We start from the raw sequence: 144,179 nt of genomic DNA, 5'->3' as shown, positions 1-144,179 counted from the left end.
AACTGCACACTGAAACTCCTGTGGACTACTGGGGGACATCTTTATAGATGGTTTCCTGGTATGTTGTGAATTTTTCTGAATTCTGCTCACAGTTCTTAACATGCGACATATATTTTTTAAATGTTGAAGCTATCCAGATTGGAAGGTCAGCAGATGACAAATAGCAGTACTGGACTCTCATCCTGGTAATCTGAGTGAGTTTGTAATTGTGACATTTTTTTCTGCTGTGTCAGGTATCATGGCTTCATTCTTTCTTGAAAAATTATTTGGTACATGTAGGGTCTCTTTTCAGGTAAGATTTTTGAGGAGGTGGAATTAGTGTTGAGTGGACTGTTAATGTCCTTGAGGTGACCTGTAATGCATACAAATAAGCAGTAACCTATACAGTTCAATAAGCAACATATGAAACAAATTATCACTAAGAGTTGGAATGTTTTCTAAGATGGAGCCAAGATTAGATGAATGCTTTGGAAGTACATCATTTTATTTATACAGCAGGAGTTGGAACACAAAAAAACATTTTTGAGAATACTAGAAATATGCAGATTTGTACTTCCAAGACATTTGGTACATGGAAATGTGGAACATATCATTACTGTAACTACATCTGGGAAGAGGATACCCTTCCAATAATGTACAAGAGAAGACGCTTGAAGTCCTTTGTTTGGGCCAACTGCAGTTCAAAAAGTGTAGTTTACATTGCTATATGTTGTGAATGTTTAAACTTCTATGTCGGTAAAACCAAACGTGTTCTAAAAAAGAGGACTTATGAAGACGTAAACAATATTAGAAGACATAACATGAACAATGCACTTTACAAACATTCTTTAACATGTTCAACTAATGGTGTAGTCAAATTTAAATTTGAGGTGATAGAGGTAATGTTTACTAAGGGCTGGAGATTGGGAGACCCATTTGGAACGTAAGGAGCTGTCATGGCAATTACGTTCAAACGCAACATAGAAGGTGGTAATAAATGACCAGATTTCTCTTAGTAGTATTCTAAAAATAAAGCCACTGAACTTTAATAATAATGATTTTAGTTTAGCTAGGACAATATTTATGCTTCATTTTCTTGTACATTTATTATTATTTATTGGCAATTGTCATTTTAAATTAGCAATTTGATTTGGGTGTTTTGATTGATTGATTGTACTTTAAAAAGATTGTTGGATTCACTTCATGACCATGCTCTGATGAAGTCTGTAGTGAGTTGGATGAAAGTGCTTAGCAAGGATGTGTTATTTTCTTGGATGTATTACAAAGGCTAATAAACAAGAGTTTCATTTTTGAGAGATTTTACTGTATTTTTTGATCAACTTCCACTTATTTGGACTCTCATACTGCTGGGCAGCAGACCCTGGGTTATTGGTTTTTATTTGATTTAGCTTCTAAAGATTGATTGTTGCCATTTGTGTGTGTGTGCTATAATGCACACAATAAAAATCTTTAACAGGTGTTATTTGATCATGAAGGCCATAAATAGATTATTTCTGAATATATGAAGAATTGACGGCACACACACACACACACACACACACACACACACACACACACACACACACACACACACATATGCACACATTTAACAAACATCTCTCTCGCTATATATATATATGTGTGTGTGTGTGTGTGTGTATATATATATATATATATATATATATATATATATATATATATATATATATATATATATATATATATATATATATATATATATATATATATATATATATATGTGCATTCTGTATCAGTCTGCAAAGTTTGAAGGGCTAAAACCTGCTTGGGATATAGTTTACTTATCTTGGAGCAGCTGCATTGCTCAGGCTTAGTGTATGGCGTTTGTATTAAAGATTATGATCAGATAGATCCTCAACTGTCTCAGGGTCATGCACCATGCTGACTCTATACTTTTTCCTGTAGCGTAATTTGCTGAGTCCCTGAAGCTAGCCACTGCACTGCTGTTTTCTTGCCCACTGCTTGTGAATGGGTCTAAGTATGTCAGTTTGCAAAAATATTTATATTCACTACATTGACTTCTACACAGCAACACTTCCCTAAATTAAAAAGAACAGCAAAGTGTCCTTTTCCAATCTGGAAACTAAAACAAAAATAGAAATAAAGCAGACATATAAACAAGCAAAAGCCTATACCTTAACAGTAATACCACCATACTTTGTGTAATTAGTGGTACTGTTAGCTAAAGTTTTTTTTTCATAAGGTGAAGTGAAAGGTGGTCGGTTTTGCTGTAGTGACAGGTTTAAGGTTAGCACACATGAGTAAGGACAGGCAGGACACCTGCACCTGTCACTGACATTATACTCATCTTGCTGATATTTAACTCTATTGTGCCCTTACTAATTTCAAAGGCAGGGTGGTGCTGTACTTATAGGTATATAGGTGTTTGCAAGGCTAACAACCACAAGGGCCTTTTTAAGCCTAGCCATATATCCCAAATCTCTGACAAGTTCTGATACCCTTGATAAGTGTAAGCAGGGGCTTGGGAGATAAAACATTTATAGGCTGCCTGTGCCCATTAGAGACACAGATGCCAAACCAGGGATGAATTTTTGGTTTCCCATCCAATTGTCCAAGTTACATTTGAGTTGGGTTATGGAGGAACTCTGCTTCACATGGATGGGGAGCCTGTTCCAGAGAAGGGCTAGTCTCTGAGATACATACTTGTCTCTCCAGCAGGTCCTATTTATATCACAGGCAAGGTTTAAGTCTTTAGAATGGGTAATTCTACAGGCAATATCTTTATGGGTTGTTGCCATCTGGGGAGTTTCACAGTTCACTGGCATCATCTTAGGCTGGTTCATCTACAGCTTCTTGATTTCTTTGAACTTCCATCACAAAAGCGCACTAATGCAAACTCATATTGATTGAGCCCAAGCGCACAAAACTTGGAATTCATGTAAGATGAGAAAACGCAAAAAAAAAAAAACAAAACATTTTTAACCCTTGTACCAACTCATGTGGAAAGCTTTACAGCCATAACTTTTTTCACACTGGGGTCATTACACCTTGGAGAAGGAGTGGCCACTGACTGGCATTATAACGACAATTTTACCCTTTCTCCATTAGATTGCAAGATTGGAGCACATAGTATATAGGCACATGCAAGCAATATAATTCTGTTTATATGTCTCCAGCAAAAGTGATACAAGTATTTCACATCTCCTGCTCTTATGCACAGGCAATTGTGCTATGAAAAGTTAAGTAACTGAATATATGTCTTGGAAGATAGCTGACTTCTGAGAAATAAGAATTCCTTAATATTGTGCTGATATTTAAGATTGTCCACCTACCTAAAGCTGTTCTGAAATGGTTAATGGACTTAGTCACATCTCATACTTTGGCAGTTTGTTCCAGAATTGCAGGGTACACTCTTTTTTAAATATGCCCCCTTTAAGAGTACAACAACCCAATATGATAAGCTAATTCATTGGAAACTCCACCCCCATAAACATCACTGACTCACACTTTCTAAAGATAAATGGCGTCCAGTAAAACAGAAGGCAGTCCTTCTACTTGGTTTATCCCATGACCCCATGCCATTTTCACCAGTTGCAGCAAAAGTCATTACCAAAACCTCCTGATATAATCTCAAAAAGTTATTCACAATCAGATGCTAATCCAAATCTCTAAATTTGCAGATATTTAAAATGGTTACAAAGGCCTTTGAAAAGTAGGTACATCTAGACAATAATCTGGGTGCCTAGCATAAAATTTGAATACCAAATAACACACGACTCTTCCCACAGCTATTAGGAAAGTGGGATACTACTCAGAAACACAGAGAGTGACAAAAATGATATAAAAAAGCACTTTCTGAAAGAGATAGTGGAAAATCTATAGACTTTAAGAAGTGTATTACTAAAGTCTGAATGACATTTTTGTTTTGTTTTTGCTTGTGAAAAAGGGCGATATCTGTTGTTTGCCCTCTTTCTTTACATTAATGGTGTCACTAGTACATTGCTGATGTATTGTTGTTTTATGTGTATTAGACAACTTTAAAAATAATTGTGATGAGGGGAGTTCAGAAAATTGTGTGAAGGGGTAAATTAAGCCTGAAAATAGGTACATCCCTCCAGAAATAGGTACATCATGTGCATGGGTAAATCAGGCCTGAAAATAGGTATGTTCCTCCAAATTACAGACAGTTGAGAGGTACTGACGCTTTAAGCAAACTGTACCACTCTCACCATGCATTCTCCACTCTTGGATCTAAACTACGGAAAACTCTTCCATTCCTTCTAGAATATCTTCCCTTGTGCACTGAATTCATACCTCATCTCAAATAATTCCTGCACAACCAAGCAAGTGTAAGAGCCCTCAGACAGAATGCATTACTTAAGCCTCAAGAACATCTGTCTCCATCTTCTTCTATAGTTAGCATATTTGATTGTAGCCATGACTATAAAAACTATTACTTTTCCTTCCCCTTTTTCATCTGTCTCTCGTTTGTATTCATTACCACCCTCTCTTTTTCTCTCAGTCTTTCTATCTCCTTTATTTTTCACTTCCCTGTATGTTTACATTATTTCTCTTAACTGTTACACATGAATATCATTGTATGGACTCATTAATAATATATTCTATTGGGTATAATATTTTATGTAGTTTTCTGATTGTATCTCTGTGAACAATGCAATTGTAATCATTCAGGCTGTGCTTGAAACTGGTCCAATGAAATGAGCGCAGTAGTCTGGTAATTAAACTTAAATAAAAAAATCTAAGGAGAAGGATCCATATAAATTTTCGTGAGAAGTTATTTATGTAATTATGTGGAGTTTCTTTCCAGAGAGAGCCAGCAAAGTGAAAATCTGTGCCTAACTAGCACTCAGCTATCATGGTGTCCATAGATGAAAAGATCCCAGTGCTTTATGTTGCACACGTGGTTCTTGGGCAAGTATGTTATCTTCTTGTTGTTTTGTGTATATCTTGCTACTATGAAATGCAGAAGAAAGTACAGTTGTGTAAGTACACTTAACATAACAGTAAACATTCGAATGATCACTGCTGCAGTAGCCTGAACTATATGGGTTATATTTACCAAGGATATAACAGCCAGCTGGCTTACAAAGCTTCAGAGCACCTTCCATGCACCCAAACTGTGAGTTGTCTTGAGCTGAGCTGACTAAAAAGACAGGTTTGGGCACCAAGCTCTTCAGAGCTATCATGCCAGCAGAGAAAAGGAAGCTGAGCCCTGAAAGGGCAATGCAAAGAACAATAAAAAGTAATTATTCACACCCTGGCATAAACAACACACCTAGCAACAAGGGGGATTGAGGGAGGGAGTGACTACTGCAGCAGTGATCATTTAAACATCTAATGTTCTGTTAAGTCTACTTGCACAACTGTACTATCATCATCATACTGATCACTGCTGCAGCAGCCTTAGCTATTTGATTAGATTACCCTAGCTAACTACATTTGGGAGGGGGAAGAAAGAGAGTACAGGAGCTCCTGGAGAATGGCCATAGCAAACCCTCATCTAGACCTAGAGAAGAAAGCAAGCTTGTAATGCCTTGTAAATGTATGTACAGAGGACCACATTGCTGTTTCTATAATACTTCTAGCATCCAACCCTTTCCAAAAACCCATAGCTGAAGCCAAAGCCCAAGTAGAGTGGTCATTGACACTGCCTAGAATAGCTTTGCTGTAGTGAGTATTTCAAAGTAGTCTGTTTTGACTTGGGTTGTTCCTTCTTCCAGCCTTCACAAAAAGTGAATAATTGATCCAAAGATCTGAAAGATTTAGTTTTGTCAAAATAGTTTTTCATGGACATCCAAGGGATGAAGTATCCTTTCTCCCTCATTTTTAAGTTAAAGAAAAAATGAGGAGATGGATAGCTTGGGTTAAAGAAACTGGAATACAGCTTTAGGATTAGTTCTCAAAGAAAACCCATCCCTATGGAAGATGAGATAGGGCTGACTCATCATAAGAGCTTGCAATTCAAATACCCTTCTTGCAGAGGTCAGAGCAATCAGTAAAACTGTTTTCCATGTTAAGAACCTCAGGTCAGCCAGATTAGCTGGTTCAGATGGAACAAGTTTTAGCTCTTCTAACACAAGCCTAGAGGGTTTCTCTGTATTTATAATTGTTAGTCACATATCTTTGAATTTATTACTGCTCAATATCTGAGTTGTTTGGCTTCTGCTACATACCTACAATCAACTGCGTTACTAGCTGAGTTAAGTACAAACTTGCAGTGTTAATGATTGTACTGCATTTTATTTTTCTGTGTATTTAATTGTTTCATTGAATATTGTGGTCTATGTCTCTCTGTAGTTATTTATTTTTCTATTTAATTATTTCTTAGAATACTGTGGTCTCTCTCTGTCTCTGTAGTTAGTTTCCTGCCCGCCCTCCCTGTTCTTGTTCTGGTATTAATCTTGGTGGCTTTGGAATTGCCCACCCCTCCTGTAAATATGTGTTTGAACACTCCTCCTGGGTCTATCTCATTTGCTCACTCAACCGAGTATAGTGACATCATATTTTGACTGCAGACACTCCTACAAGTCCCATATGTTCAGCTCTATCCCAGCTCTATTCCAGTCTAGTGTCACTAGCTCATTCTACCTAATACAGAGAGAACATTTGTGAAGGGTAAGCCACTTAGGCCTTAATTTTGAATTATCTTCTGTTTCTCCTTTCTCCATTTCTACTTTCCAAAATAAAAATTGTTGTGTCTTTCGGCTTTTCCCAGTTAGGGGTCGCCACAGCGAAACTCCGGTCCGCTAATGATTGGCAGATAGATTTTTACCTGCCGAGTTGCCATCCCTGATGCACAACCTTCAATGAAGGTACGCCCATTCATGCATGTCTCCACGCAGAAGACACTCTAACTGAGAATCGAATCGGACAGCATCTTATTGTGAGGCGACAACGCTACCGCAGCACCACCACCGCAGCTTACTTTCCAAAATAAAAATAAAAAATAAAATTTCTAAGCTTGTTTCCTGCCTTTCCTGTAAGTAGTCTAGTCCAGATACAGATTTGCTGTAACCAGGACTGTTTGTAAGCTTCTGAGCCCCCAAAGCCTTTCTGTGTTGGAGGGAAGCCTTCTAGCTTATCAGTGGATGTGGCAAGCACTAGGTAGCCTGTCTTCCACAAGACTGGTTTCTGGCCCAGAAATTGTAGTTTATTGGCCGTTTGGGTAGTTTTCCCATCTCTTTCAACTTTCTGGTTTAAAAGCCTGCATTTGCGCTTGTTTCCCACCTTACCTGTAACTAGTCTAGTCCAGATGCAGATTTGCTGTATCCAGGACTGTTTGTAAGCTTCTGAGCTCCCAAAGCCTTTCTGTGTTAGAGGGAAGCCTTCTAGCTTATCAGTGGGAGTGGTAAGCACTAGGTAGCCTATCTACCACAAGAGTGGTTTCTGGCCCAGAAATTGTAGTTTATTGGCCGTTTGGGAAGTTTTTCCATATCTTTCAAAGTTCTGGTTTAAAAGCCTGTGTTTGTGCTCATTTCCCACTTTTCCTGTAACTAGTCTAGCCAGACACGGATTTGCTATATCCAGGACTGCTTGTAAGCTTCTGAGCCCCCCGAAGCCTTTCTGTGTTGGAGGGAAGCATTCTAGCTTATCAGTGGGAGTGGTAAGCACTAGGTAGCCTATCTACTACAAGAGTGGTTTCTGTCCCAGAAATTGTAGTTTATTGGCCGTTTGGGCAGTTTTTCCATCTCTTTCAATTGTCTGGTTTAAAAGCCCGCGTTTGCACTTGTTTGCTACCTTTCCTGTAACTAGTCTAGTCCAGATACAGATTTGCTGTATCCAGGTCTGTTTGTAAGCTTCTGAGCCCCCCCAAACCTTTCTGTGTTGTTGGGAAGCATTCTAGCTTATCAGTGGGAGTGGTATGCACGAGGTAGCCTATCTACCACAAGATCCAGGTATATATTCTTAGTTTTAGCACTTGAATTTGCTTATTTGTGCTCAGCACTTGTTCAGAACTTGTTGTTAGCACTAAATAAGCTACAAATTACTACAGCACTCAACCTTCCTCTTTACCTAGGGGAAAACAGTTTTTGTGCTTACTTTCCTCACTTGCTTAGAGAAAAAAAGCTCTTATACTCACTTTCCTCACTTGTCTAGAGGAAAGTAGTTTTTTATTCAGACATGTCCAAGGGTCAGCTCCCAGTGTTCTCTCCTGTCTATCTGATGAATCTGGGCATCTTGAGGAAATGTAGCAATTGCCTCATGTACACAGACAACCCTCTCCTCCTACCACTCAACACCACAACCTGTGAAAGATGCACTTATCTAGCCAAACTGGAAGTAAAGCTCTCTCCAACCAAGACTGAACTTGACAGTCAATAGGAGAAGGGAAACACTTGCACCACATAGTCCCACTAAACCTACACCACCAAAATCCACATATAGAAACACAAAAACATTTGCAGAGGCTCTCAATAATAATCTGCTCAAGCAACGCAGACCTCCAAAGCAGAAACGCAAGCAACCTCCACCCCCCCCAACACAACCCAAATGACACATAGCCTACAGACTCAGTGTGCCAATAAACCACAGCCCATAAGGCAAAACAACATACCCAACACACTAGTCATGGGTGATTCTATAATCAGGCACACTGATGTCCCACTCACCAGGCTAAACAAGGAGAAGGTTACTGTCAACTGCCTGTCGGGTGCCAGGATCCGCCACATAACCCACACACACAGGTCACTCCACAACAAATATGACTCTGTCATTGTCCATGTTGGTGTGAATGACCTGAGACATACCTCCCTGGACTTCATGAAAAGAGGCATGGAAGAGCTCTCCAATCTTGTAGCCCAGGCAGGTATGACCGTAGCCCTGAGTAGCATCCTGCCATCACCTAGAATGATACCGCAGTACAAGGACAAAATTAATTGACTTCAACAATTGGCTAAGCTTCTGGTGTCATTTTAAGGGGATCAAGTATCTGTCTGCCTGGGACAACATGGTTGACAGACCACGATGCTTTGCCAGAGATGGCCTGCACCTGTTGCCCCTGGGATTCTGGATAGTGGTTAAGGCTCTTGCCGCCCCTATAGTGCCTTTTTTAGGCAATGTACAAATGACAAATTCACCACCGTAACAGGAACAGGCAAGCAAAAACTGGGGGATAATGCTACTCAATCCTAGATGTCTAAATCGCAAAATGCACTCACTCGAGGCACTCCTTAAAATGGAGAACATCAGTATCTGTGCAGTGACTGAGAGCTGGTTCAGGGCTCTAGAGAGCACCCATGAATTACCAGGCTATAACTCATACCACACTTTTCAGCCCTCTAACCTGGACCAGAACACCAAAGGCAGAGGTGTGCCCATATTCATTAAGGATATCCACCCCTCCAGGCTAGTTGCGCAGCATAATGCATCCGAGGTTATCCGAGTGCAACTGACTCTGGGCAAAACTGCAATCCAAATTGTAGCTTGCTACAGATCTCCCACCTTGCCCCAGGATTCCCACTCCTCTGTTCTTGATATACTGGAAAATATTAGGGTTCAACAAAACACCCTAATAATGGGAGATTTCAACTACCCCACCATTAACTGGGAAAACTACTCATGTACCAACTCCTTCACTCAACGCTTTCTGGAATTCATAAATTCCAATGCCCTGGATCAACGTATCCACACCCCCACCAGGGGCAACAATATCCTAGACCTAGTCATTACCAACATGAGTGACTGGTGTTCCACACCTTAAGTCAACTCCTCATTGGTCAGGTCCAACCATAAGCTAATCACCCTAGATATCTGCATCCTGCCCCCACCCACCATTAAGGAAACCATGGTAAAAAATTTCTCCAAAGCCAACTTTATGCTTCTTAAGACAGAAGTGGCGAACTTCATGACACCCATGCAGATGGACAATACAGTTATGACTGCTGAATCCTACACAAATGTACTCTATAAGCACTTACACGAGTGCATGGATCATGCTATCCCAAACAGAACCAAGACGCTATCCGCCAAAAAAAGATAGCCAATCTGGTGGTCCCCTGCCATAAACAAACTCTACAACAGAAGGAAGAAACTGTTGCAAAAGAGAGTAAAATCCCATGAGTGGAGGAGCTCCCTGGTCAGCCTCAGTAAGAAGTTGAGATCCCTTATAAGATCCTCCAAAGCTAACTATGAAAACAAAATTGCCACTGATTCTAAGGGCTACCACAAAGCATTCTATAGCTGTATCAAGAATCTCAATGACAACACCCAGAATGCATGAAAATTACAGAACCAACTGATATTGCCAACATCCTGGCAGATAGGTTCAGTGATAACTTTACCCCCTCTCATCCCCTAAAGGGCCCATATCTATACAGGAAGAATGCAGAGTCCCTGTAATCACATCTATGCTGGTAAAAGCAGAACTTTCTAAAACCAAAAACACAGCATCCATGGAACCGGACAACATCCCAGGCTGCATTTTGCATGAACTTCAGAATGATCATAGTCTCACATCAAGCTCTGTGCCCACTGAAGGGCCCACAGCAACAGTTATCCCACTCCACAAAGGGTGAGCCACCACTTATCCTGGGAACTATTGCCCTATTAGGCTGACGAGCCTGGTCTGCAAGGCCATGGAATGTATCATCATGGAATTCATAAACAAAGACATTGGTAACCTCCAAACTCTGGACCCCACCCAGTTCAGGTTTGTGAAAAGCAGATCATGCCTTCTGAACCTGATCGACTTCTTTGAGGCAGTCACCAAAGCCGTGGATGAGGGTAAGGTGGCTCACACAGTCTATCTTGACCTCGCCAAGGCTTTTGACACCATCCCCCATTCTGGAATTATTGTTAAACTCACTAAACTAGGTATAAATCCCTATGACACAAGATGGGTTACCAACTGGCTCACTGACAGAACCCACACTGTAAAAGATGCAGACTCCAAATCTGATTTCAAACCAGTGACAAGTGGAGTACCACAGGGTTCAGTCCTGGGACCTCTCCTGTTTGGTATCTACTTCTCTGAAGTACAGGCTAACACAGAAGGCCTCTGGCTAAAAAAGTTCACAGATGACTGCAAACTAGGAGCCATAGTTGTGTTCCCAAATGATGTGGACATCCTACAGAAGGGCCTCACTGAGACAGATGCCTGGTGCCAAAGGCATGGCCTCAAGCTCAATGCCAAAAAGTGCATTGTCATCTCCTTTGGTAAAAACTCTGTCCCCATGAACTACCACATAAATGGCAATCTACTTAATGCTGAATGTGTGTTATGAGACCTTAGGACCCAGGTGGACAGTAGTCTCTCCTTTGAAAATCACATCGGCACAGTAGTCAGGAAATCCTTCTATGTGGCACACCTCATCACAAAAGGGTTCTCATCCAGGAAAGAAGAGGTCATTGTTCCCCTCTACTCAGCACTCATTAGATCCATTATAGAGTACACTGCCCCTTTTGGAATGTACCTCACAAGACATCTGCAGCAGCTGGAAAGGCCACAGAAGTACCTCACAAAGAGGATTACTGGCCTCAAACAGATGCCCTACACTGACCGTCTCAAAAAACTCCAGCTTTACTTTGTAGCATATTGCCTACTCTGAGGAGATCTCTGCCTAACATATAAAGCTATATTAAACCCAGTGCTGTTGGACATGCTACAGCTAAAGAAATCCCAATCCCTCCTAGCTACACGCTTTAGGGACCTAAACCTTGTCACCACAATAAACAGGACATGCTGGAGGGATAGATTTCTGTCCCAGAGACTTCCTATACTCTGGAACAAGCTACCCATCTATGTCAAGCAAGGTTCCTCATTAGCACTCTTCAAGAAAAATCTTGATGAGTGGATGGGAAACAGGAGATACACAGCGGGATCACTTCTGTGGCTGTGCTCGACAGGGGCACAGGAAATTAACTTTCTTGGGTAGCGTAAGCCAGGGAACTTTGTTGGCTAGACTTACTTAGGCTCTTTGGTCGATAGCCTAGTACCTACCTATGAAGCTATGAACATTAAGATCCCAAGGAGGGGCTACTGGTTTTATTGGAGGCATCTTATACAAAACTTCTACAAAAAACATTTTGGCATGAGACTGCAATAAATGAGGAGGTTCCATGGGCAGACATGCTAAAATGGCTGATAAATGAGCCTTGATGGAAAAGAAGAAAGGCCACAGGATAGTTACTCATATAAATATTGTAAAACTGTAAAACAACTAGCCCTAAATGGGTGCTGATTAAGTTGTTGGCACCTACTAGGAAACCTTTTCCATGTGCTTATATATGTTTTCTGTTTTTTTTAGTAGCAGTCTTTCTTGCCTCTATTAGTTCCTGCTGCATATCCTCAGTAAACAGATGCCTAAAAAGAATTAAGACCCTATCACCCAGGCAGTCAACTGAAGTTGCTTTGGATTGGGTTGTGAAAAATGAATAAAATGGCAAATGAACCACCATGCCAAGTTGCACTTTTATTAAAACAATAATTAAAATCCAGACATCACAGAATGAGTGCTTTCAGGCCTAAGCCCTTCATTAGATAGCATACAACACATGAACCTAGATTTTAAAATGCTTTTAACCAATCATCTATCAGTATTGCACTCTCCTCCTATTGAGGGCTGGTTTTAAAGGTATAACGCCATTTAAACCAGAAGCTCTATCAGTCCCTAGTTGAATAATCCATTTCATCTCACTAAATTCAGTATGGTTAACAATATCCCCACCTCTAATGTTATTACATATGATCTGTAAGACCATAAACATAAATGTGTGGCCCGTGTTCATCTTTATTTGCTGATATAAAGCATTATGTATGGTTTCTAGCCATATTTCTGAAATGTGTTTCAGAATCCTGTCTTTCAATCTACAGTTCATTTTCCCCACATAGAATGAGCTACATCTTTGGCAAACAGCCAGATAAATGACATTCTGTGTTCAACAATCCGCATATCCATTTAAAAAATATTCCTTGCCTGTTAAGGGATGTATAAATTGGTTCTCATTCAAAATATAACACTATAACAGCAAGCCTTACATTGTCTGCAGGCAAAATTGCCCCTACATTGAGACACAACCTTATTATTCCTGTCTAAACCATATTCTTGGCATAATATAGCCTTCAAATTTTTATTTCTTTTAAAACCAAAGGATGGTACCATCTAACAATGCCACCTATCTTCTCATCTGTTAGTAACACTTTACAATTCCTCTTTACAATTTCACAAATACCCTCTATGTTATTACTGTATGTTAACATCATATGCACTCCATTGTTATTCTTTCTAACCATTACAGGATCCCTTTCTATATCCTATGTTAGACAAGACCTTGCTGAAAACCAGGGCTTGGCTCCAGTCTGTCTATTCAGTTTACTATTACTAATTACTTTTTCAAGTTATTTTCTTTTATAACTTCTTTTCTTCAAATTAGAGTCTAAATTAATAATCTTTTGGTTAAACTGTCTATCATCCATATACAGAGGAGAAATCCTGTGTACCTGTCCCCTTACTATGTTGTTAAACATATGCCTGGGATGCATGCTATTATACGCCAAGAGGCTATTTTTCAACATTATTTCTTGTACAGGGAAGTTTGTATTGTACCATCCCATCCCTTGTTGAGGCGAACATCTAAAAAATAAATCTCAGTCTCAGAATACTTCATTGTAAATCTCAAAAAAATCTGTAGTGGATTCTAAATATCTCACAAAAGATACCAAATCGTTGTATGTACCTTTCCACAAAAATAATGTGTCATCTACAAATCTTACATAATAACACAAATGCACTTTCCAATCATGAGGAGTGTTAAAAATTACTATTCCCTCCCAGTGGGCTAAGACTAGGTTGGCATATGAGTTGGCACATGGTGTGCCCATCGCCATACCTTGTCTTTATTGATGTTTTCATTTTGTTTTGATATAACCCTAATAAAAAGGAATTGAAAAAAAAAAAAAAGAATTTCCCTGGCACAAAAAATATTATTTTCCAATACAAGTTTAAGTAATGCACATATATACATTGACTCACCTTAGCATCCATCCTTGCTATATTCATCAAAATGGTTTCAATAGCCATGGTGCCATACTCATTGCTTATCATTGTGAAAAGATTGTTCACATCTAGTGTGATAAGCATATACTCCTGATGTTCATTCATTTGTAAATATCCATACAATGGTGTTAAAAATTGAGCTGTCTCTTTTAAAATCCTGGGAAACATTTATAATATAGGTTTTAATGTACACTCTATCCATATACACATATTCTCTGTGACCCAACCCATCCCTGAGACAATAGGTCTCAGGAGTGGGTTATGAGAGTCCTTCAGAAGTGGTTTGAACACAGGTACAACCAAATGCTCAAGCCATAAAAATTGAAATACTTCCTCAGTTAACAAACCAATGTGCTTCATATTGACCATTTTATTCCTCACCTTAGTAATTAATGTTTTACCATTGCTGGGGATAATTGAAGAAACATATGTGATTGACTAAACACATAATTTTATCATAATAAAATTGGTGGTTCATTACCACTCCCACCCCTTCCTTATCAGTGGGTTTAATTACAATACGTTTATCATGGCTCAATGAATCTAATGCTTTTTTCTGTACTGGGGTCAAATTATGATATATATGTTTATGGTTATTGTCTAAATATCTCTTCACTTCCTCCCCACATTGTTTTCAGAACATAGCCATCATGGGATGCATAAATGGTACAAATGTACTAGGTTGTTTTAAATCTGTCCCTCTTAGATCACTGTTTGTACCAAACATATGTTTAAGAACCACATTTCTAGCAGAAAGCAGTTTATCTATATCTATTTTTTCCTGTGGAAGAAATGCTGTTTGAATTGAGGTGTTTCATTAACACCCCAGTAACACCATCTTATGTGAAAGAATCAAAAAGACTTTTGAATGTTCTCTTGAAAGATTGTGTCAGAAATCTTTCACCTGACAGAGAGAGTAATGACACTTTCAAAAAGACTGCAAAATAAGGTAGTCGTCTAAAAATGAAGACTGTGGATACCCTGCAGCCTGCAACGAGCTGTAATCAGAGCTAGACACTTTGTGAACACTCTTGGTGCAGTGGATAGTCCAAAGGATAAGGCATAGAACTAATAATGTGATCCAGACACCCAAAGGTTTAAGACGCTTATGAAGTTTGGATGGATAGGGATGTGATGATATACATCTTTTAAATCTAGTGTTACCAGGAAGTGTAAATGAGGAAGAAAAGGTAACAGGTTGTAAAGTGACAGCATTTTGAACTTGGGCACTATCACAAACAGGTTTAGGAAGGAAAGCTCCAGAACTGGTCTCCATTAAGCATCTTCTTTATTTGGCACTAAAAACATCCTTGAATAGAAACCTTTCCCAACCAGAGAAGGAGTAACTGGTTCTATCATTCCATGGGACAGCATGTTTTGAAGGACAGGAGAAATTAAGGAGTCTGGTCTGGTCTGGTGGATGAGGAAATATAGCCTGGAAAGGAGAGATTTCCTTCCACTTACATCTGTAATCTAGATGAATGAACTTCAGAACCCTTTTGTCTGTGACTGTTTGTTGCCAAAGAGAAACGGGGAGATTCAGACTTTCTGGAAGGAAAAAGGGACTGCCAGCATGAGTGCAGTGGAAGGACAAGGTCCCTTAAATGGTCATTTTGACTTGTTAGACTGTTCTTGCTTTTTTGGTGAGGGGGTCCTGAATTCTTTTTGGACCCCTCCCACCCAGCATTTCTCCTTAAACGCCTGTTTGACAGCCATTTATTAAAACCTATTTTGTTTTTTGCCAAAATTGGATGAGGGATTAGAGAATCCCTAGGAAAATTTGACAAAGGAGGGCTGATGAATCATAAGAAATTCCCTGAGTCAACTTACCCCCTCATCATACTTTTTGATAACCTCTGCAGCAGAGGAGCCAAAAAAAAAATCTCTTACCCAAGGATGAATTTAAACTCTCATTTTTCACATCATCTGGGAGATTCTAAGAATGCAGTCAGGCAAACTTCTTCAGAACAGAACCAGTGGCCATAGCCCTAGAAGAAGGATCATTGGAATCATATACATACTGCAATCAGTGAGTAGTGACTTGTACAATGGAAGAAACTAAATTATTTAAACCAGATTTTCCCTCACAAGAAGAAACTGCAGACAAAGCATTCCTCATATTTTCACAATTGGAATACATTTTAATACACAATACACAAATACATGCGAGAGATGGCCAAACAATGCCAGACACACTAGTCATTGGTGACTCCCATAGTCAGACACACTGAAACCTGGGAAGAACATGATTCAATAAGAACTAGTTCAAAATGATTGCCACAGATTACCAGACCTACAGGCATTGCCAACATACTCCCTGACAGGTTCAGTACAAACTCCTCCCCTCCCCAGCAATAGATTGCAGCCCTGCAGCCCCGCTGCAACTAAACTCTTCCAAGAGAACTGCTCTCTCAAAGCAGCACACAGCATCACTCCAGACCTCCCCCGGCCGTGTGCGGCTGTATCTCTGGAAGGAAGAGATTTAAACCCACAGCTGGGACAGCTGTTTAATCATGAATCTTACCTCTGGATCGTACCAGGGGTGGGCGCTGCAACTGTGGTCCCACTTCACAAAGCGCCTGCCTCCACCCGACCCTAAATTTGGCCAGACAAGCCTTATCTAAACTTATCAAAGAGAGGATGGACCGGATCAATAAAGAAAAGATAAAGAAAGACAATTTGAATTGATCCCATTTGGTTTGGCTTTGTCAAAGCAAGAAAAGGCAGATCTTACTTGTTTGACTTTTTTTGAAACAGTCACAAAGCCATTGATGAGGAAAAAAACATCAGCTTAACTTACATCACACATGCATAACAAGATGTTGCAAACTGCTGAGTGACAGGGTCCAGAGTTGCAGGGTTGCTGCCATGTCAGGACTCAAAGCCTGTCACAAGTGGTGTACCACAGGAGCTCAGTCTGGGGCCCCTGGGCCCACTCTTTCTTCGCATCTACTTTTCAGTACAAGCAAACACAGGAGGTTATGAGTTGTTGCAGATGACTGCAAACTGGGCGCTGGAAGTAGAAACATCATCTGACACAGATATCCTTCTTCAGGGGTCTCACTAAACTAACTAACTGTGCCAGAGTGGGCCTATAAAGTTAAATGCCAAATGCATATAGTCATACCGGGAAAAAAAAACAGTTACCCCTAGCTACCAAATAGGTGGCAATCCACTGACATTAGGAAGACCTCATTGCCCACCCACCTTATCATGAAGGATTCATCATCTAGATCAGGGGAGTCATAGTCTCCTATACTCATCACTCATCAGACCAATGATTATGAGCCCGACAATTCACAATTCTCCAAACTCAAAGTTGCAGAAGCATATGCTTTTTCCCCATACTTATCAATAAACTTTCCATCATTGTCAGAAATAGTATGATTAGAATTAACCAAATGTTTATCGTCAGTAAGCTTTACTAAATCTGTAGCAGGTGGGTCAGTTTTGGGAAGAGTGTGTAAAACCGTAAAAGACTAAGGAACTTTTTACATCCTATCTAACTTTCTATAGGCACCAGACTGACTATCAGGAAAACTGTAGGCAGTGACACACACATCCTCCAGAGCTGACAGAACTGGGGGAATGGGTGAAGGTTCTGGAAATTCCTTCTGTAACAGCTGATAGTGTTTTCTGAGGGACTGGGAAACTTCAGTGTTCTTCCAGTGAAAACACTGGCACATTTTGAAATAGTCCCAGAGAAAGCCAAATCACCATAGGGAAAACTCTGAGTCTGAAACAGAAAACTGAGGGGGAAAACCGTATATCTGTCATTTAATCTTCCTTTCCAAATTCAGAATCTTGAAGCTCTTCAGGCAAACAGGTATTCATCTTTCTTTTGTCAGAAACCACCTTGCAAGCAGGATCAATAGCCTGAATTAAACCTTCAACCAGACCCAGTAAACATTTGCCTAAGGAAATGTGAGGAGGAGTAGATACATGTTTAATTTTCAGTTTCTTTTTGACAGGAAAAAATGGGCCAACAGTGTTATTAATGGCAGCAGCAGACTCCCCATGGATGGGGACAAACTTCTGAAAAAATAGAGAAGCCTTCCCTGTTCCCTCTCCCAGGACCAACAAGAGGGGCTCTCCCTTCCCACTAAGGGAACACCAAAAGCCACAGAGGATGTGACTAACCCATGGTCCATAGTGATGCTAGGTGGTACAACAGAGGGATCTGGGTTAAAAAAATGAGTAAAATGAGGAACAAGCTATGGCCACAGCAGAGTCACCCACCTGTGGCTGAGGCAAATTGCTACCCTGCTGTGGTAGCAAAGGCTGATTGCTTAACTTTTTCTTTTTTGTGGCTGGAAGAAGGTTTGGCCATGGGACCTGTAGCTTTTTCCATGGTCAAGCCAAACCTTTGCCTTTTTCCCAGGGAGAACAAGCAGCAAGTGTAAGTAAAAATTATTAAGCTTTTAAAAGTCACCTGTTCACATAAAAACACAGTAAAAAGCACTTTAAAACACTTATTTAGCCCCAGGTTAAAATAAATGCAAATCACCCACAGAAAAAATGGGTTTTAATGACTTTTAATGACTTTTACAGGAGGCACTCCGGTTTTAAAAGTACAGTTATGTCTTATGACAACCCATTAAAACACTAACTCCTAGCTGGAAAAGAACTTTTCTAAACAGGAACGTACAATAAAACAACAATTTTAAAACGTGGAATGTTTTTTCTCCAAAAGGAACTTATCTGCCCAGCAATGGAACAGCACAAGCCAATCATCATACCTCTAAAATGTTCAGATTTTTGCAGAATGCCCAGATTTTTGCCTCATAATTTTGTCATGTTACTCATAAAATTGTAGTTTTCTGACAAATCGTTGCCAAATTATTAAGGGGTGAAGTTAGAAAATAATGGCAGACATTTGAAATTCAGACTTCATACCCTTCAGAAAATCCATGCTAATGCAAAACCTGTTATTCTATTAACTTTCTAAGTTTGTAAGAACAACATTTAAAAATTGTCGCTATTTTTGGGCCTTTGTTCCCCCCATTATTTATGGGTTTGTCTAGATTTTTGCTGGAAGAGGTTGAGAGCTATTCCAATCATTAATCCTCTAAAGCCCACACAGGAGCAGCCTCTTCAGCATCAGAAAACTCTGAAGGGCTTGGTACCCAGGCTTGTCTTTTTAGTCAGCTCAGCTCACAATTTGGGTGTGTAGAAGGTGCCCTGCAACTGTGGAAGTTGGCCAGCTGTTAAATCCTTGGCAATATATAACCCATATAGCTAAGGCTACTGCAGTAGTGATCAGTATGATGAACATGATGGTGGGTCTTAATGCAGAGAAAGCATTCAACAGACTAAGATGGGATTTTATGAGTAGGACAATGGAAGCATTTGCATTCCCTGATACAATAATAAGGTTACTTAGGAGGATATATGAGGGGTCAAAGGCAAAAAATCAATGTGGGAGAGTTCCTCTCTGGTAAGTTGTGTCTAAACAGAGGATCCAGGCAAGGGTGTCTTCTTTCCCCTTTGTTATTTGCATTATATTTAGAATCACTGGCAAAGAAAATAAAGGATGCGGCAATTCAAGGATATACTTGATACGGTAATCAAGAAAAGTTGGCTTTTTTTGCAGAAAATATTAATTTGTACCTGATAAAAACAAAAGAGGACATCTCAGTGATGTGGAACATTTTGAGACAGTTTCAAGATTTTGCTGGATATAAAATTAATGAAGATAAAACAAAGACTATGTACCCACACATGAATTGGTTCAACAATATTCATATTTATGGGGGCATGATACAATAAAGTATTTAGGAGAATGGGTTAAAAATGATTATGTTATGGCAGCTAAGGATATGGGGACAGACTAAACAAAAGGTAATACAAAAACTGTGCAAACTGGAAGCTCTTGTCTATGGATATGGTTCATACAAGCAGTAAAAATGTTATTAGTCCTTTTAGTTTTATACACAGGTCAGGCATATTTTTATTAGCCAGATGAGAAATTGTGGCTATTAATTAACAAAGAGTTGAAAGATTTTATCTGGGAAGGGAAAATGGCAGGAGTCAAGTGGGATAAGTTTATACTTCCAATAGAACAAGTTGGGTTAAGATTACCTGATTTCAAAGGATATTTCAGAACTATGCATTTAAGACTATTATACATAATACAAGCAGAAAGCTACAATTCAAAGTGGAAAGAGATGATGAGAGGAAGTGGGGGGTGGAAATTTAAGAATTAAGGAGAGGCTAAAATTTTTGATGCAGCTCAATAAGGAGGATAACAGTCATACAGAATATTATATGCATAAAGTAGCAGAAAATATACTAAGAAATAAGCCAACACGGAGAAAGGAGATTTTGCCGATAGAGGTGACTGCAGTTAGGGGTACAGAGAACAGGTAAGAGGGGGCTGAAATTTACTGGAGGAAACTAACAAAGGAACCAAGGTATTGGGAACAAATAATTAGCAAGGGAAAGGTAACAGAATGGGAATAGGCCAAGAATTTATTTGGATTGCAGGTTAGAGACTGCCGTCCCTATCAGAGGTTGATATCCAAGTACAGGGAAAGAGAAAGGGAAAGGGAATCCTAAGTGAAATACCTGCTCTAGTATAGTTTTTAGTTGATTGTAGAAAAGAAGTTGCTGTTAGAAAATGGATAATTAGTAGGACATATAAAATATTGCACAGTAACTATAGGAATCAATCAGGGGAGGTTAGAAAACATTGGGAAGAGAGTTTGGATTAACAAACATATATTCTGGGAGTGTAATGAGTTTGTAGACTTTAAAAAATCCATAAAAGGTTCTCTGTCAGAAATACTGGGCAAGCAAATAGGTGTAACTAAGGAAATAATTTTTTGAGCTGAGGTACAGGATCTGAATTGTCTAAACATAGTAAGGCCTTGTTAAGTTTAATTCTGGTGGTTACCAAAAAGCAAATTACTTAAAAATGGAAATAAAACTCTAATCCAACTGTATTTGAAGTAGTAATGATTGGAACAGAGGTAAAATAACTGGAAGTAGAATCTTTAGAAAAAGGTAGGAGCAAATTGTACAGAAAAAAATGGAAATTGTGGGAACAATACATGCAGAAAAATGTTTTAGAGGAGGAATGAGGTATAAGGGAAGGCAGGAATTGATCAGTTTATATAATGCTGGATTGATTATATTGTACAGAAAAATATATGTGATGTACAGTGTTTGTAAGTGTGAGCATGTTATTATGGTTTGTTTTCTTTTATATCATCTAAGTTTGCCTATGTCACAAGTGACAACTCAATAACTGCGTTTTAAAACAATATGATGAACATGATGTGTTTGTACAGACGTCTGTGTCATAAAGTGATGCCAGGCAGGTGATATTTAATATGGTAAATAGGGTAACACTTTTTTCATTTACTGTACATTGCCGTTTTCTTAACTCTGTGCAGAACATTTTTTAAATTGTTTTCAGCAAATATTTATCCATCAGGATAACTGTAGTAGGTTTATTTATATTGTGCACTTTTCCTAGAATGCATGATGTCACATGTTTAAATTTGACATGACAATTGTTAAGGAAGGATTACTCCAAAAACTGTATGGATCTGTGTATAAAAATAATGACATATGTATTAGGTTAAAGCAGATTCAGTACCAAGGACAGCTCCTTGTCAGCTATCCTCACTGCTGGATTTTCAAATGTGGGCCAAAGGCTACACACTAAATCAGCTACTGGTCAGAGCCATGTACAGTGACCAACATGTAGAGTCATCAGACTACAAGATTATGCATATTCACAGCAGTAAGCTGTTTGAAGTGGCTACAAGACCGATCTGATTTTCTGCTGCATTTGTTCATGAAGGTGTTTTGTATATTACTGCCTCTTGCTAGAGGCGTTTGCTGGATTCTGTAACTGGCAACTCTGTATTAATTTCTTCTGTGCATTTGTGATCCTTTGCTACTGTAGAAATGCAGAAGAAGTGTTTGCTTCCTGTATGAATGATGGATCCATGATCATTAATTAAAAAAATAAACTCACAAAAATAATCACAACTGATCAAGATCACATTTGCCCAACAACCCACCTTTAAACACCAAAATTAGAATGCAGGGAGGTATGCCCCCTACATCTCCCATGTGAGAGGCAAGCCCCAGATTTTACTAACTTATACTTGTGTGTGATTGTGAGTGTGCATGTGTACACACACACACACACACACACACACACACACACACACACACGCGTGCGCGCGTGTGTGTGTGTGTGTGTGTGTGTGTGTGTGTGTGTGTGTAAAGTTACTCCTTGATCACACAACACTGAGAGAGAAACATTCCACTAAAATACTCAGTGGTTTCACAAAATAGTGACCCTGCTGTGTTTAGCAAACTAGCTTTTCATCTCTGACAAAAGAAGATTTTGACCAACTGTCCATGGCAGTTAGAATCTGGTCAATTGGTCTTCAATCACTTCTAGTGGAAAAATGTATTTGAAAGTGAAATAACTTTACTGATTTTGAAATTAATGCAGGTATCAAGGCATTTGGTGAATTGTGTGAGGCTGCATACTCCAAAAATAAAAGCAGCATAGTGAGACATCCCATTATAAAAGACAATGCCTCCCAATGCAATTCTCAAGGGTTTCCTTTTAATTTCTAGTAGGTCACCAGGCCTTGTTTCTTCATTTCAGCTGCACTCAGCACCAGATTGGTGTTTTTTATCTTACTCCAGGGGACAGAATAAAATATTCAAGGACATCAAGAGTATCTACAGAGTATAGACAGAAGGAGGTGTCATCGTAAGAAAGAGACCTCATAGAAGAAAAAAGAGGAACAGTTTTAGTGTGTGTGTGTGTGTGTGTGTGTGTGTGTGTGTGTGTGTGTGTGTGTGTGTACGTGCGAGTGTTTGTGTGTTTTTTTGGGCAGATGGCCATTCTCAGGAATTATATTTTTCACAGTGAGTCCCAGATGAATGGAATAGTGTTTTTCCTGAAAGGCTCACAAGCAGTAATGAAATTCAAGAATGCATGAATAGACATAAGCCAGTTCTACAAAGGGGCATGGGAAATGCTTGTAGGCCTACTGTTACTTACTTTCCATCAGGGATTTTCCATCTTTCCATGTTTAAAATATTAAGAGAAACTTTTGGGTATTGCTAACAAAGGACACAAGGCCATGCTGTTTTGGCTAGTTTTACTTCTGCTACCTGAATAAGGACTACACTATTTGCAACCATTTGCTGTAGTGTGCTCTGAGCTGTACATGTTAAGAAAGGATTACAGTATGCATACTATTTCATGCTGGTAAAACAGGATATGGAAGAACAGTCTGTTTTAAGTAATTTATTTCATAAAGCTTTTGTTTCATGCTGCCTCTCTGAGCTTTCATACAAGCTATTTCTTATTTTGCTGAAATGATTTCTAGTGAACATAGGACAGTCACAAGTAGATCACTGTAATATTAGTTTGCTATGTCTTTAATAAAGAGATAAGAAAAAAATGAAGCAGGCCTGGTGTACTGTGTGTGACATCATTGTGGTCATGCTTATAACTAGATGCTTGCAGGACTGATGGAAAATGCTTCTGTGAAGTCCTAGTTTCTGATAGATGAAGCTCTGTAGGCACTAAAAAAACGGTTGTATCACAATGGACTTCTTTGTTCTATATTAATATACTGTTTTATTAGCTTTGTGTCATTTTACTATGTTAGTGAGACATGAAGAGGCCTGAATCTAGAAGAAGAAAAAAAACTACGAAAATGTAATTTTTTCATTTCCTCTCAGTTACCTGTGCAGGCTTTCCTGACCTGCTTTAATTTTGATAGCATTACCTTTCAGTTAATCACCAAGCCCTACTTATTTATCTGTGAACACTTTCATAAGCCCCTACACAGCAAACAAAAGAAAACACAAGAGAACCTTATTGAAGTGGATATAGATTTGTGTGTGATGGTTGCTAGAGTTCTTGAGGCAAGAATTCTTTTGCACGCATCCTTTTATTTTCACATGCACATGTTATGATTTGTCAAAGCCATCAAACCCTTGTGAGTGAGATTAGAATTCTATAAATCATAATGGGCTTTATCTGATAGCTATATCCTTACACAAAAGATACATGCATTTTACAAGTGCTTAAGGTTGTACATGTTACATAACTGTTTGGCATTTCCTGCTCTGAAAACAAAAGTATGGCACATTATTTGTTAGACAATACTAGCTAAATACAATTCACTAATATTATGTTGATTTTCATTTTTGAAGCCTTTGATGAATATATTGTTTTTTTTCACTAAATGGATAATGAGAAAATACACTTGATATGGATGATCTGAAAGAACAAATGGAACAAATCTTCCCCATTATTATAACAACAGGATGCATTACCTAAATCAAGATCGGATCATAGGTCTGGAGGAGGATGTGCCATAACACTTGAGACAATGTCTTCTTCAGAATATGTCACTTTAGTGGGCCTGTCAGTACCTATATGCTGTCAAACACCATGTTTTCAAGCTAAAATGCAGATAGACACTCATCTGTCATCTAAACAGTAATCTGAAGCATTTTGCTAAATGACAAAATGTGTTTACAAACAGTAGTACTGTAGTAAATTACATCTACTCCAGTGAAATCATTCAGCCTGTTTGCTGGGCAGGTTTACTCAGCTGTTCACCATATCTGTGATATTCAAGTGAGTTTTATTTAGGGTGCATATGCTCTCTTGTGGTCATTCTTTTTACTGCACATTTAAACTGGAGTATATTCCCTCTCTCTCTCTCTCTCTCTCTCTCTCTCTCTCTCACACTCCTCTCTCTCTGTCTCTATATATATATTTATACATATATATATATATATATATATATATATATATATATATATATATATATTTTATTTGCCATTCCAAGCTGCTACCTTCATTTTAGTGTTATTTCACTGGTGGATAAAGCTTGAATTCTCAAACATTGACTGCCTGAGCTTCAACTTCTTGACAGAGTTTCTTCCTAGGAAATCACTGTTAGCGGGTTGTGCCAGAAGTGATTCATTTTTGGGGGGAATTTCCCCCTTCTTCAAGTTGTTACAACTGTGGAGTTGATATATATAAGTTTGGGGGTGTGCAAGGGGGCTTGCCCCCCCCCCCCGCAAAACCACTTAAAAAGTATTTTTCGGCAAGATGTTTTTGGCGACTGCATTCTGAGGATTCCAATCCTTCACACATTCACTTTCGTCCACTCATAGTGAAACCTAATATTACATCTTAATGTGCTTGCAGTGGAAATTTCAAACGATAAACTAGTATATCCAAAAAAAGGTAGCTTATCCAGAATTAAGGCATTGTCAAGCTGAATCTATTCAAATAAGGCACAGGAAAATATGATGTCATATTGATAATATGACATGTCAGACATGATGCAGAAATATAAAGAAATGTCACGAGCTGCTACTGTTCTATTTAAGAGGTGCATGTCCCAGGGAAAAAAATATTATATCATACCCCTTCACAAAGGTGGAAATTCAACAGAATTTATTAATGACAGACCTCTCTCAATATTATTTCCCTTATCAAAAATCATAGAGAAATGTTGAAACGCACAGCTTCTCAAACACATCACTACCAACAGCCTCCTTTCTCAGACTCATCACCGCTTTATTCCATGTCATAGCACCACAGGTGCTCTTCTGTATTTTACCAACATAATCAATCATCTTAGAAATGCAGGTCACTTATTCTCATTCATCTTCCTTGACTTATCCAAAGCATTTTACATCATTTGTCATCCTAAACTACTAACTGAGCTCTCCTCTCATGGCATCTCCCATTCTATGTTATCCTACCTTAGCAACAGACAAAATGCTGTAAAATTTCAACACACATTCTTTCCTTTCCTTACGTTTCCTGTAGCTGTTTCCAAAGGCTCAATTCTGCACTCCCTTTTATTTAATATATTTATAAAAAGCTCTACTTGGCTACCAAACAGTTTACTATCTTGCAGTACATTGATGACTCCACTCTATGTACTGTAATAAGTCTTACAAAACTCCAAATAATCACCCAAGCATCCTTTTTCTCTGCTGAATCCTGACTAATCAATGCAAGCATGCTATTAAACCACAAGAAAAGCAAATTAATGTTATTTACAACCAAATAATTATCTGCCCGAAACACTCTTTTAATATTGCATCAGCCTATAACACTACCATGGAAAAGGTAATCCATACAAAACCACATGATATAACTATAGATAAAAGTTTGAAATTTGATCAGCATAAAAAAATAGGCCTTCACTACCAGTCAAACCCATACCTAATTCAGGCAACAAGGAAAACCACTCTCTAGTCCTAACTCCTTTCTTAAAAATATCTCCATACAGAAAGTAATGCTCCTGTGAAAAACCTCTGGCCACCATATCATCAAACACTGCTGCAGGAGATGTTCTGTTTTCCAGTTATGTCACCAAACTTTGGAACACATTACTACTTCCAGTAGAACAAACAGACAAGTTAAAGACTTCAAACCCAAATTAAAATGACACATAACTGACTCCTGGCTGTGCTCATGTACCTGACAAGGATACTGTGGAACCTTCAAGCCACTGCCGTGTCACCTGGCTTATAGACACCTTAAACACAAACCGCAGGACACTTGCATAGCTGTTCTGTCTTATTTCCATTTCTTCACACATCCCCCCAGTTTATTTTTCCTTCTCACCTCTCCCTATAACCTCTTCCCATTTTACCACAGTTTCTTCCTACTCCTTCCATTCTACTTGCTTTTATTCCAAACTTCAAGATAAAGTTACACTATTTTATTGTTGGATAACCCGAATACCACTGCCAAAGATCTTTATATTAATATCATATTTCCTTAGAATTCTATGTGTTACAATATCACTCTGTGTTGTTTCTATTCTTAATGTAATGTTTCACTATAACTCTGTGCATTAGACCATTATTACATGTTATGACTATTTTTGTATTGTATTGTTTTCCTTAGAACTATGTATATTACAACATTACCATATATTTTTATTATCATCTTTTAGCGATATCCTCCCTGGGCCTCCACTGAAAAGGGACTTTTCTTTCTGAGTTAACTTAAATGCCTTTTACTATTGATGCTGTTTTAGAATATTTATGTAATTCTGCCAGAATCTTGTCCATAGTTTAGATGCTCAAAACATTTCCTTTTCTACATTAGGTTGTCAAGTGGTGACATCTGAAAACTTGATGTGCAAGATGTTGTAGCTGGATGTGCCAGTTTATGAAACATTGAAATGTATTATTATTATTATTCCTATCATCATCTTCATCTTCATCATCATCATTATTTTTGCAAAGTCGTAACCAGTTATGTTGAAGTTTACCGTACAGCTTTGGACTGTTGAGGGTTTCTTATCTGAGTTCTCTACATGAGTAAGTTTGTGTTTTTGTGGCATAATTTTGACAGCTGACATAACTCTTTTCTTTACAGAGTAACCATTAGTGTCTGGCATGTTTTGGCTATTGGATGGTCTCATGTTATTTTTTCAGTAAGCAGCATGCCTTAGGGGTGGCAAGTGGGTGGTGTCAGTCACAAGTTAAAGAATCTCTATTATCATTTGTTAGGGCAATATCCTTGGGTGTCTGTGGAAGGACCATTGCAGAGTATAATTTACACTTGAAGGTTTGAGAAAGAATCATCTGTATGGAAAGAGTGGAGAATTGCCCCTTATTACCCCATTTACAGTGTATTCATCCTGGCCTAACCTGGATGAATGAAGGGCAATGGGAGGAAATTATATGCACCTGGGTGTGTAATATTGAGGGTGTGTAGGTTTTTTGTATTTGCATCATTCTTGTAGATTCATGTGAAGCAGTTCTTACTCCACTACCATCTTGCTTTGGATCATGTTTCATTTCATGCAGAATGCTGAAACATAAGGGCACTGTTATTTCCCAAAGTTTCAGAACTCGGATTTTTTTCACTGAATTTTAACATTTGTTTCCAGAGTGTCTTATATTCAGAAGTGTTTTGAGTTCTGATTACCATGTAGAGAATACAATTAAATGATTTTAGCTTATTAGAGCCACTCTAGTCGAATAGGTGGATAAAGCCCTAAATATGTCACAGATGACTCAAGTTTGAGAAGAGAAGGATGGGCATGTCCATCCTGGGGGCAGGGCACTCTTTGGTGATGCTCCCTAAGCATACATGTTGTCCAAAGAGGGGAGCTGCCCTTCAATATAATCAATGAGCATATGAGATGGGAAAATGTAAAAAGTGGGTAAGGCATATTGAAAAAGAAAAAAACAGAAGGATGCACAGACAGCCGAGCCCCCAGGATGCCCTTAAGATCCACGACTGGCCCCAGCAACACAGGAGTAAGTCCAGGGAGTTAGGAGGATGGCTTGTAGACCTGGCATGGATGTGAGGGTCTGGGAGACCAGGTCAGTAAAAATAAGGTCTTAGGACACCAAAAAAAAAAAAAAAAAAAGATTTTAACATATTTAGTTTATTTATTTTTTAACCAGGTAATTGAACAGATGTAAACTACCTTTGTGTTAAAAATTAACTGAACTCTTAAGGAAAGGTGTAAATATAGTTTTTATGGACAGTTTCAAGTAGCCAGTCAAACAGCATGTTTTACAGAGGTTGTAGTAGATCAGAGTACCTAGAGAAAACCCATGCTGCTACAGTGAGAATATGTAAAACTCCATACAGACACTGACTGGAGGGCAGGATTGAACACCAAAGCCAGAAGCTATGAGGCAGAGATCTTAACAACTGAACCACAGAGCTGTAAGATCAAATACTTATTTCAGATGAAATGACATGATTATCATTATTTATTAGCTGTATCTGATTTAAAATGTAAATGCACTATATGAATAGCAGCTCCTTTCAGTAGGAAACAAATGGCTTTTTTTAAAGTAAGCCACAAAATTATTACTCTTCATGATCATAGGTTTATAGGGGTATACTAGGATAAAGACCACTGTAGCCTTTATAATCCTAGCCAAATATCCCAAATGTATCCCACAGGTTTATGCATTGGCCTTTATAAGTCTAGCCAAGCTTCCCAAATGTGTCTCACATATTTATGTGTCTATCTAAGCTTCCCAACTGCATCTCACAAGTTTATGTGCTTAGATGTTATTTTAAGGAGTATATGTAACATGCTAGGTCAAAATTTACAGGTTGTCTCTTTCCACTAAGGCTATATTTGCTAGACATGAGGTGTATTTATGATTTCTTAACCATTGGTCCAGGTTTCTCTTTAATAGGATTAGTTAGGGAATAGCTCTGCTTCACATCAATATAAAGCCTGTTCCAGAGAAGGGGAATTCTCTGACAAACAGACACACCTGTCTCTCCAACATATCCCATTCAATGTCACAAGCAATGTTTAAATCCCTAGATTGAGTAGTTTTAATACTGCTCATTTTTCAGATATACAAAAGGTCCGTCAGAGTGGAATGTAACGATGCCTTGTATGCCAGGCATAGATTGCCTCTCAACAGTCTATGGGAAACAGAGTATAGAGACCTGTATCCTTTTTGTGAGGAATGTCTGTGGAAATTCCAGCTGTTGAATGTTCCTGGTCAGGTACACACCAAAGGGGGCATTGTACTGAATGATGAATCTTATGAGAGCTGAATAAAGTGAAACAATGACTTCCTTGGATCTAGATGCCATGTCCTTGCTTATAAGCTGAGTAACATAGAATAATTTCCTTACTATCTTAGACACATGTTGGTCATATCCAGGTTACTATATACATATGTATTCAAATCCCTGACTACTGGTTCAACTATTAGGGGCGTTTTATTCATGAAGTAATGTCCTAGGTGTGGCTAAATTCCACCAGATTGAGTAGACATGATCTGCCCTTGATGAAATCAGACTGGGTTGGATCCAGTGTGTGAAGGTTTTCTATGTTCTTATTAATCATTTCCATGATAATTTGTTCCATGGGTTTGCGTATGAGACTAGTCAGACCTATGGGTCTTTAGTTGCTGGGGTCTGTTGATTGCAGAACCTTATGTAGAGGGATGACCTTTGCAGTTTTCCAATTGCAGGGCACAAAGCCTATCTGGAGGCTATGGTTAAACTGCGACTTCAGGGGGTCTTGATAGGTCATGTTTCAGGCTATTTAGGAAACATCCTGAGATATTATTGAGGCCCATTGATGCAGTGTTTTTGGCCTTTGTGGATGCATCTATGACCTGCTCCCTAATGATAGTTGTGGTGGAGGTTATGTTTGATGATATTTCTTGCGGGCCAGACAAGGGAGATATGGGGATAAAACTGGATCAGAATTTATTAGCCAAAAGAGTTGCTATATCTTCTAGCTTCATGTAGCTGGGTCCATTTATAGTCAGTTCTACACACTTCTGTGTCCCACCTTTGAAGTTTTGAACAAAAGGTAAAGAAAGCCTTGTGGCTGTCCTCTGCTTGGGAGACTATCTTTACCTTCACACTTCTACTGTATGCCATAGCCAACCAAACACTTCTCCAAATGCCGTACAATCCACCTATGATACTCCATGCCTGATAATGCCTCATAAGGTATAACAAAGGTATAATGAAGGTATTATGAAGTGAAACGGCCAAAAGGACCACACAAAAGGCTTCTAAAGACTTATATTTAATAAATTAAAAAAAAAACACATAAAAAACATAATAGACTGAGTGCTTATGTTCCTTATCTGGAACTTCATCAGAATCTTTCATCTTGAATGCCACGTCTTTATATACAGATTAATTAAAGGGCCATCCATATAAAAACTAATAATACACTTTTAAAAAACATTGCTTAGTTTCTCAAACATATTAAATTTTCTCGGTTCTTAGTTTGAGAATAAAAATAATAAATCATTTAAAGTCATTGTTGCTAATTAGATTATTTGTAAAATGTTTATAAAATACTTAACAATTCATCACTTTCATACTATAACATAAACAATTTCTAGGTAATTATATATAAACCATAATAGCAAACACATTGTCCTATAATGTCATTGATCACAGTTTTAAGGCAGAATAAATAGAATTCATATAATTTACCCTGGTTAGTTCATAGTGTTTAATTGTAATTGCCACATAAGTTCCTTAAACTCCAGGTGTAATTCCCAATCACATCCCCTTGGGTCATGGGGAACTTTTTCAACTATGCCAAATGTAAACAAATTCCCTTAAAACTTTATACAAAGTATTCTTCTTCTTCTTTGTTTTCATATCATAAATATGTTTGTATTCGTAAATCCTTTTTGATAAGGCATGTTTCATTTTCCAAATGTAGAAGCGGTGTATCCTTCACAGATTGCTAATAATTTTGTAAAGATTACACCTATAGTTTTACAGTTGCCTCTGACTAATCTGATTTTAACATTCAAGCCATTTTTGACAATAAAGTCATCTTTAACTAAAATATTAGAACATTGTTTACATGCACCACAAATGGTCATTCCAAAACTAGTCGTGGTTTGATTCTCTGAATTATGAATCCATGCCAAGCATTGTTTCATATTGGGAGCAGTTTTGTAGACAAACCGTGGTTTATCCCCCAAGATATCAGTCAAATTGGGCATGCATCAATAATATACCACTTTTTGTGAACAATGTCTCTACTTTTGTGTACTGCTTCATTTTATTCAGTAATAAGAGCCCTACCATATTCTGCAATTCAAGTAAAGCATTTATGTTCTCCAATATATCACTAGGTGGGTTGCAAATTGGCTCACAGATAGAACCCACAGTGTGAAGGTAGCAGACTCCAAGTCAGAATGCTGACCAGTCACAAGTGAGTCCCACAGGGATCGGTCCTGGGTCCTCTCCTGTTTGGCACCTACTTCTTAGAAGTCCAGGCCAACATGGAGGGACTCTGGCTGAACAAGTTCGCAGATGACTGTAAGTTGGGAGCCATTATTAACTCCCCAAGTGATGTAGGCATCCTACAGAAAGGCATCACTGAGACAAATGACTGGTGTCAAAACCATGGCCTTAAGCTTAATGCCAAAAAATGCATTGTCATCCCCTTTGGGAAAAACTCAGTTCCCACTAATTACCACATTGATGGGAGCCTACTGAACACTGAAGGCGTTATAAGAGATCTGGGGACACAGGTTAACAGCAACTTCTCCTTTGACCACCACATTGCCACTGTGGTTAGAAAGTCCTTCTATGTGGCACACCTCATTACCAAGGGTTTTGCATCCAGGAAGAAAGAGGTCATCATCTCTCTCTACTCTTCCCTCATTAGGCCAATCATTGAGTATAATGCCCCATTTGGCATGTACCTTACTAGACACATGCAAAAGCTGTAAAGACCACAAAAGTATCTCACAAAGAGGATCCTAGGTCTTAAACACATGTCCTACATGGACAGACTCAAAAAACTCCAGCTATTCTCTGTCTCATATTGTCTACTAAGCAGCGATCTCAGCTTAACTTACAAAGCCATGTCTGACCCAGTTCTGTTAGAAATACTACATCTAAAGAAATCCCAATCCCTCAGCACTACATGGTCCAGAGACCTCAACCTCATTACCACAAACAGCAGAAAATGCTGGAGGGACAGGTTCATAACCCAGAGACTGCCCATGCTTTGGAATAGACTTCCCATACATGTCAAGCAGAGCATTTCACTGGCCCTCTTTAAAAGAAATCTTGATGAGTAGATGGGAAATAGAAAGTTCACCCCGGGATCACTCCAGTGGCTCTACTTGATAGAGGCAATGGGAAATAACATTGGTTGGCATGATGCCAGGGCACTTCTATGGGCTAGGCTTGTAAAGGCTCCAGGACCATTAGCCTAGTATGCACCTATGAACCTATGAACCATCGTCAACATATTCATCTTGCTATCATTTTCTAGTAGGAGGGTATATATCTTAGACCCCAGTTTTTAAGAATGGGGTTACTAATGTCACTAATAAATCTAGCTGGATATTCCCCATCTTAAAGAAATCTTTTCTAGTTGTCTACATTCCATTTCAACATCTCCAAGTTGTGATGTCATCCTGGTAGTCCGAAAAAATTGTCCTTTTACTAAACTTTTCTTTTGACTAATGGGATGACAACTGTCATAGTGAAGATATGAATTGCTGCATGTGGGCTTTCTATGGAGCTTGGATGTAAACCTCTCTGTCCTGTACTAATCAAAGTGTCCAAGTAGTTCATATCTCTATGATTGAAATTCCAAGTAAACTTAAAAAGGAAGTGGAGTTATTTAAAAAATCATGAACTCCTCAGCCATTTCCCTTGTATCTGTCCAAATGATGAAAATATCATCTAAGTAATGTAAATAAAGTTTGCAGTACTTATAATAAATATAATTAAATAGTTACCACTTTCCCCATGTCAGTAAAACCAAATTCACATATAGTGGGGCACAGATGGCCCCAGTTGCCACCCCTTGATCTGCTTAAAATATTAACCTTCAAAAAAAGATAAAATTATTATCTAAAAGAATCCCTATCAGGTCCAAAATCAAATTAACTTTCTGACCTGAAAGAAAACTACAATCCATTAGACTTTCAAAAAATAAATCTAAACCTTCAGACCTTGGTATGGAGGTGAATAAATTGATAACATGTATGCTAAGAAAACCTGGGGTATGAGTCTATTTAAAAAAAAAGAAACTTTAAGCAAATGGGATTTGGTGTCAAAAAGTGTTTCAGTTTCTTATCAATAAAATTGGCTATTGGGTAAGTTTTAGAAGCCTTTGCTGAAACAACTGGCCTATACCTTAAAGGATTTAGGCCCTGGTGTATGTTTGGTATTTCAAAAAAATGTTGGAATCAACAGCTTTTTAATCATTAAATAGTTGTCTTCTTCTTTTTCATTAATACTGCCTTCCAATAAAATATCCTCATGATGTAAATCTATCTTATAATAGGCAATGTTTATTTAATTTCATGAGGAATTGACATCAGTGTTGATATCATATAACAATTCCAACATAGCTGCTGAGTATTGCACTGAATCAACTATTACCATACCTCCCCCTTTATCAGGTTGCATAACCCGTATGCACCAATCTTGTTTAAAAAAATAAATAAAGAATATCCTTCCTTCTCATTTTTATTGAGGTTCTCATTTTTAAAATACCTGTGGTTGTTCATTAATGTATAATAATCATTGCTACAGGTTTTCCTCAAAAAATTGAATTGAGGGGTGTGCCATGGGGTTAAAGGTGCTTTTTTTCTTAAAAATAGACTTAAGCACTGACTTTTCAACATCTTCTCCTTTATTGCAGAAAATAGCAAGGTTTAATTTCCTTGTGAATAATTTCAGTTCCAGTAAGGAATATGCCACATTAAGGGGTGGTGTTCGAAAAATTTGTAGCCCTTAGATAATAAGTTAAAATGATCAACCATAATGGATATATTACTGAAACTGTAAATATTATAATCATTGTAAGAAAGTCCAATCCCATTATTATCTGGAACAATCACCAGTTTCTCCCATTCCTTTTTCCTACCCTTTTCCTGTTTGCTGTTGAAATCTGGGATTGAGACCTGGGTCTTGTGGATGGGAGGGGTGGCTGCTAACCTCTCTGATCTTCATAACTCAGGAAAATCATGTTCATTGTTCAAGTCTAAAGTGAATGTGTCAAGAGTATCCAAGTTATTATTACTTCCATCTACTGAATCATGTTGAAAATTAATTTCGTATGGGAAATTATTTACGGTTTTCTTACATTTTTTAAAAGAGTATACATTTTTTTTTCTTATATTGTTTTAATTCTCTTTATTTTTTTACATTTTTATCCATGCTAGCCAAACAATTACAATCTAATCTAGAAAACCACACTTTGACAAGATAATTTATATTGCTCAAATAACAAATCTTCTCTAATAATTTTGTTCAACATTTCAATCTCATATTTAAAATCTTCAGCTGCATTATTATTATTTTTAATAATAAGGTCAACAAGTTCCATATCAAAATGATCAAACAACATGATATAGTCTTTAAACATGATATCACTGTCACAAATGTTGTTGGGAAACTTATAAACCCTCAAACCTTTGGGAACTATCTGCAATCTCAAATACTCATTTAAGTATGCATTGTCCATCTGCAGATTTTTCATCTTCTGAAGCTTCTTTTCAAATAACAAAATACAGTCTTTTAATGAATTAATGTTAAATCCATTAACAAAAGTCATATGATTAGCTTGTTCTATATGGTTAAATTGCCTAAAATGAAAGGATTTATCTAGTCAGCCAGTAAAATTAAAATCAGGTTGCCCAGCATTTATTTTAGCAGTATCTTATGAGCCATTAATTGTGTTTTCCTTATTGTTTGCATGCTAACTTCTCTGACCTTCTCAACTCAGGAAAATCCTCTTCATTGTTCAAGTCTGAAGTTCCTTTGTACCGAATATCTGCTGAAGGCTGGTGTATCAAACAAACTTTGGCACCCCATGTTGCCAACGCTCTCGTTCAAAATAAAATTAGAATCCTTCATACCAAAACCTTCACCATTCTGAGTCAATGTATTCTGGGTTAATAACTCTACCAGTCTAGTGAGTTTGTTTTTCACTGTCTCCACTTCCTTCACTAGCCGTGTTACCTCTGGACCATTGTCATCATCCAACCTGCCTGCCTTCTCAGACTGAAGATCAAATATGGGAAAGAGTGAACCAGAAACAAAAGACTAGTACCTCTCACACTTCTAGTGTACACTGTAGCCAACTAAACACTTCTCTAAATGCTGTACAATCCACCGAAGATACTCCACACCTGAAAATCCTTCAGAAGGCATAATGAAGGTATAACAAAGTGAAATGGCCAAAACGACCACACAAAAGGCTTCCAAGGATTTATATTAATAAAAAAAATATACAAAAAACATAACAGACTGAGAACTTTTGTTCTTATCTGGAACTTCAACAGAATCTTTCATCTTGAGTGTTACATGTCTTTATATACAGATTAATTAAAGGGCCAACCATATAAAAACTAATAATACACTTTTAAAATATTGCTTAGTTTGTCAAACATAATAAAGCTTCTCAATTCTTAGTTTGAGAATAAAACTAATAAATTATTTAAAATCATTATTGCTAATTAGATTATTTGTAAAATGTTTATAAAATACTTAATTTTCATATCATAACATAAACAATTTCTAGGCAATTATATATAAACCATAATAGCAAATGAATTATCCTATAATTTCACTGATTGCAGTTTTAAGGCAGAATAAATGGAAGTCATGTCATTTAACCCTGAATAGTTCATGGTGTCTAGTTTTAATTGCCACATAAGTTCCTTAAACTCCAGGTGTAATTCCCAGTTGCCTCCCCTTGGGTCATGGGGAACTTTTTTAACTATGCCAAATCTAAAACAGTTAAATGCTACCTTTTATGTTTTATATGGAAACAGCACTTTTTAGTTATGTGACACTTATGTGTATTATCCTTCTGTTGTATTATAGGTCACCTAGGACTATGGCACATAGGTGTCTCAATCCCCCAAATCCTCCCTTCAGTGACCCTGAGAATCAGGTCATTGTGAAAGCTTTTAGGCAACATAGTGTCTTTCTGCTTGAGAGAGGATATGGAGATATGTTAAGCAAAATGCAAATTTGTCAGCATATAGTTGCTGATGTGAATGCAGTAGGTGTCTAACACAGGACATATGATCAGGTGCACCATAGGGCCACTGGCATGATCTCATCTGCATGGAGAAGAGCAGCTGCAGTCGCCCATGATTGGATGGGTACCAGGGGGCCTGCTGTAGAGGCACTACTAACAGCAAATGAAGAGTTCCTGTCCACTGTCAGGGATCCAGACAGCTCCCAGAAAAATGCAGAACAGCATGTCCTTGACATTGGTACTACTGTTTCAGGGACAACAATCCCAGGAGGAGGCAGGCTTATATATCTGAAATGCTAAATACTCTTGTGTAGTAAAATACTGACAGCAATGCAATAGTTCTGTTTAACAATAAATTTGGTTGTGGGAGGGGGGACTTGTAGAGTGCTACAGTTAGCAACACATTCTGATTGATTACACATGGGCTTAGGTTGGACTTGTCACCTAAGTTATTGTTATAAGTACAGTTAATGGAGGACTTCCAAGATGGCTGCACAATGAGTAACCGCTTAATTCTAGCTCTCTGAGTTTGAAAACAGAAACTCAGCAGAGAAGGCCAGTAGACTTGTGTTTATTGGTAAATTTCATTAACTGGCTAGTATGTACTGGATGCCAGGAAACAATACAGAGAACCTGGAAAAAAAATCAGCTACAAAAAGTGAGGAAGAAACACTGACTGGGGAAAGTTCTGCTTTCTATTAAACCTTTTTAGCAGATAGAGCAGTCAATAAATAATATGTGTTTATATTGAGGGTAGGTAGCAGTTTTTATAAGTATATATTTTTAAGGTATTATTTTTGTGTTTTTTATGTTTTTGATTTTATTTGATGTATATATTTTTATACATAGGTTTGCTCAAAGGTTCATTTAGGGTTAATATTACTTAATTTATAAATGTATAATAGATTCTTTTCTGTGACTGGCAGATTTGTAATGGTTGTAGAGTTTATAATGGCATTGGTCTGAACTTTTTAACTTGGACATGAAAGCGCTTATTTTGTTAATAAATTTATGTTTGTCTATACATGGGAGCCATGTTTGTGCACTTACTGTTTGCCTTATTTGAGGATGATTTTTTCATATGAGGCACTTCATCCTTGGGACTTGTGTTTGCTACTTTCCTGTTAATACAGTTTGATTACTTTTGTATAAATGTAAATCTGACTGTGTCACAAGTGATAATTCAATAAAGGTGTGTTTAGAAAACAAAAGTATAGTTAATGGGCATATAAACAGCAAAAACGTTACCCCCTGTGTTACTGTTAATTGTGATGATGTTGTCCTTAACTTTTGCTTAATTTCTTCCAGGAACATCGTCCATCGGAAGTATAGCATCAAATGCACATGGTAAGCTAAATATTTTCTTTGTCAGTGGTGACGAGCAGTTCAGAGAAATATATAATTGTATCCATATGTGTGATGTGGGTGTCAGGAGTGTTGTGTGTATTGCTGTACTGTCAGTAGTAATGGCACTACTGTTACTTTTTAGTATACATTTGACTTTAGTAGTGTAGCTATTATTTTTTTTCCTGTGTTTGTTGCTTATTATCACAGGTGATCCTGACAGTGGAAGTATAGGACTCTTACCACCTGATGTCAGAGTAGTGGCAGACTGATGATGATGGTGGCCAAACAGAGGCACAGTCAGGGGGTGCAGCAGTTGAATCTGACACTGAGGTTGACATTCAGATATCCCCTGTAATTCCATCAGACACAGCTGATAGGCCTATGCCAACTCATTCCAATCAGCCCTCAGATATTGGACAGGTCGAGGGTGAGACACTCAATAAGGGAAGTGTGGTTACTGTGGTTTCAGTGCCTGTGACTCTGGCTGTAGCCAAAGTGTGGGCGAAGTGCCACAATGCATGGTTGTTATGGGTTCTTGGAAGAGGCCTGCTGTCCATCCTCTGCCTGATCTAGGTGTGTCTTCCTGTGATACTAGATGTATGTTTAGGGCCATCGTGGAGGCACAGGCATGTTCCTATAGGTCATCCAGAGAATTGCTTAGGGTTGTAGATGTGGCACAGGCTGACATGTGTGACTACCTCCACTGTGTTGATGATTTAATGGATCAGATGAATGGCACTTTGGAATGGGTGGTGTCTGTGATGAGACACATCATCTGCTGTTAGCCAATGTGGCTGTGCTGAATCATGCTCCCATAGTGTCAGTATTTCCACTGTTCTGTCAGTGGTTGAGGTGTCCACACCCAGATGTGTTCTGCATGAGTGGCATTCTGAGGAAACTCATGCATCCAAACTCATCCAGCAGACATCAGTCATGTTCAGTGCATCTGACCATGGTCAGCTGTCCTGGAACATGGGCTTGTGAGACTTAGTTCTCGTGGTTAGGTAAGTGACAAAGATGACACCACCCACCTTACCATGCATGGCTCACTCACACTTCTGCTGACAAGCAAGACAGAGCTAGCACAACTTGTCTGTGTTCATGCAGACACACACACACCTGGATTTCACCTGGAGACCCATAGACACATATAAAACAGTGTTATGTATTTCATGAAGCTTAAAGCTCATTTTTTTGTCACTGGCCATTTGCTGCTATTTTATCCAAATCCTGCTCTTCTCTCTTACACACACTCAACAACCTGTGTTAGCCCTAGGCTTCTTGCCCCCACCACAAACACCTGTACAAGTGATGACTATAGTCACGAAGTCTCTGCTGTCGCATGTTAAACTCATCGCTGTACAAATCACCGTAAATCCAGCAGTTGTAACAGTTTTGAGAGACCTCTGTGCTACATTACATGTACAGGGTACAGTAAGGCTGTGAGTAGGTAAGGCTGTGAGCATTACTATGCATATGTGTGACTGGTTGTTGTATGTGTGGGCTTAGGTGGTAGCCTTAGGTGGTATATTGGTGTATTATGTGTAAGGATGCAAGGCAGCAGCAGCACGTCCTCTGCCTGCCTACAGCACTGGCTGGTCCCCCTCTCTTCTCTCGCAGCGCTTGTGGCTGTGTGAGACCTATCTTGGTGTGGTAAGATTTTGCCTCTTCCCTTGTTGATCCTTCTGAAAATATTTTCAGTATATGTATTGTGACTCTCTGCTCTAAAAAAAAAAAAAAAAAAAAAAAGAAATCTTGCTTTTTTTCCTTTTCTGAGATTTTAAAAGTTCAGATACAGACTTGGAACTGTTTAGAGTTTCTTTTTTTTGCTTTTTTTGGGCTAAGGGAGTCTCTCTGTTGATCAGTGGCAGTGAAAAACATTAGGCAGCCTGCCTGCCCCTGTGGGGGTGTGGTTACTGACTTGAAACTGTTTTTTTATGGCCCATTTGGGTCAATCAGCCCGGCCCTTAATGAATAATAACACCTGATATACTTGTAATAGGTGCTCTGTTATCCAGGACACACTGACTCTCCTACCTGAAGCTGAAGAAGGTCGTGAGCGGCGGCTGCCTGTTGCTGTGCTAGGATCTGCCATAACGCAAGCACTCAGGGTCACCCAAAGCAAATATGGTGTGAATGACCTGGACCTCCCTGTACTACCCAAAAAAAAGAATAGAGGAGCTCTCTGATCATGTAGCCCAGGGCTGGTATGACCACTGGGAGACACTCTCAAGCCAGCACCTTAGCCCAAAGGTTCGAGGGAATACTAGACCTGACTGACACAACACAACCCATGGGGACTCTCCACCCACATATCCCTCATTGGTCCATTCAGACCATAGACCAATTAATTTAATTTTGGATGCATCCCGACCCCCCCCCAGCCCAGAAAACCACAGTGAAAAACTCCAGCGAACTTCTCACGCCTCAAAACCGTGGGAATCCTTCAAGGCCCCAGGGGCCAGTGGAAACTACAGCCCCAAACTGCAAATATATATAAGCGCATTCTACGGACATCTCCAGGAATGCATGGATCATACTATCCCAAACAAACAGAGACAGATAACTGGTGCCAGCGCCATGGTTTAAAGCTAAATGCCAAAAAATGTATAGTCATACCCTTTGGCAAAAACAATGTGCCTACAAATTACCACATAGGCGGAAACCTATTAAGTACAGAGAAAGTTATTAGGGACCTAGGGACCCAAGTTGATAGCAAGCTCTCCTTTGAAAACCACATTGCCAAAGTGGTTAGAAAGACCTTCTACATAGCCCACCTCATCACGAAGGGTTTCACATCTAGATCAAGAGAGGTAATCGTGCTCCTTTATTCATCCCTCATCAGGCCCATCATAGAATACAATGCCCCTTTTGGGATGTACCTTACTCGACACCTGCAGCAATTAGAGAGACCCCAAAAGTATCTCACCAAGAAGATCAAGGGTCTCAAACAGATGCCATATGCTGCTCGGTTAAAAAAACTCCAGCTCTACTCAGTTGCATACCGCCTACTTCGAGGCGATCTATGCCTGACATACAAAGCTATGTCAAATCCAGAATTTATGGACATGCTCCACCTCAGTAAATCTAAATCCCTTAGAGCCACACGCTCAAGGGACTTGAACCTCAGCACAGAAATAAATAGAACTTGCTGGAGGGACAGGTTCATAACCCAGAGGCTCCATTCGCAATGGAATAGAATTCCAGTTCATGTGAGGCAGAGCACCTCACTGAATCTCTTCAAGAAAAATCTCGATAGGTGGATGGGGGATCATAGGTTTGTCCCAGGGATTACTCCTGTGTCACTATTAGACAGAGGCACAGTAAACTAAACCTTAAAAAGGGCACAGTATACTCAAATCAAGGGGTGGCGTAAGCCATACAGAATCGGGCTAGGCTTATAATTGCCCCAGGGCAGATAGCCTAGTATGAACCTATGAACCTATGAACCTATGATTGAGCTGCAGGGCTCGCCAGGTGTATCTAGGCACTGGAACTGCAACTTCAGCATCCAAACACATGTTCTATGATATTTCTGTTTTGAGTGTGTGCCTCATTATGGCATTCTTCAGCAGGTGTGGGTGTGCATTTCTGATGGGCATCATCAGCCAAGGTTCCAGTGCATAAGATGCATCACCCAGTAAATGACCCTGTGGGATATCCCCCCCCCCAGTGAACATCTGATAGAGTTGGGAGGTGTCCCAGATATGTGAGTCGCAGTAACTGCCTGAGTTGCCAGCACACATGTTCAAGATGATTCCCTTGGCATTACACACCACTTTGCAGTTAATAGAGGGAAGCTCTTTCTATTTATGTAGAGTCTTCCCTGTTCCCTGGGTGGTGACTTAAATTCTGTGTGTACAATCTATGGCACCCAGTACTTCAGGGTAGTGTGCTACAATGTAGAACTCCTGCATATCTGTGTCCCTGTCTTCAGGAGTATGGGGAAAATATATGTGGTCAATATCATGTTGGAGCATAACATTCAGGAATTTATGGAGGCTCCTGGATGTTGATGCCTGTGACACCCCCAGCAAGTCCCCTGTTGGTCTCTGAAAGGTTCCTGTAGCCATACCTCCCAACCGTACCAAATTACTCATTTTTGCAGAGTTTTGGGGTCCAAATAATGGGGTGCCACGATTCCTGAGTGGCACCCCTTCATTTCCGACTTTTTCCAACCTTTTTTAAGTTTTATTTTTAATTTTTTTCCTGTTTTCTTTGAGCTGACATAATCACAAGCACAATGACGTCAGCTCTATCAGGGCTACCAGCCTGTCAGAATTGATCTCAAGGGCTCCAGTGCACACATTTCCGGCTGGCTGGCTCATTTTTAATGCATTTCCGTTTCCGCAATCTGGTCTGTGAGTGCAAGCGAGAAACAGTTATTCAAACGAGCATTTTGGATCTTCTCTTTTGGCTGCATCTGCAAGCAGGGATTAATGAGCGAATGGGCAATTTCAAATGAATCTTACCAGATGAACGAGATTCAGCCGAAGTAGGAAACAAAAACATATTATGTATTCTGTGAAGAGAGGTGTGTGTCTGTGTGTGTGTGTGTGTGTGTGTGTGTGTGTGTGTGTGATAGAACAAACACATTGCAGCAATGTACTTTTCAGCATTAGTGCACTGCTGTGATATGCTCAGTTATGGTTAGGAGAGTTAAAGCAAACAGTGTGCCAACCATTACATAAGTTAACGGTAGTAATCCAGACTGTGCACAGGCACTTTGCTAATGCTGATCAGAATTTCGTACATTTTGAATGCATTTTGGATGTTACTTAAAACACTTCTTCCTATATCCCCAGCTGTGTAAAACATGTTATGTGGAGTACCTAAAAACTACTCCTATCTTTTATTAACAGGAAGCTTGCTAAACTAAAGCTTCCTTACACAGACTGTTTTTTCAGCTTTTTTCTTCCAGGAATAAAATATTCTTCACTGAAAGTTCACAGGAAGGTAATTGATATTTATATGCTATTTAGCTGAATAAAAATTCCTTGATCGTCTGATTGGTTTGCCTTGGTCAATAGTATTGCATGACTGCATTTATTGGAAAGCCCAAAATATGCAATAAACAGAAGTGGTAGATTGTGGCCTGTCACAAAATTGGTTGGATGAGAATAGGAAACTGCAGTGACTTTGCGTATACTTCAACTAAATGGGGATTTATTACTTAAATTTCTTTGTCTATCCATTTTAGACTTTCAAAAAGATGGGTCTAGATGAAGTGTGATTTGATTTTTGCCTTTGCATGATCCAAGAGCTGAAGAAATTGTGGCACCAGTATGAAGTTCTTCTGGTCATGCTTTGCTTTGGGTTGCACATTGTGCTGTTCACGTCATAGTCCTCTTTTGCTGATTATCCTAAATTTTTCTTTTTACTCTTTGATAACCAGGTGAGAAAGACAGAAGCTATATCCTATTGCTGTGTTTTGCAAACAATGCAAAGATTCTTTTAATACAGGCTAAGATTGTTACATTGATGTCATGTCATACAGCAGCACACATTTTCCCTTTTGTGCAGTAAAATGTTTGTGAGTTCGCCCTTATTTTATTAACACATAACTGAGATGCAGCACTTTAATTCTCACTTTTTTTGGAGGAGATCTTTAGACAGATTTCATTCACTGGTAAAAGTACTGTATAGCCATGTTTCATTGAAAAAGCCAATCAGGTGCCGAAACACAGAAAAGTTAAAAAAAAAAAGTAGCAAATTCAAAGGAGGAACTATAAATTAGTTTAAAAAATTGCCACACTCCTCGGATTTATATGCTTATTGCTTAGCTTCACATTCTGTGGCAAATGGTATAGCTAATTGATAGCATGGGTAAAAATCTTTAATAGGAATATTGCCTGAGTTTAAGACATTGTAATAAAGGGTCAGCATGAATTGAATAATACTTGAATGCCTGTGTGCTTTGGGACTGAACTAAAGCAGGAACATGAACAGTAAAATCAAAAACTTTTTAATAGTAAAACAAAAAAAGAGAACAAGCGCTTTTGTCTCCACATTAGGAGACTTTATCAAGTTCAAATGTAGAACAAACTGACAACATTTAAAAGTAAAGCATGCCCACACTGTAACCCAATCAGGAAGGGTCACCAATGAATGCATGAATAAATTAATACATAAATAACTTAACCAACGTCAGCCTACTTAACACACAAGGCAAACCTTTTTATTTAAATTAAAGCAATACATGCCTATGTGCATAAACCCTATAAGTAACATACTTGATGCAAAGAAATGTCACTAAAGTGCTGCTAATATGACAAATTCACATATATACATCAGCTAAAAACCATTTTAAAAATTAAAATGCCCTAAAAATAACACAAATGTATAATGCATAGAAATGCATCTATACAAAACTGAACAGCAACATGCAATCTCAGCTGTGCAACATAAATGCATCCGTCTGAGATTCACGTGTAAACTCAAATATATTAAACATATATTAAGCATCTAATGACAGCAGCATGCAATCTCACTCAGCTGTGCAACATAAAACCTTTAATTGTATGTAGAAAGGGTCGTTCTCTCAAGAATATGTTTGAAAATGGTGATTACAAATTGAGTAAGGGCACCATGAAGAAGTGTGGTTCATGTAATTTTGTAAGTATATTTTTGAAGCTTCTACCTATAAAATTAATTACGCTAAAGTTTGTTTAAAGAAAAATTGCAATTGTCAAACTGAAAGAGTTGTTTATTGTGCTTTTTCTCAAAATGTCCCTGTTTTTATATAGGGAAAACTGAGAGGAAGTTAAGGAGTCGTATTTATGAGCACCTGAGGGACATAAGATTGAAAAAAAAGAGTCCAATGCCTTGGCTAAGCATTGTGCAGAGTTTGTTGGTCATACTTTTAAATTTATTGTGATCGAACCTTTTGAGCATAACCCAAGAGGTGATCCCTGGCCATTGCTATTAGAGAGAAGTGAAGCTTTATGGCAGCTTAGGTCTAATGCCATGCAATGGCCTGGTCTTAATGAGTCATTCTCTATCACTTGTTTTTTAAAATTGAAATCTTTGGAAAGATAATTATTTATTGTCTGTATGGTTTAGATAGAATTCTGTTAATAATATATTATGTGTATATATATATATATATATATATATATATATATATATATATATATATATATATATATTTTTTTTTTTTTGGTAGACTAATAGCTTTTTATGTAATTTATATATTTGTGTGGGTTATATTTTATATATATATATATATATATATATATATATATATATATATATATATATATATATATATATATATATATTACATATATTCTTGTGTTTAATTATTAATTTTAATTGTGCACACTTTTACATATATAGGTGTTATTTATTGTTCCCAGTTCTGAATGTGTCCCCCCTTTTAGATGCTTAATATATGTTTAATATATTTGAGTTTACACGTGAATCTCACACGGATGCATTTATGTTGTAGAGCTGAGTGAGATTGCATGTTGCTGTTCAGTTTTGTATAGATGCATTTCTGTGCATTATACGTGTGTTATTTTAAGGTAATTTTAATTTTTAAATCTGTTTTTAGCTGATGTATATATTTGAATTTGTCATATTAGCAGCACTTTAGTGAAATTTCTTTGCATCAAGTACGTTACTTATAGGGTTTATGCACATAGGCATGTACTGCTTTAATTTAAAAAAAAAGGTTTGCCTTGTCTGTTAAGTGGGTTGACATTGGTTAAGTTATTTATGTATTAATTTATTCATGTATTCATTGGTGACTCTTCCTGATTGGGTTACAGTGTGGGCATGCTTTATTTTTAAATGGTGTCAGTTTGTTCTACATTTGAACTTGATAAAGTCTCCTAATGTGGAGATGAAAGTGCTTGTTCTCTTTTTTGTTTTACTATTAAAACGTTTTTGATTTTACTTGTAATAGTCTAAACTGGTTGCTGGCGTTTACATCTTGCTGTGCTCCCTTTTTGTTGATTTACATTTGTTTGTTTTTTATATATTTTATAGGAACACGAACATGTTAAGACAGAGGGCTATAAAATATATGTGTTTTGGAAGTGTCTCCTTTAGCCTGCTATGCAGTTTTGCCTGAACCACTTAAGTATAGTAAAGCCCAAGAAAGTATCTGCTGAAAAGATGTATTTCTGTGAAGTGGGCAGCTCCAGTTTAACAAGGACTGATTTGTTTTTGTCCTCTCTTCAATGTTGATTATTAAGCTCTGCCTTTCATGTTGCTGTATTGAAGCTGTTTGTTCCCACTGGGTGAGAGCCTTGCAAATCATCTATTTCCAGGGATTAAAGTCAGAATGGGCAGGAACATTTGCATGATGTGTGTATGCGTGTGTGTGTGTGTGTGTGTGTGTGTGTGTGTGTGTGTGTGTGTGTGTGTGTGTGTGTGTGTGTGTGTGTGTGTGTGTGTGTCTAGAGGTACTCAGGCTCTTTGACTGTGTGGTATGTTGCTCTGACTGTCAAGACTTGGCTGGGAAATGCATCGTGGTAACAAATGATTTTATCGTACACAACACACTATTATGTTCTAACAACTTAAAAAAAAACTTCTCTCCTCCCCAAAAACTGAGATTGAAAAAACAAGAAGAAGATATGATATCACTTACTCATGGGTTCATGGTTCATAGGCGGTTGGTACTAGGGTCTATACCTGGTGGGTCTATACAAGCCTAGCCATAACACAATTCCTGGGATTTTTCTCCCACAGTATTTACTTGACCCTGGCTGATTGAGTGGCATAATCCCGAGGTGAATCCCCCTATTTTCCTTCCCTTCTCCAATCGTCAAGGTCTGAGAGACCAAAAGAAACGCTCTGCTTGACATGTATATATGTATGGGCTCCAGAGTAGGGAGAGTCAGCTGGGTGGGTCAGAATCCTCCCTCAGTTTGTTTGTTTATTGTGATGACAAGTATTTATATATCCCTGGAGCATGGCTCTGAGAGTTGGGATTTCTTTAAGGAGGAGCATCCACCCAGCTCATGGTTTGACATGGCCTCCACTGTTAATGGTTTGCATTTTGATGTGTTGTGTGTGGTGTGTTCAATCATTTCAAAATTCAATGAATTCAATGGCAGAGAGTTTTTTAGCCAAAGTGCATTTTTATTTTTCATTGTATTACAGTATTGCTTTGTTTAGCAGCTTTGTTTAGCAGATGTCTTAGTGTTTGTGTATTTGCTATAAAATGTAAAAATAAAATCCAAATAATCATTGTAAAAATAAAGCAGTATGCATACATTAGTGCTTATGGTAAATGGGGCGAAATAGACAGGTAATGGGACATTGGAATGGCTGCAGGGGGACTCTGGTGTCATATTTTGGGTGTCTGTTTTTCAGTTTGCGTTTGAAAGTTGGTATCCCATAATTACATTTGAGTGGGTGGGGTTATGTAATTATGTATGCAAATTTGATGTTAATCAGCGTATAGATTTGTACCTATTTTTCATGGGCCTTGTCCAGATTTTTGATGTTTCCAGGTTGAGAGGTATGCCTGTAGCTAAAATTCTAAGTGCTACACATAGCTTTGTCTCAACTGGGATGGGCTCCCCTTGGTTTCCCTGGTCTGAGTGGAGGATGACAGAGGTTGCAGAGTTCCTGTAGTGTGTCTCTATCGACCCTATAGTGCTCTACTATTTCCATGTCATGTAGATTGTGATAAGTTAAATGGAGTCTGAAAACCCTTCTCCTTTTTGGCCATTGTCTGTTAACAGCAGTATAGATTTCAGCCTGTTGCCCATACACATGAATTAAAGCAACTGCAGCCCCTAACGTTTTTTCTGTGTAGACTCCTTTCTGTGGCCGTATTTCAATAGGTGTTGGAATTTACAGGGAAAACCAGCACTGAGTCTACATGGTTGCTTTATAGCTTGTTGAATAACTCCTCCATCTTGGATTGGTTGATTAGCATACAATTCAGCTGCTTATGCAGTAATTAGCATGCTATGGTGTTTACCTTGTTCGTGCAGCTCTATGTACCATGTAGAGCCACTTATTGAATCCAAATTAGTGCGCCATCATATGCGTGGTGTAAATGGATCATGTAGGCTTTATTGAATCTGACCTATAGTCTTCATACAGTTAAGACTTGCTAGCATAACAGAGTTTGCATTAGAATGCTTTTCTCAGTGCTGCTAAATTAAATCTGAAACTGAAATGTATGTCATCATTGTTTAGTGACTGCACTCTTCCATTTATTTCCCAGAAAATCCACAGACTCAAAATTTGAGGCAAAAAAATCAGGGACATATTATGCAGAATAAAGAACAGTTGATAGCATCTACACTATCACCCCCCCCCCAATATACACACATACAAATTTAACACTTAACTTCCTAGATGATACTTGGTTCTTTCAGTCTCGCTGTTTCAGTCACCTGAAGGAGCCTGAGCCAATCAGAAGTGCTCCTCTCTGTTTCAAACAGCAGCCCATTGAGATGCTCATTGTGCAACATTTCTAATATCCTCAAGGTCTCTGCCATTTGGTGGGGAAGCCTAATTCCCAGATAAGTTTTGAAAACAGCCCAGCAAGTGAATTAGGATTTGTTTTTTTATCTCCACAGAACTCCGCTCATGGATGGAGTTCTAAACACCCAGAATAAAACAGAAAGTTGACTATTATTTTTAATTGAAACAATTATAGTTGTATTTCTTAATTTAACAGAATTTTCTTTTGTTTTTTTTTATATGGGGGCTGCAGCCCAGTAGCCAGTAGTATGAGCCACCCCTGGTACCTCAGAACATGTTGTCTACTCTAAAATAGATTGATAAATAACAGGAGTGTTAAGGTGCAGAGGTGAGACCTCCTCAGCAAAAACACATGAAAGGAGTAACAGTGAGTTTCAGTTATTCTGTTGGGACAACAGTTTATTTTTTAATGCATTAGGACTCACATTATAAGGTCCTCATAGCCAGATGAACTTTATACATTATCAAACACCTAGCTTAAAGCCAGCTTAACAAACTGCTCCCCCAACATTGCATTCTTTTGCTGACAAAATAAGACAGTTTGCTTATCTATTTTGCCCTTTTATTAATTTCAGAATTGTACATCTGTTTTTCATTCATTCATTTATTATTCCTTTTCCTGGTGGCCATCTTAATCCACTTCAGGACCATATGGAAACATGAACCCATTGATGAATCACAGTAGGCACAAGGCAGAGGAAATAATCCTATATGAAGTGCCAGACCATTGCAGGATACAGACACTCGCTCATGTTCACATGACATATACAGGTATTGGTATTATGGAGGAATGCCAGTTCAACTATGGCATATCTCTGGGATAAGGGTAGAAACCACAGAAATCAGAAGAAACTTATGGGCCACATTATGGCATGCCGACCACACATAGGAGGCACCTCAGTTGAGAACAAAGCTGGAGAACCAAGTGCTTGAAGGCCTCAGCACTAAGCACTATGCAATACTCTCCTGTAATGGTATAAAATTCAGCAGTTTTGAGTCACTATTAAAGATTTGGTGTCATGATGTGTAAAAAGTCTAAGAAATGAAAAATAAAGGGATTTACTAGTACTTCACTAGACTCTGAACTCATAATCTTATATGATACAAATGGATAACTCTTTTTGTCACAAATCTTGCTTCCCTCTGTCTTCCCATACACCATTTAAAATGTATCTTACCCCTAATTTCTGTGCCCTGCATATTCAAATCCAATTGTACCACCTCTCATGAAATAAAAATAACTCATAGCCCATCACATCTTTCATTAATATCTCAGAACGCTCTTTTCCATCTATCCAGGCTTTTTTTTCAATTATTGTTAACCAGGTAAATCCACTGGACATAATTGTGTTTTTCAGGTGTGACTTGGAAGCTGGAAGCACTGTCTGGGTTAAATGATTTGCTTAGAATTATATAAGGCATACAGATGTGGGAAGAATCAAACTTCTGCCCTCTAGTGCAGAAAGCAGCTCATTAACAACACAAAGCCATAATCCTCTGTACTAACTACAACAGCATTCCAAGCTTCTTAGCTTCATCAACTTCATCAGTAATGGGTTCATAAGTGTGTTCTAGGCTAATGGCCCTGGAGCCTTTACAAGCCTAGCCCATAAGATTACCCTGGCATCATGCCACCCATCTTTAGTTCCCAGTACCTCTGTTGAGTAGAGCCACTGGAGTGATCCCTGGGGGTGAATTTTCTATTTCCCATCCACTCATACCATGGGCAGTCTCTGGGTTATGAACCTGTCCCTCCAGCATGTTCTGTTGATTGTGATAATGAGGTTGAGGTCTCTGGAGCGTGTAGTGTGGAGGGACTGGGATTTCTTTAGATGTAGCATTTCTAACAGAGCTGGGTTAGACATGGCTTTGTAAGTCAAGCAGAGATCGCCTCTAAGTAGGTGATATGAGACAGAGAATAGTTGGAGTTTTTTTATTCTGTCCATTTAGGGCAAGTATTTAAGGCCTAGGATCCTCTTTGTGAGGTACTTTTGTGGCCTCTCCAGTCATAGCAGGTGTCTAGTGAGTTACATGCCAAATGGTGCATTGTACTCCATGATTGGTCTAATGAGGAAAGAGCAGAGGGAGACAATGACCTCTTTCTTCCTGGATGCAAAACCCTTAGTAATGACATGTGCCACATAGAAGGACTTTCTGACCACAGTGGCAATGTGGTGGTTAAAAGAGAGGTTGCTGTCAACCTGTGTTCCCAGAACTCTAATAATGCCTTCTGTGTTCAGTGGACTACCATCAATGTGGTAATTCATGAGAACTGGGTTTTTCCCAAAGGGGATGACGACACATTTTTTGGCATTGAGCTTAAGGTCATGATTCTGACACCAGTCGTTCATCTCAGTGAGACCTTTCTGTAGGATGGAAACATCACTCGGGGAGTTCATAATAGCTCCCAGCTGGCAATCATCTGCGAACTTTGTCAGCCAGAGCCCCTTTGTGTTGGCCTGCACTTCAGAGAAGTAGATACCAAACAGGAGAGAACCCAGGACCAAACCCTTTGGGACTCCACTCGTGACTGGTCAGCAGTCTGACTTGGAGTCAGCTACTTTCACATTGTGGGTTCTATCTGTGAGCCAGTTTGCAACCCACCTGGTGATATAGGGGTTGATGCCTAGCTTAGTGAGTTTTTCTATGATTCCTGAGTGGGGAATGGTATCAAAGGCCTTGGCCAGATCAAGGTAGGCTGTGTGAACCACCTTACCTTCATCCACACCTCTGGTGACTGACTCAAAGAAGTTGACCAAGTTGAGCAGGCATGATCTACCCTTCACAAAACCAAACTGTGTGGGATGCAGAGTTTGGAGATTCCCTATATCCTTGTTTATTAGGTCCATGACGATGCATTCCATAGCTTTGGATATCAGGCTCATCAGGCTAATGAAGCAATAGTTCCCAGGGTCTGTCGTCACTCCTCCTTTGCAGAGAGGGATGACTGTAGCAGTGTGCCATTCAGTTGGGACAAAACCTGAGGTGAGGCGGTGATTGAACAGGGCACATAGGTGAGGTGCCAGTTCACTCTGTAGTTCATGTAGAACACAGCCAGGGATATTGTCAGGTCCCATAGAAGCTGTATTCTTGGCGTTGGACAGTGCTGTTTTAACCTGTGCAGCAGTAATACTGGGTGCCTGGCAATCTACTGGTATTGTGATTGGTCCTTTGGGGGAGTAAAGTTGGCACTGAATCTGTCTGCCAGTATATTGGAAATGTCTGTTGGCTCGGTATAGGAGGTACCATTGTGCAGTAGCTCAGAGCAAATCTGGGTATTGCCATGGAGATTCTTTACATAACTACATACGGCCTTGTGGTTGTCTTTACTATCTGCTGCAATTCTGTTTTCATAGCTAGCTTTAGAGGATTTGATGAGGGATCTCAACTTTTTGTTGAGGCTGATAAGGAAGTTTTTCCAGTCTTGGGACTTCATCTTATTCTGCATCAGTTTCCTCCTTCTTTTGTAGAGTTTGTTTATGGCAGGGGAACACCAGATTGGCTTCCTTTTTTTGGAGAAGAGCATCTTGGTTCTATCGGGTATGCGAGATCAATGCATTTGTGTACATGTACCTACAGTGCATTGGTGTATGATTCAACAGTCATGCAACTATTCTCCATTTGCATGGGTGCCATGAAGTTAGCCACATCTGTTTTTAGGTGCCCAATGTTAGCTTTGGAGAACTTTTTCATGGTAGTTACCTTTGCGGGGGTGGGGGGATGGGAGGGATGTGGATTTCCAAGGTGATTAGTTTGTAGTCGGATCTAACCAGGGAGGAGTTAACTATTGGTGTAGAGCAATGGTCACCCTTATTAGTAATGCCCAGGTCAAGGATGTTGCTACCTCTAGTGGGGGTAAAAACAAGCTGTTCCAGGGATTTGGAATTAATGAATTCCAGGAGACGCTGGGCAAGTGTATTGGTGCATGAGTAGTTTCACCAGTTAATGGAGGGGTAGTTGAAGTCACCTAGTATGAGAGTGTTAGGTTGGACCCTAATATTCTCCAGCGTGCTTAGGAACGTGGAGTGTGAGTCTGGCGACATGGTTGGGGATCTATAGCAGGCTATGACCTGAATTGCTGTCGTACCCAATGTTAGCTGCACCTGAAATATCTCTGATGCGTTATGTTGGGCCACTAGTCTAGAGGTGTGCACATCCTTTATGAATACAGAAACACCACCACCTTTGGAGCTTTGGTACAAGTTCTAGGGCTGAAAGGTGTGGAATGAGTTATAGCCTGGTAGTACAGAGGTGCTTTCTGCTGCCTTGAACCAGGTCTCTGTTACAGCACAAATGTCGATGTTCTCCATTTTAAGGAGTGCTTTGAGTGAGTGAATTTTGAGATTTAGATTTCTAGCATTGAGCAGCATGACCCTCAGATTGCATTTGTTTGTAGCTGTTAAGGTGGTAATTTGGTCTTTGGAACACCACCTAAAAAGGCACTATAGGGGTGGCAAGAGCCTTGGCCAGTATCCAGAAGCCCAGGGATGACAGATGCAGGCCATCTCTGGCAAAGCACTGAGGTGTGTCAATCATGTCATCCCAGACAGACAGATACTGGATCCCCTTAGAATGACACCAGAAACTTAGCAAATTGTTGAAATCAATAATGTTCTCCTTGTACTGTGGTATAATTCTGGGTGATGGTAGTATGCTGCTCAGGTCTGGGGTCATATCTGCCTGGGCTACATAATCTGAGAGCTCCTCCATGTCTCTTTTCATATTGTCCAGGGAGGTATGTCTCAGGTCATTCACACCCACATGTTTATACCTATTGTTGAGGAACCTGAGTGTGTGCATTATGTGGTGGATCCTGGCACCTGACAGGCAGCTTACTGTTACTTTCTCCTTATTCAACCCAGTGAGTGGGACATCAGTGTGCCTCACTATCGAGTCACCTATGACTAGTTTGTTGGGCATGCTGTTTTGCCTTAAGGGCATTGGTTGAGTGGCACACTGTCTAGGAGAGTTATGTGTCTCATGATTAGTGTTGTGTTGTGGTGGTTGAGTGCATTTCTGACTTGGAGGCCTCTGCTGTTTGGGTAGATTTTTACTGAGAGCCTCCCTGAAGGTGGAGGTGTTTTTATGTGAAGGCAGTGCTGGTGTGTGTTCTGGAGGGCTATGTGTTCCATGTGGTGTGGTGCAAGTGTTGACCGTCTCCTCTTGACCAGCTATTCCGGTCTTGGCTGGAGAGTGCGTGGCTTCCAATTTGGATATATAAGTGCATCTCACAAGTCTGAGTGTTGGGAGGTAAGAGGAGAGGGTTGTCGGTGTACATGAGGCAGTTGCTACATTGCCTCAGGATGCCAATGTTCACCAGGTTAATAGGGGAAAGCACAGGGAACTGACCTTTAGACATGCCTGGAGGGGTGGGCATTAATAATAAGTACTGGAGCTGTTTCCTTGTAGAATGTTTAGTGCTGGTAGCACTTTTGTGTGCTACAATAACTGCTACAAGATGTCTGGTAAAGTGCTAGACTAATAAGCTAGTAAAAATGCAGCAGAGGAGAGAACTAGCAGATCTAAGGGAAAAATTGAAGAGCAGACTTTGGCACCACTGAGAAGCTTATAAACAGTTCTGGATACAGCAAATCTGTATCTGGACTAGACTAGTTACAGGAAAGGCAGGAAACAAGTGCAAATGTGGGCTTTTAAACCAGAAAGTTCAAAGAGATGGAAAAACTGTCCAAATGGCCAATAAACTACAATTTCTGGACTGGAAACCACTCCTCTTGTGGTAGATAGGCTACCTAGTGCTTACTACTCCCACTGACAAGCTAGAAGGCTTTCCTCCAACACAGAAAGGCTTGGGGGGCTCAGAAGCTTACATACAGTCCTGGATACAGTAAGTCTGTATCCAGACTAGATTAGTTACAGGAAAGGCAGGAAAAGTACAAGCGTGGGCTTTTAGACCAGAAAGTTGAAAGATATGGAAAAACTGCCCAAACGGCCAATAAATTACAATTTCTGGGCTAGAAACCACTCCTCTTGTGGTAGATAGGCTACCTAGTGCTTACCACTCCCACTGACAAGATAGAAGGCTCCCCTCTGACACAAAAAGACTTTGGGGGGCTCAGAAGCTTACAAACAGTCCTAGATACAGCAGATCTGTATCTGTACTAGACTAGTTACAGGAAAGGCAGGAAAAGTGTAAATGTAGGCTTTTAGACCAGAAAGTTCAAAGAGATGGAAAAATTGCCCAAACGGCCAATAAACTACAATTTCTGGACCGGAAACCACTCCTCTTGTGGTAGATAGGCTACCTAGTGCTTACTACTCCCACTGACAAGCTAGAAGGCTTCCCTCCAACACAGAAAGGCTTGGGGGCTCAGAAGCTTGCATACAGTTCTGGATACAGTAAATCTGTATCTAGACTACACTAGTTACAGGAAAGGCAGGAAAAAGTAAAAATGTGGGCTTTTAAACCAGAAAGTTGAAAGAGATGGAAACTCTGCCCAAACAGCCAGTAAACTACGATTTCTGGGCCGGAAACCACTCCTGTGGTAGATAGGCTACCTAGTGCTTACCACTCCCACTGTTAAGCTAGAACGCTTCCCTCCAACACAGAAAGGCTTGGGGAGCTCAGACGTTTACAAACAGTCCTGGATACAGCAAATCTGTATCTGGACTAGACTAGTTACAGGAAAGGCAGGAAACAAGCTTAGATTTTTTTTTTTCAGAAAAACAACTAAAACAGCACTAAAACGATTTAAGTGCAATGCAAGCTAGCACACTTGAGTGTGTAGCAATATTAAAGCAAATACAGTTTAAATAAATGCAATTTATTCAAACTGTATTCTGAACTGAATTCACTTATTGTTTTATTCAACTCTGAACAGTTAAAGTGCCAGAAAATATACTCATCAACTGAGAAGCATACTCAGTCAGATCACAAGATGATTCTAGCAAAGTTTTTTTTTTAATGGTTACTTAACTTAATAATTATTTAAAGTTCCACCATGTCACAAATCAAACAGCAGAAAAATACTACCAACATGTATTATACAAAATGTATGAAATTCATACTAAAATTTACTGCTACTTGTAACGGTACTTCTTTGAAGTAGTATAAAGCCCAACCATGGTTCATAGATTACTACTAGGCTTACTGCCCTTGTGGGCCATTTTAAGCTTAGCCAATTGTCCCATGTGAGAATCAAGCCCTGCACCTTGTGGCTGTAAGGTAAACACCTTAGCCACTATGCCAGCCCCCTAACCCTAATGACCATCTCTTCAATGCATTAACATATTTCTTACCCCAACATCATTCAAACTATCTCATATACTGGTAGCTTGAACTACAGATTTAAACACCTTTTTATATCTAACTCACATGACTTTGTAGCTATTACTGAATCTTAGATCAAAGACATCACTCCTGATGTCCGTGAGCTCTTCTCTGGCCATTTGTATATCTTCAATGCTAGGCCTGGATATAGAGTAGGAATGGTACACTACTTCTTTACAAATCTCATTGTAACACCTAACTGATCTTCCAACCTATTTCACTTCATTACTACAATCCTAACTAGCGCATTATAAAAATTTCCCTCCAGAATGCTCCTTCTCTTCATCTGTGCATGACATACTTACGTCCTTCCACCTCCTCTGAAATATCCAAAGACTTAATAAACTGCATAACTCTCATACAAAAAACATACTGATCATAGGTAAATTCACTTTACCCCCTCTTGGCCCTATTAGGCATGACATTTACAACTTTCTTGCAGAGTAAAATATAGTACAAATAGTAAATAGCCCAACTAGGCCCAATGTTAGCTCCAAAAACTCAATTTAAGACAAAATAAAAAACAGGCACAATCTGTGCAAAATCAAAACTAGGAAACAAATTAAAAAATTACACAGCCTACAACACAGGACATACCAGAACGAAGGATATTTACTGAAAATAAAAATGGTTAAGTGCTTTCGTCCATCCACTTGGACTTCATCATAACAAAATTTGTTTCCAGTTTTAGCTCCAACAATCATGCTCTATAAGACCTCGTTATCACAAAATCCCCTATATATCCTCTCTGAACATCCTATCACACAATTTTTTTCCCCTATCACACAATTTTAATTATTACTGTCCAATTCTCTTCATCTAGCCCAACATACCTCTCAACTGTCCAGATTTTTGCCTCATAGTTTTGGCCGTTCTCCATTAATTTGTGGTTTTCTAATAAATTATTGAGGACTGAGGTTAATAAATAATGACATACATCTGAGTCTGAGACTTCAAACCCCCCAGAAAATGCATGCTAATGTGAAATCTAGCAACTTTCTAAGGGTATAAGAGCAGTTTTTAAAATCTTGCCCTGTTTTGCAGTCTTTGTCCCCTCATTATGTTTGGCTTTGTCCGGATTTCTTACACTTAAGAGGATAAGAGGTTAAGAATAGCACCCTCAGGCAAAATAAGAAAAAAAAATCCATCCAAAAAAATCCATCTAATATCTTCTGACCTAAATCGGATTAAAAGACACATTGTAATTGCTGAAATAAACACTGTTGACTGGTCTACAATATTAAATATTCTAACAGCTAATTAACAAATTTCTAGAACTACAGTTTAAATGCTTACTTCCAATATCCAAACTGTGAACTCCAACCACTGGCTCACTTAAGAATTAACATCACTCCTCCATCTAAGGGATTCTACTTAGAAACAATAGAAACAGAATTGTACCACAGAGTCAAAAGAAAGACTTTGAGTATTAAGAAACCTATTAAAAAGGCAGAATTGTATCAGGTGCTCATGGGGTAAAAATGAGGTATTGGCATTCATTTATGAAGTCAAGAGGATATCAAGACTTCATAAATGAAAGCTGATACTGAATTTGCATAGCTCAGTGTGTGCTATCAACTGTAGAAAAGTGTTCATTACAGTTGTAGCAAGCAGCTTGCTGCAGTTAAAGTTTCAGAAGTAATATTGTTTTTGATCCTCAACTTTGGGTTGGGGTAGGGGCAGCAACATGACTCTGATGACCTTTAATGATTTCATTTCCAGCTGGAAAATTAGCCTATCATTATTGCCATTCAGCTCCACTCTTGAAAGGAGTCCTGAGAGGTTCCATATTCTCTTTTATTCTCAGTTTTTATTAGCTAGTTGCTGTCTGTATTACCACAGATGCCAGTTATCTTTGTAAGTCCAATCAAAAAGCAACTGGTATCAGCCAGCCTGGTGGCATAGATAGATAAAGCCTTGACTATGACCCAGGTGACAAGAGTTTTATTAGCAGCTTAGGTGCTTGCTGGAGTTGACAGGAATGATGGGCATGCCTCTAATGGAGGTTGGAACTGGCTGCAGGCTGAAGCAGTCTTCCAGAGGAAGGAAACAGGTTTGTGACACAGAGTGTTTGTGTGGATCACCAAGCCACCAATTATTGATAGGCTTTATCAACAAAGTGCAGGAGAGTGTACGCTTACATAAGAAGCATAGTGCGTTTCATGGTGATGTCATCACATCCCTCTGCCTAGGGAATGGACTTATAACAGGGGTCTATCCTGGGTCCTCTCCTTTTCACCCTTTTTACTAACAGTAACTCTACTCTGCATGCATCCCTTGTCCAGTATGCAAATTACTCCACTGTAATATGTGCTGTTCCCACACTACACAAATAAATACCCAGCAGTCATTCTCTTCTATTGAATCTTGGCTAACTAATGCTCATCTCATTCTTAACCCCAATAAAGCTTTTTTTCCCCACAAGAATGCCTGACCCATCACCATCCTTCAAATCTCATCAACAAATAATACAAATATTACTCCAGTAGCCAACACTAAACTTCTCGGTGTTACAATTGATGATCATTGATTGTCACTTGAGGTTTGACCAGAAAATAAAGAAAGTCCACAAAAAAACTCAGACTTCTATATCGGAATAAACTATTTCTAACAAGCGACACAAAAGCCACCATTGCTAAAACTCATCTTGTCTCTAACCTCCTCCATGCATCCCCCATTGTCACCAATCTAAGGAAGTCATAAATAGCTAAACTTGACACCTGCTACAATAAACCAGTAAAATCACAAGCACATTTATAACAACCCTAATTAAACAATTAAGAATCAATTAAATCAAGCATATGCAAACTTGGTTTTAGCGTGGTGGGAGCATCAGCATTTGCCCATACCCCTTTTTTGTAGACTTGTAGATGTATTATTGTTTATCACTGAAGGAGACATTACTGTTATTAATAATTTTTTTTTGATTAACACACTTTTCCAGTTATTTTAAAAATTACTTTTAGAAGTGTAGGGTTAAAATCAATTTTAATTTGATTTCATATCATTTTTGTTCATCAAGGGGGGGATCATAAGTGAATTAATAATTAGTAGTAATGACATTATTATGAGTAAACGTCAACAGAATACAATGCATTATTAAATTATTGTGAATATATTGGAGTAATTAGGGACATTCTTTGACTTTTCGGGATTTTAAATATTTTTTTTTTTTTTCTAATGGTTTTAATGTCAAATTTACAATTATTATTAATTCATAAAACCACCAACGTTATTTACGATAGAAGAGGCATGCATTGCTGTATATGAATGCAACATGTGCAGTATATTCTTGAAGGACCTTACATTTTGTCTTGAGGTTTTGGGAAAACTTTTAGCGTTACCTTCTTTTCGTGGTGAATTGCGAAAGGTAGTGGTGTATATATTAGCATTTGTTCTGGGATGTCATGTTTTTATGTTGGTATGACCAGTAGACCACTGATTTAATCCTTTTTTTACTTGAATTTGTTTCTTTAAAAGTTAAATTGATTTAATTGATTCTTAATTGTTTAATTAGGGTTGTTATAAATGTGCTTGTGATTTTACTGTTTTCCCTCTTCTTGGTGCTTTGTTTTTGGTTTACTTGCGAGATTTTTTGGTGTGACCTGCTACAATAAACTTGCAAAGTTTGCCACTGAGTCTGCGTATAAGTCTCATCCTTGCCTGGCATTAAGACAACTCAGTTGGTTACAACTGCCTAACCTCCTAGTCTACAACCAGCCCATCAATTTATCTACCATCTGGAACAAAAAAACAGCCGTCACAATATTCTCCAACCCTACTCAGCTAGTCAAGTCCTTCATTCCACAAACAATCTCTGTTAAAGGTCTCTTTGGATAACAACACTGCAGGAGAATCCCTCTAGTCTAACTATATAGCTAAATTCAGGAACTCTCTGCCCCTCAATATAAAAACTACAATGAGCAGAATCAAATTCAAAAATTTCCATAAAAAACATCTATCTAATACATGGATATGCTCTTGTAATAACCCTGATTAAAAATTATTATCTTTAAATACTACCCTCTCTACAAACCTGCTGTACACTCTATAAACCTTGTTGTTTCGAACTGCTGTTCAACCTTAGTTTGAACGTTAGCAAAATCTACTGTAAAGTGAATGATGTATAAACCTCTGCAAACTATAAAAATGCTGTACTGCCTCAATGTAATATTCTGCTCTACAACATGCTTTAAATTATAGTATATCCACTTTTTGTAAGTATACTTGTACTGTCTCTATTTATTACTGCTGCTTCCCTAATCTCTAAACATACTCATGTAGAGCTCTAGCAATATTTACTGTTAAGAAAATGTTGTATAAACCTCTGCAAACTGTAAACAAGCTAAACTGTCTCAATGTAATAATCTGCTTTACTATATGCTCTACACTGTAGTGCATAACCATCCATTTTTGTATGTATGTATACATGTACTGTCTCTATGTATTAATATAGCTTGTATAATTTATATATGTATTCATGCGGAACTTTTCTCCTTGGGCCTCCACTGAAAAAGGACAGCCTGTTCAGTCAGACTTTTCTGGTTAACAAATATAAAATAGATAAATAAATAAATAAAATAAGTCATAAAATAAAAAAATGTCTTCATTGCCAGGATACTGATGAGAAGACAAGTAGCTTTCATGGCTACCTGAATAATGCCAATTCATGTGCTCTAAAAGAGGAACTTGAGTCTGACTGAAATAGCTTGATTTCTGGCAGACAAGGGGCAAAAAGCAGAAAAAAAGCAACTAGAATCAGACTTAAACCAATTGTTAGCTGTACTAGCTATCTTCCTTGCCCCCCCCCCCCCACTCTGATGGACCTCCTGCATATCCACAAAACAAATATCACCAGAATTACCCATTCTAAAAACTTCAACCTTGCATGTGATATAAATAGGACCTGCTGGAGAGACAAGTATGTATCCTAGAGACTACCCCCACCTCTGGAATGTACTCCCCATCCATGTGAAGCAGAGTTCCTCCCTAACCCAATTAAAGTGCAACTTGGACAATTGGATGAGAAAAAGGAAATTCATCCCTGGTTTGGCACCTCTGTCTCTAATGGACACAGACATCCTGTAAATGGTTCATCTCAGTAATAGAGTAATAGAAAAGGAAACAAACCGTAACATTTCAATCATTATTATTTCATGCAATATGCATACAGTTTTTCTTTTTAACAATTTTGATTCAGTACAGAATTACAAAAATCTCTCAATTCCTGCCTACCCTTAAGCATCATTCTTCCTCATCCTCCAGAACATTACTCTGCATGTATTATTCTGGCAAATTCAATTTATTTATATGTAATTTGCTCCTTTCCTTTTCTAATGATCCCTCATCCAGTTATTTTATCTCTTTTAGAATACTTAATACTTCAGTTATGGTTGGTTTAGATTTTGATTTCCGTTTTCTAGTAACTGTCAGCCAACAGCATTATGCTTAATAAAGCCTTACTCTGACTAGGCAGTTCAAATCCTTTATTCCAGCTCAGAAGAATCATTTTCTGTTACAATCATTTGCTCCCCAACATTTCTGACAAAGTAACCTGTAGAGAATGTTTAAAATCTGCCAAATCATTTACATTCCCCAAAAACATGTTCCAATTACCTCTGTTTTTTCTGATTACGCTTCCCGCATTTGCTGTTTACCTTAGGAAAATTCTCTGAAGTCTGCTTGTGGTATAAAAATACATTTGCAAGCCCTTCCATGCAAAACTTTTAAACCTTTTGGACTTTGTTTCATACTTGGGGCCAAACAGATGTCCTCATAGTGTTCCTATGTAAACTGCCTTTTCAATCAATATTCATATATATATATATATATATATATATATATATATATATATATATATATATATATATATAGGTATAGCTATCTAAGTTCCCTTTAGCTTTTCAATCAATATTCATATATATATATATATATATATATATATATATATATATATATATATATAGGTATAGCTATCTAAGTTCCCTTTAGCTATCTGACTTTCTCTTTAAGGCCAGAACAGACTCCTAGTGCCACCATGGTGGTGTATATAATCTAAGCAACACATGATAGGGAGATAATATAAGTGTTGCACACATTTTATTTGGGAGGGAAACGTATATTCCTATGTTAGTAGCAGTGTTAATGGATGATGCTGAACAAGCTGTCTTAGTGATGATACTTCATTTAAGGATGCCAAATCTAAGACCAGAATTTTTAGACCTTCCATGCAGCAGAATCCGTTAGGATCTGTTGACCCCATGATGACATTTTTGCTACCTGTCACATTCTGAACCCTCAGGTGTTTTCATTTAACAGGTAGTATCCTCTACATGAAGCAGTGGACAGTTTGCGGAAGCTAATCAGGCCTTCTGTCTCCAGCAGTACTTTCTGATCTCTGGGTCATATAAAAATAAAAGTTTAAAGCCCAAATAATGCTTCTACCAAAGACTAAAAAAAAACTCTAATCAAGGCAGATAGCAGAGCTATCATTCAATAGGTAATTAGGTAAAGTATTGTGTAATATAAATGATGTTACTATGCATTCACTTACACACCTTTGTGACTCCTTATGGAATAAAATGTGTTATAATAATGTAATCTATATAATGTCTTACAGATATGCATTGACTTTGTAACAAAAAGCGCTGTTTTCATTTTTTTGTATGCCCATGCTCTCATTTCAGAGTTTCTATACTTCAGGGTATTTTAACTGAAATAAAATGCTGTAGCCTTGATTCTTTTATTATTGCACCAAATGATATTGATTCATTCCATTTCTTTCTTCATCGACTTTGCTTTGTTAAAAAAAACTCTTTGTTGGAAACTCTAATACATGAAAATGGAGTTGACTTTCCTTTGAACCAAAACAACTGCTGACTGAAACAAATTATCCATTTTATGATTATACGTGATTTGGTTTTAAAAGTCAGTCCTTCTCAGGCTCATACATACTGCAGTCTTGGATTCGTTTTGTATGTACTGTTTCTGTCTTATAACTGTTTTGTGCTGGTTTAGATCAAAAGCAAAGATCAGAATTAACTATTTTAGAACCTTTAATTATTAATGAAATGAAAGATCCATATTTCTCTTCTCTTATTGCATTTGTTTTCCACTTGTATTTGTTAAAATACTTAATTGCTCTGATCTAATACATTATTTGTTATTCATTGAAAATGGGAAGAGAGGATGCATAGAACAGTTTAAGGATTTATAACTGAAAATACTAAATAAATGCTATGATGCCAGTAAAATGTTTAAGAAGAACATAGTTTTCAGAATAAAGAAACTGCCTTTTTGTTTTTAGTCAGTGCCTGGAATCAAATCTTCCTAAGGAAACAAAGCTAAAGACACACAGATGTATTATTCTATTGATGGACAATATACAATAGATTAAGAAAAAGAAGGGTAGGAGAACATGGAAATATGTTGCTGAAAATTGTTAGTCATGTTGCTGCTAAGTATGAATGAGACATTTTAAAACATGGCAGGAACTTACCTATGTACAAATAACTAGAAAATGCAACCTGTTTACATTAAAACATTAAATGCTGTAATAGTTATCATCAAAAAGTCAGTTTCAAAGACCCATGTTAGAAGCTTTGTGTAGACTGTTATTTTTCATGGTTATCCGATGCAAGTCTTAGTAAAAGCCTTAGTAATGGGGTGGTCACTGTAAGATAGCATGTCTGTTGTACTGTAGGACATTATTTATAATTCTGTAAGACCAGAGTACAGTCCTGAAACACAAATGCATTAACACTCTTCAATTTTTCTGGTTATGTTCTTCCTTTCACATAGTCAATGCCTCCCTTTGTAGCTTGTAGTTTGTACTGATGTATCGGATTATAAGGAGGTACTGGAGAATTAAACAAAATCAATTGGTAATATAAACAAAAAGTTCCTCTCCTATTTTATCTGAGAAGGTCTGTAGTCAGAAAAAAATCATAAGCATGTACTCTCAAGTGTTTTTTTTTTCATTAAAATGGTTTATTTTTAGCAAGAGCTGGAGAGTGTGTTATTATAGCAATTTATTGCTACTATAATGATGACATTATTTAAGAAAGAAAACTATTACTTTTCTTAAATAATGGCATAGTATAAACCCATTTGGCATAATTTCTTTGTTAACTGGTGAGGAACTAAAAACCCTATTTAGAAATCAGCGGTTATAACATTATGTAGAACTAATATTATAAATGTTTGCTGCACATATGTTCATGGTAAGGTAGACTGAGTTTTGAGGTAATACCAATTTTGTTTAGGTAAGATTAATGGACTTTCTAAAAAAGACTTATGTATGGACAGGAAGGTAGGGATTTGGTGAGACAGAGGGAGAAGCTCAGTGGTTGTGGAACTGATCCTGGGTCAGACACTAGTTTGGCAAGGCTAGATGGGGGCAAGACAGAGCCACAAATGCTATTCTTCGTCAGTGCTTTAGGACACTGGGGCATTCTCTACCACTGTGTCTTTACTACTCTTTTGTAAATTGTGGGCTTAAACTTTGCTGACCCCATCATTGTATAATTTTTTCTTGCCAATCATCTGCTTTAACTCTGCATAATTAAGCTGAGAGTGAAAGGACTGTGCTGAACTGCTTTGAAGACAAAGTAGTAGAAACAGCAACTTTCAAATAGCTGGTCTTGAATGATTACGCCCTATATCTGAAGAAGGTTTCCTCACCCCACACCACTTGAGGATCTTTTAACATTTTATCATTGCTGTGAAGAAATACTCTATAGTTAAAACATTACTGCAAAGAGTAGGGCATATGCACACCAATAATCTTATGAAATTCCATGGAGGATGTGATAATGAAAACTAGAAAGCTTTCCAGTAGCTCAAAGGATCAACTAGTACCTTTTTGGCAAGGAAGAACTAGGATGAAAAGGCAGAACAGTACAACTACTGCTTCAGGGGCTGGGGAAAGGAAGAGGGGCACAAGAAAATGGATTTTTGGAGAAGCAGTGGGAAGTGAAGTATGGGTATGAAAGTACAATGGCCTGATGAATGACTCCCCCCAGAGCTCTGAAGCATCTAGCTGACAAGTTAATAGATCTCTTGTGAACCTGGTCAGTTACTCTTAAAAGAGAGTTAGTCTCCCTCATTTGTTTTATCTCTGTTTGAGGTAGCATAGTTTCTGTGCAGACACTGACTTGACCAAAATCTTACATGCAAAATAGTTATGCGAGTCATGTGACATGACACTAAGGTTCCCTATTAGAAGACCGAAGACGCATTCTTTCAAATGCATCTTGGTCGAACTCAAAAGCTTGAAACGGCAAAATATCGAAGCGGCTTTTGAGCGAATTCTTTCCCTGGGAAAGAATTTGCTTGGCTGCTTCGTTACTTTGCCATTTTCGGCACTGTAGTGCGGTCTCAGAGTTGGTATATTTAAGTAGGGGGGCGGGGGGGCGAAGCCCCCCACTTAATGTAATGTTTAAAGTATTTTATTTTTGTTGGAACAGCGATTTTTTCCCTAGGAAAAAAAATTGCTGTTCTAACAGTTCAAAATTGGAAGCTTTCACTTACATAGGGTTGATCAATCACCATTCACTTTTTTAAGTGTTCGGTGATCTAATATAGACCCAACACTAACACATAAGGTAAAATCAAATGTCAGGAGTGCTACCATCAGTTCAGGAAAGTAATAATAAAAATACATATCAGTAATGGAAAAAAAGAAGTGTTACAGATACATTACACAATGCATTCTGGGATTATGGAATAAGCTTCACCCTACAATCAAAATATTATGCAACACCTTCCAAAATTATGTAATAAGCTTTCCCTTATAATCAAAATTCAGTAGCTTTATTCAAAGCTAATCTTGATGAATGCATGAGAAATAGCTAATATCAAAATGGGTTTATGACAATCACATTTTTTGAAAGCTTATATGCTGTAATATTGCTAACTAAACCTATGAAATCACAAAAATTAGAGAGAAATTAAAGTTTAAGAAATCCTTAATTTACATGCATAAATACAAAATGTTATTTAAAAAACTCTGTACCAGTTTCAAATTCAGTTAAACAGAATAACAGCTTATTCTGTTGCATAGAGGGATGGAGCCCTGACTGTGACGTAAGAGACCTGAGCTCGATTAGCAAACTCAGTCTCTGAGGCACCATCTGTGAGTGGAAATGAGTGCTATTTTGGCAGGTTGCCCATCCTAGGTGGAGGAACGGAGATTTGGGAAATGCCTTTGGCTTTAGCGATGCCAGAAATCACAGGGAATTACACCAGCAGCTCATCCACAAAGTACCACAATGTAGTCCTTACATGAAAGTGCATGGAATTAGACATAAAGGTTATTAATGCCCTCTCTTCTCAGTTTTCAGAGTGGGAAAACATTGACTCTCCCCATCTTTGTGGATTTTGTGTCTCAGTCTGAGTTGTGCAGATTGTACACCAGGTAAGCTGCGGTACATCACACTTTCAGATAAATAATGAAGTTCTGAGGTCACAAGCTGGGATTTAAGTTAAGCAAATCATAGTAACTATGGATTACACTAGGACTGATATGAGTCACCAAAGTTCTTTTTTCAATTTATTCACACTTTGAATCTGTTTTTAAAACTATCTGCTTTTAAAAAAGTAAACTGCTCCTTATTTAAAGTATTACTACAGGGCAGATGAGCATATATACAGGTTAGTTTTTTTTCTGGCTGTAGTAACTTACTTTGGCCACCAGGCGGCAACACACTGCCAGCAGTCTACCACTGCACTACAGGGAAGCAGATATACTGAACCTACCCCAATTTGGCAGTTTTTTCCTGCTATCCCTAATTAGAGCTCACTGATTGTCTCTGTAATCTCATGGTGGCAGAGCCCCGCTCCATTCACCTCGCTACGCTCGACTCACTACGCTCCTCTACCCTGCCCCCAATTCCCACCCACCCCCATTACATCTACATTTATTCTAACCCCCAGTCACCTGACCACTCCCTACAGCCACTCACCTGCAACCACCCTAACCACACACCTAATTTACCACTTGCATCCAAATACCACAAACCCTAACTATGCAGGCCTTACTTTCATCTCTCCTACTAAACCTCACAACTCTAACCTATGTTACATCCTTACACACAAACACACCACTACCACACACCACCTACCATACAACACATACCTTCACACCTGTTATTGCACACATAAGCTTTCCTATAGTCCCCCTCTTTATTTAGTGACAACACAATACAATTTTTCGTAACAAGTATGTTTCACTATTCTACACTAGAAAAACATCAAGTAAACTCCACACAGATATTCTACAAACTACCAAGCTTCAACTTTCGTTAAAGAAATGCCTCCTTACTTTGGGGGATATTCACCCAAATCCAGGGCCAAGCAGCATTATACCTCCAAACAAACACACTGCAGATCTACTCATCATCAATCTTAACTCTCGCAGTATATCAAACAAACTTCCTCACTTACATGCATTCATAACTCACTACTCCCCGATATCCTTAACATGACAGAGACCTGGCTAAAACCCAGCACACAGAATGAAGAAATTCTCCCTCCAGGATATAATATCCTATGGCTAGATAGAACAGGAAAGAAGGGTGGGGACATTGCAATTGTCTATAAAAATACAATTCCTCTCCAACCTCTACTAACTCCTCTACCTAAATTTAATACTGCTGAGATTGTACACTCTGTCCTACTGTTAAATAAGAAAAAGAGCATCAATATTCCCTGTGCATATTTCCCTCCAGGTAATAACGCTCCAATAATTGAGGAGATTCTACAATGCTCAAAAGATAATCTTCCACAGGAAACTATTTTATTAGGTGACCTAAACACTGACTGGCTAGCCTGTAACTCTAAAAAACCCACTAACCACATCAACTTATATGGATTTTCTCAACTCATTCAAGAACCAACTAGAGTAGACAAAAAAATCCCATAAGGAATCTATACTAGATTGGACATTAGTAAATTACCCTGAACATAATTACCAAGTAGGTAGTCTACCTGATGGACTTAGTAACCATCTCCCTACTTTCCTCCTATGAAAATGTACTAACTTACCCAATCCTACAGTCTATAGACAAGTCAGAAATGATCGCAATGCTAACCCTCTAGAACTCAACACTATATTAAAAAAATGTAACTGGGAACCACTACACAGCCTTGACCTAGACCAAGCAGTGGACTATTTTAATAGTACTGTTATTCACAACCTTGATTCAGTTGTCCCAGTAAGAAAAATTAGAGCTAAGCAACACTATGCTCCTTGGCTTACTAAACCCACTAGAGCGCAATTAAAAACCAGAGACAAGGCATGGAAAACCTGAAAGAAAGATAACACTAGTCTAGCCAAACAAAACTATCAACACCTTAGGAATCAGGTCAAAAAACAAACAAAGCTTGATAAACAGAACTACTTTCTAGATATACAAAATAACCCAAAGTTCCTCTGGCTACAAACTCCCTCCTGGTAAAACCTCCAAACCTCCACACCAGCTCCCACCTAAATCACTATCAACTTAGCTTTCTCCAAATCCATACCAACAACTAAATACAACCTCATCCATACCAACAACTCCTCCTTTTACATTCTCTCCTGTCAACTCCATAAAACTAAAACTTACTAAAAACTTAAACCTACACTCTTTGCAGCAGATGGTACCTCTTAATCAAACTCGCTACTGACTCTAAATCCTACCTAGTCAGTCAATAAATCCAGTCAACCCTGCACAGGAATCCCACATCCTCAACTATGGAAAATCTCACTATGGAAATCTCATTTACATTAGTCCTTTAGAGGGTAGGAATCTCTATGATTTCTCTGTAGCCTCTCCAAAGATACTTGAGAAATGCATACAAACTTTACACTCTCAGGTCATGCATTTCCTAGACTCCACAATACTCTCACAAATCTACACCACTCTTCACACCCACACCACAGCACATAACCACACCTTCTCTTCAGTCCTACTCCCTCTTAAACAACATAGAAAAAACAAACAGATTTAACAATGCTATATTCCTGACCTCTCCAAAAATTACTCCAAAACATTTGACATTTTAATAAATACTGCTTTTAATTTATCCTTTTTTGATTTTGCATGGTTTAACATCTATTTAAAACTATCTATCAGTCCAGTGGCATGGAGTTATATCATTTTTACTATATCATTTCCACTGGTGTACCCCCTGGGTGTATTGTTCATCCTCCTTTTGTTGGCCACTTTTTTTCTATCTACTACCAACACTCTCTATAGGCTTCACCACCACAGGCTTCAGATGATTTTCTCTCTGATCTGTTGGCCCCTGAAAATCTCTGGCCCCCTACAAAGCATACTCTTTCAGAATCTTTAGGAGAACCTCAGTAGAGTGTAGATCATCTCACAAATATTCATCTTACCCAACAAAACAACAAAAAACTTGTTTGTTTACCCCCAAATCAAAACTCCTCACTCCTCTCCTCTCTCTCCAATAATGGAACTGTCATTTCACCTCTCTTCACCCTCAAGCCACTGACATCGGAATAGATAAGCTACACTTTGACCTTTGACATCCATATCTCTCAAACTATTAAAAAAAAACAAAAAATGGGGTCCCTATACAAGAAAAAATACTTCCCAGAAGATCAAAGCTCAGGTCACCTAGCTCAAAATCACCTTTCTCACACTCTCATCATGTACACACTATTATTCTCACCTATGTAAGAAATCTGACCTGGAGAAACTTGAGTCCTGTTATAACAAGCCAAGTTTGCAAAATTCCCTCTCTTTAGAACACACCATTGTATACCTCTTAGGCAACTTCAGTGGCTTGAGCTCCCACAGTTATTAACCTACCACCAACTAGTCATAGCTTATAACAACCTAAAATATCCTGAAAAAACTCTAGCCCTTAAGGAACTACTGACTAACTACATTCTAAATCGACCACTCCGCTCTGCCAACAAATCACTCCTCTCTATCTCCACAGCCAACAACACAGCAGGTAAAGCTCTATTTTCTTACAGTATAGCAAAAAGTTGGAATAATCTCCCTCCCTCGGTGACTTCTGCACCTAATACCAAACAATTCAAAAACTCCCTTAAGGCTCATCTTATTAGCTCTTGGCTATGTCCATGTGTTACTTAATCCTAGTGTATGCTACCACCATCTTTCTCTCTTCTCTCCAATTATCATACCCTTGGTAAAAATGAATGTAACAAATGGTATCCCTTGACATTTGGAAATGTTGTTATGATCTGTCTGTATATTTTGATGACTAACTTAATGTTCACTTGTATCTATTGCTGATATGATCTTTCTTTGCATACTGTTCTATTATTCACAAAATACTGCTCAATAACAAAGTCTTTACTTTACATTATGTATTATTATCATTACCTGTTTCATTAATTAAGTGGAGCTTTTCTTCCCGGGCCTCTGCTGTAAATGGACCTCGTCCAGTCAGACCATCCCGGTTAACAAATGTAAAATAAAAATAAAAATAAATAAAGTTCTCTGCCACACCATGTGGAAATGACACTTTTTTTTCCTATCAGCAGTTTCTCTTGTCAGTCTCCAAAATGTTTAACTGTCTCTATGTAAGCTACGTGGACTAAGAATTTACCCACATACTAAGACAATTGTGGTTATTTACAGTGATACCAGTTGGTGATACCAAACACTGTGCTACTCTGCTTTGATCTGATCCTTAAAACACAGCAGTTTCCATGACCTGGAGCTTGAAAGTGCCATTTGTGGACTGTTAAAATGGTGGTACATAGTCACATATACCACTTGGCAAGCTTGGCTTTATTATTGCAGAAGCACATGGCAGCATATTCCATGAATCAAACCACTAGCTAACAGGGGCTGTTTTCTCAAACTTGGGCAAAATGCTACTTTTCATTAATGCTTTGGGACACTGGGACATTCTCTGGCACTGTGGCTTTAGTATCCTTTGGTGAATTGTGGACTTAAACTTTGCTGACCCAATTGAGTTTATCATTGTTTCCTCTTGCCAATTATCTGCTTTAACTCTGCATAATTAAGCTAAGCGTTAAAGGACTGTGCTGAACTGCTCTGAAGACAAAGTAGTAGAAACCGCAACTTTCAAGGAACTGGTCTTGAATCATCAATCCCTATATTTGAAGAGGATTTCCTCACCCCACACGACTTGAGTATTTTGCTATGAAGAAATACTCTACAGTTAAAACATTACTACAATAAATATTATGGTGTGGTTTCAATTGCCACATATTAGTTACAAAACATTGCTGTAGTAATGAGTACTTAATTTTGTAGGTGGGGAAGCAAACAAAACAGTCTGCTGCATGGTTCTGCCAGTGATGGGTATATATAAAAAAGTACTAAAACCTGAGCTGCATTTAATTTACCATAGCAATTTAATGAATGTGGAGTTCTTTAATATTGAAGAATTTGTGTATTTTTTGTTTGTTTGGGAAGTATAAATACTTTGTCACACTCCACTGTTTCTAGAAGAAGAAGCAGGCAGATCATAGTGATGTAATTGAGGGGCATGAATTCTCATACTTTGGTGAGAAGGGGGAGATAAATATAGATCTTTCAGATATATTGACATACGTCCATCCAAAGTACAACTCAGATCACTGCAAAGTCAGTATATAAACCCATCTCCCTCAAAAAATGTTCCTCTAAGAACTTTCATCTCACATAGATGAATGTAGAAAATTGAACTAAACAAAACACTAGTTTATTTACCACTGATAATGTTAGTAAAAGGACAATATTTTTTTATTGCACAATCTTGTAAACTCTCAGTAAAAGTGAAATGTTCAGAAGAGAAAAGTCTGATGCCATACTGGTAAGTATTGAAACATCATTTTTAATTAATAAGAATTTTCTTTCAGATAGCAGATAGCATTGCTTTGCCTTCTTGGATCTGCTTTTATCTCTGACTTTCAGTCATGGGGATAGCTACTGACAGCAGATATCACTTATCTCAGCTTCTCACGAAGTTTACCCGATGATTCTTATTTCATATGTCTAATGATGCCTAGCAGACCTTGGCTTCATTTATTTCTTGGTTTTGAAGTTAGTACAGATTTATTTTGCAATACTGCCTTAAACAGCATAATACTGACATGTTTTTGCAGAGCACACCAGAGAAAGCAGGTAAATTTGCAGTTTGACTCTTTTTTTGTTATTAAAAAGAATCACTGGGGCTTGTAACAAAAGGCTGCAGTGCAAACACATATTTCAAAATAAAACAGTAAAGCCTATTAATGGAAGTGCTTTAGGCAACTTACGTTTTACATACTGTAACAGGAGAAAGAGAAATGATTATACTGTGTGTGTGCGTTTGTGTGTGGAGGTGGGGTGATATGGAGATAATGCTCACTTCCATAAAACATATCGTGTTGCATGCACCTCTGTAATGTCGAAGGTCATAACGGCGAACATGCACAGCACTGAATCATTTCTGCAAAACCAGTACTGACAAGACATCAGAAAGCCAACAAATCCTTGAAAGTTGACATTTTCAACTACACCATACCTACAAACAAGAGGTAACATGGGTTAAAAAGGGGGGGTGAGATTTTGCCATTCGGGATATCTCTATTTGAGGTTTTGTGAAGACGCAGTTTGGAGTTTGAGGAAGTGGGTTTACTGTTGTGGCCATCAGCATTATGAAGGTAAACCGTGTTGCATATATATTTCATTTCTATTTAACAGAATTTTTTCTTAATTTCATCAAAGTAAAATTATACTGAAAGTAAAAGTGTATGGCAGTATTACAAAAATGAAACAAGGCATTTCGTGGAATTCCATATAACCCATATATACCTGTCAATATATCTTTATTAAGCAACTGATCATTTTAAAATAGTTGCATTAATGGACATTTAAAGTGTTTATTCTTCTGAAAAACACTTCCTTTCAAGGCATTATATACCATACTAGACCAGGACTTTGCTTTGACAGTTTTATTTAATTGCTGATATAAACTTTAATATCACCTTTTTTCATAGCTGGTTACTAGACTTGCTGTCCAGGGGGTCACTGACAGCCTAGCCCAAATTCCCAGTTGCTGCTAAGCACTGTTTATTTAAGTAACTTGCTCAAGATCAAACAGAAGGCAAATGAGGGTTGAGGGAATCAAACCCTGTACAACAGGAACTACAGCTTACAGCATTAAGTTTCTGTGTTAACTGCCATGCTTTACAAATATTTATTTTCTTTTTCTGTATATCTGGTGGAAGCAAAACTGAATGACATTTCTAGTTCTAGCTACAATATCAATTACACAAAATAAAAAGCGCACAAAAAACTTTAATAACTAATCACTTTTATAAAAAAAAATGTCTGAAGAAGATTGCCTGTTGATACTTAGTATTCCCAACCAAATTTTCTGTGAAATGTTTCTTTTAAAAATACTTACAGACATATTATAAGTACAATGAATAACTTCATGGAGTCATGTTTGCTACAGGCCTTTTGTGTAAGCAAGCTCAAATATACATTACAATTTTTGAATATACATCCTGTCTTGAATGAAATAATGCCTTGGCTTTCATGATGTAGAAATCTATACTGCAACCAACTGGCTTTCAAAAATTTAAATCTATGGCCAAAGATCATAAAGATGTAATGCACTTCAGTGTAGGCCTTGTGTTGCTAAGCGACTCCACACAGAGACATAAGAAGACATTAACTATCTAAATGAAGACCTGTAGTAAGTCATTACACATAGCTGTGCTGTAGGGTAAGTTAATAAGCAATGACATAACTAAATAGACATACCTAGAGCCAAGCATTGAAACTCTGCAAGTGGGCAGCTATATCATGAAAGTCATACAAATAAGCATAAGACACAATCCAAAGAGTAGTTGTGTGTTACGTTGCATGATTTCATGATAACACAAAACATAAACTTGAATTATTATGAGTCACATGTAAACCAGTGCTTGCATTAGCTAGGCTATGTGTGTTCATGTGTCTCTCAACAGTAAGGCATGTAGCACCACAAAAAGCTAAGTAGCCATATATATTATTTGGCAGCTGCACTACTATGGTGTCATCGGGTCTATATTACGTTATCAAATACTAATGTATTCGAAAACATAATAGTCGACCCATAAATGTTGAAGTTGTAAAACCTTGAATACGTCAATGGAGATCTCTGTACAGTGCAGAAGTGGAAGTTTTCCATTGTCTGCACTGTATGGAGATCTCAGAGTTGGAATATTTAAGTAGTGTGGGGGGTGTGGGGGCACAGGGGGGCTTGCCCCCTGCTTACAGTATTTAAATAGATTGCTTGGGTGTTTTTTTTGTGTTTTTTGTAAATGTTCGCGGTTTTACGACTTCGACATTTACGGGTCGACTATTACATTTTTGAATACATTAGTATTCAATAATGTAATATAGACCCATGTCATCATATGTAGACAGCTGTTTGATGCAGGAAAAGGGTGGAAAAGGGGTTACATGTTAAAAGATCGAACATTTAAAACATCAAACTGCATATGCTCGAGACGATATGGTTGATGTTTCAAAACATCAATCTTTTAACATGTCTAAAAGTAAAGGAAATAAATTAGAAGACTGTAATACAGGGGGGCTGTGCCCCCCCTGCACCGCCCCATGTGGGGGGCTGCACCCCCACACACCCCTACTTAAATATACCAACTCCGAGATCGCTGAGATGGGGATTGTTGGGCAACTCACATGGGAAAGTGAACACACATAACCAGTGATAGGATGGGGTATGTGCATGCCATCTCCCATCCTGGCCCAGAGAGACATTACAGGAATCCATCACCATGTGATGAATCAGGTTATCTTGTGTTATGCGCCACACCCTGTCATGGTCGCCCAGTGGGAGGGGATTGGCTGGTAGAGCGAATCTGCAGTCTGCCCTATGAGGACCCACATTTGGTCATATATCTGCCCGCTACTTGCTCTCTCTACTGCTGCCTTCACTATTTTCTTCGATGTGATCATGGTCAGTGATGTAGGGCTGTTTGCCAGTGGGGGTCCAGGACTCCCTCTGGTGAGGCACTTTCAGCCTCATTACACTCATGCCCCTCAGTTACAGCCTCAGCAATGGTGAGACATGCTAGAGGTGCTGGCTGTACAAATATGTCATTTGGACTTACAGTAAGGAGATAGAATGGGAAATTATCCATAAGCAAACCTACCCTGCCATTAAACTGAATATATTTAACCGGTATGTTAGCACCTATGAGAGAAACTAACCACCTAAGAATACCTGGCTGTAAACATGTCCTGCAGAATATTAGACTATTGTTGTCACACTCTGGTTGTGCTGGGAGAGAAAGGGTGCATCAGAAACCATAAAAACTGTAAGGTAAAATGCAAGAGCAACATATACTATCCCACACTTATGTCCCCCTTAGATATGTGACAGGAATCAGGTAATTGTGTCTCCTGCACATATGTTAAAATACTTAAACAGATATGGCACAGTTATACATGAGGACACACAAGACAGTGTGCTGTCATCATGATATAGTGAAGTATAACTCCACCCCAAAATATTGCCTGTAGAAGTCCACATGAAATATGGTAGGCATATTACATCTGAATCACTGCCACCTTCACTTGACATAGGCGTTTCAGATGGTAGCAGACACATATTTTCTAAGATGATGTTGAAAAATGCTTGCCAGTAGCAAACAGTCAGCTGTCTACTTGCTATACTATTTGGGCCATTGTTGTCTAACCTCTTGTTCCTATGCATAGAGGTCATCAGGGTTATGGTGCCGCAGGTTATCAAAATGATTCCTGTACCAAGGACAGCTCCTCAGCCTGATCACAGCAGGGCGGGACTTTTTAAATTCAGTATCTTAGGGGCTCAGTAGGCACTCTCTAAAATGACCATGAAGCAGATAGCTCTCCTTCATGCACCATGCGGGTGCTGTCAGGTAGGGACTAGAAGAAGCTGCCATTCTCCTGAATTCCCTCTGAAAATGTTGTAAGAATGAAATAGTAGCTTCTGAATCCTGTTTTCAATGTTAACTATCAGGAATACTGTACAACATGTACATTTTTCCAGTGCACTCTTGTAGCCATGAGCATAGGCAGCAAGCTGCATTTTAAGTCACAGATGCATAGCAGCAAAATAAAGTGGTTCACATATATTCAGGCAACAAGACTGAAGTTGGCAACATTATGCCGATAGGTATAAACCTGTTTAGCTGTAGAATCATGCTACTATTTTGATGGTTACATCATGCAGATATGAGAAATTATGTTGCATATTTGGACAGTAGTATTAGGTGGAAAAGCAGCATTATTCAGATCTGTAAGCTGACTGAGGAGGTATCCGGTACTCTGAAAGTGTTTGGTAAGCTGTTTTTGTCTTTTTCCTAAGGATGCATACCTTGTACTGGAATTAACATTACAAAAGGCTGACAACAGGAATATATGTGCCTGCATGTGTGTCTTGTTTGTAAACAGCACTTACAACTGGACAACTTGTGCATGTTCATACTTGTCACTGTTATGGTGATCTTATCACCTGTCTAATGTATATGTTTGCCTGTGGTGGCGAGTACAGCAGTCATATGCCTACACACATGTATTTACACCAACATAAATGTAAGGGCATATCACCGGCTGTTACCAGCGTGGCTACAAATGTTGACAGTAGAGCTGACTGCCCTACACTAGACATACCTGTTGGCAGGTATACCTGTTATATGTATTCTCATATCTGTCCCTGTAGCTATTCTTTGGCATACACCCACACCTGTCCCATTGATTATAGTATGTTACAACAAGGATACTGATTTGTTGGCATCCTTCCACTCCCAAAAGTATACAGTCTATAGCTCTGTGTCATGTACAAGTGTTTGTACATCTTGAGGATGAGATAGTTTGCAGAGGCTGAACTATTTCAATCAGGCTGAAAATGATGTCCTGCTATAGGCACTTAAGACACATGGATAGTACTTTTTGGGGACTGAAGTGTTGAATGACAGATCATGATTCATGATTTAAGCTCCATGGGGGAGATGATGCTGCACATTTCATTAGTGCCATATGCACGTAACTAGCTTCCTAGGCTCTGCCAAGCAAAAACACATTTGATAGCAGCTGTAGATGAGAGGCTAGCCGAGTCATTTTTGAGCAGAAGTATGCTAGGGCAAGAGGTGTTTTTAGTGTCACTGCAAGGGGATAATGGTTTTGGAATCATTCTTTTGGGAGACGACCATAACATCAGAGTGGACCCATCCTCATGAGTGTCAGAGGATGATGCCACTTGTTAGTACTACTTTCAATAGTTTTCTGTACAGTAACACTGCACTTAGAGACTGTAGGCTACCCAAAGCAAATGTTGGTCGTGTTTTGTAATAGATACATCAGGATGACAGCAGAAGTAGGTTGGGATTTTATGGTACAGCTTGCATGAACACCCTTGCATGCATGGCACAGGGGAACAGCTTTGGCAGAGATACTTGTGCTCAGTCTGGTGTGTCTTTTATTGTGTACTCACAGGGCAGGGCACTGTTGTGGTGACACCTGTAGATGCTGATCACAACAACAGGCTGATGTTGGTACCAGTGTAGACACTGATGATGATGATGATGAGACACATAAACCTGCATCATAATCTGATGACACAGTGACATTGTCTGTCTCAATCTTTGCTGTGTATCTACCCACAGTGGAAGCTGAAGGTGTGGTCTTACCCACAGATGAACATGAATTTGTACAGTCTTAGTGCTCCCCATACCCAGTGGGGGGATCCTCCGCAGATTCAACCCCCCCCCAGCAGTGTTACCCTGTAACTACAGCAGTAGCAGCATCAAAGGAGAATAGTGCATCTGATGTGGGTATACGATTTCATAACCCTCAGGGGGCACCCACCATCTGCATGTGTGTCATAGTTGGCCTCTGACATGTTGGCAGCACTCAGGATCAATCAGTTGATATACCTCAGTATCATTCAGGCACAAACTGCTGCAACACACTCATTATGAGCCTGATTGCTCATAACTGTTACATGACATTTGTCAGGACATTGAGGCCAGGGGCACAGCAATGATTGTTCTTATGAGGTCTGTGGTGGTGCACAGTGCTTTTATGGGCACCTCCACATAGATACCACAGATCACAGTAATATAGTGGTACCCCAACCACATCAAAGGAACATATGACACAGAGTACCTATCAGTTTTAGTCTCCCATCTCTTTATCAGACCATGTTCATATACTGGGACCCCCACACCACTACAGGACGAAATTGTCTGTAATGCAGAGTACCCAACACCTTGAGACCACCATCTCAGACAATTCTAATAAACTTTTGCCATCATGTATTGACAGATAAGTGTCACTGTGTGCCTAGCCACATGTGCAAATGGTAATGACTGTGACCCACTCTATTCTCCCTTCCGTGCGCTAAATGTGGGAAAGTCTGCTTTGACCATGCACTGTCCAACATAGCCTGATAGTAACACTGTATGCATCATGTTTGAGCTGTATAATACCATGCTGTTAGGGATTATAACTCTAGACTAGATATTGCTGTTTAATTATTCTACCTGCGGCTGCCAGTTGTTGCTGATTTTGTTCTATCACTCTTTCATCAGCCAATGGCATTGTGTTTTTCCTACTGGGCATGTGTGTGCATGGTCTGACTGGACTAATTTCCTGGGGCTGCCCAGCCTGTTTCTTTGCCATCATATCACTGAGCATGAAACATGCTCATAATATCTTGCCAGTTGTGGGAGGGTTGTATTGGAATGACTCCTTCCAGGCAAGTGAAATCAGGGGAAATGGCATTTGAAGAGGATGAACACATGTCCTATTATGTTGCAGATTTCAGCATGTGTAATTCATGCAAATTCTGTTGGTTCTGTATGGGTGCCATAAGCTGGGGATCCAGTGAGTATACAGCATCACCTGCAAAAGAATACAAACATGTGGGGGAGTTACTAAATATAAACCAAGGAGAAACTTTGCAGTGAGGAGGGTGTGAGGTTTACTTCCTGAATTATGTATGCACTTAGTTCACTTAATAAAAATTGAACTGTAAAATACATGCTAACAGTAATGAAATAAAAAATAATAGGTAGTCCACAGCTGAGTTAAAAATGGAATATCATTTGTTAGAACACACAAAAAGTGATCCTAGATGAGTATAATGAAAATGTATTTATTTAATTTTATTTCACATTTATTTAACTGGAAAGTCCAACTTAGAACAAGCCAATTTTCAGCAGAGACTCAGAGAGAAATGCTCCAGATAAGCATCAAAAACATTCCTTATTTATATATAATCAGGTTGTTTGGAGAAGGGAGTAATTTACAGAAGGTGGTTCTGTTAAGAGCAATAAAAGCATTAAAATCATTCATTTAGCCAAGTCCACCTTCCCCCTTAACACCATAATGTAATCAGAGACTGTGTTATCTAAAACTGAAAATAAAAATCTACAGACAAACTACAATCTACCAGTTTATTAAGACTTTGTATAGGCTAATCAACTAATCCAAAACTTTATTAATTAAGAAACTAACAAACTAAAAAAATGACTGACTGACAGGCAAAAAGATTTTCACAAAGAACCACTAGACATCTACCAGAATAAATATTAATAAATATATAACTTTTAACAAAGATTGCTTTCATACAAAATAAATACTTCTTCACGTTTATTTGTCAAAAACAAATCATAATATGAATGAACATGTGTATAGATATACAACTGAAGGCTTTGTATTAGTGAAGTACCTCGCAGGAAGCCCAGTAGCAAGTCCTGCCCAAACCACGCCTCCCCCCAGATTTCCTAATGGCCAGGATAAACTACTACGTATTCATGCATGTACTGGCATGAATATTGATGTCTCTCTTGTACTGTGCAAAGATTGTACATTGAAAACGGCCTTAACGGCTGTTACCAGTAAATAAAGGTCATGTATCTTCGCAGCTTTGGTACAGTATAATTGTTACAAGTCATACACCAGTTATTTAAGGAAATGAACAAGGCCCTTGTACTTCCTACCATTCTGTGGTCTTATAAACAGGATAAGTTTTAGAATAACAAGGTGATTGTTAGAAGTGTTGGATCAGTTTGTTGAGATGCACTTTGACATTTGCAAACATTCTACTCTTACTCATCCTAGAGGAGTGTTTGATGAACTAACAGTAGTAATCTCTGTGCAAATCAGTATAGAACCCAGAGTACACTTGTAAACAGCTTATGGGGTTGATCTCAGTAAAGATTGCACGTTAAAAGAATTGTGCCATTTATATATATGAAAAAAAGTAATGACTCCAGATGAGGAAGGACTCACCATTCAAATAGTACCTTATAACAAAAGTAACTATCAAAATGTGGGGGGGGGGTGTTTTCTGAATGTTGCCCATTGTGGAAGGAACTATATACTCAATATGTCACTTCCTATGCAAAATCTTGTGATGGCATCAAACGGGCCGTTGACAGTGTCAGAGTTCACGAGACTGCCATTCCTGGACAACCTGTTGATATTCAGGCTTAGAATGTAAGGAACTGACTTAATGGCAATTTTTAGAACATCCGATAGACAACATTGTATAAGCAGTTTTCACTTTGCTTTGCTAGTAATGCACATCATAAGTATGGGGGGAGGCAGAAAATGCCCAAAAGATATGGACAGATTTTAAATACTGCTCTTATAAACTCAGAAAATTGACAGGATAACAGTTTTTTTCTAAAGGATTTAAAGTCTGAAATGCAAATGTATGTCACTACTTACTGACTTCATGTGAAAGTGGAGTGAAGAATACAGTAATGGGGCAGAAGGGAACAGTGTGTGTGTGTGTGTGTGTGTGTGTGTGTGTGTGTGTGTGTGTGTGTATAAATAAAGAGAAAGATATATAGATATATATGTATATGTATGTACACATACATACACAGAGAAGTGAGTTCAGCTGTACATTGATAAAATTGGCAACCAGGCAAGTGTCACAACTTCTCCAGATGGATTAACTGACTGTGGGTGCTGGGGACCTTCCTCTCCACATACTCATATCATTGTAAAGGGGTTCCAACTTTGTGCAGGGGTGTGGAAGTGCAGCAGCTGGTCTCTGTTGTAGTTTTAGAAGTCACATGTTTTTACAGACACCTATCTGCGTGTAACTTATGTTTTGAACATGCAATAAAACAGCCAGCTGTTAACGATCCAGAACTCTATTGCATACTACCGGATTTCTTACAGTTTATTAATACAAGTGATTTTTACTGGGTACCTGCTCTAGCTATTTGTTCTTTTCATAGAAACATTGCAAAGGGGACAGAGGTACAACCAATGTATGCATGACGTCAAACGGAAATCAGTATATATGTCAGTCAACGGTCATTTCCACACCCATTTCCACTGTAAATCATTATGGGCATGCTCACTTCTGTGCAGAACTGGGTGCGAGGTACCTCACTAATACAAAGCCCAACTGAAAACCTAAGTAGTATGAAAAACATAAGAATAATTGCGAAGCTGCAAATACAGTGATAGCAATGTATTTCGGCTTTTCCGGGTTAGGGGTCGCCATAGCGGATCACTAGTCTGCAGATTGATTGGCGGTGGTGTTTTTATGGTGTTGAGTTGCCAGCCTGGTGCGCAACCTGCACAGAAGGCACACACACACACAGACACACACACACACACACACACACACACACACACACACACACACACACACACACACACACACACACACACACACACCTACCACCTACCTGCATGTTTTTGAAACTCATTTGACTGCAGGGAGGACACACAGACTCCACACAGAAAGAGCTCCAGCAAAAATTGAACTGGAGAACCTCTTGCTGTGAGGCGAAAATGCTAACCACTGCACCACCATGGCCAATTTGGAAATATAGTGATAAATATTAAAAAATAAAGCAAGGCCGTTGTGATCTCTTAAAGTGTGGCATCTAACTAAGAAAGCACTTAGTCTGAGTGTGTAAGAGTTCACTCTTGAGTAATTGCAACCTTTAAAACAGAAAAAGAAAGAAACTAGGCCCATGCACATTGTGTGCACTATCAGACTTTCACTGCCTAAAAGGAAAAAGTGCAACTAAAGTATTCAGTTTAAAATCTAAACTAGAATTTAATGTGAAGCCATCAAAAATTATTAATGTATACATGAGTTACCTAATGTATGTCCTTTATAACATTGTAAGTCAGTGCTAAAAGAAGTAAACAATGTTTGATATTTGTTTTTAAACACAATATAAGCAAGTAATGTCAGCATTAATCAGTCCCATAGCAGTCTTTTAACAGTCTTTTAAACAGTGGGCAGTTTTCTAAAGCCCAGCTAGATCCAATCTGGAAGGCCATGGAACCAAGCAATGGACAGGAGTGAGGCAAATGAACTACTTGGGGGAGCCCAACTACACTGCAGGACCCATCACCAGATGGAGAAACCAGCCACAGTATTAACTTACCCCACTGTTTGGAATCACTCCAAAAAATAACTTACTGACATTGAGATTAGTGGGCTTTCAAAGAAATTAACTTTTGTTCTACAGGTGTGAGACAACACAGGTACTGGTTGATTTAAAATATTATGTCAGAAAATTGAATCTGAAAGTTCTGTTCCATGGCAAATCTGATACCACTGTGAAAAAAAGCTATAGAAGAAATAATAAAAAAGACCCCATAATTACAGTCCTCCCTTACACCAAACTTTAGCAACCTTTGATGTCAAATGTGAAATCATCATCATCATCAGCCCCCCTTTTACCCATTTTTTCTACATGGGGTCGGGGTATCGTGTTAACTGTTGCCAACTCTCTCGATTCAGTGCCACACTCCTGCCTTCTTCAACACTCATGCCTGACTGTCACAGATCTTCTTTCACACAATCCATCCACCTCTTTGCTTCTTACCTTACCTTCTTCCTCATCAGATTGTTTTATGCTTTTCTGCCACATGTCCAAACCACTGTAATTTGTTCTCTTTGATCATTTCTGCAATTGGAGCTACTTTGGCTTCTGCTCTTATGTCCTCATTTCTTCATCTCTTCCACAGTGTGCATCCCACCACCCTTATCAGGCACTTACTTTCCGTCACCTCTAGCTTCTTCAACTGTTCTGCCTTTACTGCCCAGGTTTCTGTACCATACAGTAGTACTGGTTGCGCCACCATCTTGGACACCTTATTTTTCAACTTGTTTGCCATTCTTCTGTCATAGACTACACCTGACACTCTATGCCAGTTGACTGCAGCCCCTCTGATTCTAGCATTGACCTCTTCATTCAGACTTCCCTTCTCCTCAGCCACTCCTCCCAAATACTTGAAGCTGTTTGCCTGTTCCACTATCTTTCCTTCTATCTCTGTTCTCAGCTTCATCTGATTTCCCAAATTTGCGGCCATTACCACCATCTTATCTGTGTTTAGTTTCATCCCATGTGCCTTCAGTTTTGCATTCCATTCTCCTATCCTTTGCTGAAGTGCTAGCTCAGAGTCAGCCTGTAATGCCACATCGTCTGCATACAGTAACTTTGTTGATCTGTCCCCTCCGACCTGTTTGCTAATGTAGTCCATCACCAGTATGAACAGCAGTGAGCTCAGAGATGAACCCTGGTGTATACCCACTCCAGTTGGCATAATGGCTAAGGTTTTCACATGCCATGCACAAGATACAAGGTTCAATCCTGACCTCCGACCAATGTCTGTTTGGAGTTTGCACTTTCTCCCTGTGTCTCCATGGGGTTTCTCCCATGTCCAAAAAACATGCCGAGTGTTTCCATCTCCAACTCATCAATGACTGAAGCTGTGGGCAGCAGCACAGACTCTACATGATGCCCTATAGGGGGAAGAGTTGTACAGATCAACTGCTTTGGGCATCTACTGTGGTGCACAGTATCCTCAAGATAGGAGAACATGGATCACAGACTGCATACTGTGGCAGGGCTAGCAACTCGACAATGTAAAATATGACTCTAGGTGATTCGGCCAAATGCAAAATGGACATCAGGAAATTACTACAAAAACCAGTAGGGAGAAAGTTCTACAATCTTAACAAAGGTGAGAAAAAAAGCATTATTAGAGCTAGGCAGAGATAACTCTCGATGAGTTATGAAGGCTGACAAGGGAGAGGGTATTGTTGTTACTGATACCAGCAGCTATAACCAGAGGATAGAATAAATGCTGAGTGACACACACTATTATGAGTCTTTAAGTTTAGAAGAGATTAAGGCATTGTGCAACAACTGGTACTTTATGATGATGGTTTCTTAACAAATAACTTGTTTTACTATCTACAGACACCTTCCACCTGCTTACCTAAATTCTTTGGAATCCCTAAGCCACATAAAGATAGAGATAACCCTCCTTTCAGACCAGTGGTTGCAAGCGTGGGGGTCCCTGACAGCCAGCTACCTGGATTTTTTTACAACTTCTGACTGAGAGGAACATCTCACACATAAAAGGCTCTAATGATTTTTTAAGGAAAATAAAAATGTTACAGTTGTTGTTGACAGTATTTTATTAACAATAGATGTCAAATCATTATATACTGTACTTCCACATAATTGTTTGTGTCTTTCGGCTTTTCCCGGTTAGGGGTCGCCACAGCGGAACTCTGGTCCGCTAATGATTGGCAGTAGAGTTTTACGTGCTGGCCTGCCGGGCCTAACGCACAACCTTCAACAAAGGAACGCCCGTTCATGCATGTCGCCACACAGAAGACGCTCTAACTGAGAATCGAATGAGCAACATCTAATTGTGAGGCGACAATGCTACCACAGCACCACCACCGCAGTGTACTTCCACATAATTATTGTATTGTAACAGTGATTGATTCTTACAGGAAAAACAACAATGGCAAACCAGCACATGAAAAAACAGGTAAACTTTTAGACATGGTGCTTAGCTGCAATTTCTTTATGTTTAATGGAAATTACTATAGATAAAAGACTGTATAGCCATGGGGGCAGATATGGCCCCTAGCCTAGTCAACATAGCCATAGGCAGGTGGGAGGAGGATTATGTTTATAACAACAGAGAATGTTCTTCTTTCAGCTTTTCCTGGTTAGGGGTCGCCACAGCAGAACTCCGGTCTGCTAATGATTGGCAGTAGATTTTTACAGTGCCGAGGTGCCAGCTCGACACCCAACCTTCAAGGAAGGCATGCCCATTTACCCATGTCTTTCAAACGCCACTCAATCGTGGGGAGGGCATGCAGACTCCACACAGAAGGTGCTCCAGCTAAGAATTGAATGGGAGAACCTCTTGCTGTGAGGCGACAACGCTACCGCTGCACCACTGCGGCTTCATATCCTTGAGCATCTGCACTTTATTGATGACATTTTTATTGTGTGGAAAGGAGACAGTGCTAAATTAGAAGAGTTTATGAGCTATCTGAATCAAACCACCAGCTTCCTGCATTTCACCTGTTCCCACAGCCTCACCTTGGCAGTCTTCTTAGATATGCAGATTACTAAAGACTTGTATCAAGGTAAAACTGACATAGATCTTTGCAGAAAACTTACCAGAGTTAATCTCTTGCTACATAATAAGAGTCTCCATCCCACCAAGATGAAATATAATGTTAAGTCCCAGGGATAAAGGCTGGCTAGAATCACCACAAAAAGAAGGGTAGGGCCTGGTTAGTACTTGGATGGGAGACCGCCATGGAATACCAGGTGCTGTAGGCTAGCCTACAGCCATACCACCGTGAATGCACCCAATCTCGTCTGATCTTGGAGGGGTGGGGAGGATGACATAATGGTTAAGGTGTTTACCTTAAAAGACACAAGGTGCAGGGTTTGATTCTCACATGGGGTAACTGGCTAGGCTTCAAATGGCCAAAAGGGCAGTTAGCCTAGTACTAACCTATGAACCTATGAAATGAACTTGAAAATTATTTTTTGTGATGGGATATGAAAGCAATATGTTAAGAAGTATTTTGGAACCTGTAATTGAACTGAAAAGTACAAATGCACCAGCACTTAACAGGCCTTGTAGGAGGGTGTTAAAGAAATCTATAGAAACAAATCTAAAGACAGATGTATCTTGACTTTTACTGTTGACTATTACAGCATCCTTAATGTTATTAGACAGACTTGGGCAATAAGTACTGAAAGCTCATATTTAATGGAAATCCTTGGAGAAGCTCCTTCCTTTGTGTATAGGAAAGCCAGGAACATCAGGAGTTGGGTTGAAGGTAGGCAGGCCCAGACCACAGGATACATGCATCAATAAGTGTGGAGGCAACTGTGTCTTTTGTCAGCACATACAAAAGAGAGACATGCTTTTCTGCCCTTATTTAAAGAAAGTGATTAAAACCAATGCAGGAGGTGACTGTAACTCAATCCAGGTGGTTTACAGGGCTATCTGCAATGACTGTGAAGCATTTTATGTGGGGAAAGTGCTCAACAGACTTAAAAGAAGGATTTCTGGTAATCTTTCTGAAATTAGAGCTAAGTGCAAGAATGATGCACTGGCTCAGCACCTGCAGTTATAGAAAAGACACACTGGCTTTAAATTTCAAATTATTGATTGTGTGGACCTTTTGGAATTGGAAGGAGACATCCCTAATCTTTTAGAAAAACATGAACTACTGTGGCAGCTGAAATTGAACTCTTAGAAAACTGGGGCTTAATTATTATTGCTCCATAAAAAAGCATACTGGAGCTCGGAAAACGTCCCCACTGTTTGAAAGACTATTAAAAGACTGCTATGGGACTGATTAATGCTGACATTACTTGCTTGTATTTTTCCTTTTAGGCAGTGGAAGTCTGATAGTAAACACAATGTGCATGGGCCTAGTCTTTTTCTTTTTCTGTTTTAAAGGTTGCAATTACTCTCAAATGCACTCTTACACACTCAAACTGTTTTCTTAGATACCGCACTTTAACAGATCCCCATGGCCTTAATGCTTCATTTTTAACATTTATCACTGTATTTCCAGATTAGCAATTATTTTTATGTTTTTCATCCTACTTAGGTTTTCAGTTGTATTATCCATATACCTGTTCATTCATATAATGATTTGTTTTTGACACACAAACCTGATGAAGTATTGGATACAAAAGTAATCTTTGTTAAAAGGTGGATATTTGTTAATATTTATTCTGGTAGATGTCTGGTGGTAGATCTTTTTGTTAGTCAGTCAGCCATTTTTTTTAGTTAATTAGTTTGTTAATTAATAAAGTTTTGTATTAGTTGATTAGCCTATGCAAAGTGTTAATAAATTGGTCTTAGACTGTAATTTCTTTGTAGATTTTTATTTTCAGTTTTAGGTAGCACAGTCTCTGATTACATTATGGTGTTAAGGGGGAAGGGGGACTTGGCTAAAAGAATGATTTTAATGCTTTTATTGCTGTTAACAGAACCACACTCTGTAACTACTCCCTTGCTCCAAACAACCTGATTATATATAAATAAGGAATATTTTTGATACTTTTCTGGAGCGTTTCTCCACAAGTCTCTGCTGAAAATTTTCTCATTCCAAGTTGGACTTTCCCGGTAAACAAATGTGAAATAAAATTTAATAAATAAATGTTCATTATACTGAACTAGGATTGCTTATTTGTGTATTTGAATAAAGGATATTCCATTTTTAACTCAGCTGTGGACTACCTACTATTTTCTATTTGATTATTTTTAGCAAGTATTTTACAGTTCGATTTTTATTAAGGGAACTAAGTACATAATATAATTCAGGAAGTGAACATCAAACCCTCCACACTGAAAACTTACTTCTTGGTTTGTTTTGGACCCAGTATAGGTTACATACTGGGATTTTCTGAGATTTCGAGGGATACCAAGGGTTTCTCTTTTTGGAGTTACTAAATATAGGCACACTATAAATGTAGCCATATACATTAGTGTTACTTGGCTCTGCAGAATTTCAGTATACAGGAAGTGGTGATAAATCTGAGGTGTGTACCAAATATTTTAATCATGCTAACTGCCTAGGTGTTGTTCAGGTATATTAATTATGATCTCATACACATCATATAATACCTGGCATATGTACCTACATATGTTCAATCTATGGTGCCTCAAGGAGGTGGAGAGTGTCAAAGAAAGCACTCATGGCATTGGCCCTCTCCTTTAGTGTGATAGGAAACAAAATATGATCTTCCCATGTAGAAGCAATATGCTGGGGAATGTTTTGCATATCTTAAAAGCAGAAGCCTGTGAAATACCCACCATGTCACTAATTGGTCTCTGAAATGCCATGTAGCTAGTATATAAATAGCTGTACATACCTCTGTCTATCTATGTTTGAGAAGGCCATACATTCCTATCAGTTCTGTATATACTGGTGACAAGTGTCAATAAGGATGTTACTGTATAAAAGCTGTTGTGAATCCAAACATTTTACTGTGTGCAACAAAGACATTTTTGGCATGCTTTCCCCTTTTATAGCCAGGTTCACAGCGCTACATAGTTTTTTCTATATACAAGGAAAGAGGCAGTCTGTAAAAATTGTCAAAACCACACCAGCTGACCCTTGTTGCCTTTCCCTAGGGATAGAATATTGGGTAAAATAGATGTAAAACTGTCTAGGCTTGTAAGTACTCGAGCCATTAGTCTAGTAATCTCCTGTGAACCTATGAACTTATGAACAACTATGTCTCATGACTTCCTTGCATACATTGTAATACCATAAGGACCTTATTTTACTATGCCATTTATTTCCATGCCATTATGCAGTAATTTGCACATAATTTATGTTGTGCATTTGGGTTCCCTGCACTGTAGTGCAGCATAGAACTATGAATCACTACTCGCCTATGCCAGTCTACACATGGCCGATTCTGGTGCATGTGCACACTGTGTACTGCATGACTTGTCTGTGAATTCCAGTTTGTGTTGCTCAAGTAACATTATAAAATTCAAGACTTAGAAACTTTGCTATAATGTTTACTGCATGATTAGAAGAATGTATTTATTTCCATTCATAACAATGATTTTACTCATGCAAAGGTAAGAGACTGATGTTTAGGAAAATACTGCAATATAAGTAGCCCCTATAAATTGAGATGCATTGTTTCCTAACTGAAATACGTACCGATTTCTGTTTATATCATGACAGCTGCACACTAATTGCATTCTTCCAAAAATCCTTCCATCTAATATATTCAATGTCAGTTTAGAATACCTGTGCTCAAATAATCCTCTTTAACATAGACCGTGTAACCATAGTGAGAAAAAATATGTAAAGGCAGCAAAGAATATAAACTCTGGAAGAATTTCTCCAGAATTACTGCACAACATTTCAAGCAATAATTAAATGAGTGAGTTGAAGGAGGGTTGGAGGCGTGATATGCAACATAGTGAGAAGATGAAAGAAAGGAAGATCACATCTCACTGAAAATATTCCCTTTGGTATGCAGCCAGATTCAACAGCATCTTCTTGACTCTTTGATTAAAATGCCAAGATTTGACCTCTGGGTTGAATTCATTTTTAAACTGCTTTTTGAGTGTAACTCTATCGTCAGATGAAGTCCCATTTATTACAACATGCTGCACTTCTTGTAGTCTTTAATGAGAAGAGATGACATTGCTTATTAGCTCAATAAAATACAAAGAAAAGAGAACTTTGCTCAAATCCACTGGTGCAGCTTGTCCTTCCTTATGTGAGTGAGGCAGTACGGTCTGCTGTAACACCAGCTCTCACCAATGAAAATGGAGGGCAGCATGCAGCATAAGGCCTGAAGGATGTATCTGTGGTACTGCCAAGCTATGAAAGCAGCAGCTTCCAAGGAATGTATAGGGATATGTGCATGTATTCATGTAATAGAATGGAGGCAGTACAAACCCTCCCATCAGCAAGATAATATGTTAATCATTAGGGGCGTGGAGTTAGGCCATTATAACAAAACTAAAATCCTGACAGCTGTCTGAATGATGGTCTCCTGTGATTAATAGGGTTACCACCTCATTGCACCGGACATTCCCTATTTGGGCAGTTGTGTCCTGTAAAAAAAATAATAACTAATGCTTGGACAAAAAATATTTCCTAAGTTTTCTTTAACAGTTGCATAAAACAATAATTTTGTATCTGAAACACCTAAATGTTATATGAAACAGTATAAGCAACTCATATCCTTTGCACTGGCCATGACTATGGTTTGTCCTACAAAACTTCATGTTTCTGCAAAAATGTCCCACTTTGGGCATTTGAAATGGTGGCAACCCTAGTCATTAACACTTACTCAAAGGAGGGAAATTAATGAGCTTAGCTGATCATGAGAAGGCTGATGGCTGGCAAGCAACTGGGGACAAATAAACACATTAAAAAAAAAACAAGGCAAAGCAAAAAAATAACTGAAATTATGACACTATATGTAAAGTCTTCTTTCCCTGTATGTGTTTTTAGCTGCAGTTTTACTTGGATCTCACAGCTTATACAGTATTCAGTTTGTTAATTCACTTACAAATGTACAAGACATGACAATGGAACTGTGAGAAACTTCTTTGTCTATATGTTTCTGTGCTTCAGCCATTATACTTCTTCAAAATATAAATTGATATTTGGTTGCACCTTTTAAAGACTATTCACCATTTTCAGTTCTGTATTAATTAATTAAAATGTATTTTCTGTGCCGTAATACCATCCAAAATAACCAGAAGTATTCTAGGAGTGGGATTTTCCAGAAAGTATTATTACATATGTTTAGAGTTCAAGCATTTTTGTTCCTTCAGATCCAGTTTTACTGCCAGTCTATCTTCAGCTAAAATGTTTAATTTTTTTCATAAATGCCTTTATATTTATGTCATATTTGTCTCATAACACAGTTATTTCAGTATTGGATACTAAAATATGATTCTCTAGGAATTTTAAGCAGTATAAAAGTCCTTCTCCCTGATGGAAACACAATATTAGCTGGTTAAGCAGTAGTCTCTAGTCCTAAATACTACATCTTGTGGGTGCTTACTGTGAAGATTGGGTGAAGGTAGGTGAAGGCTGCCAGCCTAGCCATATAGAATTTTGGAGATAATTCTGTCATCTATAAATATTAATGTAAACCATAGGCTTGTTGTCTTAAATGGTAAAAATAGTGTTACATGTGGAACTGGAAAAAATGTAACAACAGTGCACTCTACTGACCAAGTAAAGCATGTTGTAATCCTTAGATGTAAAACTCGGAGCCAGTAAGTCTAGAGTGAGGCATCCTGCCTATTGTGTTAAGGCTAGGGTTAATGGCCAGAATTTGCATGCATAAATGTCCTTTATTGTTCTGGTTTCTGCCCAGAGGTGAAGAATGTAAATGAAGTTTCTGTTAGCCTGGGAAGTGTGAAGAATGATGCAATGTGAACCAGGAATGTGATTTAAAAAACAAAGAGAATCAGAGAGCATTAAGCATTTTTGTTTTGACCAACCAAACTCACCAGCACCGTCTTGCTCTATATGTAAGTTTATCTTAGACTTGTGTTTTCTCTTAGAAATGGCTAGAAACTAGAAAGATTAGACTAAGTGTTTTTCTTTGATGTTAGAACTGTACTACTGAATTAAAGTATTTCTCTATGATCTCTGAACTCTTGACTAGCACTGTGTAGTAAAAAGTATTGTCTTGTGTTTTGAGTATTTGTTATTAAATATTTTTAAACCCTTCCAGCTGTGGCTGTTTTTGTAGAGATAATTTAAGCTCTTTAGAGTACTTGCATGCCTTTGGTAAAATTGTACAAAGCCACTCCAATAGCTTTAGCCCTGGGCTATACTACCAATTGGATAATAATATTGCACAGTAATAATTGGAAACCCTTTTAAGGGTCTTTGAGTAGCTGATAAATATTAGTGGGTGGTGGCAGTTGGTACTACCGTATAGTCTGGGAAAAAGGGGCACAGCTGGAGAACCTGTGCCAGCCTTCCCCAGGAGTGTCTGTGTGGTTGTATAAACTCTTCTCAAAGTGTGTGTGTGTGTGTGTGTGTGTGTGTGTGTGTGTGTGTGTGTGTGTGTGTGTGTGTGTGTGTGTGTGTCAGGTACTTAGGCAGGGACATGAACCACTGGTTGGACAGAAAGGGTGCTGGAGGTTATAGCTTGCCCACTAGGCTGAGATCTGGACCCTATAGCTGTGCCAATAGAGAGTCTTACTGGGGACCTGGAGAGCAAGGGAGCGACCAGCCCCAGACTGACTGTGATCTATGTGTGTTCTTAATGGAAATTGCACTTTACTGTGTGTATTTGTTATCCTTTCCTCTCATATGAGATGCCCTCTCTGGTGTTAGTGGTGAGGATTGAGGCTCCTTGATTGCTGAGCCAGGGGCACAGGCGTCACATATTAATTGGTGGCAGTGGTTGGGATATCCTCACATATTAATTGTTTGGCAGCAGTGGGATATCCACATCACATATTAATTAGTTGGCAAATACTAATTGGCTTGTAGTGGTGTGGGTAGAGTGAATCCTGTAGCTTGTGTACAGTGAGCTATGAAGGTGTTTTTATACTCTAAAACAGCCACACAGTGAATACCCAGAGTTCAGAAAACAATTGTTTTATTTCTTTTGTTAGCTTAGGAGTATGAAAAGCTGACAAGGAGCCAGCTGGTGGCGATGTGCCAGGCTAGGGGACTGGTGAATGGAAACCTGACTAAGGCAGCCCTGATTGCAGCCTTGTTTTACAGCTGCATCAGAAAACAGCAACCAGGAGGACAATCAGACTGGCAGTGGAGATATAATACCCTCGGAGAATGGACAGCTCAATCTTTCTGCAGAGGACTTAAATATCCATCTGGAGCTAAAGAGACTTGAGTTGGAGGCCAGGCGTGTGGAATTAGAAGCAGCTGAGAGACTGAGGCATCTAGAGAGTGAGGTGAATGAGAAACTGTTTTGTCTGGAAGCTGAGGGAAAAGAAAGGTAGAGGCAGCATGAGAAGGAGATGCTGACTCTTCACCAGAATCATGGAGATAATGGGGAAGGGAGTAACTGGACCCCAGAAGCACAAAAGGTCAGTAAATTTCTTCTGTAGTTTAAAGAGGGGGATAATTTTGATAGTTTCATTCATATGTTTGAGAGGGTATTAAACAGTATGAAGTTGATCAAGGGCTCTAGGTATGGTTCCTGACCCCCTTACTCAATGGTAAGGCTATAACTGTTCTATCCAAAATGTCTGCTGTTGCATGTTTTGTTTATACTGCTGTAAAAATAGTCTTTTAGAACTGTTTAAGCTAACACCTGAAACATATAGGAAAAAGTTTTGTGAGCATAGATGGAAGGCAGATGAAAGTGTGTGTCAATATGTTGCTAAATTGAGCACTTATTTCCATAGGTGGGTGAGTGGATGTCAGGTCACCACTTTTGAATGGCTGGCAGACTTTTTGGTGAGGGAACAAGCCCCTAGCACTTTGCCTGAGGACATGAGGATCTGGTTAGCTGATAGACAATGTGCTACTTCAGATGAGTTGGGGAAGAAGAGAGATCTATACCTGGCAAGCAGGGCAGCCCTGCACAGGAAGGGGAACCCCAGTACTGCTCATGGGTCTAAAGAAACCCATGGTGAGCAGCACAGACTGTCCCAACAGAATCTGCCAGTAGCAGGGGAAGCCACTAGTCCAAGTGCACATCCAGGAGCTAGGGTTAAATGTTTTGAATGCAACCAGTGGGGCCATGTGGCATACAGGTGTCCATGGAGGCAAGGTGGGGAACCAAAGTTGAGGGAGCCAGTAAGTAGGAAAGACAAAATGCCAATAGTAGGTTGTCTTGGGACAACAAGCATTCCAAACTACCAGCAGAGGCTATATCCTATTGTAATGAATGGCAAAGAGGCCATTGCCAAGAGAGACACAGCCTCTGATATAACCATTGTAAAGCCTGTAATGGTTACAGAGGAGCACTACTTGCATGGGCAGTCCACTCCAGTCAGGGTTTTAGGAGGGATCCAATTCCAAATATTGTTATATTATTATATTATAATATAACAATATTATATTATAATATATTATATTATAATAGAACTCCAGCTCTATTCAGTCGCTTACCGCTTGCTCAGAGGTGACCTTTGCCTAACATACAAGGCCATGTCAAACCCAGATTTGATGAATATGCTTCACCTCAAAAGACTTAAACCTACACGGGCTATTAATGGGGCGTGCTGGAGGATAGATTCATCACCCAAAGACTCCTATGCTGTGGAATAAAATCCCGGTATATGTGAGGCAGAGCACCTCGCTGGCCTTGTTCAAGAGAAATCTTGACCAATGGATGGGAGATCGCAGATATACCCCAGGGATTACCTCAGTGTCACTGCTCGACAGAGGCACAGCAAAATAATGGGTATAGTTCCCCATACTAAAGGGGTGGCGTAAGCCACAAAACTATGGGCTAGGCTTGTAAATGCCCTCGGGCAGATAGCCTAGTATGAACCTATGAACCTATGAACCTATGAAATACCTTTGGCTAGGGTTCACCTTGACTGGGAGGGTGGAAAAGGAAGCAAGTAGCTGTGTTTGAGGATATACCTGCAGATGTCCTGATAGGGAATTATTTTGATAGTGCAGTACCCTGTGCTTGTTCAGTTACATGCAGTCAGGCTAGGAGACAAGCATGTAAGTCTGGTAGCCTGGGGCAGACCCAGACAGACTGCATACTTGCAGCCAGGACTGGTGAGGTGGTACTTCAGGGAGGGAGCTACTTTGTAGCAGTGAAACTGAAGGTGAGCCAGAGCTGCTTGTGGGTACTGATGATCCCTTGGACAGAGTGACTGCAAAGGTAGAGGTGAGTAGTAGTACTCAGGCTGACAGTGAGGCACCACTGTCAGAGGATGCCAGACTTCCTGTGGAAGGGGAGCTGGGAAGGGTTGCAAGGAGAGAGTTGAGACAGGCTCAGCTCTCAGACCCTACACTACAAGGTCTGAGGCTGGTAGCTAGGGAGGCACCTGATTCTCAAGGAAAGGGGGATCTGTATACTGGGATAAAGGGTTACTATACAGAATGGACCCCTGAGGGAGGGCTAGCAGGTGAGAGAGTACAGCAGTTGGTAGTGACTAGAGCCTACCATCTGGCACTTCTAGCCATAGCCCATGATATTATCTTTGCAGGTCATATGAGCATAAAACGTACAAAGAGGCATATTATGCAGAACTTCTATTGTCCTGGAATTTCCAGAGATGTAACAGGGTACTGCAGGACCTGTGAGCAGTGCCAAAAGGTAGGCAAGGCAGGAGACAAGGTGAGAGCTCCTTTGATGCCTTTGCCTGTGATTGAGGAGCCATTTCAGAGGGTAGCTATGGATATTGTGGGTCCTCTGAGTACCCCATGTTCCACAGGGAAAAGGTCTATCCTAGTGGTAGTGGATTATGCTACATGATACCTTGAGGTAGTGCTTTGTCCTCCAGTGAGGCAGCGAAGGTGGCAAATGCTTTGTTAGAGATTTTCAGCATGGTGGGTTTCTCAAAAGAAATACTGACTGACAGAGGTGAAAATTTCATGTCAGACCTGCTGGCTTGTCTATGGAAGTCCTGTGGGGTGAAGCACATGAAGACCACCCCCTACTATCTCCAGACTAATGGTCTTGTTGAGAGGTTAAACTCTACAATCAAGTCCATGCTATGGGCATTTGCAGATCAGTTTAAGAGGGAGTGGAACAAATATTTGCCCCATTTGTTGTTTGCTTATAGAGAGGTTCCCCAGGAATCCACAGGTTTTTCACCCTTTGAGTTGCTGTATGGACATAGGGTGAGGGGACCTCTAGATTTAATTCAAAATGAGTGGGAAGGTGAGTGTGAGTCTCACAAGGAGTCTGTTGTGGCATGTGCCCTAAACCTCAGGACAAGACTCAGGGAACATATGGGCTTGGCCCAGGAGGACCTGGCAGAAGTGCAACAACAGACAAAGGTGTGGTATGACAGAAATGCTCAAGCTAGAGAGTATGCTGTGGGGCAGCAGGTAATGGTTCTCATTCCTGTCAGGCACAACAAGCTGCAAGCAGCTTGGGAGGGTCCCAACAAGGTGGTAAGAAAGGTAAGTGATGTTAACTACATGGTGGAACTGATAGGCAGATGGCAGGGGCACAAATTGTACCATGTTAATATGATGAAACCTTACCATGATAGGGAGGCCCTTGTGCCGAGCATTTGCAGTGGATTTCAGGAGTAGTCTGAGGGAGATCTGGGGACCGATCTCCTCAGTTTGGCTTGAGCTGACACCTCGGTGGCAGGGGTAGCAATGTCCCAGCAGCTATCTCCTACCCAGGTTCGAGAAATCTGAGCAGTGTTGCAGAAATTTGGGGACATGTTTACTGGGAAACCAGGGTGCACCCCCCAGTGCAGCACCAGGTGGATACAGGACCCTAAAGGCCTATTAGACAGGCCTCTTATAGGGTTCCTGAGAGAGTCAGATAGACCCTGAGGGAGTAGGTACAGGAGATGTTGGAACTAGGGGTGATTCAAGAGTCCAACAGTCCCTGGGACTCCCCAGTGGTGCTGGTGCCAAAGAAGGATGGCAGCACCTGGTTCTGTGTGGACTACAGGAAATTAAATAGTCACACAGAGTCAGATGCTTACCCCATGCCTAGGACAGATAAGGCCCTAGAGCAGCTGGGTGGGGCTAAGTATCTTACAACCATTGATCTTACCAAGGGTTACTGGCAGGTGCCCTTGACTCCCAGTGCTAGAGAGAAGTCAGCCTTTGTGACTCCTTTTGGCTTGTATGAGTTCACAAAGATGCCCTTTGAGATGAAGAATGCCCTAGCGACTTTCCAGAGGCTGGTGGATAATATCCGAGCAGAAGCAAGTGGGTTTGCCCTTGCTTACCTAGATGATATTGCCATCTACAGCCATTCCTGACCAGAGCACCTTGGCATGTCAGGGAGGTGCTGGGCAGACTACAGAGGGCAGAGTTGACCATTAAGCCGAGCAAATGTCAAGTGGGTATGGCGAAGGTCTCCTACCTAGGACATAGAGTGGGGAGTGGTAAGATAAGGCCAGAACCTGCCAAAGTGGAAGACATTCAGGCATGGCCTGCACCTGTTACAAAAAAACAGGTGAGGGCATTTTAGGGACAGCAGGGTCATCCCCAGTTATAGTACCATAGCTGTTCCCCTCACAGACCTGACAAGGAAGAATGGGCCAGATAAGGTAGTGTGGACCCCAGCATGTGAGCAGATATTCCAGAAGCTTAAAGAAGCTTTGGGAGGACCCCCTGTGTTAGCCAGTCCAGATTACAGCAAGGAATTTGTTGTGCAGGTGGATGCTTTGAACCATGGGGTGGGGACTGTACTTAGCCAGATTTCTTCAGAGGGGGAAGAGCACCCAGTGGTTTATCTCAATCATAGACTACAACCCAGGGAGGAATGCTATGTAGCTGTAGAAAAGGAATGTCTAGCCTTAGTGTGGGCATTACAGACACTTCAGTCTTATCTGTATGGAAGAAAATTCACTGTTATGACAGAGCACAACCCTCTAACATAGTTAAACAGAGCCATTCAGCAAAATGCCAAGTTGTTAAGATGGAGCCTGGGGTTGCAAGCATATGATATGTCAGTGTAGCACCACAGTGGGATTAGCAATGCCAATGCAGATGGGCTCTCAAGACAGGGAATGGGGTAGGTACACTCATATAGACCTAACCCTCTCAAGTGGTGTTTCTCAAGGGTCACTTGGAAAACTAGCTTGAGTTCTCTGAGGGGGGTATGAAGACTGGTAGAGGTGGGTGAAGGCTGCCAGCCTAGCCAGATAGGATTTTATAGATAGTTCTATCATTTGTAAATACTGTGAAATGTTGAAATGCAGGCTTGCTTCTTAAATGAAAGAATGTGTTGTGAAATGTTGAACTTAAAACAATGTGGCAACATTGCCATCTGCTGTAAAGAAAGCTAAGTCAAGCATTTCTTGTTGGTCCTTTGAAATTAAAATTATTTCATGACTGTCTTTGATGTTTAAAATTCGTCTCTGGCCAGGCTAGATGAAGGCCTCCTGCCTATAGTTTTTGGGCTAAAGTTAATGACCTGAATTTACATGTGCAATGTCCTTTATTGCTCTAAGTGTAAAATAATGTAAATGCAGTTCCTGTCAGCCTGGGAACACCAGGAAAGTGTGAAATGATGTAATGTTTTATCATAATTGCAGTTTCAATTTAAACAGAGAGAACCAGAAGGCATTAAGCATTTTTGTCTTGAACATCCAACTCAGCACTGCCTTATGCTCTATGTAAGTAAGTTATTTTAGAAGTGTGTTTTCTTGTAGCAATAACTAGGAATTAAAAAGATTAGACTAAGTGTTTTTCTGTGATGTCAGAACTGTACTACTGATTTATTTTAAGTATTTTCTGTGTGATCTCTAAACTCTTGACTAGCACTGACTGTGTAGTAGAAAGTATTGCCTTGTGGTTTTCATTATTTATTATTACATATTTTAAAACCTTTTAACTGTGGCTGGTTTGTGTAGAGATAATTTAAGCTCTAGAGTACATTGCATATTTTCAGAGTTTACTGTCCAGGTCACTCCAAATAAGCTTTGACTGTTTAGTCACATCTACCAATTGGATAATAATATTGCACAGTAATAATTGGACACCCTTTTAAGGGCCTTTGAGTAGCTGATAAATATTAGTGGGTGGTGGCAGCTGGTACTACCGTATAGTCTGGGAGAGAGGAGCACAGCTGGAGAACCTGTGCCAGCCTCCCCCAGGAGTGTCTGTGTGGTTGTATAAACTTATCTCAAAGTGCATGTGTGTGTATATCAACTACTTGGGCAGGGACATGAAGCACTGGTTGTACAGAAAGGGTGCTAGAGGTTTTAGCTTGCCCACTAGGCTGAAATCTGGACCCTATAGCTGTGCCAGTGGGGAGTCTTATTGGGGACCTGATGAGCAAGGGTGTGACCAGCCCTGGACTGACTGTGATCTCTGTGTGCTCTTAAGGGAAATTGCACTTTACTGTGTGTATTTGTTATCCTTTCCTCTCATATAAGATGCCTCTCATTGGTGTTAGTGGTGAGGACTGAGGCTCCTTGATTGCTGGGCCAGGGCACGGGTGTCACAGTTAGAACTGTACTACTGAATTATTTTAAGTATTTCTCTGTGATCTCTGAACTCTTGACTAGCACTGTGTAGTAAAAAGTATTGTCTTGTGTTTTGACTATTTGTTATTTAGTATTTTTAAGCCTCTCCAGCTGTGGCTGTTTTTGGACAGATAATTTAAGCTTTTTAGAGTACTTACATGCCTTTGGTAAAATTGTACAAAGCCACTCCAATAGCTTTAGCCCTGGGCTATACTACCAATTGGATAATACTATTGAACAGTAATAATTGGATACCCTTTTAAGGGCCTTTGAGTAGCCGATAATTATTAGTGAGTGGTGGCAGCTGGTACTACCATATAGTCTGGGAAAAAGGGGCACAGCTGGAGAACCTGTGCCAGCCTTCCTCAGGAGTGTCTGTGTGGTTGTATAAACTCTTATCAAAGTGTGTGTGTGTGTGTGTGTGTGTGTGTGTGTGTGTGTGTGTGTGTGTGTGTGTGTGTGTGTGTGTGTGTGTGTGTGTGTGTGTGTGTGTGTGTATGTGTCAGCTACTTGGGCAGGGACATGAAGCACTGGTTGGACAGAGAGGGTGCTGGAGGTTTTAGCTTGCCCACTAGGCTGAGATCTGGACCCTATAGCTGTGCCAGTGGGGAGTCTTAATGGAGACATGGTGAGCAAGGGTGCGACCAGCCCTGGACTGACTGTGATCTCTGTGTGCTCTTAAGAGAAATTACACTTTACTGTGTGTATTTGTTATCCTTTCCTCCTATATGAGACGCCCCTCACTGGTGTTAGTGGTGAGGATTGAGGCGCCTTGATTGCTGGGCCAGGGCACGGGTGTGACACTAACAACCACCTTCTTAACAAAATATTACCTACACCATGATGCTATTACTTTGGAGTTGGATGGTATGGAAAATCTCACCCTGCATGAGAATGTTGGAGCCCCCACACATGTTTATTTCATTCTGTTGTGCTGCATACATAACATAATGCCAAGATTTGACCTGTCAGTTGAATTAGTATTTAAACAGCGTGTTGAATTTAACTTTATCATTAAAGCAATTATTTTTGCTGAATATGTTTAAGGTTGGACCTTGGATAGACTCATGGCTGAGCCTGTCACAGCCAGGAAATAAAACTACAGTACACCTTAGATGCCCTGTGGGAAAACATACACCCTTTAATAATGTTACTTTTTTAAAAATATATATATTATAGTTTTAATTTACAGTTGCAAATGGAATATTGCAAATGGAATATTTAGATTAGTATGTAGGCAGTTATTTCCTCAAAGTTATTCTCTCTAGTATTTTGATTAATGTGGTCTAAACATAGTGTACCTCTCTCCAGTAGCAACAGCAGTTACTTCATATACAGTACTGTTTGAAATGGAACAGACAGGGATAATATTACCACCTCTTTTATTTTCTTTAATGGTAGAGGCATTCAGCCTTTTGAGCTGGCATCATTTCCTTCTTACCATGTCTTCAGTGTCCAGCTAGACTCACTTCTTTGTTGTCACTTTTCTCACTTCTGTCTGGTGTGAAACTGGCTGAACACAGCTTTGTCCTGTTCCATTGTCTCCATGCCCATTGCTTCTCATTTGTGAGTAGCTGCCCGAGATTTTTCTCTTCAGTGTCAATCCTTTCCTTTTCTTCTGATTGCAAAAGAATGTCTTTAATCAGTAAGTGTTCTAGTTGCTTGGCACAACAGGTTGTCTTTAGAGTCTGTGATGGTTTACTGTGATGGTCTAAAATGGGCAGGTACTGATCTTCACCAGCTGCTTCACCTTCATTTACTGATGCGTTGTATTTATTTAAGTACTTTTTGTTTTGTTCTGCCTGGCATGACATATTTCCGTAGGAGACTGGAGATATATACTCATATTGATTAGGGGTAATTTGGCTTGGACAGTGCAGAAACTATCATACTCTTTTCATTTGTGGTTGAAATGGGAAACGTGTTATGATAGTGGAACAGAGTGCAGGAGGCAAATGCCTAGTTTGTCAGAGATGGTACAATATACTAAAATGCCTGAGAACTGTAAATAAAAGAAAAGGGATAGTTGTATAAATGTTTTCTGAAGGCAGCAGCACATTCCTTATCTGAAGTAGATTACAAAAATAAACTGGTATATGGCTTTCTGCTACTATGCACATCATGTTTTGGCAGCAGCAGGACAGGATGGTGCAAGGTCTCATGATTAAGGCATGATACTACAGGTGTGAGAGTAGTTTTGAACACATCAGTTTCACCATCAGTACCCAGTGCACTGTAACCTGCTGAAAGGTTTATGAAAGGGTGAATGATGGTGATATATCCTTCTCAGGATTTAACAACTTTACCCAAACCAGCCAAGAAAATTTTGGACCCCTAAGTGCTAGTAGTTCTTTCTGTACTAGTATAACTGTATGCTCCTGTGAAACCAGTTGGTCAGGTAAGGGGGCAAAAGTTGCACTGGTAAACTTGATTAACAATAAATAAATACATAAATGAATGAATGAATGAAATAAAAAAGTGGAAATTAATCATTTCTGTGCAGTCCCACTAAAATGCCTTCATAACACATGCAATAGACATGGATTGTACTGGCCAAGTCTTCCAGTCTAGTATGTAAAGAAAAAGAGTCCAATAGGGAGTTAGGGGTTAATAAGAAGATGGGTTAAATTTTTGCTGGGCCTCCATGACTAGCTGGATTGTAGGCTCTAATAGGTTCATAGGTTAGTACTAGGCTAACTGCCCTTGCGAGTCATTTTAAGCCTAGCCAATTATCCCTTGTGAGACTCAAACCCTGCAACTTGTGTTTGTAAGGCAAACACCTTAACCATTAGGCCACTAAATAATACTTAATCATAGAAGAGTAGGCGGCGGTTTTGTTGTACACATGGAAATTATTGGATGCGATGTTTATTCAGGACCATTGCTTAGATTCTATTCAAGCCATAAATTGGATCACTCAGTGCTGGGAGGGGATCCCTCATATAGTCTCAATCTGAGGCTTGCTCAGATGTGTTTTTTTTTCATGGCTCTAAGAAGTTTTACATATCAGAGACTTGTGAAGACAACCTCTATGAGTTCAGTACATGGTGAACTGTTATATCCTAGAGTCTATTTACCACTGTCTTCAAAAACTAGGATTGTGGAGAGCGGGGCCAAGATGACCAACTGATAGCAACAGTTTTTCAGAGCTCCATGAAACTAATATAAAAAACAGGAAATAACTTATTTTATTTTAGCAAAAATACTTAGAATTGATAGATGAAAGTATAAACTATATTATTAGTAACTTTGGTGAACTTAGGAAAGTTTTTCCTGTCAAATTATAAAGGAGACTATATCACTTGTGGAGATGAGCACTTCAAAGACTTCTCATTCTGACATAGCTTTAAAAAAAGAAATGCAGCTTGTGACATCTGCTCTACAAGAAGTCTCACTAAAAATGGATGATTTTAGGGAGAATTTACAAAACCTCAAGGAAAATTGTCAGAAACAAACAAATTCTCTCAAGGAACTTATACAGCAGCATCAATCCAGAACAACACACTTAGAAGCATCCCTGAATGATCTTGATGGAAGACCGAAGGAAGAAGAAAGCCAGAAAGATTTTCTCATCAAACAAAATATTTGGCTTCTCAATAAAGTGCATGACCTGGAAAACAGGGTGAGAAGGTCAAATATAAGGATTTTTGGCATCCCTGAGAGAGCTGAAGGAGAAGATATAATTTCTTTCTTGAATACCTGGATTCCAGAGATTTTAGATTTAAAGGAGGGTCTGTCCTTTGGTATTAAAAGGGCTCATAGAGCTTTAGGAAAGTCAGTGTCAACATCCTCCTCTACTCCTCCCAGATCAATAGTCATAAAGTTTCTATCTTATTTGTCAAGCAGTTGGTCCTAAAAATCTGCCTGGAGGAAAAGTCCATTAAAATTGAATCAAAAACCCAATTAGGTTTGATAATGACTATTCTACCAGGGTTTTGGAACAGAGGAATAAAGCTTGTCCATTAATAAAACTGTTAAAGCAGAATAACATCAAATCTCAGCTTGTCGTTCCTGCCAGAATAAAAATTCTATATCAGAATGAAATGAGATCATTTAATGCCCTGGAGGAAGCCACTGCCTTTATTAAAAACAATAACATTATTATTTCCTTACCTCAAGATATGGAATGGACATCTGTATCTCTGAAGAGAGTTACTGATATATATTCTTGGACTTATGTTACAAAGAAAAAACAAAAAACTGAGTCAAAGTTGACTGTTCCCACTAAATCTCGCAAAGCATCTACTGCAACTGGACTTGAATTTGTTTTATACTTGCTAAATCTTAAGATATGTCATGACAATATTTTTCTTATTGCTGTTCTTTCTCGTTTTGCTTTTTCATTTCTAAACTTTTTTTGTTCATATACAAATTAAAAAACTGTTTATGCTTTTAGTATATTAGTATAATATTACTGGTTTATTGAGTGATATAATTGAACAGTAAGCTATCTTTGCTTTTATGACCTTAAGATGACATGCTTTATTTCAAATACTATATAGCCCTTTGCCCTGCTAAATGTTCTTCTGAGTTATTACACAGGCATAGTCACTGCTTAGATTATTTATCAAAACTGTTTTGGATACATGGGATAACAGAGCATATCTATTATTTAGTATATTAACATTTTTTTTAATATTTATAACTTCTGATTGTTTCAGAATATATATTGGTACCTGTGTGAACAAAAAGCTGTTTACCGACATTTGACATAAATTGGGTCTCTCCGACAGTTATATGCTTGTATGTTTTATGGCACAAGGTTTTTAAATGGTTACAAGTTATGTTTCCTGTAGAGTTTACTGTTAAAGTACTGTTTTCTCTCTAATTGGCATTGAATGTTATTTTACTGTTTGGAAGTATCTGACAGTTAAACTTTGCATTTGTTACTGTAAATAAGCAGACTTTGTGACACAGTTAAAGTGAGGTCAGGAAACTGTACTGTGTAGTGTTCTGGGTGGGAAAAAAAGAAGTTTTGTCTTACCATAATGTTCCATCTGTGTTGTATATCTTTATTTATTCATTACTGTTAGGACTTCGGTTCCATCCTCGGAACCGACACAGCTGTTTCTAAGCTTGCACCAGCCAAAAACTCTAAGCTAAGACCTAACCATAATGGCCCTGTCATAGTCTCTCCAGATCGAGTTTGCCTGCCCTTATAATATGGAGATAGTAAGAGAAAACAGAAGGAGGCTCTGTCTGAGACAATACCCTAACCAGGAATTCCTATAGTCCACCAGGAGTCCAGGCAGGGGGAAGGAGGGCGGGAAGTAATGAATGAATAAATATCTACAACACAAATGGAACGTTATGATAAGACATAACTTCTTTATCTGATGTAAATTTTTATTCATTCCTTACTGTTAGGATCGAGTCCCCAGCTACTTGGGTCCTGGGTGGCCCTAAGGAAGGATATTCCTGAGCACCATAGAACCAAAAGATGCTCGTCCCCTGGAGGCCAAATCCAATTTGTAATGAATGATAAAGGTATGAGTTCTTGCCCAAGTGGCTGCTGCACAGATATCATCCATAGAAGCTCTGGAATGAAAAGCCACAGAAGTAGCCATCAATCTAGTAAATGAGCCTTTATTCTGGAAGGTAAGGATAGCTTATTCTGATGGTAGATAAAGGTAATGACGTTCCTAAGCCAGGAGGATAGAGTCACTTTGGAGACAGGTTTACCCAATCTGGGTCCTGCAAAGGCCACAAACAATTGATCTGTTTTCCTGAAAGATTTAGTCTTGTCTAAATAACAACAAAGCTGTCTATGAACATCAAGGGTATGCAACAGATACTCCCCTCTGTTTGAATGCTGAGGGAAAGAAAACTGGCAGATCAATAGATTGGTTAATGGAAAAAACAGAAATGACCTTGGACAAGAAAGAAGGGTCAGTACAAAGGGATACTCTATCCCCGTGGAAGTTCACGTAAGGTCTCTTGACACTCAAGGCCTGCAACTCAGATACTCTTCTCACTGAGGTAAGTGTTACTAGAAGTGGAGTCTTCCATGATAAAATATTTATATCACAATAGTCAAAGGGCTCAAAAGGAGGGCCTGTTAATGATTGAAGTACCAAGGTCAAGTCCCAGGGTTCTATGGGGGGTATGACAGGAGGTTTAATGTGTAATACCCCTTTCAAAAAGGTTTTGCACAGGCAATGTGACATAAAAGAAGAATTATCAAATCCATTATGAAAATTTGCAATAGCTGCTAAATGTACAGTGATTGTCGATGCTGAAAATGTTTCCTCTGTAAGCATGGTCAGAGCATACACTGTCCCTTTAAGCTCTAACTTTCATACTTACTGTCTTCATTACTTCTTATCTAAAAAGTTATTAAAACTGAATATGAACGTTTTTAGTTTGCTACCTGGCTGAAATGGTTTGCCTGTCAGAGATCCATGTATCCTTTCTGTTCTGCCAACCATATCAAAATCTGCACCAAACAGGGTTTTAAACCAGTCAGACAAAGAGATCATATCCCTTTTCCTCATCTTCAGGCAAGCTGAGAATTCAGATTTTGTTGCACATGGCTCAATTTTCAGTGTCATATAAATTTTCTTTCATTGTAGTAGTTTCACTTTTTAATGCTGAATTTTGTGCCTCTAAGAAGCATTCTCTGTTGTCTGGTATAATAGCATCACTCTACAAAGTAGAAACATACAGTTTCAGTGTAGCTTTAATACAGACGTGTTGCATTCCTGAAGTTTTAATAAAATTCACTAAAATCAGCTGAAATATTTGGTAGGCTAACAGCATCCTTAACTACTTCAATATTGTTATTCATATTCATGACACAGCTTATTTTAATGTCAAGTTGCCATGTTTTTGAAGTTATAAGGTAGACTGACTCAGATGAAAGGCTCATTTGCATAGCTCCTTCCTTTCGGAAAATGTAAGACAGCTCTTCAGAAAGTTGTGAAAACATTAATTTTACTTTATTTAAGATTGCTTTAGCATTTTAGAATGTTAAATATTGTGGTGCTATGTAAATGTTGATTTCTCTTAAAGAGCATGGCTAGGATTGTTAGAATGGTGTAGCTTACCTACCCCACAAGTGTAGCCCCCTCACAGTCTTGAGCAAAAAAAAAAAAAAAAGGTAAGCATTCAGCTAACCATGCATGCTAAAAAAATCCATTTAAGAAACAATATGATAGTAAACAGTGCTGAATATTCCCTTTTTAAAATACATTCAAAATGCAACACATATCTTTCTGCAAAATAAGTAATTTTTTTTTAAAAAGTGTACCAAGGCATATATGATGTATCTGTCTTATTACACTTATGCTACTGTTATATGGCTGTAAAATAGATGGTCGCAAACTGATTTTCCATGTCAGAAACTCATCTCTGTGATTTGTCAGCACAAAAGTGAGACTGCTGCTAACCTGTCTCTTCCCCCAAGGATAAGTACTCATATGTTGTCACTGCTTGAACAGCTATTCACCACTACCCTTGGAAACCTTGGACATAAACCACTTATTGGTCAGCCTATTTTTCTGAAAAGTAAAGGACTTCAGAAAGTCTGCATTATCTTCATTTGTATCTAGTGACTGACTTGTTGATTTGTGATTCATTGCTCTATGCATAGACTATTTGAATTGTGTTTCAAAAGAAAATGTTTGCAGTCTGACAGCTTAGCTTTTTCACCCAGGTTCTGTGTAACATTTTGAATATGCTATAGCTACAGGTGTTTTATTCATGGATACAGCTCCTGCTACATTCTTTTACCACTTTTAGTGGTGTTTTGTTTGAGGCACAGAACTCAGGAGCACCTTATGTAAGCAGTATATTGTGCAGAATGAACCCCTCTCCCCTCACAACAGATGGATAAAAGTGAATGCTAACATTTACTAAGCAGTTTAGATCAACATGAAGATTCTTCTTCTTTTGGCTTTTTCCCGGTTAGGGGTCGCCACAGCAGATCACCTTGTCCGCACATTAATTGGCAGTGGAGTTTTACGGTGTTGAGTTGCCAGCCCGCAACCTTCCACAAAAGGAACACTCACACCTAGGGCCAATTTAGAGTATCCAATCCACCTGCAGCATGTCTTTGGGATGTGGGAGGAAACCGGAGCACCTGGAGGAAACCCATGCGACCACAGGGAGGACATGCAGACTCTGCACAGAAGGCACCCCAGCCGAGGATCGAACCGGAGAATCTTTTGCTGTGAGGCGGCAATGCTAACCACTGCACCACCGCGGCCGCCCTAGATCAACATGAAGATACACACTATAAAATATGGAAATTAACAATGTTGCTTAATCATTCCTTTTGCATTTGCTTTGAGTTCCTAAAATGATGCAATGCCAGTGTTTACTGTAGAGGATAGGACAGTTCTAGTTAATTGCATATATCTTAGTTTAGGCCAGCTAATTCATGGGCTGTGCTTGTGTTCTTGTTACTTAGCCTTCCTTGTATTAGGCATTCATGTACAGTTTAACATGAATTTTGTAAGATGTGTGCAAAGGCATAGGACGTGTGGGGTAAAGGGGGGCAGCTGCCCTAGGTGTACTTTGCAGCATTTCATATTGCTGGTAATTATTTAAACAATTGCAGTAAGAGTCAGTGTTTGCAGTGCTTGTTAGGAAGTGTCTCATGGGCGGCTGTGGTGATGCAGTGGTTAGCATTGCCACCTCACAGCAAGAGGTTCTCTGGTTCGATTCTTGGCTGGGGTGCCCTCTGTGCGGAGTCTGCATGTCCTCCCTGTGGTCACGTGGGTTTTCTCCAAGTGCTTTGGTTTCCTCCCACATCTCAAAGACATGCTGTAGGTGGATTGGACACTCTAAATTGGCTCTAAGCATGGGTGTGTGCCTTCTGTGGAAGGTTGGGCATTGGGCTGGCAACTCGACACTGTAAAACTCCGCTGCCAATCATGAGTGGACAGGTGATCTGCTGTGGTGACCCCAAACTGGGAAAAGCCAAAGGAAGAAGTTAGGAACTATATGAAAGATCTGTTTATGCATTTACGTAATAGCCGTTTGCTGCAGTTTGTCAAGGAGCTATTACTTATCCACACAATAACTCTTTGCTTAGTACATAACTCTTTCTTTTGATCCTCATTTCTGAGAAAGATATTTTTTGGTTATCAGTCTGGAGTGGGTTCCAAATGGAGGCATTGCCTACAGTGACCTTGCAACAGGCTCTGGATGTTTAAATTAATGGTAGAACTGTATTTATTTTTGTGTGTTGTGTGTTAAGCCTGTATTATACAAATACAGGACTTTACCTGAATTATTTCTACAAATTTTAAAGCATATCTGGCAACCAATCAGATTACTGAAAAAAGTGTTGCCTGTTTCATATAACTATATAAAGTCATTTTAGCTTGTATATTCTATTAGTTGTATAATGTGTATTTTCTTTGGTCCTCACTTTATAGCCACACTCTGGTGAGCTGATATATCCTTGGTGAATTATGGTAAACTACATGGTGACCTTTCAGACTTTCATAAAGCTGAACAAAGTTTAATAATAACTATATCTATTCATTCTAGCAGTGCTACACAGATTTATCTGTTTCTTTGTTTATGCTTGCATGTATGCATGCTTTGCTCACTGGGTTAGCCCTAATAGGCCAGCAGCTTCTTTTCAGAGTGACCCTTAGTTGCATTCCAACTGACGGGGGGGTGATTTGGCTAGATGTGGCATATTCTCAGCAGAGGTGTGACAGGGAATAGTTCAACACTACCCCAGCTACTAAATGTAGTTAACTAGTTTGAATTCTCATCAATCATTTAAGCATAGTGAATATGTATTCACTGAGCTTATTTTATTTATGTAATATGACTGGCACTTGCAAAACATTCAAAACCATACAAAGAAGAAAAGGAGATCAGGTTTGAGCAAATAAGCATCCCCTCAAAAAATACTACCTGAGAGTTGCAGAGCATGAATAGAACAAAAATATTATCTGTATAGCAGGTCAGTTCGGAATATCAAGGCTGTGAATTATTAACAAGCTTTATTAGCACCTAGTTTGAGTCAGTCTGTTTCAATTTGCCTTCTATTTATGTTCATACGTTCATAGGTAGGTACTTGGCTATTGGCCCTAGGGCCTATACAAGCCCAGCCAAAAAGGTACCCCGGCTTTTGCCACCTAAGAAAATTATTTTCCTGTGCCACTGTCGAGCAGAGCCACAGAAGTGATCCCCGGGGTGAATTTCTTATTTCCCATCCAATCATCAAGATTTTTCTTGAAGAGTGCTAATGAGGAGCTTTGTTTGATATAGATAGATAGTTTATTCCAGAGTATGGGAAGTCTCTGGGACAGGAATCTATCCCTCCGGCATGTTCTGTTTATTGTGGTGACAAGGTTTAGGTCCCTAGACTGTGTAGCTTGGATGGATTGGGATTTCTTTAAGTGGAACATGTTCAACAGCTCTGGGTTTGACATAGCTTTGTATGTTAGGCAGAGATAACCTCTGAGTAGGTGATATGCGACGGAGTAAATCTGGAGTTTTTTGAGACGGTCTGCATAGGGCATCTGTTTGAGGCCGGTAATCCTCTTTGTGAGGTATTTCTGAGGCCTTTCCAGTTGTTGTAGATGTCTTGTGAGGTACATACCAAAAGGGGCTTTGTACTCTATAATGGATCTAATGAGTGATGAGTAGAGGGGAACAATGACCTCTTTTTTTCTGGTGAAAAACATTTTTTGATGAGGTGTGCCACGTAGAAGGATTTCCTGACTACTGTGGTGATGTGATTATCAAAGGAAAGATTACTGTCCACCTGTGTCCCAAGGTCTCTTATCACACTTTCAGTGTTAAGTATACTACCGCCTATGTTGTAGTTCATGGGTACAGAGTTTTTACCAAAGGGGATGACAATGCACTTTTTGGCATTGAGCTTGAGGCCATGGCTTTGAATCCAGGCATCTGTCTCAGTGAGGCCCTTTTGTAGGATGTCCACATCTTTAGGAGTTTCGATTATGGCTTCTAGTTTGCAGTCATCTGCGAACTTCATTAGCCAAAGACCTTCTGTGTTAGCCTGTACTTCAGAGAGGTAGATACCAAACAGGAGAGGACCCAGGACTAAACCCTGTGGTACTCTACTTGTCACTGGTCTGAAGTCGGATTTGGAGTCTGCTACTTTCACAGTGTGGGTTCTGTCAGTGAGCCAGTTGGCAACCCATCTTGTGACATAGGGATTTATACCTAGTTTAGTGAGTTTATCTATAATTCCAGAGTGGGGGATGGTGTTGAAAGACTTGGAAAGATCTAGATAGGCTGTGTGAACCACCTTACCCTCGTCTATGGCTTTGTTGACTGCTTCAAAGAAGTCTCTCAGGTTTAGGAGACATGATCTGCCTTTTACAAATCTGAACTGGGTGTGGTCCAGAGTTTGGAGATTACCAATGTCTTTGTTTATAAGTTCCATGATGATACGTTCCATGGCCTTGCAGACCAGGCTTGTCAGGCTAATGGGGGCGGTAGTTCCCGGGGTCTGTGGTGGCTCCCCCATTGTGGAGTGGGATAACCATCGCTGTGCACCATTCAGCAGGCACAAAGCATGAGGTGAGGCTATGATTAAACATGGTACTTAGGTGGGGTGCCAGTTCGTTCTGTAGTTGGTGTAGAATGCAGCCTGGGATGTTGTCTGGTCCCATGGATGCTGTGTTCTTGGCTTTGGAGTGTGTGGTTTTTACCTGTGCAGCCGTGATTATAGGAACTTTGTATTCTTCCGGTATAGGGATGAGCCCTTTAGGGAGTGAGAGGGGGGTAAAGTTAGCACTGAACCTATCTGCCAGGATGTTTGAATATCAGTTGGGTCTGTATATTTAGTGCCATTGTGCTGTAACTCAGAGCAGATCTGAGTGTTGCCATTGAGATTCTTGACATAGCTATAGAATGCTTTGTGGTTGTCTTTAGAATCAGTGGTGATTTTGTTTTCGTAACTAGCTTTGGAGGATTTTATCAGGGATCATAGCTTTTTACTTAGGCTGACCAGGGAGCTCCTCCACTCATGGGATTTTACTCTCTTTTGCAACAGTTTCTTCCTTCTGTTGTACAGTTTGTTTATGGCAGGGGACCACCAGACTGGCTTCCTTTTTTAGGAGGATAGCGTCTTGGTTCTGTTTGGGATAGCACGATCCATGCACTTGTGTAAGTACTTATAAAGTGCAATTGTGTAGGATTTAGTAGTCGTAACTGTATTGTCCATCTGCATGGGTGTCATGAAGTTCACCACTTTTGTCTTAAAAAGCATGAAGTTGGCTTTGGAGAAATTTTGTTACTGTGGTTTCCTTAATGGGGGGTGGGGGCAAGATGTGGATATCTAGGGTGATTAGCTTATGGTCGGATCGGACCAATGATGCATTGACTTCAGGTGTGGCACACAGGTCACTCATGTTGGTAATGACTAGATCTAGGATATTGTTGCCCCTAGTGGGGGTGTGGATAAGTTGATCCAGGGCATTGGAGTTTATGAATTCCAGAAAGCGTGTTCCACACCTGAAGTCAACTCCTCATTGGTCCGATCCGACCATAAGCTACTCACCCTTGATATCCGCATCCTGCCCCCACCCCCCCATTAAGGATGCCATGATAAAACATTTCTGCAAAGCCAACTTCATGCTTCTTAAGACAGAAGTGGTGAACTTCATGACACCCATGCAGATGGACAATACAGTTACAACTGCTGAAACCTACACAAATGCACTCTATAAGCACTTACACGAGTCCATGGATTGTGCTATCCCAAACAGAACCAAGACGCTATCCTCCAAAAAAAGGAGGCCAATCTGGTGGTCCCCTGCCATAAACAAACTGTACAACAGAAGGAAGAAACTGTTGCAAAAGAGAGTAAAATCCCATGAGTGGAGAAGCTCCCTGGTCAGCCTCAGTAAGAAGCTGAGATCCCTTCGAAGATCCTCCAAAGCTAGCTATGAAAACAAAAGCACCACTAATTCTAAGGACAACCACAAAGCATTCTATAGCTATGTCAAGAATCTCGATGGCAAAACCCAGATCTGCTCTGAGTTACAGCACAAAGGCATGAAAATTACAGAACCAACTGATATTGCCAACATCCTGGCAGATAGGTTCAGTGCTAACTTTACCCCCCTCACCCCCTAAAGGGCCCATATCTATACAGGAAGAATTCATAGTCCCTGTAATCACAACTACACATGTAAAAGCTGCACTCTCTAAAGCCAAAAACACAGCATCCATGGGATCGGACAACATCCCAGGCTGCATTTTACACAAACTTCAGAACGAACTGGCTCCCCACTTAAGCACCATGTTCAATAATAGCCTCGCAACAGGCTTTGTGCCCACTAAATGGTGCACAGCAACAGTTATCCCAATCCATAAAGGGGGAGCCACCACTGATCCTGGGAACTATTGACCTATTACCTTGATGAGCCTGGTCTGCAAGGCCATGGAATGTATCATCATGGAACTCATAAACAAAGACATTGGTAACCTCCAAACTCTGGATCCCACCCAGTTCGGGTTTGTGAAAGGCAGATCATGCATCCTGAACCTGATCGTTTTCTTTGAGGCAGTCACCAGAGCCATAGATAAGAGACCTTGGGACCCAGATGGACAGTAGTCTCTCCTTTGATAGTCACATCACCACAGTAGTCAGGAAGTCCTTCTATGTGCACACCTCATCATAAAAGGGCTCTCATCTAGGAAAAAAGAGGTCATTGTTCCCCTCTACTTGACACTCATTAGACCCATTATAGAGTGCAACACCCCTTTTGGAATGTACCTCACAAGACATCTGCAGCAGCTGGAAAGACCACAGAAGTACCTCACAAAGAGGATTACTGGCCTCAAACGAATGCCCTACACTGACTTCCTCAAAAACTCCAGCTTTACTCCGTAGCATATCGCCTAATCCAAGGTGATTTCTGCCTAATATATAAAGCTATGTCAAACCCAGAGCTGTTGGACATGCTACACCTAATGAAATTCCAATCCCTCCAAGCTACACGCTCTAGGGACCTAAACTTTGTCACCACAAAAAACAGGACATGCTGGAGGGATAGATTCCTGTCCTAGAGACTTCCCATACTCTGGAACAGGCTACCCATCTATGTCAAGCAAAGTTCTTCATTAGCACTCTTCAAGAAAAATCTTGATGAGTGGATGGGAAATAAGAAATACACCCCGGGGATCACTTCTGTGTCTCTGCTCAACAGTGGCACAAGAAAATAAACTTTCTTGGGTGGCGTAAGCCAGGGAACCTTGTTGGCTAAGCTTATGTAGGCCCTTGGGCCGATAGCCTAGTACTTACCTATGAACCTATGTGGCCACTCCTGAAAGCCTTACCACATTGGCCAAACACTATCATTTGTATAAATATTAATTTCATTATAATTGGGAAACCCTTGTAAGAGCCTTAGAGTAGCTGAATTTGGAGTGTCTAGTAGTAGTAACTACCTTATAGTATGGGCAAAGTTGGTAGAGCTGGTAATCTATACCAGCCTTTCCCAGGTGTATGTCTGTATGAAAATTAAATCTCAAAGAGTGTGTGAAAACCTGTGATTTTCCACTATATCAGAGAAGCTAGAATGAACAGACTGCATTAATTTTGAAAGCACAAATAAGCAACTGGACTGGTATTCTTCAGTAGGAGTCGTTAATTGAAAGGGCACATTGTGTGTATGCTCCAAACCTGGCTAAGAGAAAACAAGACCTTTAAAGGAAAACTCCACCCTAGAACTAAAACAATCTATTTTTTCACTCTTTGATTCCTGACCTATTTAAACACTTCAAAATCACTATAAGTGTTTTATTTGTAATGTTAGCCTGTTTTCCACAACATGGCTACCAATGGGGCTTGATGTATCAATGTGATGTAGTTCTTCCTCAACCCTTTATCTCTTTCCCATAATGCTTTGCATGACTCATGCCAGACATAAGGAAGTAACAGTGGATTCCCATGCTATTGACATAAAATGGGATTTGTGTGAGTCACTGTCATCCTCTATACCTTATGTAAAAGGACTGCTTCTTTTCTGTCTCTAATCACTCTCATTTATGTTTGGCTCAGATCTTGTTTTACACTATACTTAGAAGATATCCATCTACAGCCAGAAAAGTAGCTAAATTGCAGGCCTTTGTTCAGGGTTTTCTTTTGTAGTCCAAGAGGAATTGACAGTCCCCCCCACACTACTGCAGAGATGTTAAAACAGTCACTGCACTGAGAGACCCTTGCAGAATCCAGTGCAACTGACAGCTCATAGGGACTTCAGATATAAATCTCTTCCCTCTGCCTGCAGTAGGAAGATATATGTATTTATTTGAATAGTTTCATTATTTTTTTCTGGGTGCAAGTAGCAGAAACTGCTTGATTATTTTGGTTTGTTTTATTACTAGTAACAATTTAATTTACTCCTTAATATATCTACAACACAATATTATTGTAACTTAAGAATGTACTGAAAATTATCTCTATTCCACAGTCCATGCAGTGCAACAATTTTTTTTCGGGGAAGGGTAGTGGTTACTGAATATTTTAGGAAATTCTATATAATTTCCATTAGTCATATAACTAATGCATTCTTTTTGGACTTACTGCAAACTATTAAGCAATTCCCTATTCCTTGTCCTAGCATCACTAATTTCTCTTTGAGGTACACTTGTCTTTGTGTATTTTTAGTTAGTTGTATTGTTAGTTGCACTGCATGGACTGTGGATACAGATCATTTTCTGTACATTCTTTTACTGTGCCAGTATCATAGAGTCACATTTGCCAAATTAGTGTTTTGCTGTAATTTAACAAATCTGGAGATGACTAGAATGTCGGGAAATTACATAAAAAATATGCCACAAGACAAGTGTTCCTCAGAAAGAAATAATTATGCACATTTAAGTTATAGTAATATGTTGTAGATAGAGTAAGGGGTAAATCAATTGTTACTAGTAATAAAACAAACCAAAATAATCAAGCAGTTTCTGCTACTTGCAACAAAAAAAAAATAATAAAACTATTTAAATAAATAAATAGATCTTCCTACTGCAGGCAGAGCTAAGAGATTTATATTGGAAGTCCCTTCCTTTCCATTATCAGCTGTCAATTGCACTTGATTCTGCAAGGGGGGAGGAGACTGTCATTTGCTCTTGGACTACTAAAGAAAACCCTGAACAAAGGTCTGCAATTTAGCTACTTTTCTAGCTGTAACTGGATAACTTCTAAGTATAGTGTAAAAAATGCTCTGAGCCAAACATAAATGAGAGTGATTAGAGACAGAAAAGAAGCAGTCCTTTTACAGAATTATAGAAGATGACAGTGACTCACACAAATCCCATTATATGTCAAAGGCATGGGAATTCACAGTTAATTCCTTATGTCTGGTATAAGTCATACAAAGTATTATGGGAAAGATGAAAGGGTTGAGGAAGAAAAAGATCACATTGAAACATCAAGCCCCATTGGTAGCCATGTTGTGGAAAACAGGCTAAAATTACAAATAAAGCACTTAGAGTGATTCTGAGTTGTTAAAATAGGTCTTCAGTTCTAGGGTGGAATTTTCCTTTGACAGTAAAGATGCAGTCCTACCAGCAGAAGGAGTTGATTCTGACAAAATTGCTGTTGAGGGACAAAATATTAAAAGTGGGAGAGAGCAGAGTGTTTGTGGAGAATGATTACTCCTCTTCTGCCTGGTGTACAATGAGTAAATTCATTCCACTATTCAGGGACTGTCAAGACCAAGATGTGAGATTCAAGCTGCTGTACCCAACTGTCCACAAGGTATTCTTCCCTAGAGGGGCAAAATATTTTTTTGATGAAATTCATGCTAAGGAGGAAATCAAAGTTTGTCCAACAGAAGGTGAGCCGTGAAACAGAAGGAAATTCTGCTTCTTGTTCTTTTGGTAATAAAGACCACAGAGAGACTATATCTGTGAAACCTTTTCCACTGTTTCAATGGAAAATGTTGGAGAGAAAGAAGGGAGCATGATGATTGACTAGAAGAATCAATAGTGCATTGGAAATGAAGCAGATATAGGATTTGGGAGGCAGAGATGGATAGTAACAAAACCAGTAACTTAATGTGGGATTACAGTGCAGTAATAATATTTGTGAAATATGAAAAAACAAGAAAATCTGGAAATATTGGTAGTTTCCAGAATTTTTTGGACTTGTGGGGGACTCTAAAGTATATGCACTACTTCATGTCATTATTGTTTGGAAAATACTTTGGGAGGGGAAGAAAGGGGAGAAAGTTAACTGTGAGTAAAGAAAACATTTTTGTTCCATTTCTTAATATTACTATTTTTGTGGTGTATTTTTTTGCATGCTGTATGGTAAAGTTTTCTCAGTTATATTTAAATGTAATGAGGAATGTAATTAGGTGCTACTGTTCTTTTTTACCTTTCTTTCAACTTTCTCTTTTTCTTCTTATTCAGTTTTATGAAATGTAGGCACTGCAATGTAAAAAAAAAAAGAAAATAGTCTGGTTAAAAGAGCATGATAAAATAAAAATTAATATGCTTTTTCTCATTCTTGCATGGGGAAATGACTGGATTAGGGACCTTAAATTAATTTAGTAAAGCATTTTAAGAGAAAGCAAGTAAATGAAAAAAGAATATTGAAAATGATGAGGCTTTTTTTTTAGCAAATGAATGTATGCTTAGTAGTAATTCGGTGTCTGGCCCTCATGCCTCCATGATGACAATCTGATAAAGAGAAATTGCTTACAGTCTGGTGGAGAGTGATTGACTGGGGGGGAGAAAAAAGAAAGTGGCTAGGAGATAATGTTCTCTGAAAGCATTCAGGGTGTTTTCCAGGTGGGAAAGCTGTAAAGCTAAGACAAAACCAGTTAGCACTTAGTAGAAGTGCAGGCTGCACCATGCATCTTAGCATGGATAGCCTTTCTTTTAGGTTAACTGAAGTCTGTTAGTGTGGCTGTCAGTTTGGGACATGTGTGCCTCTTAGGAGGGAAAAAAGTCAATATTTGAAGATGTACATAGTATTGTGTGTTAGTATTAAATGAATAGGTTTTAGGAGGGATTTTTTATGGCTTTCTATGAAACAAAAAGTTTTGTAAGATGTGACATAGGCTCAAAAATGGATATGACAAGAAATAACTATGTAAAAATTCAACCTGCTAAACAATATATGCATGTAACACAAAATCAAAGTTCAACCTGCCAAACAATGTATGCATGTAACATAAAATCTGAAACTAGACATTAGCAATAAAAATGTCATACATAAAAGGTGGGAATAATAACTTTTTTATACAATGAAGCTTTCTGTAATGTCTTTAAATGTCAATGGTATCACAAATAAATACAAAAAAGAAAGAATAGTGAACTATATTAAAAACAGAGTGCAAATAGCTATGTTACAAGTGATACACTTGGAAAGAACTGAACATGTGAATTTGATAAAGAAAGGTTTTCAGGATGGTTATTCAGCCAGATATCTGGGACAATGGAAAAGAGGAGTACTTATTTAATTGCAAGAGGAGCTCTAATAGTGATAGAAGAGGATAAAAAAGATAATGTCAGATTGGTAGTGCTAAAGGGATACTGGCAAGGGAGGAGGATTACACTGGCATGTATTTATTCATGTAAAACTGCTATATGGAGCTTAAGAAATTTTGGGGAGAAATGATCAGTTTTTAGCAAGGAATATTACTTATAGGTGAGGACTGGAATTAAATTTTCAGCAATGAAGATGTGTCTGGTGGCCCAAAAGGGAAAGTATAACAAAGGCGGGTAGATTTTTGAAGAAATTTTTGAAAATATTTGGTATGGAAGATGTGAATTCAGTAATAGGAGTTCAGAGTGAATTTACATAATATTCCTCAAGATATAAAAGCTATACTAGACTATACAAAATTTACAGTTCACAGGAATGTGTGCATTTTACTGAAGGTCTTGATATGAATCCAATAACTATTTCGGATCATGCTCCAATAATAACTAAAAAAAAAACACAGGGTAATGAAATAAAAATAAGAAACTGGTGCTTTCCCACCTATCTGTTAAGGAATGGGTAGTGGAGTTTATTCAGGAGCTATTCAAAAGGATAGAAATTATGTCTGAAAATATGGCTAGAGAGTGCAATAAAATTAAAGTGGAGTTTAAAAAATAGGGTGGAAATAAAGGAAAGGGAGCTATGGTTAAGAAGTAACAAGAATGATTTAGAGTGACTGACAAAAATGTTAAAGTATTGCAGAATAGGAGGAATCTCAAAGAACAAGAAGAGGATCAACTGCAGAATGCTAAGCAGAAAATAAGGGATTACCTCAATAATATACCCGAGTTTAGAAAGATTACTATTAAGCAACTGTTTTTTGATAACACTAGAGCACAAAAACTTTTAGCCCAATGACTCAGACAACAGAGAGTAGAAATGGCTGTCACCAAGCTTAGGGCGCCTATAACAAGGAAAGTAGCCAGAGATCCTGTAGAGGTATTAGAAATATTTTGAAAATTCTGTGAAGGTCTGTATAAAGCAGAGAAATATGGAAATCAAGAAAATATACAAATGAAAATGTTTATGGAAGAATTAAATATGCCAAGGTTACAGTTAGATGAGTTTCAATTAATAATGGACAGGATAGAAGGAGCTGAGATAAAAATTGTGATGTATAACCAATCTACAGGAAAGTCCCCATGAATAGATAGTATTCCTGTGAAAGTTTGGAAGCTAGAAGGGAAAGAACTTATAAAGATCTGGAAGGTTTTGCTTAACAGTATTTTAAGAGGAGGAGAAGTACCAACATCCTGGAAGAAAACAGTGGTAGCTGTAATACCTAAAGAGGGTAAAGATCCATCAGATTCAGCTTCAGACAGGCACATTTTAGTACCAAACCATGCTTATAAAGTGTTTCTGTCTATAATAGCTAAAAGAATGGCAAAAGTAATGCCAAAATTGATAGATATGGATCAATGTGGTTTTGTGGAGGGAGGCAAACATTTGACAACATTAACAGAACATTGATAATCCAGAGGGAAGCAGAATGTAAGAAAATACCATTGTTGTTGTTGGGTCTTGATGCAGGGAAAGCATTTGATGGAGTAAGCTGGGACTTTATGAGCAGTGCAATGGAAGTATTAGCATTTCCTGAAAAAATATAAGGTTGATTATGAGGCTGTATGAGGTATCGGAGGCAAAAATTAAAGTGGGTGGGGTCCTCTCTGATAATTTCTGCTTGAGTAGAGGAACTATGCAGGGATGTCCTCTTTTCCCTTTGTTATCTGCATTATATTTAGAACAATTGGCAAAGAAAATAAGTGACTCAGAGATTCAATTATATAATTAGTACAACACGATATGGCTAACAAAGAACCAAAAAAACAAATCTGTCCAAATGAGCACCCAAATAAAAGAAAGAATGCTGAGGAACAATGTAGGTTGACGAAAAAAGAAATTTATTAACGCTGTCAATAAAAAATCTGCGTTTTCGTATATCCCACTTCATCAGATAAAATACACATGATACAAGTACTATTTAAATAGCATGATGAACATCAAACAACTGATCTCATTGGTTATCCAACATTTAAAATTTAAAATTTAAAATGGTAGTAACATTTAAAACATATCAAGAATATAGATATGAACAAATAAAACATACATAATAATATCCTAAATTCATCCATCAGAACAATATAAATATATCTAACTCTTCTAACAATAAATAAATAAAAAATATATAAAAATAACTTTTACATGTGCAAATTCGTATGGATGAAAAATCTGTATCTACATATGCCCTCTAGTGGTACATGTTAAAATACCCTAAATAATTATTACTACAATTTAGCTGATCTGAGTTTTAAAACTGGCATAATAGATAACATTTCATTTAAACCGGGATTCCTGTTGGCCTCAAGTGTAATTTGCCAAAACAGTTCCCTATATTCCAGCTTTGCATCCCACATACCTCCCCTGATTTCCCTGGGAACCATTTCAAGAACAAAAAAGGAAAATATAGATAGTGGACAGGACTTCCTATGGCAAAATAATGCATTTCTAGGGTTCGCCTTATTAATCTCGTAATTGTGCTCATAAATCCTAGTCCTGAGTTTCCTTTCAGTTTTCCCTACGTAAAATGAATTACAAACCTTGCATGTAGCTAGATAAACTAAACCTGAACTATTACAATTTGCATGTACCTTGTTTGTGATGTTCCTATTCCTACTGGGAATCTCTATAGAAGGAGCATTCACTATATATGAACATTGAGAACACATTCCACATTTATATGTGCCGTATTTTAAACGGCAACTGGTGTTGTTTTTTCGACTTCCAAATTCAAACATGTTCTTAAAATACAAATCCCGTCTGTATATAAAGTATAAGGGCCTTAATACTTTGGGATCAATATCAGAAATTTGTTGAAATCTATCCCATTCCCTATTCACTATTCTTTTTATAATATTAGAATCTCCATTATAATCAAGGATATAAGTCTCTTTGGGGTCCTTTTCATCTTTTTTATCTTTTTTAGGAATTGGTACATTAGTATTAGGAAGGTAAACTATGTCCTTACCTAAAATAGGTCCAAACCTACCTTTTCTACCAACAGAAACCTCTTTTTCTACCTGGCATATAATGTCCTTTGGATAACCCCTCCTTTCGAACATGTCACAAACCCTTTTACTTTCAACTATAAATTCTGTATCATTTGATGTCATCTGGCTGATCCTAACCAGCTGCCCTTTCATAAGATTTTTCTTCTGAAAGTAAGGATGACCACTGTTGAAATGCAAATAAGAGATAGAAAAGGTTTGTTTCCTGAATATTTTTGAACTAAAACTACCCATTTCCTTAGAAACACTAATATCCAAAAAATTAAATGTCTCATAGTCAATATTATATGTGAAATCCAGGAAATGTGTAGTAGTCCTAATGTATTTCAAAAATTCCATGAATTTTTTCTCTGTATCAGTCCATAAAATACATATATCATCCAGGAAACGTTTATATAGTGTCCAACAACTTTTAAATTCACTGTTCAAAATGTATTGATCTTTCCACCAAGAAAGTACAATATTAGCAAAAGTAGGAGCATATTCTGCTCCCATTGCCACTCCTTTAATTTGTTTATAAAATTCTCCCTCAAAATACATAAAATTATTGTTTAAAACTATTTCCATAAACACAAGAATATTATTGAAGTCCTTATTAGAACATTTTCCATATTTTAACATATATTCTTCCAACCAGTTTAAACCTAATTCATGTGGTATACTACCATATAGATCCACAACGTCCATTGTGATAAACATTAATGAATCTTGGCTTAATTCACATTTTAAAAGTCTTAATAGATCCCATGAATCTTTTAGTACTGCAGAGCCCTGGCACACTAGTTTTTTAAGTTTATCATCCAAAAATTTAGAAATAAAGGAAGTTATGGACCCTTCGGAAGAAACTACCAACCTTAATTTTTGTGGACCTTAGGAATTCCAAATACTGAAGGTACCCTAGGAAATTTGTTATACAAAAACTTATGTGTATCCAAATCTAGAGAACCTTCCAGTAATAAATCATCCAATAACATATGTATTTTTGAGTTAGCTATATTCACTTCATTAACTGGTGCTAAGCAGTATTTGTGGGTATTTTGTAACTCATCTTTCATTTTAGATTCATAAATAATTGTATCCATCAGAACTGTGCCACCCCCTTTATCTGGTTGCATAATTCTGATGGTACAATCTGTTTTTAACTCATCTAGATATTGTCTTTCCATTAATGTTAAATTAGAACTCACTTTGTGATTTTGTACCTCCTTTCTGATTTCCCTCTCTAAAATAGTCTCCAGGTTTTTCAATTGGGGGGTGTAATGGAGGGTTAAAGGTTCCTTTTCTCTTTAAAACTGAATTTGAAACAAAATCTGAATCTGTGTTTCCAAAAATTAAAGCTAAATTCTTTTTTCTGATAAACAGTTTTAAATCTATAATGGTTTTTACCAAGTCCGTTTTCCTATATGGCACATACTTGAAACCTTTTGAAAATAAATTAAAATGCTCCAAATCAATAGAAATATGACTGTAATTAAAAATATTGTATCCCTGATAGGTGTAAACATTGTCAACTACAGAAATGTAATCTTCTCCACCATTAATGGTGGTCCCTGTTTCATTTCCTATCGATGTTGAGGGTAATTGTAATTGTAAAATGTCCTGGACTTGTTTCGTATTTTGTCCGACCTCCTTGGGAGGGGAGGGTAATCTAAAGGGTAATCTAAAGGGAATTACCCCTGTCTTTCTGGTTGTTCAACCTGTTGTTCAGCATCAACATCCTTATATCTGTCCCCTTCCATAACATTCATGTCTCTTAGATTATCCTTTTCTTTAGTAGAAAACTTTTTGAATGGCTTAGGGGGTAGATAGGCATAACCTTCTTTGTATTCCCTTAAATCCCTTTGTATTTTACCATGTTTTCTATTCATGTTAATAGTACATTTCCTATCTATTTGTATAAAGATTTCATGGTATTTAAATTTCTCTTCTTCCACTGTAAACAGTAAATCATTCAAAATATTATCGTTCAACTTTTCCATTTCCTTCAATAAAAAAGTATTTTCCTTTACATTCTCTTCCTTAATAGTTCTAACTACTTCTAATCCACATTTATCAAATATTTTAATGAGATTAGCATGAAAATCAGAGCCAGGTTGAACCCTATTGGGAAATTTCCAGATTATCAATCCCTTAGGAACAATTTTATGTTGTAGACATTCATTAAAATAAACATTGTCACATTCAAAACCCTTATATTTATCCATCAAAACATACAAACGGTCCATATTCTCTTTATAAGTAGGAACATTGTGAGTACTGCGTTCAGATGGAACATGGTTAATAAGATCATACTTTCTGTCAATAATATCTTTAAAATGTAACAAATTTGGTCCAAAAGCATTGAAACAGTCACCTTGTGTAGCGTTGTTGTCGCCACTTGAATTCAAACGTTGCACAGTCCTTCCAGGTCCGTTCGATGTTTCACTAGCTTTATTGTTAAAAATACTAGGAAATCCCATACAATCCATGCTTCTGTTAGGTAAAGGTAATGGTGGACCTACTTTTGCTAACATTGTACCTTTTGGTGGGAAGATCAATACATTTTGAACAGTGAATTTAAAAGTTGTTGGACACTATATAAATGTTTCCTGGATGATATATGCATTTTATGGACTGATACAGAGAAAAAAATTCATGGAATTTTTGAAATACATTAGGACTACTACACATTTCCTGGATTTCACATATAATATTGACTATTATACATTTAATTTTTTGGATATTAGTGTTTCTAAGGAAATGGGTAGTTTTAGTTCAAAAATATTCAGGAAACAAACCTTTTCTAACTCTTATTTGCATTTCATCCTTACTTTCAGAAGAAAAATCTTATTAAAGGGCAGCTGGTTAGGATCAGCCAGATGACATCAAATGATACAGAATTTATAGTTGAAAGTAAAAGGGTTTGTGACATGTTCGAAAGGAGGGGTTATCCAAAGGACATTATATGCCAGGTAGAAAAAGAGGTTTCTGTTGGTAGAAAAGGTAGGTTTGGACCTATTTTAGGTAAGGACATAGTTTACCTTCCTAATACTAATGTACGAATTCCTAAACAAGATAAAAAAGATGAAAAGGACCCCAAAGAGACTTATATCCTTGATTATAATGGAGATTCTAACATTATAAAAAGAATAGTGAATAGGGAATGGGATATATTTCAACAAATTTCTGATATTGATCCCAAAGTATTAGGGCCCTTATACTTTATATACAGACGGGATTTGAATTTTAAGAACATGTTTGAATTTGGAAGTCGAAAAAACAACACCAGTTGCCATTTAAAATACGGCACATATAAATGTGGAATGTGTTCTCAATGTTCGTATATAGTGAATGCTCCTTCTATAGAGATTCCTAGTAGGAATAGGAACATCACAAACAAGGTACATGCAAATTGTAATAGTTCAGGTTTAGTTTATCTAGCTACATGCAAGGTTTGTAATTCATTTTACGTAGGGAAAACTGAAAGGAAACTCAGGACTAGGATTTATGAACACAATTACGAGATTATAAGGCGAACCCTAGAAATGCATTATTTCGCCATAGGAAGTCCTGTCCACTATCTATATTTTCCTTTTTTGTTCTTGAAATGGTTCCCAGGGAAATCAGGGGAGGTATGTGGGAGGCAAAGCTGGAATATAGGGAACTGTTTTGGCAAATTACACTTGAGGCCAACAGGAATCCCGGTTTAAATGAAATGTTATCTATTATGCCAGTTTTAAAACTCAGATAATTATTTAGGGTATTTTAACATGTACCACTAGAGGGCATATGTAGATACAGATTTTTCATCCATACGAATTTGCACATGTAAAAGTTATTTTTATATATTTTTTATTTATTTATTGTTAGAAGAGTTATATATATTTATATTGTTATGATGGATGAATTTAGGGTATTATGATGTATGTTTTATTTGTACATATCTATATTCTTGATATGTTTTAAATGTTACTACCATTTTAAATTTTAAATTTTAAATGTTGGATAACCAATGAGATCAGTTGTTTGATGTTCATCATGCTATTTAAATAGTACTTGTATCATGTGTATTTTATCTGATGAAGTGGGATATACGAAAACGTAAATATAATTAGTATGGTAGACAAGAAAAGTTGGCTCTATTTGCAGATAATATTATTTTATACCTAACAAAACCAGAAAAAGACATTGCAGTGTTATGAAACATTTTGAGACAGTTTCTTATCTTTTCAGGATACAAAATTAATGAAGCTAAAACAAAAGCAATAGCGATAAATTATGTACCCACATATGAATTAGTTCAGCAATTTCCATATTTATGGGGACATGACAAAATTAAATATGTAGGAGTATGGGTTAAAAATGATTCTGTTGTGGCAGCTAAGGATATGTGGGAAGAGACTAAACAAAAGATAATACAAAAACTGAGAGAGTGGAAGCTTTGTTACATGCATATGTATAGTAAGATACAAACAGCTAAAATGTTTAGTCTTATTCGTTTTGTACACAGGTCAGGCATATTTTTATGAACCATAGGAGAAGTTGTGGATGGCAATTAATAAAGAGCTGAATGACTTCATCTGGGAGGGGAAGACATTAAAAGTCAAATGGAATAAGTTGATTTTTCCAGGAGAACAGGGTGGATTGGGGGTATCTGATTTGAAGGGGTATTTCAGAGCTACACAGTTAAGGCTCCTATACATAGTACAAGCAGAACGTTATAATTCAAAGTGGAAAGGGGATGATGACGAAACAGAGGGAAAGCTGAAGAAACAAGGAGAGACTGGGATTTTGGATGCAGGCCTTTAAGGAGAATAACAATAATCAAACCGAATATTATAACTATAAAGTTGCAGAAAGTATCCTAAGAACTAAGGCAACACGGGAATGGAGAAAGTAGATTCTGCTAATAGGGATGACTGCAATTAGGGATGTAGAAAATAGTCACGAAGGCACTGGAATTTATTAAGAAAACTGGCAAAGGAACCAAGGTAATGGGAGCAAGTAACTAGAGAGGGAATGATGATAGAATGGGAAGATGCCAAGAATGTATTTGGACTGCAGGTTAAAGACTGTATTCCCTATCAAGGATTGATATCAGAGTATAGGCAAAGAGAAATAAATGGGGTATTCTAAAGTAAAGACCAGGACTGGTAGAGTTTTTAGCAGAATTTAGAACAGACGCTGCCGTTCAAAAAGGAATAATTAGTAGAGCATATAAAATATTGCATGATAACTATAAGAATCAGTCAGAGGAGGTTAGAAAGGATTGGTAAGAGAGACTGGATAAGCAATCCACAAAGAAACAATGGGAGGATATATGCATGTCTCCCAGATATGCAACAAAATATAGAAGATTTAGGATTTTTGCATGGAAATGTTTACATAGATATTTTTATTTCTCAATAGACTCTAGAGAATTTTTTGTCAGGTAGACAACAAATGGAGGTGTAACGAGGAAGAAAGAGATGATTGGGAACATATTTTCTGGGAGTGCAGTGAGATGCACTGTCAGAGATGCTGGGTGGGCAGATTGTGTGACGAGGGAGATGGTTTTTCTGAGTTATGATACAGAATCACAATTGCCTAGACATGGTAAGGCCTTGCTATGTCTAATTATGGTGGCTGTCAAAAAAGCAATTACTAGAAAAGGCAAGTCAAAATCTAAACTGACTATACTAGAAGTAGTAAGCCAACCAACAAAACTGCAATGAACGGAGCAAATACCTTGCCACTGTTAAAATAAATAATAAAAATCCACCAACAGAGAAAGCAGCACAGGCAACCACGGACTTTGTAAGAAGCCACTGTCCACTATTGTAAAAAACATAATAGCAGTTTATTGTGCACATAATATATATGGCTCTATAACATCTATAACCCTAAACCTAAACCGATGATCCACACCATTAACCTTAATTTAATAATTAGGTTTAGGGTTATAGATGTTGTAGAGCCTGTTAAACGTGGAGGAGATATTAGAAATGGTACTGAAAAGAGGGAGATGGGCTGGATTATGTGATTAAGGGCTGATTGTGGGAAGGGTCTCAATGAGAGAGCTTCGTTGAGACCGGTATTGAAATCAAGGGGGTGCAAGGTTAGGTGAGTAATGTTAGTTGCGTTATTTTTTCTTATTTTTTAGTTATTTTTTTCTAATTAATAGTATAGTATTGCCTTGCATTAGTTAATACAGATGTTTCCTTTGAAACCATGCACAAGTATTTTATGCTGAATGTTTTATATTGAACATTTTTTAGCTTATATTGGATGTTATTTATGTCACTAATATTATTATGGGAGGTATGATGCACAGATGGTATTGTATGTGGTTTTAATAGTCTGCATAGTTCTGTATTACTGAGTGTTGTCATGCTTTTTATTAGTTTTATTAGCGTTGAAGCTTTAAAATTGAATGGTGCTATTCTAGGTTTAATTGACTGACATCAGTATAAAAACAGACCATTTGTTTTTTGTGTGTAAGGTCTGATGAAGCGATAGTGAAAGCGCTCACCGTTTGTACTGTTTGTGCACAATAAACTGCTAATATGTTTTTTACAATAGTGGACAGTGGCTTCTTACAAAGTCCGTGGTTGCCTGTGCTGCTTTCTCTGTTGGTGGATTTTTATACTAGAAGTAGTGAATATAGCAACAGAAATAGAACAACTGGAATGGAGATCTTTAGAAAATGGCAAGACCATACTACGCAGGAATTGTGGGAACAATATATACAAGAGAGGAATGCGGTTTAAAAGAAGGCAGGAGTTAAATGAGCTTTATAATGTTTGACTGAAAATGATTGGGTAGATTATAAGTGAAGTATAACGTTTGCAACTGGGTGTGTGTCAGTATGGTTTGTGATATAAAATGCTTGCAACTAGGATTGTGTTGGTGCGGTTTGTTTCCATTTATATAAATGTCGATTGCCTGTGTTGTAAGTGATGGTTTAATAAAGATGTTTCTTGTTTAAAAAAAAAAGGCAGGAATTGAATAATTTATATAATGTTGCCTAGGTTATGTGATATATAGCAATATATGTGAAGTATAATGTTTGTAAATGTGAACTTGTTAATATAGAATATAGTTTGAGACAACAACAAAAAGAAAAACGGCTAAACTCCAAGAGGTAAAATCTGTGCTCCCAAAATGAACAAAAATCACCAAAGCAAAAAGTCTGGCAACAGCTACCATGCAGAGTTCAAAATAATTTGCGACTTTAACGTAACAGCAACTTTGCTTACTCAAGTTTAAGTAAAAAACACAGCTTTATTAGTGCACTCAGTCGGTTAGCGCTTTCACATCATAGCTTCATCAGACCATCTAATAAACTGAGTACCAAGACTTCATCATTTAACCATGGTCTGATGAAGCTATAATGTGAAAGCGCTAACCGACTGAGTGCACTAATAAAGCTGTGTTTTTTACTTAAACTTGAGTAAGCAAAGTTGCTGTTACGTTAAAGTCGCAAATTATTTTGAACTCTGCATGGTAGCTGTTGCCAGACTTTTCGCTTTGGTGATAGAATATAGTTTGATTACTTTTATATAAATATAAATTTGCTTGTGTCACAAGTGATAATTCACTTCATTATTTTAAACACCTTTATTAAAGTTGTAGCAAAAAAATAAATAAATAAAAAAAGCAAGCCAGAAGACTCTTGAGTGAAGTAATCTGATATTTAGATCTTTGAAAGGAACAGGAGGAGGCAGGAAGTGAGTATGCATGAAGGAGGTATGCAGTGAGGCAAGAAAGTTAAGAAGAAGACAGGAGTGGCGGGGAGGGCTGGAGGGTATTGATAAAATATGATAAAATAGTCAAGTGTGTATTAATTTAATTATCACTGGTCTCAATTTCCCATGTTTTAATTGGGTTGTGTCAGCTGTCACTAGTTTTTGATTCAGTGTCACTCGCCTAACTTCTTTGACAGTCATGGTGGACTGTTGACAGGTCTAGCCTCTCATAATCCCTCCATTTCATGGCTGATATCACCATCACCTCTTCCATTATTGCTGTCGCTCCCAAATGTGCTTTACCAAGTCTTCTGCTTTTTGGCATATTACCAAATCACTGCAAACTGTTCACCTTGAGCTTCTTTGCAACTGGGGCTACTTTGACAGCTACTCTGTGTTCATTTCTGCCCTAAGATGTGCATCCTACCAACCATCACAGGCACTTTATCTGCATCACTTCAAGGTTCCTTAGCCATTATACCTCATTGTCTGGTGTCTGTGCCAATTAGAGCCAATTGTTTTATACCACCAAGTGCCTACCCTACCTTAGGGTACCACAGACCACTCTTTATGCCTAAAGTGGGTAGTCACATGATTCTTCCCTGGACAGGAACCACCTAGAGTTTGTGCTGTTGTCCATGATTGTGATCATTTTTGACTGCATTCTGTTGAGAGACTTTTAACTTCACTTGGGAAGGCTGGGTTTATACCTGGTACCTTCCATACCTTAGGGAGAAACATAGCATGCTTTTGGGAGATGGGAGAAACCCAACAGGCAAAAGATGAGAACTTCACAGGGGGGTCAGGACCAAACCCTGGAAACTGAGTCTGAGAGACAAATATTTTAACCGTTACACCATTGTGTCTTCTTATAAAATAATTTGATAACAATACCATAATTGCAATCCAGCACTTGCTGAGAGAGAATTCTTCTACTGGGGATTCACACAAAACTGTACTAACAAGCATTGCATTACTAGAGGGGTATTACTCTCTAAATTAGCTGTCGTTCAGATGCACTCCAAAATTGGGGATCCTTCTGATTACTTGACATTTTCAAGTACTTGAGAATCTCTTCCCCAACACAATTTTCCAAAGACAAGTCTTTTGCATTCAAAAAACAGAATGCCCCCAACATGATGTGGCTAACAGAAACCATCTTCCTCTGTAAGCCTGTTAGCAGTTTGATGCCTTTTTAGCAATTTTCCCTTTCCATGGCCATCAACCCCCATTCTCCTACAGCCACCTCATTTTTCCCCGAGTTTTTGCATTCCAGGATAACAGGAGAGGGAGTCAAGAGCCAGGGATGACACACATCATCTACCTGGAATGAGGAGATTTTTTATTTTTTTATGCTCATAAAAACCATCTACATGGCTGCAGACAGCAATGCAATGCCTCCACTACTGAATCAAATGCAAACGTGTGCTTCAGAGTATACTTTATTTCCAGCTAGACTTTTTTATTTTTTTACATTCCTAGCTAAGCTCATAATCGGAATCCAAGATTATAAGAGCTGCATTCCTAGACCTTGTTTCGGGTATGCTACTTGCAGTGGACTTTCACAAATGCTCTCCTATGATGTGGGAGAGCTCATTTGCTGCCTATTGTTATCCTTCACTGGTCACCTGGCACTGGTACCACTAACTGAACCCAGATCCTCTGAGAAGCAGCCAGGAGCAAAGTCTATATGTACATAGTTGAGCCACCACATGTTTTGTAATGTGTGTAGCTGTCACTATTTGCATGTCAGTGCCTGTAAACATGGTATTGGGGTGGCACCTCTTTCAGGATGAACTTCTATGCTCTGTGACCACTGAGTGCTGGGATAGGCTCTGGATATCCTCTCATCTTGCACTGGATCAAACTGGTAACTGCAGAATGAATAGTTATGCAATACTTGGAGAAGATGTGTCAGAATACTATTCTAAATCCTTCATGCCCATGGTTGTAATATCATCATTATGTGCCTATGTGTTGCCTTGTGTGCTTTCAACATCTTTAAATGTTCATACTCCATCACTTTCATTTCTTATGCCTAAGGACTGTGAATAGATAACGTTTTAGGTGGCTACTAGCTGTAGAGTGAAAGAGTAATGGGTGTCCATTGGACCTTCAAGCACACATGACATTAAGGAATGTTAGCAATGATTTATAGAGTCCCCTGAATCCATGACCACCATCTGATGCTAGACAAGAAATGTACCATGAAAAAAGGGAATTTCTCCAGGTACGGGTTTTTTGTGTAACTGTATGTTCAGTGGGTTGGCGGCTTGATCTGGGATTTCTTTTCAGTCATATCCTAGGCCAGAGACACAATTACAATTAAAAAAAAGAAATTCAGATTCAATGTATATGTCCGTAAAAACTTAATACAACTGTTTAGTCATATACATTCAATACATGAACTTAATTCATATCTTGCAATGCTGTGATGAACCTACTTTGTCATGCATTGGATAGACACTAGTTGCACTACAATTATAGTAGTAGATATTTGAGAGCAATAAAAATGTATACTTTGATTTGAAGCCAAAGATCAAGTTGAGGTGGAAAAAAAAGAAGGTACTTCAGAAATATATAGTTAAACAAGGGAGAGAGGCATATCATTTGATTAGTAAGTTCATAGGTAAGTGCTAGGTAGCTGCCTTTGTAGATCATTTTAAGCTAAGAGAATTTCCTCTCAAAGATGAGAATCAAACCCTGTACTTATGAGTGTGAGGTAAATGCTTTAATCATTATGCCCACCCCAACTCATTAGCATTTTAAATAAAAAATAAGAAATTATATGAGAGACTTGTACTTGGAAAAATAGAGTGAATGGTAGGAAGCAGAAAATAGCATATGTTAGTGTTAGAATGGAGTGAAATAATACATTTAAACAGCAGTTTTTGGTACTTACAATTAAGGTATTAGTTTGGTGCTGAGAAGAAGCATAGCCGTGAGTAATGCGGGTTTTGTTTATTCTGATTATTGAAAAGTTTTAGTTTGTCAATTTTTTTAAATCTAGTGGTAGGGAGTTCCAAAGTTTGGAAACATAGTAGGAGGAGAGTTTGTCCTCAGCAATATTATTAGATTTGGTGGTGTGTTAAGATGATTTATTTTGAGAGCACAAGTCCCCAGATGAGAAATAATATTTTATGGTGTTTTGTAGTGCTGGACTATTTCCTGGTATATATATTAGGTTATGGGGGCAATAACTAGTTGTGAGTAGGCAAGATATTGTGGAGCCTCTAGCCAGTGTAGTTGTTTTAACGCTATGTAGTAGTAACATTTTGTAAGTAGATTAGTGGCAAATCTATCAAGTTTGCTGCAACAGCTTTCTGGTTTCGTTTTTTAGGTGCTTGAAGGTTAGTCAGGATGGGGGCGGGTCATGTAAGAGAGATGGTAGTAAGTAGGTTGATGAAATGTTTTTTTTTCCTAGTGCTGTCAGTGAGATAGTGTTTACTTTAGCAATAATCCATGTATGGGTGTGGATAATGCCAGATTTACCCACAGCTGGTATTTAATCACTCTGGTTTCAATCCTGTGATGAATTAACAAAGGCAAATGTGGGTAAAGTCTGTGTTGCCCACATGCAGTGGTGGATTATTACTATTATAAAATGACATTATTTATTGAAAAATGTCAGCAGTTTTATAAATAATGTCATTGTGTAAAAGGGCTATAGTGCTCTTCCTTCTGGTAGTCTGGGGGCATCCAGTTAAAGTACTGGCCATGCTCTATAGCTATTAAGTACACTGCTGTCTCTGGTCTGGGGCATCCAGTTAAAGTACTGGGCATGCTCTGCAGTTATTCAGTACACTGCTGTCTCTAGTTTGGGGCATCCAGTTAAAGTACTGGCCATGCTTAATGGTTATTCAGTACACTTCTGTCTCTAGTCTGGGGCATCCAATTAAAGTACTGGGCATGCTCTACAGCTATTCAGTACACTGCCATCTCTGCCGTTTTTATGAGTCTGCTGTGAGATGTTTTGAAGAGAGATGCATAAAATATGTTTAGCTAAATTTACTGGGAATGTGGAGATGTTGGCCTCACATTTTTGGGTTTTTTTTCTTGCTGAAAGTTCCAGTCTTCTGGAATAACATGGAGTGATGTCATTAAATGGGGGGAACGTGTATTTCAGGAGGTGAGATGTATGATGTGGAGCTTCTAGTAGGGAAGCTCCTCAAACAGAAATGACATTTTTTCCTGCTTTTAGGAAGATTTCTAGTGAGTGAATGAATGAGTGTTTTTTACATCTAGTATTGCTAAAAAACTGAACCTCTTCTTGTGAGAGAATGCTGGATTTACAATGAATATACTGATTGGACTGTGCACGTTTTTGAATATTAATGTTTTTATTGTATAACTTGATTTAATAAACAAAGTTTCTGCTATTTTTTAACAGATTGGAGAATGTGTAGCTCAAATTTTAGGTGTTTGTCTATTGTGATTCAATAGTTTTGATTTGTTGAAAATTTCTATTATGCTATTATGTTTGGAGAGTGTTTTGAGGGATTGTTTTGATCTTAAAAATGTTTTGGGATGAAGATCATTAGTTTTTTTTTTTTTTTTATGATCTAGAAGAAGGTGACCTTCTCTTAGACATGTTTCAATATGGTAGCCGGAGTCCTGAGTGATTAAGTTTAGAGAGGGTTGGGGGAGAACTGTTGAGGGTGGCATTATCTGCATATTGTACTATGGTTGTGTGCCCTGAAGATGGGTGAGCTGGCATAGGCCACTCATTCCCCCCTCCCTTGGTGGGTCATCCAGTGCCCAAAGCATGAGTCAGTCCTGGCTCATCTGGTTCACTGTTAGTGCTTTAATCTCTCTGTACCATAGAGCCATGGAGGGCATTAGTGTATTGAATGCAATTTAGGATGATTACTGCTAGACAATATTAGTTTTGGTAAAAAGAAACCTATTGTGATAGCTCCTTTCCAAAGACCAGATCAATTGATGGACTATCTAACATTTTTTTTTGTTTGAAAAACAAAATTTACTGTCTCTGGTTAAAATACTAGACTTCTGCAACACTTGCATAACATCATCTGATGGTTACCAGCCTTAGAGAGTAGGGATTATACAAGTTACAATTGATCAGTGAACAATTTCATAGGAAAAACTTTGTTAACTTCCTCTAACTGTCCCTTCACAAAAACTCAGGTTTATAAGGTTTGTCTGGAGTATCAAGCTGTTAGCAGATTCAATGGCTCATGTTAGATGATCTTGCGTATGGCACTGCAAAGAGGGAAATGGTGCTAATATGGTCCGTTACTCACTACTGCCATTTATTGTCTATCAAACCTTCCTAAAACTATGTAGGTTACTGGAGAATAAACTATTTGACTATATATACAGAAACCTGAGCAACTGTATTATTTTTTTTTCCACGAAGTTTAGTCAGTGGTTGCAGATTGGTATAACGTAGTAGTGCAGGATGGATTTGGGATTTGATACTTATGGAGACTAATACTTCAAAGTACTATTTGAGTAGAGGCAGAACATTTTCCTGTGCAAGGGGTAAGTTAGTTTGGTTACAGCTGCTGCTGTTGTAGGATGGATTTAAAGTTATAGCTAGTATCAAGTTTGTCTAGGGGCTCTTTGCTGCTTTCATGGATATTTTTCTAAAGTGGAAAGTTGGCCAAGAAAGTGAGTCAATCTTTATATGAGAGGGTGCAGTGGGTGTGAACATTTGGAAGTGTAATAGTCTTTAATATAATTTAGCAAACTATTCATATTTGCCTTACATTGTGCGTTAGAATTTTTTGTGGGGACTCCTGGTATTTTTTTCTTTTTCCTGAAGGATTTGGGGTGACTGGCACATCAAAGTATTTTCCCCCTGAAGCTGCTGGCTTTAGCTGAATTAGTAGCTAGTCTTGCATTCATCCCAAGAGCAAGAAATTCCTAATAGTTCAATTGGTCTTTGGTAACTTTCCATTTGATGCATTACAAATTTATTTCTCTTACTTGAGCTATGTAGTCAGCCGTGGGCACATCTTTCATTAAGCCTCCTAGCTGGTGGGAAGTAATTTGTTCTGTACAAGGAAAAAACATTTGAAGAAATAGGTACAGGTCCGTTATCATATCGTTTCCTTCTGAAACAGGATCCCAGTTCATACTTCCCAATTGTCAGACTAATGGCATCATCATTTGCTCAGGAAATGATTATCTCAGTAAGGCTTCCTCTCAGGAAGGTAAGACCTGTTATTCTGAGTCCCACAAATAACAAAAATAAAGTGTAGTTGCTGAGGAAATTCAGTGACTCTCAAAACTTCCACTAAGAGAAAGCAACAAAACAAGCAGCAAACCACAAATTCTGATTTCCTTTCTCCTTTTTGACATTCAGAATGCAACAAAAACAAACAAATTCAACACTTAAATACCTTAAAATCAATCAAATATAAAAAAATTATAAAATTATAAAAAAACAAATCGTACACTTATTTCAATAATAAATAATTATTGTCTTTTTGTTAATACACAATTTTTTTATTAAAAACATTTAATGTTTATGGCATCATTGATGCCGGAAATTTGTCGAAATTAAATCTGACTGCTGCCATATAGTTTCTGTTTCAGATAATTTTTTTAAAATAACCTTTCTCATCTCAAATCACAGTTTCTAATAATACAGAAAAATAAGAATTTTTAAAAAAGGACAAATTAGTTTTGAGGTGTTCTCTAATCCTAGTCTTGAGGCTTAAAGTTAGTTTTGCCGACATAAAAAACGGCATAAACACTGTAATACATAATCAACGTAACGTAAAAAATGTAAACAACTTTTAATGGTTTTCAACTTAGCATATAGGGTTTTAAATGTTCTTTTAATGGTATAGGCTAGTATAGAAATCTCTCTGCACATGTTGCACAACATTATTAGATGTGACTACACACTCTGTTGTCACACACTAAGTCTTTTTTCAAATCATTGTTGTTTTTAAACACAAATTAAACACAAAAGTAAAACAATCACACAAACACTCATTGAAAACTTGAATAAACTAATAATTTTCAATTGTTTTTAAAAATGCCCTTAATCTATACTCATGCTCTTTTCATCATACTCATGTCTATGAATGTCTTTCCTTGTGCCTCTTGATTGTATGTCTTTCTTTGAAACAAAGGATCTGGATAATTGAAACAAAATAAAAAAAAGAAGACGTTTTGCTCAAAATCTCATCTTCTTTAATATTCAAATCATGGTCATGATAGTAATAAATCATGGTCAAAGAAACTATTATACCAAAAATCGTTAATTAGGTCACTATAACTCATTACTTTCAGTACTACTAATTTGACTCTGGACCTCTTATTGAAAATATTGTTTTGGATATGTTACTGAGAACGATAAGTTTGGATTGGTACTAGAGTCTCTTAAGAAGATCTCTACTATGAAAGATCTCACTATGGAGCCTATCCCAACACAATCCAACAAAAAAAAATGAATGAAAAAAAAAAAACTACCTTTGAAAACTTAAAATTAATCTTTGTGTACTCTTCTCTGTTAGAGAGGAATCTGTTGCTTGACATGAAGAAGTAATAAAATAAAATAATGAAAAAATAAATAAATATAATAGTTATATATCAGTTTGATGTCAATAAGGTTGAATTTTAGATTGGATTTCAGCCCCAACCTGAACCCCACAACCAAGGCGGCAAAGGCTGAACCCATGGCAACTCCCTTTCTTTGTCTGTAATAGGAATCTCCTAGTAGAAAGAAATTATTTTCCAAAATGAGCTCAAGAAACAATCTAATAGTCGAAATAGCATCATGGCTTAAATTAAGTTTTCTTTTTATCAAAACTTGCTGTAATTCTATTAAGAAGCCCCTTTCTATCCCTTTAATGTGAGCAGCAAAGCTGCCACATCCCTGCTACTTGTACCTTTGGAAGACTGTGCCTCAGAGTAAGGGGGAATATGAGGCACCACAACCTTTTCTTGCCTGTTTGTTAACCAAGTAGGCCCGCTGGACAGAGTCCTTTTTCAGGGTTGACCTGGAAGTAATGTGTGGTTGTGACTTGCTTAAGGTCACACAGTAGGCAAACAAGGAATCAAACCCTGTACCATAGGAACTCAGACTCTAAACTTTAACTTCTGTACCAACTTCCAGAACTTTACATTGCAAGGGTCATAGTTGCAGTCTTCACAACTTCATCAGGAAATCTTGACTAGGAAAATGTTTTACTTAAGCACACGGAAGTGATTGATTCAAGAATTCACCATTATTGTAGGCCTGTAACACATCTATGGGGGATAATTAGTGAATACAAAGTTCAACATGCTGGCTTCAGTACATGAATCTGGTCTAGTGAAGATCTTGATTACTTCTGAGAAGTTGTTGTGTAAAATTGTTCTGTTGATCAACAATAAAGATTACAAATCATAAAGTAAAATGAAATGGTGACTTGAGCTTGTGACAGGTGTTTGTGTTAGTGTCTCCTCGCAGTAAGGATGAGGACAGTTAGAACAAGTAGACAATACCCATATTTAGTTTGTTTCCTCCACCTAAAATGTGAACAACCAGCCAGTTTTCCTATTGGAGGTGCTCATTCAGTAATGATTGCAAGACTGCTGTGTCTATTAAGGATTAAAACATGATCTACCATTTGACCTAATGTGTTTTTAACACACAATTTGTACTATCGGAAGATATAACTATAGGGTAACAGATCATCTTTCAGAAGGTTTTCTATGTTGGGCAGCTCATACAGTTTGACGAAGGATATCCAAGTTTCAAGCACAGCTCATTTCTTTTTTGTCCCTTTTTAATGTTAAGTGGTAGCCTGAAATCATTTAGCTTCTCAGTAGTGTAGCCACTAGCAACTGATGTGTTTTTAGTCAAGTCTCTGGTATTAATCAGTCCATCAACATTGTGTGTGTGTGTGTGTGTGTGTGTGTGTGTGTGTGTGTGTGTGTGTGTGTGTGTGTGTGTGTGTGTGTGTGTGTGGGGTGGGGGTGGCAAGACACTGACTGGGAAATGGTATATCCTCGGCTACACGATTCAGTCTTCATTCGTAATGTTGTTTTCAGTTGACTGCCACACACTTAAAAAATTCTTTACAGGGTTATGACACTCCTTTAACATGATTTTTATTATTGCTCCAGTAACACAAAGAACCCCCCCCTTTTTTTTAATTAAACCTGTCCCTCACTCTCTGTCAGTACAGTTTTGGGAATTATTCATGGTTACAACTTATTTATGCATGGTGTTCATGATTCTAAAAATGCTGCCTATTCCATAAGTCACCATCGCCCTCTTCTGGACACTGTGTGAAATCACCATTATAGGTCTGAACAACTGTATCAGGGAAAGAAAAAAACATCAAGTATATAGTAAGATATCACAGGTTATAACATTACTCCATGCAAGTGCTGTAATAAAGGATAAGTTACATATGCTCTGTCCTATGTGCACAAATTATTAATAACATGAGCTGGTGGTACAGTATAGAAACTAAAGGGCTAGCCCATCTAAGCAGATGCAGAGAATAAATTATTTAAATAAAATAATGACCAGTGAAATTGTGCCTGAACTACAGTCCATAATCTTGGATTTCATTCCCAGAGCTTTCAACTGTAAACTGTGTGGTTTCATATGCAAACAGATAAGCAGAATGACAGATGGGTACAAACATAACAATACAGACAGACAGATGCACACACAAACATGCACACGCACGCACTCATGCACACACACACACACACACACACACACACACACACACGCACATGCACACGCACACGCACACACACACACACACACACACACACACACACACACACACACACACACACACACACACACACACACACTGCAACCTTTTTCCTGTGTAGTCCTTGATGAATAAATGAAACAAAAGATAGATTTAAGATGACTTGATAAATAAAGAAACATCCTGTAAGCCAAGATGGGTTTGATGTTAACTGATGGGCAAGCAGATTAGGCTGTGGGCATGCAAGCTATGACACAAACAGAAGTTTGTGGGATATGAAACACAAACTCATTCCTATAGCAGTTTCACTGGAGCTTCTGCAGAAAGCCTAAGTTCTTGCAGGTATTTGATTTGAAAGAACTTGGAAAAGTGGTGACCTATGTACACTGGCTGTGTCTTCCTCTGTGTATATACTTGGTGCAGCTCCAAGGCATATGCCTGCAACTGTTTCTGTGGTTTATAACTCACTTTTCATTCACAAAAAATAGTCCAGGTTTCACACAGGCATGTACTTTCCTGATGCTGAAATGGTTACATTATCAAGAACGTTTAAATATAAAATAAGAAATCCTAGTAGTAGAATGCTCATGTAATTACAGACTGCTGGGCTTTGTGATGATCTGAGAACTGTGGTGGTTTTATTAATACTGGCATGCTATAATGAGAAGCTGAAGACTGCTGTTGGTAGAAGATCAGTAAAAGTTTCAACTGAGATGCTGTATAGGTGTTTGGTGTCACAGTGCCCATGACATGAATCTGTTCTGAACAGCCATCTCCTCTTAAAGTTTGATTTGGGGAAAAGCGGAGAACTCTGCAACAGGAAAATGGAATGAATATCAAACATACCTTCTGGCAATGACCAGTGTAGTTAGCATTAAATTCTCTACACCATCAGTGAAAGCTTACAGTGGAGAGGTGTGCAACAGTATCTGATTAAGCCACAGGTGTTGGTAATACTGTTATATCAAATACTCTTAGGGTTTAATGTGTAATTAAGCCTCCAAAGTTTTCATTATAACCAACAGCTTACACCATGGTGTATATAGCAAAATATTACTTATTCCTATCCCTGAATTTCTCTTTCTGTATTCTGTCTGTATAGATACTTAAATGTTACATAATCCGGACAGATGATGCAGAGTGTTGAAAACAGTTAATACTTAAATCTGCAGGAGTGACAAACTTTATGCCAAACTGCAATGAAAATTAATAAATGCATTAGGAGGAAATTCTCAAACTATGTAGGCAGGGTGGTAAATGTTTTGCTGAAGCTATTTTTTAGTTTGTTTTGGCAGACATGAATTAGGTCTGAAAAGTCCAGTTTCAGGAAAAGTCTAGTTACAAATAATGTAAACTGAGTAAAGTAATATATAGTATATTAAAATTAAAAATACGAACAAAATGATATATAATATGTTGGTAATATATGATAGTATTCTGAGGAGGTGCTGAAAGGATAAATCAAATTACAACTCTAAGTCATACTTTTGGAGTCAATGTTACTGGTAATTGTTCCATACATGAGTAAGCACAGGCATAAAATGACTCTTGGTGACTGTAATAAAGAGTTATTAGGCTGAGCACATTGCTTGCATACTAACCTTATAACTTGAACTGTTTAATAAGATTCTTACATCAAATGGAAGCTACCTGACTGATCAGATAGGATTTATAATTAATTTGTGTGGTAAGGTGGTTGTGCCACAAACAGCCCAGTTAATTTTGTAGAATGGCATATTTGTGCCACGTAAGCCTAAATGAGATGGATTTTACCAAACTTATGCCTGCAATCTTTAGTGCACTTTTGAAATAAGGTATTGCAAATAATGAGCACAAAATGACTGCAAAACATTTCCGTGTTTAAAATCCTAATGGTGTGGTGAGGAGAACCGGGAGCAAAAGATAACAGGCTCACTTCTTCAATAGATCATCTTTAGTGTTCAAGTTACAGAGATTATAATCTATAAACAGGGCATGTTGGAGAGATAGGTCTGTGTCTCAAAGATTACTCCTTTTCAATGAGAGATAAAACAGGTAGAAACCACCACGATGTTGAAGCAAACTATTTATTACAAGAATAAAAAATAACAAGCGCTTTCACGTGCATCCAAAAGCACGCTTCATCAGGTTTAACTAAAACATTTCACTGAAGCACTTTTATACATATCTCCAAATGTTATCAATTAGCATAATTGGCAATCAAGATCAGTATAACTGGACAAGAGAGACAATAATTGAAAAAGTTTCATTAACCCCTATGAGGCAAGGTAAAGATTCAGTATACCAAGACTAAAACAGCACAATACAACCTAAACTCTAATATAGAATGAAAAATAAAGAAGATAAAAATATATTGATAAAAAGATCAAATCATGCTTATACTATATAAAAACGCTAACAATAAATACATGATAAATACATGATAAAGAAAGCAAAATGAAATAACAACACTATGATCTAATAAAATTAAAAACGTAAATCTGTTAAAAACCATGAGGCTGCACTAATCAATATTTACGTGCCATTAAAACAGGCTTGATACTAACAGATTGATTCAGGCCTGGCTCGAGGTGGGCTTTCAACCTCAAAATCCATCTCAATTCAATTGTCTCTAAGTAATTCATTACATCACCTCCTCCATTGTTTATACCTATAGTTTGTAAAACCCTAAAAGTAAAGCTGTGATCAGAATATAAGGCTACATGCTTAGCCAAGGCATTGCATGGGTTCATCTTCCTGATGTCATATATATGATTATACATTCTGTCTCTCAACCTACGAGACATCATACCTACATAAAATGCTGTACATGCTGTGCAAGTGGCCAAATATATAAGATTAATACTGTTACATGTAGCATAAAAGTGCGGTTTGAAAGTTTAGCTAAAATTGGGGTGAATAAAACAACCTTCACCATTTATGTATTTACACGTTACATTTGTTGCATGGAAAGGTGCCATATTTTAATATGTGCCTGTCTATACTATTGATAAAAGAGTTAGTCTTATCAATACATAATAGTCTCTTCAGATTTTTGCTATTCCTGTATCTGAAGCAAGGTGTCATTCCTAATAGTTGAGAGCACTTATTATCTGTAAGTAATATGCCCCAATTCTTTCTTATGATGTCAGTAATAAATTTAATATCACTAGTATATCTCGTAGTAAAAAATACCTTGTTAGATCTATATTGAATAATGAAATTAGGTCTATTATCAAGTTGTTCTGGAGAGTCAAGGTGTTCCACATGGCTGACGATACTAGCCGAAACTGGGCAGCCCAGGCTGCGCAGTAAGGAGGTTGTATAACCTCTGTCACAAAACAATTCTTCCATGCGATTTAACTATAATTTTCTGTCATGGGGATGCCTACATAATCTACTAATTCTTTTCAACTGCCCCTTTACAATGTTCGGAAACACCGAATGTGGATGCATGCTATTAAAATGTAGTATGGCATTCCTTCAACAAGGTTTCCTATACAAACTAGTAGAAAGGGAACCTCCTGGGTCTTTAGAAATAGTTATGTCAAGAAAGTGTAACTGATGTTGAGACACTTCTATAGTGAATCTTAAAAAATCAGTAGTAGATTCTAAATAACTGATCATATCATGTAACAAGTCCTGGCTTCCTTCCCATACAATCAGAACATCATCAACAAAGCGTCTATAAAGTGAGACATGCTGAAAAAAGATACTATCGAACAAATGTGTATGTTCCCAATGATACATGACAAGATTTGCATAGGAATTTGCACATGGGGTGCCCATGGCTACACCCCATGTTTGTGCATAAATATCATTGTGGTACATAAACACATTATTATTCAAGACTATATCAAGAAGAGTGCAGATAACCAATTGCATACTACTATCAAAGGCACCTAGAGTAGGTACGCTCTCTCTTATAGCCTCTATCCCATAATCATTAGGAATAGTGGTGAACAAACTCTTAACATCAAGAGAAACCAAAAAGACAGAGGAGGACAAATTATTGTTATTCACTAAACTATCTAAGTCATCCAATAACTGATAAGTGTCTTTCAAAATTGTAGGAACACTCCTGGCTAGAGGCCCTAGAACTGATTCCAAGTAATGTGAGATGTGTTCAGTAACCCATCCAGCTCCTGACACTATCGGTCGTAGAGGTGGGGGGGTGGTGCCCTTGTGTATTTTAGGGAGTCCCTTGATAAATGGTATCTTAGGAAACTCAATCAAAAGATAATCATAGAACTCGCTATTGATTTGTCTACACATTAGAAGATCATATAATGAGTCATGAACATTTCTTATGATACTGTCAACCACATGTCGTGATATAATTCTATATGTATCATCATCCTTCAGCATGTCTAACATCATTCGATCATACATAAGTGTGTCTAGAACCACTACCCCTCCCCCTTTATCGACTGACTGTATTGTTATATCTGTATTACAAGACAAATCATGGAGAGAGTGCCATTCATCAATATTCAAATTATAGTATGTTCCCCTCGAAGCAACATTAGAAAAATATTGATAAAACTCTTGTTCACAAACTGACACAAAACAGTCCACTTTATGGGGTAGAACTGGCGAAAAAGAACTTTTGCGTACAAATTGTCTCTCTCTATAGACCTCTCCTGTCTTATCAAACAGTATTTTCAATGATAAATTTCGAGCAAAGAGACGTAAGTCAGTCAATATTTCAGCAAGGTTGCTGGCTTGTGCAGGAATAAAGGAAAGACCTTTGTTCAAGAGAGTCACTTCACTGGAGGTGAGCATGTGACTCGAGAGGTTAAAAACAAGCATGTTCAATTCCTGCTCCTTCTCCATGCAAGTGCTATAATAAAGGATAAGTTACATATGCTCTGTCCTATGTGCACAAATTATTAATAACATGAGCTGGTGGTACAGTATAGGAACTAAAGGGCTAGCCCATCTAAGCAGATGCAGTGAATAAATTATTTAAATAAAATAATGACCAGTGAAATTGCGCCTGAACTACAGTCCATAATCATGGATTTCATTCCCAGAGCTTTCAACTGTAAACTGTGTGGTTTCATATGCAAACAGATAAGCAGAATGACAGATGGGTACAAACATAACAATACAGACAGACAGATGCACACAGAAACATGCACACGCACGCACTTGTGCACACACACACACACACACACACACACACACACACACACACACACACACACACACACACACACACACACACACACACACACACACTGCAACCTTTTTCCTGTGTAGTCCTCAATGAAGAAATGAAACAAAAGATAGATTTAAGATGACTTGATAAATAAAGAAACAAGATGTAAACCAAGATGGGTTTGATGTTAAACTGATGGGCAAGCAGATTAGGCTGTGGGCATGCAAGCTATGACACAAACAGAAGTTTGTGGGATATGAAACACAAACTCATTCCTATAGCAGTTTCAATGGAGCTTCTGCAGAAAGTCTAAGTTCTTGTAGGCATTTGAAAGAACCTGGAAAAGTGGTGACCTATGTACACTGGCTGTGTCTTCCTCTGTGTGTATACTTGGTGCAGCTCCAAGGCATATGCCTGCAACTGTTTCTGTGGTTTATAACTCACTTTTCATTCACAAAAAAATAGTCCAGGTTTCACACAGGCATGTACTTTCCTGATGCTGAAATGGTTACATTATCAAGAAAGTTTAAATATAGAATAAGAAATCCTAGTAGTAGAATGCTCATGTAATTACAGATTGCTGGGCTTTGTGATGATTTGAGAACTGTGGTGGTTTTATTAATACTGGCATGCTATAATGAGAAGCTGAAGACTGCTGTTGGTAGAAGATCAGTAAAAGTTTCAACTGAGATGCTGTATAGGTGTTTGGTGTCACAGTGCCCATGGCATGAATCTGTTCTGAACAGCCATCTCCTCTTAAAGTTTGATTTGGGGAAAAGCGGAGAACTCTGCAACAGGAAAATGGAATGAATATCAAACATACCTTCTGGCAATGACCAGTGTAGTTAGCATTAAATTCTCTACACCATCAGTGAAAGCTTACAGTGGAGAGGTGTGCAACAGTATCTGATTAAGCCACAGGTGTTGGTAATACTGTTATATCAAATACTCTTAGGGTTTAATGTGTAATTAAGCCTCCAAAGTTTTCATTATAACCAACAGCTTACACCATGGTGTATATAGCAAAATATTACTTATTCCTATCCCTGAATTTCTCTTTCTGTATTCTGTCTGTATAGATACTTAAATGTTACATAATCCAGACAGATGATGCAGAGTGTTGAAAACAGTTAATACTTAAATCTGCAGGAGTGACAAACTTTATGCCAAACTGCAATGAAAATTAATAAATGCATTAGGAGGAAATTCTCAAACTATGTAGGCAGGGTGGTAAATGTTTTGCTGAAGCTATTTTTTAGTTTGTTTTGGCAGACATGAATTAGGTCTGAAAGGTCCAGTTTCAGGAAAAGTCTAGTTACAAATAATGTAAACTGAGTAAAGTAATACATAATATATAAAAATTAAAAATACAAACAAAATGATATATAATATGTTGGTAATATATGACAGTATTCTGAGGAGGTGCTGAAAGGATAAATCAAATCACAACTCTAAGTCATACTTTTGGAGTCAATGTTACTGGTAATTGTTCCATACATGAGTAAGCACAGGCATAAAATGACTCTTGGTGACTGTAATAAAGAGTTATTAGGCTGAGCACATTGCTTGCATACTAACCTTATAACTTGAACAGT

Source organism: Protopterus annectens, chromosome 6.part0 (genome assembly GCF_019279795.1).
Source record: "Protopterus annectens isolate FY-2018-M chromosome 6.part0, PAN1.0, whole genome shotgun sequence".
Classification (NCBI taxonomy): domain Eukaryota; kingdom Metazoa; phylum Chordata; order Ceratodontiformes; family Protopteridae; genus Protopterus; species Protopterus annectens.
This window is presented reverse-complemented; position numbering follows the sequence as displayed.